Source organism: Aricia agestis, chromosome 17 (genome assembly GCF_905147365.1).
Source record: "Aricia agestis chromosome 17, ilAriAges1.1, whole genome shotgun sequence".
NCBI classification, from domain to species: domain Eukaryota; kingdom Metazoa; phylum Arthropoda; class Insecta; order Lepidoptera; family Lycaenidae; genus Aricia; species Aricia agestis.
The window spans coordinates 5,721,434-5,848,002 of NC_056422.1; the positions used below are offsets into that span (position 1 = coordinate 5,721,434).

The window sequence follows — 126,569 nt, forward strand, 5'->3', positions numbered from 1 at the left end:
TTCTCTGACAGAATAGGTATAACTGCAACTTATATACTTAGGACTGGTACCGACTTCAAAATTATGAAGATTGAGTACAGAATAAGGATTATTTAATTCTTTTTAGTTCATTTAAGTATAATCTTAAATGAACTAAAAAGCAATAATTGCTTATAATTGCTTATTTTTAATAATTGCTTCAGTAACAAGTGCAACAGTATGTCAAACTTACTGGTACAAATATAGTTGGGATAGCTCCTTTAACCAAAATAGTATTTATTCTACTTTTTCTTTAAAAATTTTCAATGAAATGTTTGCTACATATTGTTGAATTTTTCTTGGGATTCCAACCAACACGCCCAATTAATTTCAGCCATTTTCCTCTTATTAGAGGATCTTGAGGGAATCTGTAAAACAAAATATGACTATGATATATAAATATAAACCTTCCTCTAGTTTTAGAGTCACTCTATATTATAGTAGTCATATTATATTAGCTATTAAATACATAAAAATTTGGACGCCCCGCCCCACTCATACATTTTGACACGTCAGCAATTCTTTTAGTATGATGGTTCTACAACAAAATGTATGAACAGAGTGCGTTCCGCCGGGCGTCCGAATTTTGCTGATAAGAAATTTCGGATAATGTGCGGCCGGGATTAAGTTGTAGTAGTTTGTAATAAATATAAAGGTAAATGATTTTTATTTTAGTTTTATGTTAATGTAAAATATCGATAAGCAAATCGATAAATTTGATTCAAGCGCTAGCGTATATGTAAAAAATTTTGATGAAAAATTTTTGATCTAAATTTGTGTAATATAAGAACAATAGTACCATTAGTTACGCAAAATATGAAAGTAAAAGGGAAGATTCACAATATTTTATTTGAAATAGAGAACTAAAGACAGAATATAGCAAAAATAAACACATCGTAGCAATTAGGACACGAAGATTAATTACCTGTGAAATGTAAATTTTTCAGGATTATTCTTATGATTTACACTGCTAACACTTACAGCACAAGTCACCATCATATTTATTAAAAATAACAAACAAATTGAACAATATATTGAAAATACCGAAAGGGCATAAAAACGACTGAGGACTTTTGACGACCTGTCAAATAAAAGTGGTATCAATTTTCATTAGACTGCCTCTCTCTTTTCATCTTGTTATAATTCCATAAAGGATTTTCTTCTCTCTCGCACTCTTTGTTGGTCTTTAGCATTATAGGTTTATGGTCATAACTGTAGCAATGTTTTTGCACGCAAAATGTGTATCGAGAAAATATTGTCATCCTTTTTTGTCTTACGATAATAGCATAAACTACTTTTTCTTTCGCTATTTTTACGCTTTAATCGAATCGAGAAAATATTGTTGTCCTTTTTTGTCTTACCTGTGTAAGCGTAGTCCACAAATTTAGCTATCAAATGAGACCTTTTTATGATATTTACAAGAGCAGTTCTGGTCAGATTAGTGTGAAAGCCCGAGAAAAACTAAAATGGCTGCCATTTTACAACCATGAGAGAGAAAAAAATTTGAGGGCCAATTTGTCGATAAAATATGCCATAGATCACGACATTAAAGGATCGGACACCGGTGTTGGGACACATTGTATACACGGCAGACATGCACTGCGAGTATTCAGAAGTTTTACTATGATTTCGTGAGAAAATCATGCCTAAAACATTAAAGAGTGGTGAAAGAACGATGGCGCTAAGAGTGAAAGTGTTTTGTGAACGTGAAAAACGTTACGGGCCCCAAATAAATGTGAATAACTCAGGTTGCCGCCATTTCAGCTTAGTGAAATAGGGTTACCGGCATCAGTTTAATCACCCTAAAATACAGTAAAACTTATGAATACTCGCAGAGCGTGTCTAACGTGTTTACGTTATTAACAGACAGGAATGCCAACATGATGGCAAAGGAACTATTTGAATGAACGCACTTCTAGTGACGAAAACTACATACATGCGTCATGCGAACGAAGTCGCGGGTAAAAGCTAGTACTTATAATATTATTATCAGGACGAGCGAAGCGAGCCCTAGTATATCCCATAACGTACATTTTGTGGTACACTTTACGGAAAAACTATCACGCCTATTGATTTATGCTTTAACATAGTAATTTTTATTTACATGTAAATGTGTTATCATCGGTCAGTCAAGGTGTAACGACGCGAGCCCTCACAAAGCTCGGCTTTTAGCTAGTAAATGCGAAAGTGACTTTGTTTGTTACGCCTTCACGTTGTCTGGGGTATGGAGAATGTAGAAGGAAGAAGAAGGGTACCTTTCATCCCGGGAAAAGGAACTGTTTCCGAGGGATAGACGTTAACGCAGGATGAGCCGCGGTGAAAGTTAGAATTATATAAAATTTTCTTTAGAGAATAAAAGTATTTTGTGATAACATAATATTATCTCCCCTAATTTAAGGTAGCACAGTAAGGATAATAAGGCAACACTAATTTGCATTAGTGCCAACATGACGGCAAAGGAACTATTTGATGAAACCAGATGAAACGCATAGGCGAAACTTTTTTTATGTTCGGGCCACACTAACGAGAAACACCGGTAATTCTAAAACATGTTATAGCATTATCGCCTTTAATTAGTGGCATGTAAAGGTGATAATGCTATAACATGTTTTAGAATTAACGCGATAATTAACGGCGTTTCTCGTTAGTTTGGCCCGAACGTTAGCAAGGTTTTTGAGTATAGGTTTTTTTTAAACTGGAAACACTAATAAGGGCGTGTCAAAAACTAAAAAAAAAACATTTGTCAATTGTCGGTTCAAATTGTTTACGTTTGTTTTATTACATTTTTCTTATTTTTGCTATACTATTTCAAAATTGTAAACATATTACAAGAACTATGCTTTATAAAATTGTGATCCTTTTTATATTTTGTTCTATACCAACAGGTAAAACCCTTTTCATTCATCACAAAGGATCTTGTTTGTGTACAAAATGTATGTTTAAATTTACTTATATTTTAGCGTTTTGTGTGCGATGCTATCAGTGTGCATCGTCAGAGAACATAAAGGAGGATACTTGTGGGGCGTACAAAAAATTCGATACGGATAGCCACATAGCTGTTGAGTGTAACAGTGACGAGTCTCACATGCCTGGTTCCTTCTGCATGAAGGTTACACAACAAGGGCCAAAAGGATTTATATGTAAGTGACCCTTATTCTTCGGTATACTGTCTTACTATACTCTAAAGTCTTAACTACATTTAGTAATTTAAATAAAATTGGTTGACTTATGTGTTAATTAAAATTATATTTGTAACATTTACAGGGGACGGTAGATGGAGACAAGTGATCAGGCGTTGTGCATCCGTCGCTGAAACTGGAGTCACAGGAGTTTGTAACTGGGGTGTCTACGACAATGGAGTCTATTGGGAAGAATGCTACTGCTCCTCGGACGAATGTAATTCTTCCTCCATTGTAACTACTTCAGCTTTCCTAGTTTTGAGTACTGTAGCCATCAGTCTGTATTTCCGTAGCTTGTGATTTAGATAGACTTGTTTGTTTTATGATTTTGTAAGTTGGGAGGCACTGGAATCTCTTAAAAAAGTAGGTTGAAGTTACATAAAAACTATTCCTATGGTAAAAGTGTAATGGCAGCTATGATTTAGAACACTTTTTGTACAATTTCTTTAAATTTGAAAAAACGGTAATAACACATAAAGGTGCTGGTAGGCGGCAGGCGACATGAAGTAACGGCAGACAACGTGTCACAGCGACACTACTAGCTTCTATATATTTCTTTGAATGAAAATGTCGCTAGCTGCGGAGAGTATTTCATAAAAATACATACAAACCAGTAGTGTCGCTGCAACACATTGTCTGCGGTTGCTTCATGCTGCCCGCTGCCAACAAGCACCTTTACTATAATATAAGCCCAACTCTATAAATATCTCTACATATAACTCATAATATTTTCATCTTATCTTATTTATATATGAATGGTGACAAAAATTGAAAGCTTTAGTTAAAAATAATTATTATTGTAAAGCTAGTGCCTTAAAATGCCTTTATGTCCGTCCATTTAATTTTTACCTAGATTAAGACTATTACATATTTATATGGTAGACAACGCAGCAGCCAATAATAAAAAAGTATATATAGAGTAATGATTTTTTTTTATTATATAATATCCATAATTATAGTTAAAAAAAAAATCATTTTATTACTATTGCTGCTGATATAATAATTTGACTTAGGTTAAAAGTAAATGTTTTACAGTTTCCCTAACAAATAAGTACCTCAAAATCACTTATGCCCAAAGTGTAATTTTTATAAGTATTTTATTTATATTGCAACTCTTTACTTTTGTAACAATAAATAAAAATGGAAAGTTAAATATATTTTATTAACCATACACACCTCTTGTCCATGTTGCTGTCAAGTGGTCAACTGGTCTTCCGTCTTTGCCTGTCAAGAGGTATTTTCAATGTATCAGAATTCAGACTTGACCGCAGCATGGTAAGCATAAATAAACCTCTAAATATTTTTAATCAGAAAGTGGTTGTAAATAGTAGTAGTAGAAGGGTAAGGAACAGCAAATATTTTATTAGTAGTTAGCTGAAAAGTATTTTTCGTTAGTTAATATTTCGGCTGGGTTTGACATAAGTCATAACGCCACCAAATTGCGTACATCCGCTATCTGTCTATGAACCAACTTATTTGATACTACATTGGCTTACAATCATTAGCATTTTGGTTATAATTGTGAGGAATGAACCCAACAAAGTGACTGTACAAGATAATTATACCTTGGAATATTTTAGAAAATGATCCTTATGTCCTAGGTGTAAAGGTCTTTTTGGGTACAGGATAGTCGGACAGTACACTAATTAAGAAACAAAGACTTCTTGTACATGTTGTATTTAGACATCATATTCTAATTTCTCGACAGCATTCATAGTTGAGGTTTAATTAACATTGCAATGCAACGTGACAAGAGGACGCGTTGCATTGCTTTATTCTGTCATTTAAAACTGCCCTTTATTTATTTCATAATAAGATACACATTGACTTGCTACTTGCGTTGTCAGGCTGCATGTTTCTTTGAATATAGGGTTGCCATCACCCAAATTCCCTTCGCCGGTCAGGCACGACAAAATTCTCGGACATTTGGCCGAAATGTAACATTTCCTCGGACACCTCATAACCAGTATTTACGATAACGTCTTGCCAATTTTTGCTTTTCCTACAAGAATTTGTAAAAATCTGATTAACTCAAGTCCGTGCAAGTAACCGTGTGTATGCTTAGCGAGTTTTTATCTTTCGTTTATTGCTGCATGACTTAAAAGTTAAATTTCTCCCATCAAAAGTGTTTGGATTTCACCCGGACTACCGGATACGGAGACGGATATTACCCTATTCCCTCTTAAAGGGCTGGCAACGCACCTGCAGCTCTTCTGATGCTACGAGTGTCCATGGGCGACGGAAGTTGCTTTCCATCAGGTGACCGGTTTGCTCGTTTGCCCCCTTATTTCATAAAAAAAAAACTGGGTGCAGGCTGTCCTTTCTTTTATAGTAAAACGTTTAGGCGTTACCACAAGGTTCATTTATATTTTTAGATATGTAATAATTAATAAGAGCACTTTTATTTTTTATCAAGAACCTATTATCTGGTTTTTCGCACTTGATGCCGATCGTAAAACCTTTTCCTTCGGGAAGGGAAAACCCTACACGGATAATAGCCCTAATTTAAATTTAGTTTGTTATTATTTTTAGCAATATTCCGCGAAAACAACTTCCACCTTTAAGTAAATGAGTGAGTGTACGCATAGACATGCGTACAGCACCTCCCTCCTCCCACACTGCCTATGCGTACACTCGCATGCAAGAACTTGCAAACACCACCACCACACAAGCAATAATGTTGGCAAATCCGTGCAAGGCCCCTCACCACCATGCAGGTTGAAAACCTCGACGCGCGTTTCGCCCCAACACCGGAGCATCCTCAGGATGTGGACTCTACGAACAACGTCCGTTAAGTGCCGCCAACGGCCAAAACACCGCCTTTTATACACTATCGAGCCCCGCTACTATCCCCACTACCCCCACTACTCTCACTAGTACCCCCGAACATATTAATAAGCGGTGACGTAGTCAAGCAAGTTTGGTCATTCAACAATGCAAATCTGTTATTTTTCTTTTCTTTTATGATCTCTAATTGTTCCAACACGCTCAGCCGAAAGCCTTTATCGCATTTATGTAAAACTTTATAGGAATGGCCATCGGGCACAGTATGATTACTATCTAAAAGATGTTTAGCAAAATGTGACTTATCAGGATGACCATTTCTATAAGCCGCGATATGTTCTTTATACCGAGTCTCGAAGCTGCGTCCAGTTTGACCCACGTATACACTATCGCATTCAGGACAATCGATCTTATAGACACCGGATTGATATTTTTTATCAATCTGGTCTTTATTATGACACAAATGATGTTTTAAAGTATTATTTGTCCCGAATGCGACATGCATATCGTTGCTTTTCATTATTTTGGATAAGCGTGCAGATACCTCTCCTATGTAGGTCAAACTGGACTTATATCTAACTATCTCTTTATCAATAGGACCTGCGTACAAAAACTTAACCAGTTCTTTCTTGTTTTTATTTTTCAAAATATTATTAATGATTTTTGGACTATATCCGTTGGATATCGCAATTTGGAAAATAATATTAAGCTCATTTTGATAATTATCTTTACTAAGAGGGATTGATAATAATCTATGAACGTAACTATGAAAGGCCGCGAGTTTGTGTTGCCAAGGATGACATGACGATGCATGAATAGTAGTATTAGTATATGTCGGCTTGCGAAAGATTCCAAAACTGTGTTTATTATTAACTCTAGTAATAGATAAATCGAGAAAATGTAGAGTGTTATTATCTTCACATTCTAATTTGAATTTAATTTTAATATGTTTTTTATTTAGTTCTTTTACAAATACGTCCAGTTGTCTCTGTGTACCCGTCCAACAAAGAAAACAATCATCTACATATCTAAAGTAATATAAAATACTTTTATTAACGACGATATTTCTTTGTTCAAAATCGTCCATAAATATTTCGGCCATCAAAGGACTTAAAGGTGAACCCATAGCTAGACCGTCTTCTTGAACAAAGAATTCGCCGTTAAATCGAAAGTAATTTTGTTCCATGCATGTTTTAGTAAGAGTAAGCAATTCATTACTTTCACCAGGAGGTAAACGTTTTTCTAGTGCATTCCTTAAAATACCCAATGTTTCCTTACATGGAACATTAGTGAATAAACTATCGACATCAAGTGAAACTAATTTGCAACGAGGTGGCAAAGTCACATCTTTAATTTTGTTGACTAATTGTAGACTATTTTTTATGGCATAAGGTGGCCGAAATGAGAGCTTTTCTTTTATTATGAAATTTAGTGACTTTGCCAGCTCGTATGCTGGTGCACCTATGTATGAGACAACTGGACGCATGGGAATATCAGTTTTGTGAATGTTTTTTGTACGCAGGTCCTATTGATAAAGAGATAGTTAGATATAAGTCCAGTTTGACCTACATAGGAGAGGTATCTGCACGCTTATCCAAAATAATGAAAAGCAACGATATGCATGTCGCATTCAGGACAAATAATACTTTAAAACATCATTTGTGTCATAATAAAGACCAGATTGATAAAAAATATCAATCCGGTGTCTATAAGATCGATTGTCCTGAATGCGATAGTGTATACGTGGGTCAAACTGGACGCAGCTTCGAGACTCGGTATAAAGAACATATCGCGGCTTATAGAAATGGTCATCCTGATAAGTCACATTTTGCTAAACATCTTTTAGATAGTAATCATACTGTGCCCGATGGCCATTCCTATAAAGTTTTACATAAATGCGATAAAGGCTTTCGGCTGAGCGTGTTGGAACAATTAGAGATCATAAAAGAAAAGAAAAATAACAGATTTGCATTGTTGAATGACCAAACTTGCTTGACTACGTCACCGCTTATTAATATGTTCGGGGGTACTAGTGAGAGTAGTGGGGGTAGTGGGGATAGTAGCGGGGCTCGATAGTGTATAAAAGGCGGTGTTTTGGCCGTTGGCGGCACTTAACGGACGTTGTTCGTAGAGTCCACATCCTGAGGATGCTCCGGTGTTGGGGCGAAACGCGCGTCGAGGTTTTCAACCTGCATGGTGGTGAGGGGCCTTGCACGGATTTGCCAACATTATTGCTTGTGTGGTGGTGGTGTTTGCAAGTTCTTGCATGCGAGTGTACGCATAGGCAGTGTGGGAGGAGGGAGGTGCTGTACGCATGTCTATGCGTACACTCACTCATTTACTTAAAGGTGGAAGTTGTTTTCGCGGAATATTGCTAAAAATAATAACAAACTAAATTTAAACTATGGATTTCCGCAAAGTAACGCCTGATTCCATTAATTAATTAATAGCCCTAATTTTCCTCAGAAGGGCTTCGGGTCTGCCATATTTTTTATTAGTGTCATGATTTTAATATAAGTGAGTTTTAAAGGGGTAATCAATTTTTACGATACTTTAACTAAATCGGATTTTTTATTTAAAAGTTACATAATGATGTTAAATAAAATTGTAATATGTTTTATTCTAATGATGTTGATGTTAGATGTTGTTCGCAAGTCGCAACTATGTTTTGTCAAAAAATGTTAGCGCGGAAACCACCGGAAACCAAACATTTCTGGAATTAAAACGATTAGGTATGTCCTATCCCGGGATTAAAAGTATTTGCATTTTCATTCAAAATCAAAATCAGTTCAGCGGCAGAGGGAGTAGACGACATTTTCGCAATGGGCATTGTCCAAAAAAAATCACATGTACTTTTTATATTTTCTTTCGTTAAAATAGGGTATTTTAAGAATATAAATTAAATAATTTTGAAATTCATTGGCTAGTTTTTACTCAATAATTTTTTAAAGTTTCGCTCTGACATCATCATCGGCGGCCAATTGACCTCTACAGTATCTTATTTATAATGGCTGGTTCGTCAAATGCAAGTTCTCATTATGTGAAAGCTGATACGAGAAGCTTACCAAAAGTTCGAAACGTAATGTTGGTCGAATTTATTGCTAATTTAACGCCATTGAAGGTCAAACTAAGGTTAAACATATTTGTTCAAAATATAAGTAACTAATGTGTATTTTTTTCGTTTATATACAGAAAAACGATCACTGACCTTATTCCTCGAAATGTTTTTGTAAAGAGCAAAATTAAAAAAAATGGACAATCCCCATTATAGTATTCTGGTGGAAGTTCACATGGCTATTGGTATTTGCTATTGGCTATATTTTGTTGCATTTGGCAAAACTATTGACGTACCTATACACAAACAAGCAAATAAAGGCAAATACGGCCTTCCACACATGGACGTCAAATACCAAACTTTTAATTGATTTTGTTTACTCGCCTATTTCACTCTTTTGATGTGCGTCAAAAACCGACAAAGGTACAGACAGATATGTGTATTTGGTATTGGTCATATTTGTCAAATAGGCAAATAAGGCCAACACAGTGTCAAACATACCGTCTACACGTGGTGATTCTTTGGCGAATACATCAAATACGCTATACAAATAGCCATGTGATGTGCCACCATTCTGTATTAGCACAGTGTAAATTAGTATGGACATTCTACGAGACTCGAAGCCCGAAGGCGCAAAAATAAAGTTTGGATGTGTAGTTATTGTCAATGATGTACCATCAGTAACCAGACATCGCGTACAAAGTTGACGAGGCACGAGCCACGAAGTGACGTGACGATCAATATCCTCTATCTCTAGTGTCCTGCACTGGAGATAGAGGATATCATCCCTCAGTAGATATCAGTTCCGATATCATCTAGATGGTAAGGCCAAATTAGCCTCGAAGAAGCTTGGTGTTCTAAACAGAGCGAGACAGTACTTCAGTCCGGACCAACGCCTACAACTCTACAAGGCGCAGGTTCGGCCTCATATGGAATATTGTTCTCACCTCTGGGCAGGGGCGCCAAAATACCAACTGCTCCCTATCTAACGAAGGGCCGCACGAATTGTTGACTGCCATAGTGTTTCAAACAGCTTGGACCCCTTGGAATTACGCCGAGATGTAGCTTCACTCTGCATCCTCTATCGGTTGTATCACGGGGAGTGCTCTGAGAAATTGTTCGGAATCATACCACCTGCAACTTTTCGCCATCGTCCCACGCGAAAAACATACCATCCTCATCACCTTGATGAGTGGCAGTCTTCCACAGTGCGTTTTTCGCGTAACTTTCTGCCGCGCACTGTAAAACTCTGGAATGAACTGTCACCAGCAGAATTTCCGGACCTATACGACCTGCAAACCTTCAAGAAAAGAGCGTATTCCCTCTTAAAAGGCCGGCAACGCACCTGCAGCTCTTCTGATGTTGCGAGTGTCCATGGGCGACGACGGCAGTTGCTTACCATCAGGTGACCCGTTTGCTCGTTTGCCCCCTTATTTAATAAAAAAATATATCGATTTGATGTTATTCATCTTACAGTGCACACAATCACAATTTTGGTAATTTTAGTAAGGGCCTGTTTCACCAAAGTGCCGAATAGGCTATTCACAACTTTTTTGACAGATTCTCCATACTTGATCTGTCAAGTTAAGTGGTGAATAGCCTATTCGGCACTTATCAGGAAGTGGTGAAAGTTGAAACAGGCCCTAAATCTTTTATTTCGATACCGATTATTGGAACGAAGTTCCTTATCGCGCGGTCGGCGTAAAGGCTAGATAGGCTAGACAGAACGATATTTGCCCTCGACACTTTTTTATTAGTACCTGCATGGTAGGGGCAGAGGGCGTTGATAGTATTCCTGTGCGTCAACTAGATGGAATTTTGAGAATAAACCGACGCGTTGTTAGTATTCCTGGGCTTTAGTATTCAATAGATGGCGTTTTTTTTAATAATTTTTTGAACATAAGGAATAACTTCGTTCCATTCGTGTGTCCCTTGACACCTCTCAAGTTTCTCTTTTATTTCGATGTGCCTACTATTCGCGATCACCCGCTAAATTGGCAGGCTGCAGCCGCGGCGCGCTTAAACACATGAGATGTGCGGCATCCCTATGTAGAGCACGTCAATGGTAATTTCGACTAAACCAATTTGTCAAATTTCGGTAAACGAAGTTTACTGTGAACTTTTGCAGAATTTTCATACATAATGGTGTTTGCTAGTTAATTAATCAGCGTTGGTTTGAGCTATAACGAATTTTCTGGGGAATTTATGGGCGTAAGTTTTACCACTATAAAGGAGTGAGCACACTGAGACGGCCCGTGCCGGGGCTCAGCGTGCCGGGGCTCATCGCAAAAATCCGCCCCCATACAATTTGTATGGAAGCGGAAATCCGCTGCGCCCCGACACAGTGTGCGATACGCGCATCCGCTTCCATACAAATTGTATGGAGGCGGATTTTTGCGATGAGCCCCGGCATGCTAAGCCCCGGCACGGCCACCTGCTGCGTTTCCACCAGAGCTGAGCGGAGCTGTATTGCGAGGAATGTGTTTCGTGACATCGCTCAGCGCGGCGATGCTAGTGGTTTTCAAAAACACATTCCTCGAACCACAGCTCCGCTCATCTCTGGTGGAAACGCAGCCTTAAGGTCGCTTTCTGAGACATAAGTAATCCTAATACTTAACTTAAAAAAAAAAGTTAAGGTCAAAACTTGATTAATTAAAGAAAGAAGATTTCATAATCAATAAGTAATGAGATTATTATTAAATGTCTATGAGTGTGGCTGTTAAGAGTATCGAGTCGATATTTGACTCTTGATTATAAAACATCGACTAAATTTATTTGATTAAATCATACCTAAACTTTACCTAGTCTAGAATCGAGAATCTAGACTATACTTTAATCGGTGATTCGTGGCAACAACGATCATTGACCTCCTGAGTTACGGCCGTTCATTGCGATTTCGTACGTGCAGAGATCATGGGCAAAAGATTCATACTTCTAATCCATACTAATATTATAAATGCGAAAGTGTGTCTGTCTGTCCGTCTGTCTGTTACATCTTCACGCCCAAACCGCTGAACCGATTTTGCTGTTTGGCATGGAGATACTTTAAGTCCCGGGAAAGGACATAGAATACTTTTGTCCCTAAAAATGTACGGCTCTCGCGCGATAATCGAGTTTTGGCTCAACGGAGTTGCGGGCGTCATCTAGTAATATTATACCTGAATGCGGAGGTGTCTGAACTCTGACACCTCTTCACGCCCAAACCGCTAAATATGCTGATTTTTATGTAAGGAGATACTTTGAGTCCCGAAAAGGACATAGGACACTTTTCTTCCCGCAAAAATGTACGGTTCCCGCGCTATTTTAGGCGCAATGGAGTTCCGGGCGTCATCTAGTTGTCTCTAATCGCCCATGATTGATGTTGATTGGGCATGTTACACAAATCTTCGCAATCATGGTAATGCATCATTAATCATGATTCATGGCCCAACATGAAGAGGCCTTTACATTCGTTAGTACCTTTTGTTCGTTTTGAAATCAAAATGGCGATTTTCATTTTAATTCGTAATGGAATTTAATTGTTTTTAAATAATCCCAGTTCAACATCACATTAGCGGTCATTGGACAGTGCTGAAATTATTATTTGATTAAACTATAGAAGGTAAATGGCTGCTTCATATCTTTTGTTTGTCTATCAGTTTGCGGTAAACTTTAAGGGCAATTGCCAAATACTAATTTTTCCCTTAAATTTGAACAAACCTTGTAACTTTCTTCATCTGGCTTAAATCTTAATACATCTAGCTATACATAAAGGCCACGTTTTCTGAATTCAAATCATTTTTCCGGTTCTAAAGCCTTCATGTATGAAAAATATATACATACAAAATATAGTACATTTTTAAATTGTTAGTTACCCACTTCATCCACGAACGTCTTCAATTATGTTTGAGAGGTGTAAAAAATTACGTTACGATTACGTAATTATTTAAAAAACTTATACTTGCCCCCGTGATAGGACTCTATGTCGACAGTAGAGACGTAATGAGGTCTCGTTCTTACCCTCTTGGGTACGGAACCCTAAAAGACTGTAGCGTCTCGTTTGAGTTTGTTCAGAATTTACAAACACAAGTCCAACATCGTTAAGCAGATCAACAAGTAGCCGACTGTAAGTTCATAAATAAAAAGAAAAATCAAAAAAAGGAAAAAAAAACTTCTCTTTAGGAACTAATTGAAGAACGAAGTATTTTATGTTTTATAATAAGTAGGTATAGACTATATAATATAACGTCTACAACTCCGTTGCGCCAAGAACCGTTTATCGCGCGGGAACCGTACATTTTTCCGTCATAAAAAGTATCCTATGTCCTTTCCCGGGACGCAAAGCATCTTCATATCAAATTTCAGCAAAATCAGTTCAGCGGTTTGGGCGTGAAGAGGTAACAGACAGATAGATACACTTTCCCATTTAAAATATTGAAGCCTTTGACGCTAAAAAAATAAAGCCATTTTCTACTTACACCAGAAATAATAATTATATTTAAGTACCTACTCATGTTTACCTATACTACAAACAGTTATTAAATTTCAACTGATTTTTAAAAGATCTATGGTACCTACCCTACCTACGTACTAATTAATTAAATGACATTTTAACTAGCCATTATTATCGCCTTACCTTCATCATTAAAAGTAATCCAGTATACGCATGAATGTAATAAAATACTGTTAGCATTTTAATATCACGAAGGTAAAGCACTAAAAATATCCTTTGAGATTTTTCTCGGAGAAATTATGAGCCAGTGAGCTTTACTAATGTGAGGCTTCTAATCGGGCGAGTTCGGGAAAACTCGGCCTAGTTCGCTAGACTGGAGACACGTCATCGGGGATAGGCTCGCTCGCTCTGACGCGCGTCGGGCGCCATAAGCGAAGCGAGACGGGTAGAGAGCGAACGTCCTTCCCGCTATTTCCACAAGCCCGGTCGAGGCTTGATATTTTCCCGTTTTCAACCCCAGTTCTGTCCGACCGGCGGGGTGGCTCCGTCGCCGGCTACTCCAAGGTTGACAAGAAATGATTGAATAACCACTTGGTATACGAACTTCAAGTGTGGATTGAATGAAAGTGTACTTTAATTCGGATTGTGTTTTGAAACGAGTGGAAAAAAAAAACAATAAGTGATTTTGGATATCTAAGACGATAGTGAAAGTCTTCTTTGCGGTGAGTGTTTTTTTATATCGATTAGTATTTAAATAATACCTAGTGTGGGTCTAAGTGTCGAGAGCGGAGATGTTACCTAATATACCTACCGGTTAATCTAAAGTGTATTATACTTACCTTTATCTATCTACCAAATATTTTAATAGTCATTATGAGTTCCTAGCGAAGATCACTAGGTCACATTTTATATCTCAAGAATTCTAGGACCTCAGACAAAGCTAAGAACACACTAAACAGTCCTACGCATCAGCAACTAAAGTAAATAATTTTTATTTATGGACATAAGGAAAACAAATAAAGGATTCATGCGTAGGCAGTAAAGTGTATACCGGCCTTATAAACCTCCTTTCATGTCCAAATTAAATATACAATTTAGGATATTCAGTGCCAATAAAAACTTCCAAAAAGGAGGTTTATGCTTCGGTCAAATCATGAGCCTATTCAATTTCCTGCTAGAAATGTTTGACTAGATGATGCCCGCTACTCCGTTGCGCCAAAATTCATTTATCGCGCGGGAACCGTACATTTTTCCGGGATGAAAACTATCCTATGTCCTTTCTCGGGGCTCAAAGTATCTCCGTGCCAAATTTCAGCAAAATCGGTTTAGTGGTTTGAGCGTGAAGAGGTAACAGACAGACAGACAGACAGACACACTTTTGCATTTATAATATTACTAGCTACTAGCTATTTGACCGAGCTTTGCTCGGTATTCGATAAAACACGAATAAAATGACATTCTAAAAATTATTCCTAGCTAGATCGATTTATCGCCCCCGAAACCCCATATCATGAAAATCGTTGGAGCTGATTCCGAGATTCCAATTATATATAATATACAAGAATTGCTCGTTTAAAGATATTATATAGTATATAGGATAAACTAGTAATAATAAAACAGTTTTAAATCTGACCAAAATCGAGCTTGCAACAACTCCTTTCACAATTTTTCGCTATATACTAATAATGTATGTATGATACAGACAAGAATCGAATGATGTGGATACAGTCCACATCATGAGCCTATTGATATGAGGTCACCATTTATGACCAGTTTCTGGCGTTCTTGACAGAAGTTTATCGACTCACTATCGCTTTTAATCGGCTAACACAACATAAACCAATTAACAATGCTACTTAAGAGTTATACGAGTATACTGCTGAAAAAAATACCTTTAAAACAGTTCTTGGTTCTAATAACTTTTACCAAAGAACAAGAACTATACAGAAGCAAATCAAAAAAGTCACATTGGATCAGTCATAATGATTGACTGTTAATGTATTATTTAGAGTTCAACGTCCTATTAATGATAAGCTAACATTAGATTAATAAACGTCCCACATACGCTTATAGATTCAATTAAATTTATTATGTCACAGAAATTGTCACCACTTAAAATGATGTCTCTCATAGAGATCCATACTAATAATATTGTAAATGCGAAAGTGTGTCCGTCTGTCTGTCACCTCTTCACGCCCAAACCGCTAAACCGATTCTGCTGGGTATGCAGAGATAGAAATACCACGGGCTCACAGAAAGCCGGCGTGAAATAGCGCTTGCGCTGTGTTTTGCCGAGTGAGTTACCGGAGGCCCAATCACCTACCCTATTCCCTTCCCTATCCTTCAATATTTCCCTTCCTTATTCTTCCCTATTCCCTCTTAAAAAGCCGGCAACGCACCTGCAGCTCTTTTGATGTTGCGAGTGTCCATGGGCGACGGAAGTTGCTATCCATCAGGTGACCCGTTTGCTCGTTTGCCCCCTTAACTATTTATTCCGAGCAAATGTACGGTTTCCGCGCGAACTAATTTTAGCGCAACGGAGTTGTGGGCTTCATCTCGTATTTTATAAGTGTTTTACGTCTTATATCTTAGATCAACCATGGGCCATGGCCATAAACAAGTGGTTGTTTACGAGCAATTATTCCACCAAACAATCCCACCACTGCACCTCCTGTGTCACCAGGATCAAGTTGTAACCAACCACGAGAACCCTTTGATATGATCTCAGAAAGACTTACAAACTAAATATGTCTTGTCACCCCCAAAGAAGTTAATCAGATGGAAGGTAGAAGTTTCTTAGAGTAGGACGGTCTAGATCAGTGTATTCCAACTTGTGGGTGCGACCCTCTGGGGGTTGATAAGGAGGTTAGTCGCGAAATATTTTTTCACATCATTAAAAAGGTTGAAAAACACTGGTCTAGGTATAAAGATTTCTTAGTAGACTCGATGTTGCCATATAGAACGTAAATATTCTGTCTTATATTAGTAGCAAGTAGTCTAACACTTGACATACATAAGCTTGGAGTTGAGGTAAACATAGGAAGGATTAGATGTCATGTGATTGCTTATAGTTGAGGCAAAAGCACACATAGTTATAATAAATAGGTTAAGAGGAATACTTTTTCGATGGCATCAATTCATATTATTGTATTACAGATATTATTTACTTTCTATTTTAATGGATTTATGTACTTACATACTAGTTGATGCTCTCAATTTCGTTGCGTTAAAATTCGTTTGTCGTGCAGGAACCGTACATTTTTCCGGGATAAAAAGTATCATATTATATACTTTCACGCAACTCAAAGTATATCCCTACCCAGCTAAATCGGTTAAGTGGTTTGGCCGTGGAGAGGTAACAGACAGATAGACAGATAGACAGATAGACAGATAGACAGACTGACAGACTGACAGACAGACAGACAGATAGGCAGACAGAGATTACATACATTAGTATGGATTATATTTAAACGAGCTTTTGCCCGCGGCTTCGCTCGCGTTAAGAAGTATTATTATATACAAACTTTCATCCCCAATTTTAACCCCTTTGAGGTAGAATTGATCAAAATCCTTTCTTAGCGGAAGCCTACGTCATACTATCTACCTGCATGCCAAATTTCAACCCGATCGGTCCAGTGGTTTGGGCTGTGCGTTGATAGATCACCATGTCAGTCAGTCACCTTTGAGTTTTATATATTTATAATCTATATTATAGATTCCAACGCTTTTATAAAAGCACTATAAGTAAAGAGTCAAATCACCAAAATAGTAAACGGCAAACCGTGGTTACTGAAAAACGCTATATTTTTGCACTATTTCACCAAGTTTCAATTATATAATGTTTATGAACAATATCGTTGTCAAGGCAGCCGTTATTAATAGGTTACGGAATGAGTACAAATGATGAAATGAATTGTTTAATTAAAATGAGTCAGTGTGTTGTCACCATGATGGAGAGTGATGTAGTGTTGTGGTGAACTTGTAGCGTTTTGCACTATATATTTTTTAAATGAAATGAGGGGGCAAACGAGCAAACGGGTCACCTGATGGAAAGCAACTACCGTCGCCCATGGACACTCGCAGCATCAGAAGAGCTGCAGGTGCGTTGCCGGCCTTTTAAGAGGGAATACGCTCTCTTCTTGAAGGTTTGCAGGTCGTAGAGTTCCGGAAATACTGCTGGTGACAGTTCGTTCTAGAGTTTTACAGTGCGCGGCAGAAAGTTACGCGAGAAACGCACGGTGGAAGACTGCCACTCATCAAGGTGATGAGGATGGTATATTTTTCGCGTGGGACGATGGCGAAAAGTTGCAGGTGGTATGATTCCGAACAATTCCTCAGAGCACTCCCCGTGATACAACCGATAGAGGATGCAGAGTGAAGCTACATCTCGGCGTAATTCCAAGGGGTCCAAGCTATTTGAAACACTATGACAGTCAACAATTCGAGCGTCCCTTCGTTGGATACGATACGAAATTTATAATTATATCATCCCACAAAGAAAAATACGTATTGAGCTATGAATGCAATCACGTTCTTTAGATGATTTTGAACAAGACTGCATTCAAAATTGAACACAAAAAATTGTGGGTTAGGACACAAATACTTAACGAGAACCATAATATTATAATTTTAATTTATATTTTATAACCTTTTGAACACATGATGTGAAAAAAAACCGGCCAAGTGCGAGTCGGACTCGCGCACCGAGGGTTCCGACAGCTTAAAGGTATTATAGACCTGAGTATTTGGTATGAATTTCAATTTAATACCTCTACGCGTTTATGAGGAAATGGGTAGTAAGTTTAAAATTATTAAAAAAAAATATATTATGTGATGTAACTAAAAATTTATGGTTTTCGTAATTTTTCCTTTATCTATGCTATAAGACGTTGCTTCGTACCAAATTTCAAGATTCTGAGTTCACGGGAAGCACCCTGTAGGTTTTGATTCCCTTGCAAGTGTCGAAAATTTGCGGCATAAACGGCTGTATCTTTTGATTGCGTTGGCTTAGAAGTTTGATTTTTTCACAGCTTCAAGGGACAGTAGACCTGAGTAATTGATATAAATTTCAGCTTCATACCTCCACGCGTTCCTGAGAAAAAGGGTCTTGACAGACGGACAGACGGACAACAAAGTGATCCTATAAGGGTTCCGTTTTTTCCTTTTGAGGTACGGAACCCTAAAAATAACCAATTATTATAGACTAGATGACGCCCGCAACTCCGTTGCGCCAAAATTCGTTTATCGCGCGAGAACCGTACATTTTTCCGGCATGGAGAGTATCCTATGTCGTTTTGCGGAATTCAAAGTATATCTATACCAAATTTCTCAAAAATTGTTCTGCGGTTTGGGCGTGAAGGGGTAACAGACAGACAGACAGACACACTTTCGCATTTATAATATTATGGAGTATGGATGCTCTGATGTACCCAGTGTTTCTTTCACGAGTATAACGACTAAGACGAATTTAATGAGACCTCTTAAGGCCCAGTAATCCCTAAAATAAGCAGGTCGATGTCTGTCAGTACGAATATCGACGTTAAGAACATTAAAATAACATTCATATCAGCGCGCCTTGTACAGTGGCTGTTACGCGCTCGCCGCGTGCCTTGATAATAGAAAATAGGAGTAAAAACATTTTGTTTTTAGTATTATACAAATAAATATATCCCTTAACCACCTAGCACATATAATTGTCACACAACCACCTGCAAATTGCAATACGTCTGTGGGACCCCGGCTATAAAACATACCATAACTATAAATTAAAAAGGGGGAGGCAAATATTAATTAAAAAATTATATTTAGGCACTATTAAACTTTTTGTTCAATAATCTGTATAAAAATAGTAGTACTTCTAGTCAATTGACAATTTGACATACTTCTAAACTTGGTCATATTATAATTACTAATAACTTATTCTCGGAAGTCGGAAATAACTGGAGCCACTTATTAGTACAGTCTGTTGTGGTTATTACAAAAGAATTAAATCAGAAAGACAAGAAAATGTCCTTGAATGTATACCTAAATACATTCAAGGAAAATTAAACATAATTTATCCAATTATATTCCGAATAGATTTTGTCATATTGTTTCCTTCCCTTTCCTTAGCTGTGACACGCGCCGAAGGTTAGCAGCTTCAGCGTTTTCCTTGCAAACAGGGGCGTAGCTACATCCATATCTGCCGTATCAATTATACGGGGCCCCGGGGCCATGGGGGCCCTCAATTTTAGTATGTTAAAATTAATAAAAACTTCCCTATTTTTTACAAATGATAGTGTAATACGCTCCGTCCGTCCAGTCCGGACCAACGCCTACAACTCTACATGGCGCAGGTTTGGTCTCATATGGAATATTGTTCTCATCTCTGGGCAGGGGCGCCAAAATACAATACCAACTGCTCCCTCTGGATCGTATTCAACGAAGGGCCGCTCGAATTGTTGACTGCCATAGTGTTTCAAACAGCTTGGACCCCCTGGAATTTCGCCGAGATGTAGCTTCACTCTGCATCCTCTATCGGTTGTATCACGGGGAGTGCTCTGAGGAATTGTTCGGAATCATACCACCTGCAACAATCATACCATCGCCATCGTCCCACGCGAAAAACATACCATCCACATCACCTTGATGAGTGGCAGTCTTCCACAGTGCGTTTTTCGCGTAACTCTCTGCCGCGCACTGTAAAACTCTGGAACGAACTGTCACCAGCAGTATTTCCGGACCTATACGACCTGCAAACCTTCAAGAAAAGAGCGTATTCCCTCTTAAAAGGCCGGCAACGCACCTGCAGTTATTCGGATGTTGCGAGTGTTCATGGGCGACGGTAATTGCTTACCATCAGGTGACCCGTTTGCTCGTTTGCCCCTTATTTAATAATAATAAAAAAACCGGCCAAGTGCGAGTTGGACTCGCCCATGAAGGGTTCCGCAGCAGCAATAAGGTTTATTTTTATGAAATTAAGAGGTTTTTAATTTATTTTCATATTTCAGTTGATTTAATGAAAGTTAAATTAAGGTTTACCATTTATGACGTATAAAAAAAACTACTGGCTAGATCTCGTTCGAACCAATTTTCGTTGGTAGTTTTTATAGTAATGTACATCATATATATTTTTTAGACTTATCATGCTTTAGAAGTTAGAGGGGGGGGGGGGGGGGACGACACACATTTTTCCACTTTGGAAGAGTCTCTCTCGCAAACTATTCAGGTTATAAAAAAATTATATTAGAAACCTTAATATGATTTATGAAGACCTATCCATAAATACCCCACGCGCATAGGTTAGATGAAAAAATTTTTTTTTGTTTCAGTTGTATCTATGGAGACCCCTAAAATTTCCAATAATTTTTCCAATTTTGTATCAAAATCTTAAAGCGGTTCACAGACTACATCTACTTACCAAGTTTCAATAGTATAACTTTTATAGTTTAGGAGAAAAGTGGCTGTGACATACGGACGGACAGACAGACAGACAGACAGACAGACAGACAGACATACAGACAGACAGACAGACATATCTATAAGGGTTCCGTTTTTTGCCATTTGGCTACGGAACCCTAAAAAGCAATCCCTTTGTTACTCGCGTAAAGCGTGAGCTCAAGAGTTGGCAACACCCTGTGCGATTTTTTAATTTTTTAAGAAGTTTTGATTTTCCTAAGGGCCTCCAAAATTTGTTTGAGCAGAAGCGTAGCGTGTCTTACGACGGCCCCACGTTTTGGGGCCGCCATAAGGCACGCTACGCTTCTGCTTGCAAATTCCTGTTTTTGTTGTTTTAGATTAAATTTCTGTGATAAACATGCCTATGCTTGCAAATAATTAGCATATCAATACTAAAAGTTAAACATGTATTAAGATTTTTTATGTAATGAACTAGAGAATGAGAACTTGGATATCATGATAGTAAGAGACTCGCGGAGTATTCATTCATACCATCGGCCATCGGGGTTCGCATTATAAAAAAGGTTGAAAAACACTGTTCTTAAAAGCCGAGAAGACTTTAGAGCAGTGTTTTTTAAACCTTTGTTCTCGTTAATTTAACAACATATCCTGGGCATTCGTTGAAAGAAAAACTGTCAGAATTTTGATAAAGACATCACACGAGAAAAATCCTTCAAAGATATGATTCATAAAAATATACGACAGAAACATACCTAATTATGTGTGGGTTTTTATTATTTCCTCAAAAGCAATTCGGGTGTTGGGGATGATTTTTATTATTCTCCTTATGAAATGCGAAAATATTTTACTGGGAAATTATTTAATGTAAACAAATATTAAATTACCTCTGTACATTTTACGTGTGATGTTGTGACACATTAAGGGGGTGACACACGTGCGAGTAAGTACGCGGACTTATGGCTCGACGATCTTAATCGCTTGTGTGTCAGCAAAGAGCCACGAGCCACGAGCCAGGGGGCATGGTAATCCAATGTGAGCGATTCTCGTGTGTCACCGACGCGAGCCGAGTAAGTTCGCGAACTTAAAACCCGCGTACTTTATGGCCCGTATAAATAGTCAGTACTCAAGATGCATCTCGGTCTCAAGACACGGTTCAGGCTCTGTGATTGGTTGGCTGTCAAAATTTTGACCAATCACAAAGCCGAACCGCGTCTTGGGACCGGGTCGCATCTTAAGTACTGACTATTTATACGGGCCTAAGTTCGTACGTCTATCAGGCACTTTAGCTTTTGCTCGTGGATTTGAGATATTATAGGTAGTTTTTTATAAAACTACCTATTGCTGCGTTTACTACCTATGGCTGCGTTTCCACCAGAGCTGAGCTGAGCTATGGTGGAAACGCTGAGCTGTGTTGCGAGGAATGTGTTTTTGAGAACCAATAGCATCGCCGCTCTGAGCGATGTCATGGCAAAGTCATGTCAATGAAGCGATTCTATTGGTTTTCAAAAACACATTCCTCGCAACACAGCTCCACTCAGCTCTGGTGGAAAGGCAGTCCGCTTGTGCATACTTTTAGGATGGGAAAAAAATGTTGAACTTGCGGTAGGACACGTGAACTTATCGAAATTGGTAAGATTTTTGAGAGTAAGTCAACTGTTAGCGTTCTCTAAAAATGTAATATTTCTTTTTTTACCGCGGTCAAAAATGTATGCTTCTGCAATTGATTTTTATTCAACCCCTTGTTTTTTATTGAACACAATATATAATTATTATGCTATTATACATATAAACTAAATAATGTAACTAAATATCTTTATAATATTATAAAGTCACAGCTTCTCAAGCAAGCTACACCAGCCTGAGCCATATTTTGTAGAAACGAGGTAGTTCAGTGTTGTATTGCAACACTGTACAGCGTACAACTAAACTAATCTACTCGAAAACTCGTTACTGAGCTTGTAATTAGCTATAAACCACAGTGGAAACTTAATAAACAGTAGCTCGAGAGCATTCTACTTAAGTTGAAGCTTCTTTAGGCGGATAAATGTAGAATGTAAGATTAAGCTTACGAGATACAACATATGCTACAAGGCTTTTAAAAAGCTTATCTTTTTGCTGTATTTTGTATGACAAACGCGATTAAATGCAAGTGCTGCTAGTCAGCTTTTACAAGAAGCTTTGAAAATTGTCTTCGTTTCTGAAGTACTTAATTATACGAAGTCAGCTCCACAACAAGAACTTTTTACGCAGAAGGCCGGCAACACAATGCAAAGTAATTATGGTATATCTATTGAAATCCTGGATATACAAAGCTGCTAGATATACGTAATATTATCGTCTCGGAAAACCCTTTAGATGCTCCCCTGAACAATATTCAGGGCAGGACCTAACCGACCTAATAATCAATTTGTTCGGCCCACCGAGCATTTGGGCTTAAATTAATACGTGTACATAAGGGTCACTTAACCCTAAATACCATCGTTAATTTATTTTTTTGGAAATTTTGTGGTCTTAAAGCTGGCCGCATACGTACGTTTTCCGTTTTCGGAATTCCGTGAGACTAGCGCGCACGTTTCTTTTTCTCACGCACGAACGCGCTCCTTACACTACGAAACGTACGTGCGGATACGTTCCGTACGGAAAAAAACGAACGTGTGCGGCAGACGGCAGATGTATTTTCTACTGATTACATGCATTCGGATTTCCGAATACGGAAAACGAATTCGTAAATCACAAACGGAAAACGTGAAACCTTCTTTGAATGTATTTCCAGCACCCTGAAATAATCATTGTTTTCGACTGCTTAACTACTTAAATTATTTAAAAAAACAGTTATTTTTTTCTGAAGTTTAACTAACCTAACCTTTCTTAGAAAGCATCGCAACAAATTAAGTCAGCCCTAAATATTTTTTTACACAGTTGATTTTAACAATTGAATGTTAAAAGCACTAAGTACCTACTAATAAGATTTGGAAGAATCGATTAAATATATTTTGGACCTATTATGATAAAAATAATAGGCCAACTCGTAAAAAAGTATAAATAAACTGAAATACCCCCCTCTGATGTTACTAAGACACAAGCGATATCAAAGTTAACTTACCAAGTATTACGAATAGCGTTTGAATTGACAAATGCTTTAATTAAAGTTTAATTATGAAGTTGAGGCCACATCTGAAGCCATTTCAAGACTCATCTGTGCAGCTATATTATATTTACTTGCTGTACGTATCGTTAGCAAAATTGCTTGATAAAAAATTGTGAGGTTAAACATAACTCTTTATTATTTACATTAACACAGTGTTACCTTTTTATGTGTGGCAGTAAAATATTAAAAATCGGATTGAAGCGTTCGTACCTAGGTACAAACAAGTGAAAAATATTTTCAGGCTAGGCTAGGCTTTTTAACGTGATATTATAATTCTACAAAACTCTTCTACGACCCAGTTGTCGAACTTGATCACTTTTTCGACTAGACGGCTGCGACATCATTTTATACTTTAAACGTGACATTTTTGTGTATTTTTTTAATAATATTTGCTTCTCGGCAGCGGCTGTAAACATTTCCATGAGAGAGAGAAAAAAAACACCTAGCTAAATCTCAATCTTAACAATACGGTATTTTGATTTAACGTTTTTCTCACTTTGACAGGAAAAAACCACCAAGCTAAGTCTCAGTCTTCACCCTACATAAGCTATCTTGTTTTTCTTCCTTTTAAATAAATCTCGTCGTTTCCCAGGTTACTAGTCTATAAAGTATCTATATTTAGTTCACAAAGGGACTCGTCCTCCCCTATCAGTAGCTGCGTCACGTAATACCGACATAATAGAAGGGGAGTAATGTGTTTCACCGCTATGGTTCGATAATGCCCAGCACAATACTTCGAGTTTATTGAAACATCCCACGAGGTTTTATTTGATGTATCCGTGTACAATGTACTATCAGAGAAGTTGATTCCTAGGCAGATGGGGGACCTACATAGTTTGGTCGCGTTACGTCAAACCCAGCCGACAGATCACAATTATTAACATTGAATCTTATCATAATATTAATACGTGAACGAAAAACTTTGTAACCCTTTTTACGAAAAATGGGGAAACGTAGGTGCATGAAATTTTGCACTATTTTATAGTTTATATGGTGAAGGAGTGCATCGAACTAATATTATTTTAAAATTATGCTTTTATCATACATTTTTTTAACAAATAAAACATTACACACACTACAACACACACACACATGAGAAATGACTGTATATTTTTGAGTGACAAGCGAATACATACGAATTATACTCTTTTATTTATGGTTGAAGTCTGTCCCCATTTTTCGTAAAAAGGGTTACAAAGTTTTTCGTTCGCGTACCTATTAATATTATGATATTATGTTCCGACCAAATGACGTTGGTCTTTCAACTGCCTAGCAATCAATTTCTTCGATGGTACTTACATAAATATTTGCGGCTTACAAGCGATACATACAGTATATAATAGTATTTTAAAAAGATTAAACCAACTTCAAACTTGTACGTGTAATTGAGATGTAAAATTCCCTATCTCAAAAACTACTGAATCGATTTTGGTGAAACTCGCAGACTGCAGTATTCCATAAGTTGAACAATAAGTACCTAAGAATTACTTAATCGGACTTGTAGAGAGAGATATGCAAACACAAACATAAAAACATGCATACACTTTTGAAATTCAGCACATTTATACACTGATAAAGACTAACTATCAACTCTACGAAAACTGGGTAGTTCTGGAAATATTACATACATAACGGCCGAAGAGACAACCTCCTTTTTTTGAAGTCGTTTAAAAATAGCTACATGTCGCCCGCAACTCCGTTGCGCCATAAATCGTTTATCGCGCGGGAATCGTATAATTTCAATTATTGTCCCCTAAACTAAACATATACTTTTTGAATATCATTTACTTACCATGTGGGTCGCCCGTGGCATGTACTTGGGGGCCTACGAAAACGAATAATAAAAACTAAGGAAACGTAATTCCCATACTTCAACCGTTTTAAATTTGGCTCCTTTTCGAACACTAAAATATGACAATTCAGATTTTCGCCAAGGTCGTATCCCAGGTAACGTATCATAATATTGCGCGCCGGACGACAGCCTGCGCGGTTATTGTCATTGTCATAGTTATGAAACAAATGATTGTCAAAAGCGGATAGTATTATGCAGTACACACCAAGCACATCTACTATCACGAAGAAACGAGGACATAATTATTATTTTAAAATCAAACATTTTCCTCTAATACTTAAGACATCGTTAATAATTATAATATACATGTAATAATTATGAACAAACCTTGTACGACTCGGGCGAATCTGGCGAACTATCCGAGCACCTAGAGAAGACGTTTTCAGATTACAAAAATCTATGTGATTAATTATTACAGAATTGAAATTAAAAACTTACGTAAATTTTGTACTTATAACTCACAATTAATATAATATTTTAATAACAGTTAGCAGTTTTTTTTATTTTTGTTCATTTACAATATTAAAGGAAATACTTAGGTAGGTATTTGTTTTTGTCGATTGAACGTAATTTATTACATTATGTTTTTTTTGTTTTGTTGTAAAAAAATCCGTAGCAAGAAATATGAGAATACCCATATCATCTTATAACCCATTTAGTATGTATAAAATTTCCTTTATGATTAAATTGTTACATCTTGCATAACATTGTCCATGGCGACTTTGTAAAAATTTTGTAATTAAATTATTTTTTGATTATTGCACTTTTAGAATAACATGTAAATTTAATAAGACAAACACAAAGAGACCAGCTTAATTTTATGCAAATACCCTAGCATCCAACTTAAAAAAACATCTTTTTTGGGTCGACAAAAATACAAGAAATTTAAGCATAATTTTAAACAATTCACTTACAGATGAAAGGTTATTCCTGTATTAAAAGTCGTATCTGTATGACTTCTACACCATTTCACAGGTCATTTAGGCATTTTAACAAAAAAAATATTGTAAAAAGCTACGAAAAAAGTAGGTAAACAAACCTATGTAAACAAACTGTAAAATGAGTTTGACAAAATTGTCATGTCAACCTGGTTGAATGTCATTCGAGTATATTACACGAAAAATGTGTACCGAACACATGCATAAACATGCATGTATTCGGGTCACATTTTGTAGCCTTTTGGTGCACTTTTTTTGACGGAGTTACTCTTCCTTAGTTTTTATTATTCGTAGTTGGGGGCCTTTTATTTATTCAGTATTCATTATAATACATGGTGAGATACAAATTGTTAGAGCTACTTAAGGCGGGGATTAATCTCAATCCAAAACTATAACTTTGCACACAACCAAAGACCAAGCGTATACGTATCGCAATAAGATTCATTTTAGCTTAGCATAAAACTGAAGTCACTCTAGCGGATTTTCTCTATTTTTCATGTTTTTTTTAAATATCTTTGGAAATAAACATTAAGAAACAAAATTGTTCGGTTAAAGAATTTTTAATATAGGTTTACTAACAATTTATTCAAATAAAATGTATAATTATCCTATTTAATACTTATATTTCGATGAAATAGATTTTTATCGGAGGTGAGTTTGTAAATTAATTACAGCCAAAGTATTACGTTTTATTAAAATGTTCATGGTTTAAGGTATTTTAAATATTGTGCTTTATACCTCATATTTTTTAAAACTTCGTTATTATATTGGAACTAGGTAAACCGGAGGTCGCGGAATAACAAATTGGGGTTTATCCCCGCCTTAAACTAAATACAAATGTTTAAAGTACAATACAAACTGAGAAATATAATGTAATCGAGATTATTCAAACATGATAAATCTCGTAAATTTCGTTTTCCAACAGAAATTAATGAAACTTTGACAAGCATAAAGCAGACAATGTCAATATTGATAACAATTAAGATTCAAGACTGTGCATAATTTAAGGCGAAGGATCGCTCGGAGATTCGCGACCGATCAGGGGCCTAGAAGTTTGTCAACTTATTGAATGACCGAAAATTATTGTCTTATTGTCAAAATGGCGTCCTTTGGTATAAAGTAGATTGTGATTCGTGGCTTTTATGTTGAGAGTACTTAGATACAAGTAATCAGGGTAAGTTTGGACACAGGGTAAGTCCGGATAATTAAACATATCACTAAATTAGTGTTTGTCTTTTTGCCTGGCGCCATACTGCACTGCAACCGCAAACTGTAGTTTAATTAAGCGTTAACTTGAGTTATCCGGACTTACCCTGTGTCCGAACTTACCCTGATTAAGCTATACATACGATGACGATAAGTGACAACGAATTTCGAAAACGAAATGTGTAGGTTTTGTCATTTGAAATAAGAGCCAGTCCACACGGTGCGTTGCGTCAGCGTTACGTCGACGCAGCGCTGCCGTTGCGTTGTTTTACATACAATTAACCAAAGTGTTCACACGGCGCGCTGCGTCGTCACAACGCACACATAACGGACAGCATTAACGTCAACACCCCCTCCCGCTTCGTCTCGGGGGCTGCTGTCCGTCATATGTGCGTTGCGCGCTGCCACAATAGATATAATTCTGTCTACTCTGGCGCTACCGTCACGACGCAGCGCGCCGTGTGAACACCTTGGTTATTTGTATGTAAAACAATGCAACGGCATCGCTGCATCGACGCAATGCTGACGCAACGCGCCGTGTGGACAGGCTCTTATAACGGATGCTATATTTATTGTATTTTTATATATTTTTAAATTTTTTTTAATATCATACTCAAACCTTAAACTGATATCGATTCCGATTTCAACGGTTTTATTACATTTTTAGACACATATTTTAGATGTCTAAAGTGTCAAAAAACCGTTGAAATCGAAAATCGAAATCGATATCAGTTTCGGGAGTAAGGCACCAGTTTGAATTCTAGTTTCGTCATCGAAACTATAGAAAGTAACTTGACTGAGTAGGCAAGTTCTTTAGCAAATATGCATTCGATAAACTTTGCTGTCTTATACTGGACACATAAGACATCATTCTTAGATCATGAGGCCTGATTGCAGTGTTATTTGGTAACTAGTGAAGAGCAAAATTGGTCTTAGCCTTGCAAAATAAGCAACACCAAATTTGCTCATCACTATGCGTAAGTCGTAACAGACAAAATTACGATTATCATCAACAGATGGGATACCGAACAGGGTATCCCCCATAAACAACGAATAATAAAAACTAAAGAAAAGTAACTCCGTCAAAAAACATGTTCTACAATACTTGTCATTTGTCAAAAATGTGTACTAGGTACACATTTTCAATACATGTAATTATATAAAAATAAGTCGTGTTTTCCTTCCTGACGCCATAACTACAGAAGGCACGAACCGATTTCCACGGGTTTGCATTCGTTGGAAAGATCTCGGGCTTCGTGAGGTCTACAGAAAAAAAATCTGAAAAAAAATTCAAGAGAAAAGCAGGAAAACAGGGAAAATCATTTTTACCCGACTACGGCGAAGCAAAAAGGAGGGTTATGATTTTGACCTGTATGTATGTATGTGGATATGGATATTCATCTGTTCCCTCGTAACTTTAAAACTACTTAACGCATTTGGACAAATGAGGTGTCGTTAGAAGCCTCTTGACTGTCCGCTGGTTATAGGCCACATGACATCACGTTAAATCGACTGTAGCACTATCTAGGGGACTGAAAGTAAAGAAGAAAAAAAAATATTTTTCCTGACAATTTCGTGTGGGGTATCAAAAGAAAGAGCCCATTTCGCACATTTCAAATATGTAAACATTATTATCAATTTCTCACGGGTTTACGAGCAATCACCTGATAATTGCAAGAATTCATAAATCACTTCAATACAATACTATACAAAATACATATTATGGTGTGAGGGGCTTCGCCTCTGGCCTGTACCAAACCTCCCCCATCTGGAAATGTTGTCGCGTTGTCAGTGTTGAGTTTTGATAGGAACGAAGTTATAAATTAAAGTGAAATTGTTGTACCCTAAACTAAACATACACTTTTTGAGTATCATTAATTAATTACCATGTCCTCCACATGCTTTTGACTATCATTTAATTACCTATATGGAGGGCTTGGCTGGAACTTGGGGAGGCTGTGCCCCCCCTCCCTCGTGGAAGTGTTATCGCATCGTTAATGTTGAGTTTTGATTCTCCTTTTTTAGAAACAAGGTACTTATGTTTAGTTTAGGGTAAAAGTGAAATAATTGTACCCTAAACTAAACATTAGTACACTTTTTTTGGAATAAAATTATCCATTTTTAAAATTATTATACTATGCTAACGCGGACTAAGTCGCGGGCAACAGGTAGTGAAACAGAAACAAATAAATTGTTAAACATCCTCATGATCCTCGATCATTTGAGGAGTTGGATAGTTTAAGATCGAGCGAATCTTAGCCCCAAAAAATTGAAATAAAAATAAAGTTTAAAAAACTAAAACCCTACTACTAAAACACGCTCTAAAAAGTACGAAACAAGAAAACAGTTTATAGGGATATGGAAATGTTTAAAGGTGGTCGTATGCCAACTCCTAGAGCAAAACAGATTCATTATATTATATTAATATAATAAAGGGCATACATACGACCACGGCTATCCTTTAAACATTTCCATATCCCTATAAACTGTTTTCTTGTTTCGTACTTTTTAGAGCGTGTTTTAGTAGTCGGGTTTTAGTTTTTTAAACTTTATTTTTATGGCAAAGTTGCCGGGACAGCTAGTTTGCAATATTTATTATTTAGGTGGCCTTCAGCGGTATCAGGCTGACGTTACATGACAGTTCGAAAGGAACCAAAATTAAAACGGTATGGGAGTTACGTTTCCTTAGTTTTTATTATTCTTAGCCCATAAACGATGAGAGAATATGAGCAATGAGCATTGAGCACGTGTGTACTGTGTATGCTGTGTGCATGAGTTCGGTCAAGTCGGCCTGCTGTCAGTTCGACCGGATTCAATCGGCCTTCCCCTTTCCTGGCCTTAAATATACACACCTTGTTCGACAAGTCCTATCTTTACGTTAAAAATCTTAGGGCAAACGGAATTTGTGGGTAGAAACGGGATCATCAGGATATCGTAAAATGCTCCGGTCTGTGGAATGATATTAATGGAATTTTGGCGGTTTTGATGAGGAGGGCGGAACTCAACGATGAAGTACAGCGGAATTTATAAATTTTATTTACTCGTGCTGTGTAAAGGTGCCGGTTGGCAGCGGGCGACATGAAGATTGAAGCGGCGGCAGACGACGTGTCGTCGCGACACTACAGGGGGGTGTGCCAAGATCTTTTTATGATGAATTTTTTCTCACTTTTTTGGTAAAAAATGTGACTTCTCGCCGGGACAGTTCCCGAACCGGTGGTAGGCACCATTAGCATCAACGTTCTGAAAGTATTTGTTACAAATCTATTCGGAAATAAAACAATTTTTATTTTATTTTTTATTTATCGCTTCGTTATAGAATCGCCGAACAAAATGTATAGAATTGACATTAGACGAGTCGAACGTCAACGTCATACTAACGAACGCTTGTGTCAATTATTACATACATTTTCATCGGCGATTCTATAACGAAGCGAAAACGAAAAGATTTTGGCTCACCCCCCTGGTTTCTATGTATTACTATGAAAAGTGTCGCTAGCTACGTGTCGCTAGCTGTATTTCATAGAAATACACAGAAACCAGTATTGTCGCGACGACACGTCGTCTGCTGCCGCTTCATGTAGCCGGCTTCCAACTTGTACCTTTATGCCATTAGCGAAAAAAGATTTTGGATTATATCCCAAGAGCCAGCGACAGCTAGAATTTCGTCTTTTCATAAAAGCTGAAAGTTTTCCTGTATATGACCCCTATAGGGGTGAGAACGACCAGCAATTATGGAGTTTCGGCCGCGGTTACTTTAGGAGGTAACCAGCTCTGAAGTTCTACCTAAACCTTCGATATTTGTCAGTCACTATTTAAAACAGACAAACTGAAACTCTATAAATTTGTGAACATGGAGATAATATAATTAATACATCACTACATAGTATAAAACAAAGTCGCGCACGCGAATCGCGAACAAAGAAAAATTTAGCGATGGTATGTCTATCTCTTATCCCACAATAACATTTAATGGCTAATTTTCCATGGATATAACATGGATATCCCACAATAACATTTAATGGCTAATTTTCGAAGTGATTTTAACCAATACGGCATTAATCTTTATTCAATTAAATGTTTTAAATACATTACTGATTTAATATAGATCTATATGGCCCTTTAGCCTTTACAGCATATGATTCAAATGAATATTTTCGAAGATATTACAGATTTAAAAATTATGGGACGTAGCTTTTGCGGGGTACCGACCAATGCGGGCCACGAGTAGAAATGATTATTTAAATCATAACCTAATATAACAAAACAAAAATTTTGAATTCACAAAAATCGGTTCACAAACGGCGGAGTAATCGTTGAACATACATAAAAAAAACCACAGCCGAACGTATAACCTCCTCGTTTTTGGAAGTCGGTTAAAAAGTACTGAATCGATTTTAAACATTTTCTCAGTGATTGGCATAGAAATACATAATATTTTGTTGAAAATAAATACATTATTACAGCTCCGTAAAGTAAATTTTATTACTATGCATATAAACATTAATAAATAGTGATGTGAAGCGAAATACTGGAGAAAACAATGCATCAGCGTAATTACAAGCCAGGGCTGACAACTCTACAATATTAATGTACGGTCAGCAAACACAACTTTTAAATTTTTTTTTTTGAATTTGTTTTAGAATATTGTCTGAGAATTTAAGAGATTAAACAATATCGTGTAAATATTAAACAAAATAACTTCTTTATTATTTATAATTCTTTTGAATGTTTTGTATAATATGCATTTGTATTCGTTTTTGAATAGCGACTACTTTTTTTACTTTATAAGTACAAAAATAAAATTGAAAATCACATTTCACCCAATTAGATAGTTCTACTTACTCTCCTAACTTAAAGTAAGTATTAATGTTTCTTTTAGTAACCATGTTTACATCTATAGAATTATAAGTTACAACTAATAACATTTAAATTTAAAATCCTTTTACTCTACATTAGTTCTCAGATATTCGTTAACCGTCAGATTTATTTTAAGCCCTCAGAAATATTTTGCAAACCGTACACCTTCGCACTGCTACGGTTAAAAAATGCTACGGTTGGCAGCCCTGCGCCTAGGCTGAAATATGGAGCCGTCGTAAATTATTCGTACTTTTTAATTTCTCCTCAACCCCACTTTCGCGCTTTTAAATTCTATTGTTCCTGTGTTTTTTTTTAAATTAATAATAAACACTCTGACACCGACGACGAGGACTCACTACAATTTTTTTTTTTATGAAATAAGGGGACAAACGAGCAAACGGGTCACCTGATGGAAAGCAACTTCCGTCGCCCATGGACATTCGCAGCATCAGAAGAGCTGCAGGTGCGTTGCGAGGCCTTTTAAGAGGGAATAGGGTAATAGCGGAGGCGAGGGATGGTAAGAGAAGGGAATAGGGGAGGGTAGGGAAGGGAAGAGAATAGGGGAGGGTAGGGAAGGGAATAGGGTAGGGGATTGGGCCTCCGGTAAACTCACTCACTCGGCGAAACACAGCACAAGCTCTGTTTCACGCCGGTTTTCTGTGAGAACGTGGTATTTCTCCGGTCGAGCCGGCCCATTCGTACCGAAGCATGGCATCCACGTATACACCAATATTAGTAATTAGAATCAAGAAGCGAAAGTGTGTATGTCTCATGGTAATACCTCTCGAAGCCTGAAATTTAATTTGCTAAGTACCTACGCTTAAACTTTTATATGTTTTGGAAAAATGTACGATCCCAGTGATATGCAAATACTGCTGTAAAAAGAATATTAAACATGCCGCACTGATGTTTATACTACTAAATCCTTACATAATATTTTATCAAAAATAACTTGTATTTACATTGCAACCCGTGCTGGAAAATTTTCCTATAGAATATTTTCTGCTGCAGGATTCTGTGAAATCTTACCGAGGGTCTGACTAACAAGGAACTTGTGAGTTTTCTTCCCAGGAAATGTAATTTTCCACTAGCAGGTCTCAGTAATTTTACTTAGATTACCTTTGCATTAAATATACTGCCCGCAATGGCTCCCTATGCGCATAACCGTGCATATTTATTATTGGTAGGCAACGTAGTTTCTTCGTTCGACTTTCAAAAAGTGTATCATGATACCCATTTTGAATAAAAAGATATTTTATTTTATTTTATTTATTTTATTACCGCGATGCAAAGTAGAAAATTTATCCGTAGAACTTTTAACACAAACTTGTACTTGTTAAGTTATTGTAAAATCTTGCTAGTTGGTTACGACTTTGCGAAAAAAATTATACAATTTATATAACATAACATTGCGCCGTTCCTTGGTTTCTCCACACCATATTTCTCGGAAACTTTACCAATTTGGTTTTGAATGAGCAACTCTTTTATCTTTATTATTATATATTAACATAAATTATAAAAGTTAAAATTAGTAATCAATGTATATTGTATTATTTAAAAAATCTTGTTGCCTCTACGCTGTTGCCTACGCCGTAGCACCTCTACGTCGCGTCGTAGCGCCATAGCTCAGAAATGTTTTGTTTTTTGTAACGTGTTACATGACGGTTTGACTCATTTGAGTTTGGGAGGTATTCGTCGTATTCATAAATGAGAACAGTATCTTTTAATTTAATGAATAAATACAGATATTTTATTTTGAATTGAAACTTCCTTAGGCGCGTTGAGAGTAAAATTTCAAGGTCGACGCGGTATTTATAGTCGTTTTACGTGGGAGAGCCATGCTTCGGCACGAATGGGCCGGCTCGATCGGAGAAATACCACGTTCTCACAGAAAACCGGCGTGAAACAGCGCTTGCGCTGTGTTTCGCCGAATGAGTGAGTTTACCGGAGGCCCAATCTCCTACCTTATTTCCTTCCCTACCCTCCCCTATTTCCTTCCCATCCCTACCCTTCCGTATTACCCTATTCCCTCTTAAAAGGCCGGCAACGCACCTGCAGCTCTTCTGATGCTGCGAGTGTCCATGGGCGACGGAAGTTGCTTTCCATCAGGTGAGCCGTTTGCTCGTTTGCCCCCTTATTTCATAAAAAAAATTAGCATTAAAAACAAAAAAAAAACTTTAATATTTAACTACTTCCTTAGGGCTAATTAGGTGACACTTTATAAACATTTGTGACATAGAAATAGCCACTTTTAAGATCGATTTTATCGGATTTATCAGGTTCTTTTTCGCCTAAGGGTCAATTCAGACCGCAACGCGACGCGTAAATGCATTTCTAAACAATGTATTTGACAGGTTTGTAAGCCATCTCAGGCAATTAAAGTCAATTTCAGTACAAAAGAAATGCATCTTCGCGTCGCGATGCGGTCCGAATTAACCCTAAATCGTGTATTGTTTTCCACTTATACGCTTCAAGATACTGTACATAGTTTTAGTATTTAGTCAAAGGCGGAATCTTCAGGTAATGGGAGGTGGAATTGAATCAGGCAGTGCCTGGCAGGCGGCGTGCAGGCAAACGCAATTTGCTACCAATTCAGCCTTTTCATCCCGCTGAGCGAATTATCTATCGCTGCCGGCGCAGGAAACTGTATAGTAGCTTTTACTATGGAGGCTAACGGCCGTATTGTGAGAGATTTAGGGCCTGTTTCACCATTTACTGATATGTGTCGGATAGCCTATTCACAATTTATGTGGCCAAACTTTTCATAACTTATTCAAAATTCAGGAATCACAATTCTGTACCTCAGAGGTATACAACATTAACTGCCAAAACAAAAAATTTACAGGACACGCAAAAATGCGCGGAGCGAAACTTTGAATACAATTTTGACATAGTAGCTTTAAATATATTGAATCAAACTGAACATTATGTTTTATTATTATTTGTTGAAATTATATTGTAATACACAATATTATATAAAGTTAATTCTTGTTTGATTTTGTGGACTTGAGGTTATTTACCTTGCAGCATAAATGAATTAAGGTGTTACAAGAAAGCATTAAGATAATATCATACTTCTGTTTACCTCTAAATAAACCTTGTGGATGTTATTGGAATTCGGCATTTAGAAACATTATGTCTCTAGTCAGTATGTAGCGTGATGGAATTATTATAGAATTTCTAAGAGGTTTACTAGCAAAATGAAACAAAAGTTTCTTCACAAAGCTAAAACAAAAATACAATATATTTTAAACTAGATGACCCCCGCAAGTCCGCTGAACCAAAACTCGTTTAACGCGCGGGATAAGAAGCATCCCATCACCCATGTCCTTTCCCGGGACTCAAAATATGTCCATGCCAAATTTCAGCAAAATCGGTTCAGCGGTTTGGGCATGGAGAGGTAACAGACAGACAGACACATTTTTGGATTTATAATATTAGTAAGAGATGGATATGGTCTATGGATATGGAAGTATGGATAGCTGAGCTACTCGCACGCTTTAGTGTAAGTCCAGGGACATATTCTGCACATAGAAGATTCCTATAATAGTCGTGGAACATGGCTGGTATCTACTGCAACGATTTTTGTAAGTCATTATATTTGAGTCTCGAAATTTCTGCGTGAGTACAGAAAATCCTCTCCGTTCATAATATGATAAAACTATCTTTTTGAATGTTTCCTGCCTACCTAGCATACGCCAACGAGATATCTCAGTCTCGAGATAATTAAATTTTGACATTATGAGACGAGTAGTTACTCGTTCATAATGTCAAAATCTCGACATTATCTCGACCAAACTCTATAAAAATGTGTTATTTCGATGACAGATCTACGCGAGAAAAAATGTTTGTCATGCTAGGGTGAATAGAGATGAAGAGACAAACCATCAAACATCGAGAAAACATGTAGAGTGAGATATCTCGTTGGCGTATGCTAGGTAGGCTGGTCAAAAGAAGTTTTGGAGAACATTGAACCAATCTCATTTTTTCTGAATTGCATACATACAAAAGCAGAATATGGTAGGTACTTACTCTCCCGCAATATATTTTTTCAGCTCATACCCTGTCTATATATAGACAGGGTAATACATATTATAAATTCATCAAAATCCGTTTAGAAGTTTCAGCGTGACGTTAACGTTGCTTGTAAACGAAGTATTTATTTAACTACCCACTCCATAACATTTACTGGGAATGTTTATTTCCGCACTAACTTGTTAATCACCAATTAAATAAACTGCTCACTTATATTTTCAACGGCTCGTATCACTCCTCAGGAGTTAAATAACAATTCATTAACATTAAGTAACATTAAGTACCACATGAAAATTGATGCTCTAATTGACTCCTATCCAAATAATCATAATTAACGTATAATTATAATAACTATAACGTGTATAGAAATCTAAGATAAAGATGGTACTTAGTATATACGATTTTACAGAAAAGATAAATGAGGATATCAGTGGACGCTGTTAAGCGTTTTTGAGTTATGAATGCAGTCATGTTTTTTTGATCGTTTAGAAGAAGACTGCGTTCATAACTCAACACAATTGTTTGTGGGTTAATATACAAAATTACTTAACAACGACCATATTATATTATGTCGACGAAAAGCCCATAAACGACTAAAAGTATTTAAAACTAGCTGTTGCCTGCGACTTCGTCCGCGTCAGCAAAATGTGATAACAAAGATAATAAAAAGGAGAAAAAAATTCCCTTTTTAAGGTTCCTTAATAAAAAAAAGTAAAATATATCCTCCTCCTTTTCGGAAGTCGGTTAAAAAGTAGCCTAAGTTATTTCTTACATCAGCTTTCTACATCAGCTACGTGCCAAAAATAGTCCCTTCAAAATCGCAGGCAGGTAGCAGGGAACAAACAGACAGACAAAAATTGAAAAAAAAAAAAAATGTTTTGGTGTCTGTACATTTTTTTTTTTCACAATTTACATTTATATGCATTTAGTAAAAAACGGTTATTTCAATATTACAAACAGACACTCCAATTTTATTTATATGTATAGATGTATAGATGTATAGATAAAATACAGAGTACACGTGTCAGAACTCAGAAGTGAAACGTCTATTGTATCTAAAATTGTGACGGCATCGTGACGCAATGAAATCATTATTTTGAGCCTCTTTTTCATGATTAGACGCGACCTTGAAATTTCGCTCTCAAAGCTCATATGTATTTGTTACTTCTAAATTAGGAAGACAGAAGAAGAAGAATAATAGAAGGCCGGCAACGCACCTGCAGCTCTTCTGGAGTGTTGGTCCATGGGCGACGGTAGCTACTTTCCATTTGGTGACCCGTTGCCCCCCTTATTTTATTTCAACAAAGTTTAAATTTACAGGAGCAAATGTACGAAGATTATTTTTTAATCTAAGACAAGCTCTGTATCTCGAGGCCTACACGGGGCTACCGGCTAGCAATAATTTTATTGATTTCACCCCAACGGTGGGAGGGTTTGCGTTTCTTATATAAATATGCTATCGTCGTTCTCACGTCGTGTTCGTCTTTGATTTACACTGATTACACTCGGTAACTAGTAGTGAAGGTTAAGTTATATACATGTTTGTTTGACCGTAACGCCAGAAGTTAATAAATAATAAATATCTAAATTGTTTTGCCATCAGAAAAGTAATATAATTTAATATAAAATAAAATGTAATATAATATGGCATTTCAAAGAACACATCTATATAATTATATAAAACTCAAAGGTGACTGACTGACATGGTGATCTATCAACGCACAGCCCAAACCACTGGACCAATGGGGCTGAAATATGCCGTAGGCATCCGCTAAGAAAGGCTTTTGATCAATTCTACCTCCAAGGGGTTAAAATATGAGATGAAAGTTTGTATTTAATAATACTTCTTAACGCGAACGAAGCCGCCGGCAAAAGCTCGTTATAAGTATAAAATTATTATAATATTATTTAGCGCCAGAAGTTGGTAACTGATTTGAATGAATGAGGTATATAAGGTGGAAAAATCAATTATGGACGATTTGAGCATACGATTGTGATATTTGTAGATACTTGTGCAAAGAAAGTTGCCGTACTCCAAAAGAAATTGTGCACAAAAGAGAAATTGGTGACTTTGTGCTAAGCAGAGAGCAAAACATGTTTTTTTTACTTTTTAGGATGTCTATTATTTTACAGCCATAATATCGTCTTTATAAGCAGTAGGTTTGTACTCTCAAAATATTTGTAATTGACTTTTCCACACCTTATACAATTTGCGTAGTCGAGTTGGGTCGGGTTACTTTTCAATTTATATTATAAGGTTACGTTAGGAAAAATAAGGGTAGTTCTGGTTTATAGAATCTCACCTCTAATGTTTAAGTTGGATAGGGTGCTACACAGTCGGGAAAATTTAAATTTTAGTCTATTTTAGACTTCATAAGATCTACCGAACTGGATCGACCTGTGGCTTTTTTCATTTACATAGTAATAGTTTTTGAATTATGCATAACCCTACCACCTGCGATGGCGCCTCATAAATACAGAGAGATTTTACAATTTTTAAAAAGTCGCTTCCTTATTTTTATCGGGACCTCAATTCTACTAACTTAAGCAATATTATGGTGCCTTCTCACGGCGCGTATTATCGCAAGCCGCGCTGCGCCCGCTCGAGCCACGCGCCGTGTGAGCGGGTGGCTCGGGCTGGCTCGAGCAGGCGCGTTTAATATCACGCGCCAGCTCGAGCCACGCGCCAGCTCGAGCCAGAAAGTGGTGGCGTGGTTGCGTTCCCACGGCGCGTGCTACCACGAGCCGCGCCGCGCCCGCTCGAGCCACGCGCCGTGTGAGCGGGTGGCTCGGGCTGGCTCGAGCAGGCGCGTTTAATATCACGCGCCAGCTCGAGCCACGCGCCAGCTCGAGCCAGAAAGTGGTGGCGTGGTTGCGTTCCCACGGCGCGTGCTACCACGAGCCGCGCCGCGCCCGCTCGAGCCACGCGCCGTGTGAAGGGGTGGCGCGGCGCGGCTCATGCAGGCGCGTCCCGATCCGATGAAAGTCGGTAACTTCAAAGGCGCGGCTTGAGCAAACAGGCGAGCACGAGCCACCCCTTCTCACGGCGCATGATATCACAAGCCGCGCCACGCTGACAAAAATCCAAGTAAAATGAAACTTTATTCACACGAAAATAGATATCATTTTGCTCTAAGTCACTACGTTAAATAAGTAAATTTTAATGAAATGCAAATTTTTCGTCATTCAGTGCTCCTACTTTCACAGTGAACTCTCTACAAGGAACACGTACACACCCTAAAGTATTATCACTTATTTTTGTTACACCCTGTATATATATTATTATACAGTGTGTAACAAAAACAAGTGATAATACTTTAGGGTGTGTACGTGTTCCTTGTAGAGAGTTCACTATGAAAGTAGCAGCTCTGAAAGATGATTTTTTTTTTCACTTTTGTATGGGCAAGGGCCCGAGCGTCACGAGTTTCCCCATACAAAAGTGAAAAAAAATTTTGGTCTTTCAGCGCTGCTACTTTCACAGTGAACTCTCTACAAGGAACACGTACACACCCTAAAGTATTATCACTTATTTTTGGTACAGCCTGTATAAGTATATTACTTAATCGCATAAAACCTTTTAAAACACTGTAAAACCACGAAAACAATTCGAACGACTAAGCCATAGAGAATTAAAATAAATACATGGTTACGTCAAATTTAGTTCTCTGTCCTAATAATGGGGGGCGCTGATTCCGCTTCAAATGGCACAAAAAAAAGTGAGTATCATAGATCCAGCGTACTTGTATAATGGAGATCAGTGCCTTATACTTATAACAAATATCTTCGTACTAGCTATAGCGCGATGTAGCCGCCAAGCAGCGACATCTGTTATCAAAATAAAGGAATTAAACTTAATATAATAAAATTAGCGGCATAGATTGAAATGCAACCTAGTCGCCTAGTGAATAAAGTTCCATTTCATTAAAATTTACTTATTTAACGTAGTGACTTAGAGCAAAATGATATCTATTATCCTGTTAATAAAGTTTAATTTTACTTGAATGTTTGTCAGCGTGGCGCGGCTTGTGATATAACGCGCCGTGAGAAGGGGTGGCTCGTGCTCGCCTGTGGCTCGTGCTCGCCTGTGGCTCGTGCTCGCCTGTGGCTCGTGCTCGCCTGTGGCTCGTGCTCGCTCGTAATAGCTGGCTCGGCGCGGCGCGGCTTGCGATATCACACGCCGTAAGAAGCCAGCCTTAGGGCGGATTCGACCAAACTGGAGTAAAATTTGACTCGAGTATAACTGTCTCCTAATATAAGAGTAAGCTGGTTTTGCGTTTTTCCAACTTCTAATCCAAGAATGAGGTAATTACACGGGAGTAAATATTTACACGGGCTATTTTGGTGGAGTAAATATTAAACTGAGAATAGTTGCACAACAGGGTTCAACTGTCACGGTCGGTGTCATTGTGAACTATAATTGACATTTTATTTCATACTCTTTGAGTAACTTGGTAAAATGCAAACGATAATACCCTAGAGTAAATTAAAGGAGTAAAATTATTCTCATGATAGTTATACTCGTGTAAATTCAAGTTTGGTCGAATCGGGCCTTATTAGTGTAGCTTCTTGTCAATTCGATTCAGTCAAATAGACTGATTTGTGTCAGGTTTCTGAGGCTTTTGGATTAAAGTTATCTTATATATATAAAATTCTCGTGTCGCAATGTTGGTAACCGTACTCCTCCGAAACGGCTTTACTGATTTTTACCAAATTTTATATGCATATTCAGTAGGTCTGAGAATCGGCTACTGGCTACTTTTTTATATTGATAAGTGCATGATGTGTTGAATAAATAATAGTAAATTATTACAACTCGAGACTGACGGCGACCATGGTTTGTGCGACGGGATAGCGATGGACGTTGCCATGGTGCCATACTTATTTAGTCACATCAATAAAATAATATGGGCGAAATACTTTATATGGCAAAACAACGTTTGTCGGGACAGCTAGTAATTTATAATAATAATATAATATTCATTACCTATTCACTATTGCTTTTGGTTGGCTAACGTCATATATATTATAAAGGGAGGATTACCTACCTTGGCTAATTATAGCCAATCAAAAACGCGTGACAGAAGTTTAAGGCTGGTTTTATAGTAGAGCGTTTCGCAGCGCCGTTGGAGCGCCGCGCGTTCGAATATGTATGGGGGTAGTAGTTGCGTTTTAAAGTCCGCGCGCTTGAGCAGCGCCGTTCGTCCATACGTTTGTTACAGCTTCGAACGCGCGCGCTCCAACGGCGCTGCGAAACGCTCTACTATAAAACCAGCCTAAGGCTGGTTTTATAGTTAAGCGTTTCGGCAGCGCCGTTGGAGCGCCGCGCGTTCGAAGATGTATGGGGGTAGTAGTTGCGTTTCTAAGTCGCGCGCTTGAGCAGCGCCGTTCGTCCATACGTTTGTTAGGCTGGTTTTATAGTAGAGCGTTTCGCAGCGCCGTTGGAGCGCCGCGCGTTCGAATATGTATGGGGGTAGTAGTTGCGTTTTAAAGTCCGCGCGCTTGAGCAGCGCCGTTCGTCCATACGTTTGTTACAGCTTCGAACGCGCGCGCTCCAACGGCGCTGCGAAACGCTCTACTATAAAACCAGCCTTACAGCTTTGAACGCGCGCGCTCCAACGGCGCTGCGAAACGCATAACTATAATACCAGCCTATTACTTCTGTCACGCGCTTGTCAGTATTTATTTTAATATAAATAAACTTTTGTAAAAAAACCTTCGAAACTGGGCATTTGGTACACTAATTCAAGTGACTATTATAATATTAAGTTGCTACTTGTTACAGTGCAGCTACCAAGTAACCAATTTCGTAACAAAACCAAACATTGTAATACATTTGCGAGTTTCGTTTCTTACGCCTGTTCTTCTTGCCGGGTTGGATCCCGAACCGGTAGTTGGCCTCATGTAGACGTTCTTAGTGTTAATTTTCAACCGATTTACAAATAAAATATTTTTCATTTTTCATTATTCGTTGACATCACAAATCACTTTACAAAATCACTAAAGTGGAGTATTGATTGGATCCAATTTACTAATTGAATTACAATTTTTAAAAAATATTATCGAATGTTACAAACTTACAATAGAGTTACTAAGCTGGGAAGCTTTTAACGAAATTGTTTTATCCCGAGCTTAGTACTGGTATCAGCTGATGATCAGATTTCGTTTTAATTTCATTTTACATTCAGAACAGCTGCAAGTAGTTTTTGTATTATTTTGCATACGCAGTATTTGGTCAAAAGATATATTTTCGTAAATTTTATGTTAAGTAGTTGGTCAAAAGATATTTATCAAAATTTTATTCATAAAAGTTCTACCTTTTACTAAAAAAAATGTATTTTTCTTTGTCCGACAAGAACAAAACATCGCGTATGACCATATTAACAAATAAGTTGATTCATAGGCAGATAGCGGATCTACGTAATTTGGTCTCAAAGTTCAAACCCAGCTGAAAGATCACAACTAAACTAACATGAAATTGACATAACCCGACGAAATGAAGTTGGCCCGTTATTTGCCTATGAATCAATTTCTTCGATGGCACACATTTAACGCATTTGTAAACACAGTTGGAGCTTTTCGTCTTATATATTTAAACGAGCAATTCTTGTATATATGTATACAGGGTGTAACAAAAATAAGTGATAATACTTTAGGGTGTGTACGTGTTCCTTGTAGAGAGTTCACTGTGAAAGTAGCAGCGCTGAAAGACCAAAATTTTTTTTCACTTTTGTATGGGGAAACTCGTGACGCTCGGGCCCTTGCCCATACAAATGTGAAAAAAAATTTTGGTCTTTCAGCGCTTCTACTTTCACGGTGAACTCTCGACAAGGAACACGTACACACAAGGAACACGTACACACCCTAAAGTATTATCACTTATTTTTGTTACACACTGTATATATAATTATATATATATATATATATATATATATATATATATATATATATATACAAGGTGTAACAAAAATAAGTGATAATACTTTAGGGTGTGTACGTGTTCCTTATAGAGAGTTCACTGTGAAAGTAGCAGCGCTGAAAGACGAATTTTTTTTTTCACTTTTCAATGGGCAAGGGCCTGAGCGTCACGAGTTTCCCCATACAAAAGTGAAAAAAAATGTTGGTCTTTCAGCGCTGCTACTTTCACAGTGAACTCTCTACAAGGAACACGTACACACCCTAAAGTATTATCACTTGTTTTTGTTACACCCTGTATATATAATTGGAATCTCGGAATCGGCTCCAATGATTTTCATGAAATTTAGTATATAGGGGGTTTCGGGGGCGACAAATATATATATTTTTTTTTGCTGAAGGCAGGTCAAGTAGCCCTGATGTCACTGCTTCCCTTGAGGATCTGGTATCTTAGTAGTAGTGAATTTTTTTTTTAGTCGATCGATAATATTCGATCGCTATTTTGCGTATAAACAGAATGGGTAGCGTCCAATTATAGTTATTTGAACTTTATAACCAGGGAAAATTTAGCAATGGTGTGAAGATAAGAAAATAAGTAAACGAAAGTGGTGAATTAGACGTACATTAATTTATTATTATAGTCTAGTGCCATAGTACGTAGTTACGTGGTACAAAGACCCTGATGATTGACATAGCCGTACAGCCGTAGTTCCTATTGTTTAAGGAATTATCTAAGAACCATAAGCATATTATTATTCGTAAGCCTGATATTAACTTGTTAAATCTACTTATAAAGTCCTGTAACATCTTCATCGCTCGCTACGCCTATAGTTGCCGCGAGTCGTGAGGTTATCATACTGGAGTACATACTGGAGGTCACCACTGTCTGAGGAATGTGTTGAAATAATACTAAATTCTTTATCCGATAATACATATTAAATGCAATACGATAGTGGTATAAAACAATGGATAATGTTTTGGAGAACCCGTAACTACGATTTTTATAATTTGCCAGTCGATAGGGTAATAGCTTTTCTGTCAGATAAACTGAGCCAATGTGCTAAATATAGCACATTAAATTATAAATAGTTTTAAACCTATCCAATAATTATTGTGTACTAATTTAGAAGATGATATCAACTCAAGAGGTATATGAAGGGAACTTACATAATGAGACTTATTAAACCGAATAATAAGAAGTGAATTGGGATACTAATATTGCCCTATCGTTTATATCTCTGCAGTGGCCCAACGAAAATGGTTCTGAAAGTTGTTGCTAAGCAAACTGCCACTTTACTTGCACTTGTTAATGCATAGGGTACAAAAAATTAGGTGTAATAAAATACGTAGTATTTATTTTACTAAAAAAGATGAGGTTTTAATCTACGTAGGTATCGCTTACCGGATATTATAAAATCATAATATAATATGTGATTGATTAATATACTGTAGGTTCTTGGTGGAAACTTAATGGTGAAAACTTTTTATAATAAAAACTTCTGAACTTTATAGTTTTCAACCGGCGCTTAAACTTCCTTACTATTCGCAGGACCATAAGATTTGTCCTGCATTACCTCTTAGAATATTTAAATAAAAGAAAAATGATCGTAAATCGAATTACCCTTTTTATTCGTTTTCTTAAATCATATAATAAATAATAACAATTGTACTCAAACATCAAGTAACTGGATCAAGACATTACTATTAGGTAAAAGTGGTATTGATACTTCAATTTTTGGTCCATATAGCACTCGCTATACAGCTACGACGAAAGCTAATATACTGGCAGTCAACATAGAACCAATCAAAGAATCTCTAGGGCGGAGTAATAGTTAATGCCTACTTCTATTATATTAGCTAAATTCTATAATAAGGAAATATTTTTCTCCAATCTAGACAGAATAAAATTTCGTAAATATTGTAATTTATTTTATAAGAAAGAAACGTATTTATTTTAGTCAGTTACTTCAAAAGTTATCTAAGATCATAATAAGGAGTACTTAAAGAATAGGTACTTATTTGTAATATGAAAGAATATATTTTGTAATATTGAGAATTATTTATTAAGTATTTCCATTTACCAATGATAATATTATAATAATTATCACACATTTTTTGTAATTTAAAACCTTAAATAAAAATACAGAATAATTACTTAAACATTTTATATTTGTTTTACTCTAAACATCATACAACAAGTAAGCATAAATCGCTAAGAATGAAGTCGCGAAATATAATTGAAGATCAAACGAACTTACCTTAAGAGGATACAACAGGGGCTAGAGAAATGAAAAAAAAGTACGTGTAATATCTATAGCTGTCTCCCTTACCTCAAGCCTATACCGCCGAACGCGATAGAGACAACTGCAGAAAATCCAGAAAATCAACGATTCGTTGTCCCCTGATTCCTTCTCCAAAACTTAACCGATTTAAGTACTTTTTTCATTAAAGATTAAAAAAAGGCTTGAGCTGTGTTCCTATGTTTTGCTTTTTTTGTATAATCTAGCCAAATCTGTTTTCTGGACGTTTGAACACAGCGGAAAATCTGGCCATTTTTTTGGGTTTTTGAACGTTCATATCTTATTTAATAATTCAATTATGAAAAAAAAGAAAACATAGGGACATTGTATTAGTGGCCGTAGATATTCAGGAAAAAAATTATAACTCTACTAGCATTATCCAGGGAGGAAACAGGGGACAACGTTTGTATGGAAAAACGGCGGTGTGGACTCCTCTTAAGTGAAGTTCGATCACAATTATATGAGCGACTTCATTCTTAGCGATTTATCCAAACCCACCCCATATTACAGGTGAGTCGACTAATACTTTGACTGTGACCAGTCTCTCCCAACCCAAGTTACAAATATAAAATGAACACCGCAGGTAAGTTATATTTGCTCTAAACAAAATGAGTAGCTCGAGTCTAAGCGCCGGAAAAGTCATGAATCATGACAGGTGACTTAGCGACAGTGACATTTTTTTTTTCATATCTCTAAAATACGTGCAAGGGTGACGCATGGGAGCGCCACTATACATCAAGTAAGCATAAATCGCTAAGAATTAAGTCGCTCATATAATTGGGATCGAACTTCACTTAAGGTAAGTTCGTTTGATCTTCAAATATTAGACTCTGAGTGCGACGTAAGGGCCTGTTTCACCACTTCCTGATAAGTGCCGAATAGGCTATCCACCACTTAACTTGACAGGCTATCCACTACTTTATTGACAGATTCTCCATACTTCATGTATGGAGAATCTGTCAATAAAGTAATGGATAGCCTATTCCGTACTTTATCCTATCCACCACTTAACTTGACAGATGAAGTATGGAGAATATGTCAAAAAAGTTGTGGATAGCCTATTCCGCACTTTATCAGGAAGTGGTGAAACAGGCCCTAAGTCAGTTATTTTACTATCACCCGGATAATAAACTAAGTGACTTAAAGCTAAGCACTAATAAAATATACTAATAATACTGTAGATATTAGTTCCCAAACTAAAACAAAATCGGTCTTTCCGTTTGGGAAGTACAATACAGCAAACAAAGACACGAAAAAAACTACAGCATATCCTACGGTTGTTTTTTTTATGAAATAAGGGGGCAAACGAGCAAACAGGTCACCTGATGGAAAGCAACTTCCGTCGCCCATGGACACTCGAATCAGAAGAGCTGCAGGTGCGTTGCCGGCCTTTTAAGAGGGAAAAGGGTAATAGGGGAGGGTAGGGATGGGAAGGGAAAGGAATAGGTGAGGGTAGGGAAGGGAATAGGGTAGGGGATTGAGCCTCCGGTAAACTCACTCACTCGGCGAAACACAGCGGAAGCGCTGTTTCACGCCGGTTTTCTGTGAGAACGTGGTATTTCTCCGGTCGAGCCGGCCCATTCGTGCCGAAGCTCTCCCACGTATAACGGTTTTCAACATTTGTAATATTTTTCTTATTATCTAATTTTATTTCCAAGAAATAACTTTATTGACGATTTTCTTTCTCTTTTCAGATTCAAGGATGATTTGAACAACTGGGTAAGTTTTTTTGTTCGTATTTGTTTCATGATTTGATCTGGAACTTTGTCGTGCCCAATTTTTTTAGGATAAAATCTGTCATACTATTATTATCCATCCCCGCGATGGGATCTATCCTTTATCCTTTCTATACCCGACATAATTCAATTTAAGCGTACTGGGATACTTCACAATACTATGACAGACAGTCGGACAACACATTCGCATTCTAATATTGATACGGATTTATTCCTATACTATTGATTTTAACTACGTAATACCTTTTCTATAAGCTCCCTGTAGTTTAAATCGTTTATGTCAAAGGCAAACTTACTACTCATGTAGATAAGTAAATTAACTGTTCTCTTCAAATTTCTCGCAATCTCGTTATAATGGGCTATTAATAGAATAATATGAAAACGTTTCGATCAATAGGTATGCAACCCGTTACGCAACTGCAAAAGAGAGGGCATATTATACTAGGGTTGCTGAGGATTCCTCTTCCTCTTCCTCATAATGAGGAAGTTCCGCAATAATTTGGGTTCCTCAACCGTTACCGCATCCTCATAAATAAAAATACAAAAATCCTCTTCCGCTATCGCTTCCTCAAAATTTAGGAGGAATTTATGAGGAATTTCACTGCGCATGCGCGTCGCGTATCCAGTCATGGCAACGCACACGCCAGAGCGCGATGCCGGACCGAACGGGCACTGCTGTTCCTTGTTCCTTGTCTCTCTCGCCACCCGCGCTGTTCCTTGCTTGTTTGTTTTAATTTTATTGACATAATATAGCAAGCGTTGTTTTGTTTACGCGTGTACGCACTACGCAGCTACGTACGCAGTGCGAATAATCTAATAATTTGATTTCTATCGAAAACCGAAATGATACCGAAGTGTAGTGCTATATCAGGGGTTCCCAGACTTTTTTGTCCCCTGCCCACTTTGAGAACAAAATATGTTTTAGTGCCCCCATTGTTTCACCTACTTTCTTTTCCTAATTTAAATTAAGGGGCTTTTGCCCCTTAATTTGTCGGTAATATTAGCCCCCACAGCCTCTACAAAACGCCGCCATTTTTTCTGAGTCCCACACTGCCCCTTTTCAGATCTTCAGCGCCCACAAGGGGGCGTAATCACCCACATTGGGAAACGCTGTACTATATGGACGTACTTCCTCTTCCGCTTCCTCATCCGCATCCTCTTCCTCAAAAAAATATCCTCTTCCTCATCCGCATCCTCTAAATTTGCTCGTGACAATTCCTCTTCCTCCTCCTCTTCCTCATAATCACTTCCTCAACAACCCTATATTATACGCCCAATCAGGTAAGTCATATAGAAGGATACAGATTATTTATTATTTCCGTTGCGTCAAAATTCTTTTATTGCTCGGAAATCTAGTTCTTTCCCGGGACTCAAAGTATCTCTATATAAAATTTCATCAAAATCGGTTCAGCGGCGGAAAAGTGATTGATAGATACACGTACGCATTTTATTACTAGCAGTGTCTACCGGAGTACCGGAGTAAGTTTACCGCAGGCCCAATTCCCTACCCTTCCCTTCCCTATTCCCTTCCTTATCTCCCCTACTCTGTAATCCTATTCCCTCTTAAAAGGCCGGCAACGCACCTGCAGCTCTTCTGATGTTGCCTGTGTCCATGAGCGACGGAAGTTGCTTTCCATCAGGTGACCCGTTTGCTCGTTTGCCCCCTTATTTCATAAAAAAAAGTAATATGGATGCTACAGTGTCTGCTTATAAATAAAATTTGATTTAGGTACAATTGAGTAAAATTAGATGCAAGTTCAGTGTTTAATTACCTTTTGTTTTTCTAATGGTTCTTTCTCACTTCTTTATAATCACAGCTTTCTATGAAAATGACAGATGATTTATGAAAAACGGTGATTGAAAGTAAAAAATGAAAGAGAATAAAAAATCTTAAACGTTGAAAAGGTGATTATATTTTCTTCAGATAGTCGTTTGAACTTTACCCTTTTAAAAATAAAATACAACTTTTTTGTGGACCGACTTTTAACCAAAATACAATAGGAGTAAAAACACACTAAAACAAAAGAATAAAAGAATTTTAACCCACTATAGGATCCTCAGCTCAGCGAGCAATGTGCAGTGTGCATATTTTATCAGTTCCGTCACAAAAGGAAAAATGCTAAAAAAATTGGTGAAAACTTTCGGTTTAAAACTTTACCACCTTTTATGATAGATATTTTTCTTTCTTTTCAGTTTTTATCCATTTTTTTCGGAAACTATCCTTGCTAACGTACTATCAGACAACACTTCCGCCGCGGAAATTCGGCATAATATATGCCGGATGGATGGATAGGATGTTTTATACACTTAGTGTCTAAACACACTATGCCGATAAAACGTGGCCGATGTTCGGCATATTAGCCTGCAATGTATTTTAAATTGCTGATGACACACCATGCCGAAATTACGTCTCGTTATATTGTATGCGTAGCGCATTGCAAGCGTAATCATGCCGAACTTCGGCTGCATATTCTTCAGCCTAGTGTGTTTAGACACTCAGGTGTACAGGCTTTTTTCTGTTTTTTTTTTGAGCTTCTAAGGGCCTTCTACCGAGTACTCAGGCCGTGGGCACTGTCTCGCTAGTAGTTACTCTACACCAGGGGTCACCAAATGGCGGACCGCGGTCCGCATCCGGACGAGTGCGGAATGATCATCTTAGGACTTCAACATCTCTAGGATTCAATGTCAATATCTATCCCACCAAAACATTAAATGTAAAAAGGAGCCAAGCAAAATATTGCATAGCCATGCAATATAACTATCGTAAAAAGTTTTCAGATCACATTCAAGCCAAGCCTTCAACTTATTTTGTAATTTAAATCAACATTCAGTGAATTTAACAATAATTTTCTTTATTTTATAATTATTATAGTGGCTCGGCAATGAGCACAAGAAAAACAAATATAAAACTTCATGTTTGGGGTAGTTCATACTTACACAAACGGCAAACGTAAAGTGTTTTTTACTATGTAACGACGCATGTGGACGATGGTACCCAATAAATCCAATCAGTTGCTGATTATTTCTCTAATGCTCATTGCCAAGCCACTATAATAATTATAAAATAAAGAAAACTATTGATAAATTCACTTAATGTTGATTTAAATTACAAAATAAGTTGAAGGCTTGGCTTGAATGTGATCTGAAAACTTTTTACGATAGATATATTGCATGGCTATGCAATATTTTGCTTGGCTCCTTTTTACATTTAATGTTTTGGTGGGATTTCATTTCTTTTTTAAGGTTTCTTTTCTTTTCAGGTCACGTTAAAACTTTTCTGTACTTAGCTTAGCACCCATTCTCTATCTCTAGGTCGTAAAATTAATTGATAATAACAGGTAAGTACTTCTACAAAGTACAAATTCTATACTATAACGATAGCCCAACAACTTTTGAACTTTCAGGAGGTTATTCGTGCACCGATGTTACTTTCGATTGAGTATTACGACCTATCCCGGATTTTTTTAAACCATACTAATTATTATACTCCGCAAACAAGCGATACCGCGATATAAAGGGAGTGCTACACCATCTATCGAGCGAGTATGGAGTGTGCATCGTAATTTGCAGTTCTGATTTCATTTATATTTTAATCGAATTTAATTATTATAGTTTCATTGTTAACTTTGTTAACACTATTTTTCCTTTTGTACGTAAAATAATTATTATGAAGTCGAAACTCATTTTTAATGTTCTTGCAAAGCCACAAACATAAAAATATTTTCTTTTATTTAATAAAGTTATATTATACTTTTCAGTTTTTAGGTTTCCTTGCCCAAAGGATGAAAACGGGAGCCTATTCCTAATGAGTCTAGACTTCGCTGTCTGTCTGTCGTCCGTCCGTGTGTCACGACTCACGAGGCTAGATCTCGAGAACCGCAATAGATAGATATTTTAATTTTTTACAAATCATGTACTTTTGTTGTCGCTATAAAAGCTAATAGTCCAACTAAAATAAAATAAATGATTAATCGGGGGTCTCATACAACAAACACGTTTTTTTGTCCTTTTTTGCTCTATATCCATAATGGTAAAAGTAAGGTTTTTGAAAATTTCAGAAAATACTTAATTGTATGTCAACTTTAATAATAAGTAATAAAAAGTACATAAACTTGTGATTTAAGGGGGGCTCCCATACAAATTTACCGTACGGAACCCTATGTACGCCAGTCCGACTCACACTTGGCCAGTTCCATAATTTTTCCTTTCATTGTGGATAACGACCTACCTTGTTGCCAAATTTCAAGGTTCTAAGTCTGCTAGAAGTACCTTAGAATTTTGATGATCTGTCAGTCAGTGAGTGACAAAATGTAGTAACTTTGATCATCCGTAACTATTAAACTATTTATCGAAATGTTATGTTATTTGGAGGTTAAGCTAGTTTTAACACTTGCTCCTAGTGACCGAAATTCTAAATCCCTAGCTTTGTTAACATCGAAGATAAAGGGGGTGTGAAAAAGCCGCGAACTGCTTCGAGAAAAGTATGCTACGGCCGTGCCTTTGCTAAAAAGCTTGGCTGGAGCACTGCCGTGCTCCCAGATATAGCTTGCACCAATATTTCACTCCAAATTTTAGAGAGATAATTAGCTACAAAAATATCTAAAAAATACCTTTGTAATTTCTGTAATTACCTTTGTTTAATTTTTTTTTATAAAATGTGTGGACCGCGAAGGTCATTTCATGTCTTAAAACGGACCCCGAGCGAAACTAATTGGTGACCCATGCTCTACACGGTATGAGAAATGAGGCCTAAGGGTCCCCGCAGACTTACAATTTTAACTTGGCCGACTATCGTACAAACCACAGAAATAGATCAAAATAGATCGCCATGTCGCTCGTGTTCATACAAATTGTAGCGACATGGCGCTTCTATCTTGAATTTATTGAATCTTACTATTCCCGACTGTCGGTTCGGTAATATTTTATTACGTTACTTCTGAGTCCTGGGAATAATTACCGTTAGTGAGGAACATGCCCCAATCCATTAGCACAGTAAATTACTTATTCGTATGCTCCGGCTAAACTAATCCTTGTGAATATGTAAATATCATTAGGTTTAATGCCTTATTACCTTAACCCTACTCAGCTTTGGAAGGTTTTATACGTGATCGTCTATGCTGGGTCTAAGTGACCACTAATTAAACTTCGTGATAATACTTTAGGGTGTGTATGGGACATGGGTATGTCCATCCTATAATAATATACCCCCCACACCGGTTTCGGTGACGGTGGCTGGTTTCATTGAAAGCAGGCCAGGTACGCAGGAGTAATTTTATAGTGCCCAAGTGTGTGCGCAGTACAAAAGAGCACTCTCTATTCCTTTATTCTCATAACCCAGTTGGACGGAAGACCAACACGACTGGCGAGAGATCAGTCGCAGGACCGACTTTTTACATGCCCATCCGACGCATGGATCATCTTACTTGTCAATCAGGTGATCAGCCTGCATCGTCCTTACCAAACTTGGAAATAACATGTTTTCAACGCGGGAATCGAACCTTAGTCAAGAGCCACGCTCTTAAATCCATCCCATATACAGATGCAGCAAAAGTAATTGATAATACTTTAGGGTTCGTAAGTGTCCCTTACATGGAGTTCACTGTGAAAGTGGCAGCGCTGATAGAGCAAATTTTTTTGTGGTTTGTGGCAAGCGCCCGAGCGTCAGGAATTTTCCCATACAAAAGTTAAAAAAAAAGTTAATCTTTCAGCGCTGCTACTTTCACAGTGAACTCAAAACAGGGGAGTCATACACACCCTAAAGTATTATCACTTAGTTTTGTTACACCTGCATAGCTAGCACAAGCACGTAGACAAACGAAAGAAACTAAATTTTGACAGTTTTACCGGAAAAACATTGGAGTAAAAGTTTCTTTCCTATCTCGATATCTTTCGCTTTTGAAAATCTATAAGTCAAGCATGACGATCCGCTTTTGACATTTAGTTTCTTGATTCTGTTTTTATTTTTATTATGGTACTTGGCTATAAAACCATGGCCAGTGTCGAGTAAATGGCGGCAAATTCAAAAAATCGATGTATAGCAACCCTGTCTATAGCCGGTATTATAGTTTTCATCTACAAACTACGAATAATAAAGTTCCTTAGTTTTTATTATTCGTATTTCGTAGATTAAAACTATAATTCTGGCTATAGACAAGGTTGCTACACGTCGATTTTATGAATTTGCCGCCATTTACTCGACACTGGCCATGGTTTTATAGCCGAGGTGCCATAATTAAAAAAAAAGAACCAAGAAACTAAATGTCAAAAAAAAAAATTGCCGTTGCTTTAATGGTTGCTATGGAAAGAGTTTCTTGTCTTTGTCCACTGAAACTCAAGTCGATGGGTGGTGCCATGCTCGGGAATAAGATATGTAGACATGGGAAAGAAACTGCCATTACTTTCTTCCGAAGAATCGACTGGGAAACCCCGTGCTAGCTACGCTGGTAGAGTTCGCCAGACACCGTGTATATTCTTGTTTTGCTTTTGCCCGCGGCTACGTTCGCGTGTATCCCTTTCATACATCAAAGCAAGTAGCTACGAAAACAGTACTAACGTTTACGATCACTGTACAGATGTCTACGAAAACTATACAGGTGTCTACGAAAAGTGTGCAGGTGTCTACGAAAACTGTGCAAGCGTCTACGATAACTGGTACAGGTAGCTACGAAAACTTTACGTCGTCTACAAAAACTGCAGTACATGTGTCTACGCGAACTGTATATGTGTCTACAAAAACTGTACAGGTCTCTACGCAAACTGTACAGGTGCCTGCGCAAACTGTACAGGTGTCTACGAAAATTGTACAGGTCTCTCCGCAAACTGTACAGGACCCTACGAAAACTGTACAGGTGTCTACAAAAGCGGTACATGTGTCTACAAAAACTAAACAGGTGTCTACGAAAACTATACAAGTATCTACGAAAACTGTACACAGAACAAGTGTCTACGAGATATATGCAGGTGTCTACGAACACTGTACAGATCTCCACGAAAAAGTAGAGCTGTTATTTTATCTAACAAAATCTTTTGAACAAAAAATAACTTCAGTATATCTCTAAAAATAACTTTGCCCCAAACCTATGTCAATCTCAATTTTATTAGGCACTTGTACGATTGACATAACATACAAACCCTAAACTGAGCTTTCAATATTTGTCGAACATAAGAGCAACAATTATTATTATTATTTACCAGTTGATGCCCGCAACTCCATAGAAATTCGTTAATCGCATGGGAACTGCACATTTTTCTGGGACAGAAAGTATCCTATGTCCTTTCCCGGGACTCAAAGTATGTCTATACCAAATTTTTGCAAAATCGCTTCAGCGGTTTGGGCGTGACGAGGTAATAGACAGACAGTCACACATTCGCAATTATAATATAATAATAATAATAATAATAGCTCCCACACCGATTTCGGTGACGGTGGCCGGTTTCATTGAAACCAGGCCTGCTACGCAGGAGTAATTTTATAGAGGCGATGAGCCTGCATTGTCCTAACCAAACTTGGAAATAACATGTTTCCAACGCGGGAATCGAACCCACGACCTCCGAGTCAAGAGCCGCGCTCTGTACCACTAGACCACGGAGGCGATTATAATATTAAGTGTAAGATGACGCCCACAACTCCGTTGCGCCAAAATTCATTTATAGCGAAGTAACCGTACATTTTTTCGGGATAAAAAGTATCCTATGTCATTTCCCGAGACTTAAAGTATCTCCATACCAAATCTCAGTAAAATCGGTTTGAGCGTGAAAAGGCAACAGACAGACAGACAGACAGACACACTTTCGCATTTATAATATTAGTATGGATATGGAAGTATGGATGCTGGATATACCACAATTTATTTGAGAACAAAAGTATGCCTTTAAAATAAACTATAGTCTATGTCATAAAGTGGCATTTTAATTGATCGGAAGATCGGAACGGTGCCTTTAGTTTATCTCCGCAGTGTTTCTATACTTTCGCATTTCTACTGTGGCCATGCTAAGGCTGCAGCCTGCAGGTATCAAATAAAGGGTGTTCATTATTTTTTAATAACACAATATTATTTTCTTTTTCGTTGCTGGAAAAGACGTAAAGAAAAATATCAAAATACACAGCAGATAAAGTTAAACAGACCAGCGAGGAATTACTACATTTCATTAGAGCCAAAGTACACACTATAACTCTTTATTGCGCAGAAAACGTAATTTCTGGAAACCAATAAACTCTGATCACACCTTGTTAAAGACTTGTCAACACGTCGATAAAATCGCCGTAAAGCTGACGGGATTTACGTTGTCTAAGACAGTATCTTTATTCTACATGTTTTACGCTAAAAGTATCGTTCCGATCAATGCGGCATACGACCGCGGCCACCAAAAATTCAAATAAAATGCCCCTTTATAATAAATATAATAAATAAAATAAAAGATCTTTAAAACGCTACAACTCGAATACGGCTGAACGGATTGGGCTAATTTTAGTCCTAAAATATTCGTAGAAGTCAAGGGACAGGTTTTAAAGTGACACGAAGTTCACCGGGACAGCAAGTTAAAAATAAAATTATGTTGACATTGTAAAGGGGGTATGACTTTTTTTATTTTTTTATTCTTAACAACTGTTGCTATTTTATATTGCAACAACTTTGCATCTCTACATTTGTTTGAATACAATATTTAAATAATTAAATACTATCCTAAATTATATTATTACAAACTAATACAAGGTAATACTACACTACACTACACTATACTACACTACACTATTACTTATAACTAATATAGAAACTAATAATTAACACTATAATTTAACAATATTTGAACTCATCCAGGCACGCCTTAACCAAGACATATGGTTAAGGCGTGGGTATGACTGGACAAGTCATAAAATCACTTCTTGTTCTGGTTCATGTGAGAAGAGATCCACCGCACGTACATTAGATTATTGCAGTAGTCGTAAGAGATAGCCGTGAGTATCCTATTGCCAGAGCTGCGCAGTCTGTGCCAAAATGCAGCCACCCGAGATCTAATGATAGCAAAAAAGTCAGGGACTCCCGCCTCCGCAAACATACCCGAAGCACTACAGCTTCGCGCTTTATGACCTAGGGTCTAGGCTATAGTATCATTTTGCTCTTCGCCACTAAAAAGCAACGGCCGCATGGGTCACAAAGTGGCATTTTAATTTAATTTTTGTCGGTCGCGGTCGCTTGCGTCGCGTCGTAAGCCGGCTCCACACTCGCGGCGCGAAAGCCCGCGAAGGCCGCGAACCGCGCGTGTGGAGGGTTTCGCGGCTTCGTATTCGTTCGAATCGCGTTCACGGCGCGAATCGCGGCCGCAATTCGCGCCGCGAGTGTAGACTGTAGAGCCAGCAGCAGTTCCGACTTTTGTCATTTGTGTAATATACAGAAAATAATCCGACTAAAATCCGACATGCTGCATACTTCATAAAATATTGACAGAAACGTTTTAATACGTCGAACAAAACTCTTGTTTATTGTCTAATATCTATGCTGGTGCTGTCTCTAGTGTGAAACTTTGCAGCAATATTATGTCCTATTAGTTACACATCTTCGAATACCAGTATTGTCTATTTGAACTGACTCTACTATAGTCTACTATAGCTATGAGCCAGCTCAAATAGGTTTAGTGGAATTCTCGGTACAGTGCGTTATGATATTTAACTTCGTACTGAGTTTCAGTTAATCTCATTCCTGTCACCGACGCTGGTATAATCCGCGTATGGTAATGATGTTTTGCAGTAGATCTCCTTGTGTTGAAAATCCTTCAAATTATTGTAATTTTGTATAACATAATGAACTATCGTGTCTAGATAATAATATATGAGCAGGGCCCCCGCTACCATATGTGCAAGCAATGTGTGCAATGCTCCTCTAGGGGCGCCAAATTGCCATCTTTTTTTTTATGAAATAAAGGGGGCAAACGAGCAAACGGGTCACCTGATGGAAAGCAACTTCCGTCGCCGATGGACACTCGCAGCATCAGAAGAGCTGGAGGTGCGTTGCCGGTCTTTTAAGAGGGAATAGGATAATAGGGGAGGGTTGGGAAGGGAAGGGAATAGGGGAGGGTAGGGAAGAGAATAGGGTAGGGGATCGGGCCTCCGGTAAACTCACTCACTCGACGAAACACAGCGCAAGCGCTGTTTCACGCCGGTTTTCTGTGAGAACGTGGTATTTCTCCGGTCGAGCCAGCCCATTCGTGCCGAAGCATGGCTCTCCCAAGTCCCACGTATAAAGCCAGTTAGGGGCGCCAAAACCAAAATCCTAAAAAATTTGCTTAAAGGGGCGCCAAAATCCTTTTTTTTGCACACAAACGCCTTTACGGGGGGCCTGTATATGAATACCTATAATAGGGGTTAGTCACAAAATATCTTCTTTCTGTTCAAAAAAAAACTTCGAACTTTTACACACGCAAAACGTCGTAACTATTTAGTAATCTCTGATTTTTTTCAACAAAGGCTGGCCGCATACACACGTTTTCCGTATTCGATTTCCTAATGTGGAATTTCGATTTTGGATTCCGTGAGACTAGCGCAAACGTTCGCGTTCATTTTCTTCACTCGCGAACGCGCTGGCTTGTATTCGAAACATACGCACGGAATCCGTCCCGTGTGCGTTAGTTAATATTTTTTACTGAATCTATGCATTCGGATTGCCGATCACAGAAATCAAATTCGGAAATCGAATACAGAAAATGTGTGCAACAATGTGCAGCGGGCAATATTATGATTAAGACTTACGTGTCCGAGTAAAATTGACGTGTTTGATGTGACGGCGCGTTCAGACATATGTGCGTTTTCTGCGCGTGCGGATTTATCTCGCGTGTTTTTCCAAGTTACGCTACAGCGGAAAAACGCGCACGTCTGAAAGCACCGTAAATCCTTTAACCAATTTCTGCCTTGAATCGTGCGAAAATCGAATTTTCTAAAATCAGCGTGATATATACATCGTCAGAAATTATATACTTATTCTTTCTTTTTTAATGAAATAAGGGGGCATAGCAAATGGGTCACCTGATGGAAAGCAACTTCAAATGGACACTCGCAGTATCAGAAGAGCTGCAAGTGCGTTGCCGGCCTTTTAAGACGGATCAGGGTAATAGGGGAGGGTAAGGATGGGAAGGGAAGGGAATAGGGTAGGGGATTGGGCCTCCGGTAAACTCACTCACGCGGCGAAAAACAGCGCAAGCGCTGTTTCACGCCGGTTTTCTATGAGAACGTGGTATTTCTCCGGTCGAGCCGGCCCATTCGTGCCGAAGCATGGCTCTCCCACGTTTAAACATATTCTCACTCGGCTCTTCAGCATATTCACACGCGAATCTCAAAACAACGTTTGCCGGGTCAGGTAGTTTTATCAAAACGTTATAAAAAACAAACGATCAAAGCTACAGTTAATTTGCCGTCTCCTAGCAACAGGTACAAGCCGTACAAAGTATAAACAGTAAACACCGAGCGGAATGAGATTACGAAGGAAATGAATACTCGTTGCTGGAGCTTTTATCTTGCTGAAAGCTGCGGCTATATAAAGCTCGGAGCTTGCTAGCTCCGAGCTTTATGTGAAAGTTATAGCTTTATGATATTACTAATGGCTTTTCTTGGCTAGTGTTACACGCTGATATTATTTATTTATTTATTTAATTCAGGCATCTTGGCCCATATTATAAATACCTTAAAGACTAACATACATACAATTATACTAAAACTAACACTAAAACTAAACACGTATTGTCTGCGACGTGGGGCGCGACGTGTTCGGAAGTCGTCCTCGGAACCTCCTGTAGACGACTCCAATCGGCCAGAACTCCTCCTTCTCGAAGATCGGTAGATGATGCGATGAATTATAAAGACGAAAGTTTGTAAGTATGTTTGTTATTTCTTTACGCGAATAAAAAATAACGAATTTCATGAGGAAATAATTTAGTGTCTGAATTACAGATAAAACAAACGGTACTTTTTTATCCCAAAAATGTACATTCAATGTTTACGTGGGATACTCTATTTCGACTTTAGAGCCACCTTGAAATGAAATTGAGACTAGAAATAGAAGTTAAGATAAAATCTAGTTTAAATACAAAACGTTAGTGTAAACACCGTTATACTTGAAACCATCAAATGAGCCCGTCAAAATGAACAACTTTTTCTATGAGAACAATGCTGGCAACTAAAAAAAATCCGAATGGAATCTCGGAATCGGCTCCAACGATTTTCATGAAATTTAGTATATAGGGGGTTTCGGGGGCGATAAATCGATCTAGCTAGGAATAATTTTCAGAAAATGTCTTTTTATTCGTGTTTTATCGATAATCGATAAACTGAAAAATATGACTCTTCCTGACATCTATTGGCGAATAATAATACTATTTTGTTAGCAATTAATTGTTTTAACGACCAGCAGATGGCGTTATTAAGTAACACGAAGTCAATGAGCGTTTGCTATACCGAGCAAAGCTCGGTCATCCAGGTACTATTTTGTAATACAACGTACTTTTTGTAAATAATAAATAATTTAACAAAACCTTTAGTAATATTTTTATGTGAGTAAATAAATTTCAGTTCAATAAAGAAACAATTGAAATAAATAACAGTTATCTGAAAAAGATTAATAGTGCGAAAATATTTTGTTTGATCCATTTGGTATTCGTGTAACGACAGTATTTGAACTAGCTGGGGATTATTTTTGATGGACGGCCCGACGGACGTGCGAATTGGTTGATTGAAGGGTTTTCGACGACCGACGATGTGCCATATCTGTGGAGACTTCGTAATATATAATGTCGACAAAATTTTCTGTTACACTGTCAGGAATCAGGATCCTTCCAAAATATTTGAACAAATTAACAGCATAGTTGATTAATTAACGCATAGGTACTATCAGAGAAGTTAATGCCTATGCAAATCGGGGACTTAAGTAGTTTGGTTGCGTTACGTCAAACCCAGCTGACAGATCACAATTAACATTGAATTGACATATTCAACCAAATAACGTTGGTCTGTCAACTGCATAGGAATCAACTTTCTCGATGGTACATAGTACATTTTTTTTTATTTACACTTTATTGCACACAAAACCATTAAAAGTAACATAATATTAGAAAGACGACACAACAGGTACAGGTACTACATACCTATGTTTTGTATGTGTGTATTTAGATAATGAACTATCTTCTTTCTCTTTTAAACACTATTTAAACATTCAGCCGATACAAATAGTCTGTAGACTCGTCGTTTTTTAACTAAAACTGCATTTTCGTTTTTTTTTTGGGCAGTTTCATGTGCAGGAAATCGGTTTTGGTAAATTAGACATCCGTATTCGATAAGTTTTTAAGATTATAGATTATGTAGGAACTGTAAATTTTTCAAGATCATAACTTATTCTATGTCCCCAGGCCCAGGGACTCCTAGCAACATCTACATAGCAATTTTATCAAAATCGGATAATCGAGAAGATAAACAGATATACACTTTCGTATTTATATTATTATGAATTTGTGAAGACAGTAGCTCATTATATACAAACATCATAAACACAATATTTATAATAACCGCACTCGCCTTGTTCTAGTTATTGTTTGCTCTACCATAGATTATAGAGGAAGGTACACAAAACTTTCCCCTCAGTGGGGGGTTCCCCATCCCACTGTATATAAAGATATACATTAACTAATTAACAGTTTATTGATTGTTGGCGTTATTTACAGATTGTGGAAAACCTAGTACATCAATTAATTGCGTACTATACAATGTTTCGTATTAATAATTAATATGTATGTACCTCATCAGTAGGTACTTACACCATTATTCTACTTTTATAATACAGCACTAAATTAACTTAGTCCTAAAAAAAATTAAAACGGGGAAAGGAATGTTGATATACTGAAGATTATTGCTGAATTTTTATTATAACTTTGCAGCTTTCAAATTCTGAGTTTATAAGGCTTTAAATACGGTAAATTACGGAATCTCCGTAGGGAAGGCCCTTAAGTTTTCACGCTCGAGGCGGCACCAGCATTATACAATAAACAAAAAGTTTTGTTCGACGTTTGACTACGTTTCTGTCAGTATTCGGAATTGACGTGTGCACTGTGCAACATAATTGGATTTTAAGTAGGGTAGGTATGTGCTAGCAGCGCCCTCTATTTCGTCCTGCGGGGCTAAAATAGTCGCTTTGGAGAGTCATATTATGATTCTTTTTTTTAAACCGCAAAATGGTCACTCTGCTTGCAATTCATGTCTAGTAATTCGTACTAGAACTACACTCGGGCTAACTTGTCGCTAGCGGTCATTGACTCCCTGTCAAAAACTTGTCATTTTCCATATAAAACCACGATAAACAATATATGACACTTCATTGTCAATCGCGGTTTTAAACCGCGATTGACAATGATATATGGAATATATGGAAAATGACCTCCCTGTCAAAAACTTGTCATTTTCCATATAATATATGGAAAATGACAAGTTTTTGACAGGGAGTCAATGACCACTAGCGACAAGTTAGCCCAAGTGGAGTATAATTTGACATTCGTCAGTTTGACAGTCTTGACAATTCATTTGCTGAATAATTGATTGAGAGGAATAATTGCTAAATGTGACCATTTAAGCCCCGCTGTACGTTATATTCCCTATTACATTTAAATAGTCGAATTAGCGAATTACGAATCAGTAGAGTATAAAAGGTCGATTCGTCCATGATCGACATCAATTGTGCGTGATGATCACAGCTTCGCAATTGAAGACATGAGTGGAAAAGCAGGTAAGTAACAGTTTTTTCCATAAATGGAGGATTTAGTGCCGGGAAAATAGTTTGAAATGTGGATTTTATGTATAACCAGATATATTAGAGATGATGAAGTAGGTAAGTTGCAAGGTTTGCTTAAATTATAAGGAAAAAAATTAGTAATTGCAGGCCTTATGTTATAATAATAATAATAATAGCTCCCACACCGGTTTTCGGTGACGGTGGCCGGTTTTATTGAAACCAGGCCAGCTACGCAGGAGTAATTTTATAGTGCCTAAGTGTGTGCGCAGTACACAAGAGCACTCTCTATTCCTTTGCTCTCATAACCCAGTGGGACGGAAGACCGACACGACTGGCGAGAGATCAGGCGCAGGACCGACTTTTTACATGCCCATCCGACGCATGGATCATCTTACTTATCAGACAATTAGGTGATCTGCTGGCCGATTCTGTATCGTTCATTTGTGAGTTAATAACTGAGTTAATAACGAAACGGAAGAGTGAGTAACGGGAAGTGCCACTTTTTGTATTCACCTGCATACAAAAGTGAGACTTTCCGTTGCTCACTCCTCTGTTTCGTTACTAACTCAGTGATTAACTCACAAATGTACGATACAGAATCGGCCAGCAGTCCTAAAGAAACTTGGAAATAACATGTTTCCAACGCGGGAATCGAACCCACGACCTCCGAGTCAAGAGCCGCGCTCTAAACCACTAGACCACGGAGGCGTTATAAAATACTATGTTATAGAATGTTACCTACCTACCTATCTGCTTCTGTTTCATGTTACCATTCATCGTATCTGTTAATGGAGAGGAATCTTTATAATAGTGCCTACCCCATCTTGTCTTTCTGACATTACCACCAGTTTTGAACTAAGCTCGTAGACTGTTGGACAGTTGGCCGGTTCGCTTTCGGAATGTGCTTAAATTACTTGTAAATTCGATAGTTGTGTAAAACGACGTGGAGGCCAACTGCAGTTGAATTATTTATGTATTTATTTTGATAAACCTTTTTTTTATTTTTAAAGTAACGAAAATGTAAATTTCAGAAAGCTATATATAGGCTGGGTAATTAAAAGTTGTAAGGCTCTTACTCTCTACAACACGTACACACCCTAAAGTATTATCACTTATTTTTGTTACACACTGTATATGCGACCGCGCGATCGTGTGGCTTGGCCGCTGCAACGCGAGATTCAAGCAATTGTATGGCGCCTCTATTTAAATAAATCGTTTAATACAATAATAATGGCTTATGATCTCATTTTATAGCGCGAAAGCATAAAATAAATCGGGCCTTACTGATAAAGTATGCTAATATTTGTCTTTGTCGTTATTTCTACACGTGATGTAAAATCTGAGGACATTATCACTTTGGTATTACACATAGTTATAGCATATAGGTATAGGGCGGCATTTCACAGCATGAATCATGAGAATATAAGATTATATAAGTATCTTAAAAATACTCAAAAATCACCTTCTCAATTTGTCGATATGTTGATTACATTATTTATTCACGCCGCCGGAAAATACGCAAGAAATATAAAATTGTTATTTTAAGACTTTTGCTGGACAAATTCAACCCTTGTATAACGACATTACGTTAGATGAGGGTCGGAAATCTAGGGATAGACACTGAACAAACCCTTCGTGTTAGTTTCTAAAGGTATTTTCCTAAGAGTATTGCTATGATATAATATATACATAATTATTATAAAACAAAGTCGCTTTTTTCCCGCTCATGTCCCTTTGTTCCCCTTAATCTTTAAAACTACGCAACGGATTTTGATGATTCTTTCAGTGTTAGATAGCCCATTTATCGAGGAAGGTTATAGGCTATATTTTATCACGCTAAGACTAATAGAAGCGAAGAAATAGAGGAAAATGTGGAAGAAACGGGGAAAATTATTGAAAGGGCTAACTTGAACGCACTAATCTCAGAAACTACTGGTCCGATTAAAAAAATTCTTTCAGTGTTAGATAGCCCATTTATCGAGGAAGGCTATAGGCTATATTTTATCACGCTAAGACTAATAGGAGAATGTGGAAAAAACCGGGGAAATTATTTGAAAGGGCTTATCTCGCGAACTACTGGAGAATTGAAGTAGACCACGTGAAGGATCATAGGCTAGCGATTCTAATCATTTTTTTCAGTGGCTATATATTTTATACCCGTGCGACGCCAGGGCGGGTCGCTAGTATGTATATTATTTAATATATTATAATGGACTTTATTGTTTTGCAGTAAATTATGATTTCTGATGTTTTTATTTTTAACTAGATTCTTAACTAGATTTTTAACTAGATTTAGACTCCAAAATTCGTTTATCGCGCGGGAACCGTACATTTTTCCGTTCTATATATATATATAAAACTCAAAGGTGACTGACTGACATGGTGATCTATCAAGGCACAGCCCAAACCACTGGACGGACATTCTTAACGCGAGCGAAGCCGCGGGCAAAAGCTCCTTCCATTATAAAACTCAAAGAAACTCAAAGTATAGCCATACCAAATTGCAGCAAAATCGCTTCAGCGGCTTGGGCGTAAAGAGGTAACAGATAGATAGACAGAAATACTTGCATTTCTAATATTAGTATGGATGTAATTTATAAAACAATAAATATATATTTATTTATTAAATGTATAATATATTATAGTCTATTGTACTAAGTACTGCAAGCAGCAGATTCTGTGAGGAGGAGGAGGATGAAACACCTATTCACCTTCTCCTCGACTGTCCTGCTCCACTACAGAGCAGGAACAGGCACCTTGGTCGCCACGAATACTCATCCACAGAGGAAATTCGTGGCACCAACCCTAACCATTTAATCCAAATCCAATCGTTCAATTATGGAGTGACACTGAGACGGGCCGTGCCGGGGCTCAGCGTGCCGGGGCTCACGCTGACGGGCACGGCCCGTCTCAGTGTGCTCACTCCTTTTATGAGCAGTATTGGGTTGGGGATGATACTCTAGTGCGAAGGAGTCACAATAGATCCTTATAGGTTGCAGTGATGTCAGGGCTATAGTGACCTGATTTGTATTTAAAAAAAATGGATGGCGAAAGTGGAAGTCAGAGTCAATTTCGTCGCCCGTGCGTGCCACGCTTAGCTTTTTGTTGTTGACTTTCAGAGTTTGCACGGTGTTAGATACTGGTAATTACGAATCAACACCATATTGTTCTAGTTATTCATTGTTTTATTTGTGACAACGTTTGTTTTTCATTATTGTTCAGTGTTTGTTTTGAATAATGGGTATTTCAGACACAGAGAAAATGTTATATGTATATTCTAAGCATGAAACATTTAGCAGTTTTTTTAAGCTTTAATAGTGGGGTTTGAGCGCGGCGAACGTTTTATACGTGGGAGAGCCAGGCTTTGGCACGAATGGGCCGGCTCGACCGGAGAAATACCACGTTCTCACAGAAAACCGGCGTGAAACAGCGCTTGCGCTGTGTTTCGCCGAGTGAGTGAGTTTACCGGAGGCCCAATCCCCTACCCCATTCCCTTCCCTACCCTCCCCTATTCCCTTCCCTTCCCTACCCTCCCCTATTCCCTTACCTTCCCTACCCTCCCCTATTACCCTATTCCCTCTTAAAAGGCCGGCAACGCACCTGCAGCTCTTCTGATGTTGCGAGTGTCCGAGGGCGACGGAAGTTGCTTTCCATCAGGTGACCCGTTTGCTCGTTTGCCCCCTTATTTCATTAAAAAAAAAAAGATTCAAGATATTCCGTAACGAAAAAACCTAACACATCACATTGTGACTGCACCGCTGTTCCGGTCGATGCGGTGTTGCCAGTCTTCGGCACGGTGTTTGTGTGCGTGCGACTAGACGTATGCGAATTATAACTGCATAATGTGCATATTATGTTAATACAAAATTCTATGCAAACGCTTTGCCGCGGCAGTCCCCGAGTGCCACACGTTTTTATTTTATTTTTTAATTTTTATTTTGGACTAAGTGCTGCCTACGTAATTATGCGCAAAAGGAAAAATCATTAGGTCGCGATAATTATTATTTGTCCTACCCCGTGGTCTATTATATATTTGAGTCTCATCAAAATCGATCCAGAAACTGACTGAATGTTAAGTAACAATGATTTTCACCTTATACAGGGTGTAATAAAGTTTAGGGAGAGAATAGAGACAGCAGTGAGAATATAGAGTTTACTGTGAAAGTAGCAGTTTTTGAACTTTTGTATGGCAAATTCTGGCTTGCTCGCTCATACAAATTATCATCACTTTCTCATACAAATCAGAAAAAAATTTACTCTTTAATCACTGCTTCTTTCACAGTAAACTTACATCCTAAAGTATCACTTTGTTTTGTTACACCCCGACCCCCGTAGAAAACATCTTTATTTTAACAAAGACTTTATCTGGGAGCACGGCAGTGCTCCAGCCAAGCTTTTTAGCAAAGGCACGGCCGTAGCATACTTTTCTCGAAGCGGTTCGCGGCTTTTTCACATCCCCTTTATCTTCGATGTTATCAAAGCTAGGGATTTAGAATTTCGGTGACTAGGAGCAAGTATTAAAACTAGCTTAACCTCCAAATTACATAACATTTCGATATATAGTTTAATAGTTACCGATGATCAAAGTTACTACATTTTGTCACTCACTGACTGACAGATCATCAAAATTCTAAGGTACTTCTAGCAAACTTAGAACCTTGAAATTTGGCAACAGGGTAGGTCGTTATCCACAATAAAAAGAAAAATTATAAAACTGGCCAAGTGCGAGTCGGACTGGCATACATAGGGTTCCGTACCGTAAATTTGTATGGGAGCCCCCCTGAAATCACAAGTTTATGTACTTTTTATTATTTATTATTAAAGTTAAAATACAATTTAGTATTTTCTGAAATTTTCAATAACCTTACATTTACCATTATGGATATAGAGCAAAAAAGGGCAAAAAACGTGTTTGTTGTATGAGACCCCCTATTAATCAATTATTTTATTTTAGTTGGACTATTAGCTTTTATAGCGACAACAAAAGTACAAAATTAAAATATCTAGCTATTGCGGTTCTGAGATCTAGCCTCGTGACACACGGACGGACGACAGACAGACAGTGAAGTCTAGATTCATTAGGAAAAGGCTCCCGTTTTCATCCTTTGGGCAAGGAAACCTAAAAACTGAAAAGTATAATATAACTTTATTAAATAAAAGAAAAGATTTTTATGTTTGTGGCTTTGCAAGAACATTAAAAATGAGTTTCGACTTTATAATAATTATTTTACGTACAAAAGGAAAAATATTGTTAACAAAGTTAACAATGAAACTATGATAATTAAATTCGATTAAAATATAAATGAAATCAGAACTGCAAATTACGATGCACATTCCATACTCGCTCGATAGATGGTGTAGCACTCCCTTTATATCGCGGTATCGCTTGTTTGCGGAGTATAATTAGTATGGTTTAAAAAAATCCGGGATAGGTCGTAATACTCAATCGAAAGTAACACCGGTGCACGAATAACCTCCTGAAAGTTCAAAAGTTGTTGGGCTATCCTCATAGAATTTGTACTTTGTAGAAGTACCTACCTGTTATTATCAATTAATTTTACGACCTGGAATATATACTTAGAGATAGAGAATGAGTGCTAAGCTAAGTACAGAAAAGTTTTAACGTGACCTGAAAAGAAAAGAAACCTTAAAAAAGGAAATGAAATCCCACCAAAACATTAAATGTAAAAAGGAGCCAAGCAAAATATTGCATAGCCATGCAATATATCTATCGTAAAAAGTTTTCAGATCACATTCAAGCCAAGCCTTCAACTTATTTTGTAATTTAAATCAACATTCAGTGAATTTATCAATAGTTTTCTTTATTTTATAATTATTATAGTGGCTTGGCAATGAGCACTAGAGAAATAATCAGCGACTGATTGGATTTATTGGGTACTATCGTCCACATGCGTCGTTACATACTAAAAAACACTTTACGCTTGCCGTTTGTGTAAGGATGAACTATCCTAAATATGAAGTTTAATACTTGTTTTTCTTGTGCTCATTGCCGAGCCACTATAATAATTATAAAATAAAGAAAACTGTTGATAAATTCACTTAATGTTGATTTAAATTACAAAATAAGTTGAAGGCTTGGCTTGAATGTGATCTGAAAACTTTTTACGATAGATATATTGCATGGCTATGCAATATTTCGCTTGGCTCCTTTTTACATTTAATGTTTTGATGGGATTCTAATTGATTGCTTACCGCTCATTTTGTTGCATAAAGCTATAAACTACAAATAGTAGAACAACATCACAGACATTCATTAGTAAGAAACCTGACGAGTGTACCGCATGTGGCTTGTGAGACTGCCGTCTGCCAATTAGTTCTGTTTACACAACTATGCCACTTACTCTGAGAGAGAACACTTTATTCGAATTAGTTATGCATTTAGGGCGGATTCGACCAAACTGGAGTCAAATTTTACTCGAGTATAACTGTTTCCTGATCTAAGAGTAAGCTGGTTTTGCGTTTTTCCAACTTCTAATCCAAGAATGAGGTAATCACACGGGAGTAAATATTTATACGGGCTATTTTGGTGGAGTAAATATTAAACTGAGAATAGTTGCACAACAGGGTGTCAACTGTCACGGTCGGTGTCATTGTGAACTATAATTGACATTTTATTTCATACTCTTTGAGTAACTTGGTAAAATGCAAACGATAATATCCTAGAGTAAAATTAATCTCATGATAGTTTAAATACTCGTGTAACTTCAAGTTTGGTCGAATTGGGCCTAGACGAATAATTTAGAGTTTAACTAGTCCATACTATACAGTGTGTAACAAAAATAAGTGATAATACTTTAGGGTGTGTACGTGTTTTTTGTAGACAGTTCACTGTGAAAGTAGCAGCGCTGAAAGACGATTTTTTTTTCACTTTTGTATGGGGAAACTCGTAACGTTCGGGCCCTTGCCCATGTTACACACTGTATACTATAATATTATAAATGCGAAAGTGTGTCTGTCGGTTTGTGTGATGTTACGTCTTCATGCCCAAACCGCTGAACCGATTTTGCTGAAATTTGGTATGGAGATACTTTGAGTCCCGGGAAAGGATATAGGATACTTTTGTCCCGGAAAATGTACGTTTCCCGCGCGATAAACGAATTTTGGCGCAACGGAGTTGCGGGCGTCATCTAGTCTATGATATTATTATTATAAACTGGCATTGTTATACACTGCTTTAAGGCGAGGATAAACCCCAATTTGTTATTCCGTGACTCCCGGTTTACCTAGTTCCAATATAATAACGAAGTGTTAAAAAATATGAGATATAAAGCACAATATTTAAAATACCTTAAACCATAAACATTTTAATAAAACGTAATACTTTGGCAGTAATTAATTTACAAACTCACCTCCGAAAAAACTCTATTTCATCGAAATATAAGTATTAACTAGGATAATTATACATTTTATTTGAATAAATTGTTAGTAAATCTATATTAAAATCTCTTTAACCGAACAATTTTGTTTCTTAATATTGATTTCCAAAGATATTTAAAAAAAACATGAAAAATAGAGAAGATCCGCCCGAGTAGTTACAGTTTTATGCTAAGCTAAAATTAATCTTATTGCGATGCGCATACGCTTGGTCTTTGGTTGTGTGCAAGGTTATCGTTTTTGATTGAGATTAATCCCCGCCTTAAGTGTAAAACTCGAGAAAACCACTTGACGTGAATAGTCCTCGTAAAATATCATTAGCACAAACGTGTTCATAACGCTCAGTTTCCCCTCAATGCCATAATAGAATAGGGTCCTCACAAAAGACGTTCGTGAAAGCAGATATTAAGTTGGTTCCTCACATATTATCAACCCGACGCGGTTTGAATAGCACAAACTTTCGTGATAAAGGCCCGTCTATGAATAGATTTTTTTGAAAATGGAACACGCCGTGACGTCAGGGTATATACTATATATTTTTCGTTTTTAGCGCCTAAAATAGTTTTTGGAAATGGAATGCTTCAGTACGTTTTTTTTTTCTTATTTAGTTACATAGAGTCATAGACGATACTTTGTAGGTATAAACCTATAAAGTTCGTTATTGTAAGTGTGCATTTTTCTAGTTTTTTTGATAATTTTGTATATAAAAAATATAAACCTAAACTGAATAGCTTATTTCAACCTATTTTAAAATGTCTTAAGCAAGATTTTTATCCAAATTCCAGACACTAAAATATATTATTAGCTAAGTTACTTTAACTACTAACTGATTAATACAAGAATTCAGTAGAGGATAGTTAATGCTCCATGTACAAGGAATTTGGACATTGATTGACAATGATAGGATTACAAGATTATACTGGTACATTCACTAATCTGTAGTATTAGTGTGGGTGGCCATGTTACTATTGTATCTGTATGTAATTTGATAAAGGGTATGATAGCTGGAGTCTATGCTCTAGAATCTAGATAGGCATCATCATAGGCATTAATTACTCCAGATAATAACTTGTACTAGCATAACAATGAAACACGTCGCATTTGCATGAGACTTGTCTCTGTGTAAAGTGTTTTAGATTTCATCATTCATGGTTACGGCTGACTGTCTCCAAGTCTCTTCACTCTTTCGACCGCACTCAGGTCTCAGAGACAAAATGATGGTTATAAGCTCCAATTTAATGAAGATAGTTTGACATATTAAACAGGTTGTAACAAAACTAAGTGGTAATATTTTAGGGTGTGTATGTGTTCCTTGTAGAGAGTTCACTGTGAAAGTAGCAGCGCTGAAAGATCTTTTTTTTTGTGATAAATGCCCATACAAGGGCAAGCGCCCCATCGTTACGAGTTTTCCCATACAAAAGTGAAAAAAAAAACTTGAGAGGTGTCAAGGGACACCCGAATGGAATGAAGTTATTTCTTATGTTCAAAAAACCTGTATAGATATACACTCAAAAACATTATTAAAAAAAACGCCATTTATTGACGCCCAGGAATACTATGAACGCCCTCTGCCCCTACCATGCAGGTACTAATAAAAAAGTGTCGAGGTCAAATATCATTCTGTCTAGCTTCCTTTATGCCAAACGCGCGACAAAGAATTTCGTTCCAAAAATTTACTCTTTTAGCGCTGCTACTTTTACAGTGAACTTTATACACGGGGCTTATACACACCCTAAAGTATTATCACTTAGTTTTATTACAACCTGTATAATGCATGGGGCTTATAAGTATATCGGCCATTCTCAGGTTTGGCATTATTTGCCTCATTACCGTTACCATTTTTTTTCTTCGCTAATTTGACTTAAACTCATTAAAATATGAAAGTAATGAAAGATACGAATACATTAATAAATTTGGCGTGGTACAGTTAATTATAGTTTTTTAGATATTGATAAGCCTTAAAAATTTTATGGGTACGGTAATTAGACAAATGTTAAATTTTATGTAACGGTAATTAGAAAGCATTATAATTCTAAAACATCATAGAAAAACACTGATTAATAAGTTGCACATGTATAATATTGTCACAAAAGGGGTAGAATTAACGATGTCCTATACAACCATAACCTGCCAATAGTAAGAAATAGACACTTTCAAATAAAATCTGAAAAATGAGAAAATAACAACAAATATTGTTTTAATCCGTAGATATTTATTAAGATCCAGGTACGATGAACCTAAAAATAATTATATTCTAAATCTCTTTGGACAGAATAGCAACTCAAATGTAGCTCACAGCTTTTACAGCCGAAATTTACTTTTTTTTGTTTTCTCGTAATTTTACAAGTTCATCTCTATTTATGAACACTTATCTCTCGATTTTTTTCCATTTTTTCTTTTTTTTGTCTTTCGTAATAAGCTGTAAAGTTTAACTCATTTCTTTTTTGAGTTTTCTTCCGCCATTTTGTTGGAATTTCGCTGATAAGCAGTATTTTCTTTTATAAAGTATACCTTTCTTTCACTTTTTCCCTTGATCTCTGATATAAAACTGGGTAATTTCACATTTTTACTCGACGTTTCCAAGGAACAAGCCTTCTTTTCTCCAATTTCTTCTTTAGTCATTCCCATCCAAAAAAAAACGTATATAATTTTATAAATACTCAGCATATAGATATCTAAATATTATATATATCACAAAGGGACTAACTGACATAGTGGTGATGTATCAATGCACAGCCCAAACCACTGGACGGATTGGGCTAAAATTTGGCATGCAGGTAGATGTTATGACGTAGGCATCCGCTAAGAAAGCTTTTTTATTAATTCTACCCCCAAAAGGCTATGAAACTTTGTAAATTTAAATAATATAATAATAGCCATTTATTTCGGATCACAGGAAATCCATAGTGTTAGTAGAAAGTACAATTAAAATTTAAATTATGTTAGTACATTACATTGCAATTCTTGTAGTATAAAATTATTTATTATGAATGGTAAGGCATTGAAACTATTAATGAAACTTAATCTCTATCTAACATGCACATCTATCCAATGCCTTATCAAACCATCAAAACTGTCAGTTAATACCTTTAGAATGCTGTTATGACTACTTCTTACACGCTGCATCAATGACGCCCTTCGTTTCCTTAGTATGGCGTTACAGCCATCAGTGCGCATTTCGGCAAACATACCTGAGGCACTACAGTACCTCGGTAGTCCTAGCAGCATTCTAAAGATATTATTGTACTGAACACTAAGAGCATTTATCGCACGCTGAGTGTAGCTCGCCCATAGATTGCGTGTGTAAAAGGACTGACAGTAAGCTTTAAATAAAGTCACTTTCACCTCTGTAGAGCATCTTGCAAATCTACGAGCTAACATGTTCCCACGTACGGCCAACGCTCTTCGCTCCCTCTCAATGTCTACTTCGTCAGCAAGCGTGTCAGTTACCCAATGACCCAGGTAATTGAATTTATTGACCTTAGCAAGTGGAACTTCATTTAGAAACACGGGTGGTATTGTGCTAGCTTTGTGTTCACGGGGTTGAAAAACAAGAAGTTCACTTTTCTTAGAGTTATACCTGAGTCCTTGGGCCTCGGCATACGCTTGACACTTGCCTAGCAGTTTTCTGAGGCCACTGATCGAGGGACTGAGCAATAATTGATCTTGAGTCTTTAAAACGATGAATAGATCATAGTTAATATGTTATAAAAATTACAAGCAAGTTTCGAGATCAAGTTGGCGTGGGGACACGTCACGGTAATGAGAAAAACATGATTTTTGAACACGACTTAAAAATTAATTTAGTCTGAATTACTTAAATTAGAAGCCTGTGCTTAAGTTTGTAGCTAGTTACGGATGCTACGAGTATCTACCGTTTAAACATATTGCATACTTTGAATAAGATAATATAACAGAGTATACAAGCCCGGGACACTTAAATTTTGCTCTCCTGAGAATGGCCGATATAAGTACTGTACACAATATAAGCTTTTATTCTAAGCTCTTAGTGTGAGCCACAATAAATAATCTAGTCAAGACGAAATCAAACTGATAATAATGATGGTTGTTAATATAATGGCACCAACAGCGAGCACCGCAAACCATTATTTTACAGTAAAACTTAGGTGTTGGGGTTAGGACCCTAACCATAACCATTAGACGAACATGGCCAAGTGTACAGCCCGATTTTGATACATAATGACTCAAGCTATACAGCTAAGGAATGGTGTTATGCAAATCACAGTCATAAGAAAAATATAGCGGGTGACACCTATGTAGGCAATATAAGTATTATCCTCCAGAAAAAATACTGAAAGTTGTCCATAAATTCATTAATATACGAAAGAATTCGTTGGTCGTTAGCTTCAGTGGAAACGCAGCCTAAACAGAGGCTTGACAACAAACAATTGCGTATTATTGTTTGTTGTCAAGCCTCTGTTTAGGCTGCGTTTCCACTGAAGCGGAGCGCAGCTTAGCGGTACCCGAATTGACTAATCGTGCTATTCCAGCGGAATGACAGCGAAGATTTCGAGCAAGGTGATTGGTCAATTCGGCACCGCTAAGCTCCGCTCCGCTTCAATGGAAACGCAGCCTAAGGATTGATTCAGAACGCGACGCGTAGATGCATTTCTAAATTTATATGGATTTGACAGATTCGCGAGACGTCTCACGCAATTGAAATCTGTCAAATCCATACAAAATTATGCCGCGCCGCGCCTCGCCTCGCCTCGTCGCGTTGCGGTCTGAATAAACCCTTAAACTGTAAATGAAATTCGATCACGAAATTTTAATACCCATTATATTAAAAGGCTAAAAAGTGCGTAGTATGAACTCTCCAGGGGCTTTCCGAAACAAAGCCAGTCTCGATTCAATTATGGAATCGAACGCCGCCATTACTATTTCCCGCCATATCTATTTGACGTTTGCAAATGACGTTTCGCTCGGCGCATCATGGCGGTAATTGATCATTTTCGAACGCGAAATTCGAATTTCAAATGTGAACCATAGACATATTAGACATGCAGTTGGCGATTTAATTAGGAAATTGAATTTACTAGCCTATGATTTAACTACGAAGTCAAATCGAATAAACCACAATGAAAGTTGGTCTGTTTCGCTTTCACGCGAAACCTCCTCAAACGATCATCACAGGAGGTATTAGAACTAACATTAGGATATGTAGGCAACCGCGTATAAAACGTCAAACTACGCCCCTAGGGGGTAAAATAAGGAATTGTGTGTGCTTTCTAGGAGGCCTACAGCAGGATAAACCAGAGTTATATAAAGGGAACTACTTACCTAAAAGTAGCTTTACTTTTTAAACACAACTCTCTTTAGCAAAAAAAGCTAAAATTCGCAAAAAGCCTAAATAACATGAATCACAGCTATAAACTACATTGGACTGTTCATTTATTGCGAAATAAGGCGTACAAAATCACGCTGAAAACTCTGTTTAAATTTAAATCGGTGACCTAAAAATGTACCTGCGTTATTACGGGGATAGGAGCGGAGCCGTGATTTCTGAATACGTTCACTTGAAACGTCAAATTATAGTCTAGGAGCTGGAATGAGAATACTTAACCGTCATTTACTATTTTCGTCAAACCTGTTAACAAGTTATAAACAACACAAAATACTGCATGGATAAATGATAATACATAATATTATAGATACGGTAACAATTTTAGTTTTAAAATCATTTTTATTCACATACCTAAATACTAATTATTGAAAGGAAAAGTTAATTCGTGTGTTTGGTTGTAAATTGTATTTAATAGGTTCTGAAATTTGGCATAGACAAAGTATATAGGATACATTTTATGGCGGAAAAATGTACGACAACCGTGGGACGCGTATCTATATCTATCTATATAATTATATAAAAATGGATTTTCAAATGTGTTAGTCGCGCTAAAACTCGAAAACGGCTGAACGGATTGGGCTGATTTTAGTCTTAAAATATTCGTAGAAGTCCAGGGAAGGTTTTAAAGTGACACGAAGTTCACCGGGACAGCTAGTCTATATATATAATAAATAAACAAAAAACTTTTTGAAACAAAGCTTTTATTTAAATAGTCTAAAAAGAAGAAAATAAACTCCTTAAAAAATTTAACTATTAAGTAATAATCCTCAATATAATATACAATTTGCATGATAATAAAAGCTTGTCGCGAGACTTAACAATCTATCAGTACTTAGGTAAGTACTTGATTTTATTAAAATAAAAATATAATATCAACTTAGACCAATCATTCATCTAAGAATATCAATTTACTCAGGTATATAGTTAAATATAAAAATTGGTAAGTACCTACTAGTTTATTTACAAATCACGTGACAAGCTTTTATTATCATGCAAATTGTATATTATATTGAGGATTATAACTTAACTAGCTATTGCCCGCGACTTCGTCCGCGTGGACATTAGTTTATAGTTGTTCGCGTACATCGATTGAGTCGTTTACGCGCAAATCAGAAAAGTATATTGTGTGGGAACCGCACATTTTTCCGGGACAAAAAACATTCCTTGTCCCAGATTCAAATCAGTATCTCCAATCTCCATGCCAAATTTCATCAAAATAGATTAAATAGTTTAGGCGAGAATCATAAAAGTTTATTGTCCGGGAACCGTATATTTTCCGGGATACAAAGTATACCTTGTCCTTTCCCGAGACTGAAAGTATTGCCATACCAAATTTCATCAAAATAGATTGAATAGTTCAGGTGATAATCATAGAAGTTTATTGTGCGGGAACCGTACATTTTCCGGGACAAAATTAGTATTCCTTGTCCTTTCCCGAGACTCAAAGTATCTCCATACCAAATTCCATCAAAATAGATGGAATAGTTTACGCGCAAATCATAAAAGTATATTGTGCAGTAACCGTACATTTTTCCGGGACAAAATGTATCCTATGTTCTTTTTCGGGACTCAAAGTATCTTTAATAAATTTCAGCAAAATAGGTCCAGCCGTTTACGCGTGATGTCGTGACCACGCGTTATATAACGTTCCGCGCAGCTTCGCCCGCGTAAATTAGATATTTCACAGACAAATTAGTCCACAAAAAATAACCTATGATCCTTCACGTGGTCTACTTCTTATTTGTGCCAAATAACAGAAAAATTGCTCCAGTAGTTCATGAGATAAGCCCTTTCAAATAATTTCCCCCGTTTTTTCCCACATTTTCCTCTATTTCTTCGCTCCTATCAGTCTTGGCGTAATAAAATATAGCCTATAGCCTTTCTCAATAAATGGGCTACCTGACACTGAAATATTTTTTCAAATCGGATCAGTAGTTCCTGAGATTAGCGCGTTCGAATAAGCCCTTTCAAATAATTTCCCCTATTTTTTCCACATTTTCCTCTATTTCTTCGCTCTTATTAGTCTTAGCGTGATAAAATATAGCCTATAGCCTTCCTCGATAAATGGGCTATCTAACACTGAAAGAATTTTTCTAATCGGACCAGTGGTTCCTGAGATTAGCGCGTTCAAACAAACAAACAAACAAACAAACAAACTAACAAACTTTTCCGCTTTATAATATTAGTCTAGATAGTTAAAATTTTTAAGGAGTTTATTTTCTTCTTTGTAGACTATTTAAATATTTAAGCTTTGTTTCAAAAAGTTTTTTCTTTATTTTTTTTTGTTTTTTAGTTATCTCTGGCTACATTTCTGCATGACTAAAAAGTTCATTTAACAAAAGTGACAGGATTCAACCGGGCATTTTATGAAACCCGGCTGTCAGTCCCGTTACTTCACGTCACGTCACGTGACTTCACGTAAAGTCACTACATGACACGTAACGTCACGTCACGTGACATCACGTTAAATCACGACACGTCACGTAACGTCACGTAAAGTCGCGACACGACACGTAACGTCACGTAAAGTCGCGACTCGACACGTAACGTCACGTCACGACACGTAACGTCATGTCACGACACGTAACGTCACGTCACGTCATATCACGACAAGACACGACATGACACGCACGACACGATACGACACGATTTGAATACATATTATTTTTCAATTTAGGGTCAATTCAGACCGCAACGTGACGAGGCGAGGCGCGACGCGACGCGACCTAAATTTGTATGGATTTGACACATGTCGTCAGCGTGAGACGACTTGCGAAACTGTCCAATCCATACTAATTTAGGTCGCGTCGCGTCGCGCCTCGCCTCGTCACGTTGCGGTCTGAATTGACCCTTACTCTCAATGAGCCCAGTTATTTGATACCCATATTGCAGAAGTGCTAAAATAACTATTATCCTGTCTCGGCTAAGCTGCCATATTGGATATAGAATGCCATTACATTCGTTTCCGAGTTACTCTCAGTAAGTCCTTTCATTTAATACCCATATTGCAGAAGTGCATTAAAAATAACTATTCCCGTATCTTGGATGAGCCGCCATATTGGATGTAGAATGACGTTACATTCGTTTTCGAGTTACTTTCAATGAGCCCTTTCATTTGATACCCATATTGCAGAAGTGCATTAAAAATAACTATTCCCCTATCTTGGATGAGCCACCATGTTGGATGTAGAATGAAATTACATTCGTTTTCGAGTTACTCTCAAAAATCCCTTTCATTTAAAATCCTTCAAAATCAAAATCAAAATCAAAATCAAAATCAAAAATATTTTTATTCGGAGTAATTTTTTTACAAAAACTTTACCGAACGTCGATACTACGGTGCCTACCACCGGTTCGGGAACTAACCCGGCGAGAAGAACCGGCGTAAGAAACTCGCACGGGGCCATCTTTTACTAAAAAGATGGAAAATTACAATTTAAAACATATAACAGTACAACACGGTCACATTGACCTGACGCACCACTGGAATGTATATGCAAGCTTCGTAATGACGTCATCACCATGCGTCTAGTTAATTTGACTGTGTTATATAACAATATTATCACTAAGAGCTATTTACAATAGGAATTATAAAAAATATTCTAGTAGCCTGTAAGAACCACCCTATTCCCAAGGTGTGTTGTCGTCGATGAAATCATTGATTTTATAATAAGCTTTAGTACACAAACGTTCTTTTACTACATTTTTAAATTTATTGATAGAGAGATTTTGAACGTTTTCTGGGATTCTATTGTACAGGCGTATACACTGGCCTTTAAAAGATTTGCTGACTTTGCTAAGTCTGATCACTGGTAATTCTAATTTGTTCTTATTCCTAGTGTTAAAACAATGATTGTCGCTTTTATTTTTGAAATTATTTAAGTTCTTTCTTACATACAGTACGTTATCCAAGACATATTGAGATGCGACGGTCAGAATATTTATTTCCTTAAACTTTTCTCTTAAGGATTCACACGATGACATCTTATAAATAGAACGTATGGCTCGCTTCTGCAGCACGAATATTGAATTAATGTCCGCTGCATTTCCCCATAGAAGGATTCCATATGACATAATGCTGTGGAAGTAACTAAAGTAAACAAGACGCGCTGTTTCTACATCAGTCATTTCTCTGATTTTTTTAACAGCATATGCTGCAGAACTGAGCCTATCCGCCAGATTTGCAATATGCGGACCCCACTGTAATTTACTGTCTAAAGTTATACCTAGGAAAACAGTGGTGTCCACTAATTTCATTTTCTCATCATTTAATAATACATTGGTTTGTACTTGTCTAACATTTGGCAAACTGAACTTTAAACATTTCGTTTTGTTAGAATTTAATAGTAAATTATTAGCATTAAACCATTGTACTATTTTTAAGAGAGCACTATTTACCTCGTCGTAATTATATTGTTGTCGCTTCACATTAAAAATTAGTGAAGTGTCATCAGCAAAAAGTACTATCTCATGCTTATCTTTAACTAGATAAGGTAGGTCATTTATGTAGGACTGCATAGAAAATAATTATTTCGCCATCTTGGATGGTCGGCCATATTGTATTTAGTGTGATGTCACATACTTTATCGTGCATGGTCATCCAAACTAAACGCGTATGCAAAATTTCAGCTCAATCGGTTAAATATATCTACCTTAAAATTGAGTTCCAAAATTCCACCGTAATATACATACTTACATACATACAGAGCAAGTTAAATAAAAGCTTTTAAAAATGGATTTTCAAATGTGTTAGTCGCATTAAAACTCGATAACGGCTGGACGGATTGGGCTGATTTTAGTCTTAAAATGTTCGTAGAAGTCCAGGGAAGGTTTTAAAGTGACACGAAGTTCACCGGGACAGCTAGTTTTGTCATATAACTTCTACTTCATTATAAGACGTAAGTTGTTACAGCTTATAAGTTATAACAAAAGTGAAGTTTGGTAAGACTAACACAATATTAAGTAATTGTGTAACCTCTGTACCGCTCGCGCTAGCATGCAACATGCAAGCTCATAAGAAATTCTTCGGGAAAATCTTGTAAATGCACCTACCCTTTCCGCCTTTTACCCCATTTCCTCTTTGAAATAATCTGAGCGACCTCGATTTACCCGCTACGATCCAGCCCTGGACAACCCCTTTTTATTCATAAAAAGATCCACGTAACACGGATGCTATATTTTATACCTCTACAATGTTTTGTAAAAATGCCACGCTCAGAGGCAGGCTTAGCATAAAAACATTAGAAACGGGAAATAATGTACTTACAGATTTTAGTGACAAAATGGTCTTTGTCTAACTGTCACTTCTTTCCGTAGAAAGAAACCATCGCACACGGCACAACGCATTTGCTTATAGTCAAGAGACTGATTGCAAATTAAAACAAAAAAAAGAAACCGCTTCTGTGGCGACTATGCTTGAAAATAAATGAAACACATGGGTGTTTCATTCGCGAAATATTTTTTCATATCTTAAAACAGGTTGATAAACACGGGCCTAGCCTATCTATCGTTTCAGCTGAACTCTGAGCACGAAGCACGCACCCATCGTTTTTCACGGATGACCGTGAAAAACGAATAGCTATGTCCATACTGTGCACTTTCATCTTCAATTTTCGTTACAACTTTCATATTGGCGCATTCAATAATTGAATGCGTCAAAAAACGCAACGCCAATATTGTCATTTTTTAAGTAATGGATACGGTCAGAGGGCATGCCTCACGTTCGCTGTTGACTGCGCTATAACGCATGCCCTTGACGAACAGAAAAAGGCACAGCGTGGACAAAGCTATTACGTACTGATGTGTCTTTACGTCTCATTTTTACTTGGCACCCATTAATTAGTTCTCACTAGATGACAATACACACGATGACGTGCATTTTTTCGGGATTTAGTATCATATTATGGTCTTTCCCGGGACTAAAAGTATCTCCATATCAAATTTCAGCAAAATCGGTTCAGCGGTTTTGGCGTGAAGACGTAATAGACTCACTGATAAACAGACACACTTTCGCATTTATAATATTACACTAGATGATGCCCGCTACTCCGTTCCGCCAAAATTCGTTTATCGCGCGGGAACCGTACATTTTTCCGGTATAGAAACTATCCTATGTCCTTTCTCGGGGCTCAAAGTATCTCTGTGCCAAATTTCAGCAAAATCGGTTCAAATGTTTGAGCGTGAAGAGGTCACAGACAGACAGACACACTTTCGCATTTATAATATTAGTAAGTAAGTATGGATTATGGATAGGTGGTAAAACCTCCAAGCACCCACGGAGGCGGCGTCCTTGAGTCTGTATATCTTGTATATCATAATATGTGTATAGCTGAGTATTAAGTTTAAAGGTGGACAACTCACTCAACCAATCACTCAACACACGTTCTATATTTCTTTGCAGCTAGTTGAGGACGCGGTCGTATTATTTTGCGCCTGAGACAGTATTATGACAGAAATAAAACAGCCTTCTTGCAATATTTCCACAGTGTTTTATCACTGTTAAACATATTCAATAAGAAACTACAAGTTATTGTATAGTGTATTCAGTATGATCACAACTTTACTCGGCGACTAATTTCATTTTTAGGGTTCCGTACCCAAAGGGTGAAAACGGGACCCTATTCATGAGACTTCGATGTATGTCCGTCCATATGTCTGTCCGTCTCTCTGTCCGTCTGTCTGTCCGTCTATCTGTCTCCAGGCTGTATCTCAAGAACCGCCATAGCTAGAGTTCTGAAATTTTCACAGATTGTGTATATCTGTTGCCGCTATAATAACAAATACTAAAAACAAAATAAAATTAATATTTAAAGGGAGCTCCCATACAACAAACGTTTTTTGGCCTTTTTTAATAATCTCGGCCTTTTACATTTACGGCCTCGTAATCAATAATGGCAACAGCTAGGCACTTGACATTTTCGTAACGGCCTTAGTTATGTATCTACTTTAATAATTAATATTTAAATAAAATAAAAATTTAAGGGGGAGCTTCCCATACAAAAACACAATTTTTGGCTTTTTTTCGTCTATAACGTTACGAAACCCTTCGCACGCGAGTCCGCCTCGCACTTGTTTATATATACCAATTTGTTGATAGAACCAATTGATTTATCACCTATTTTGATGGGTATCAAGCTTGTTTACATCCCGGGAAATGACATAGGATACTTTTTATCCTGGAAAAAAATGTATGGCCCCCGAGCGATAAACGGACGGAGTTGCGAATGTCATCTACACTCACTCTAGTAGAACAGCCTTCTCAATTTGCCGGGTTGCGACCCGGTACCAGGCCATTAAAATAAAATACCGGGTCGCAACATTTTGTCAATTTTAGTCCACTTCATACTTCGCACCAAAAAATTTATGACTATAGGCGATACCAGAATATTGTAACATGTACCATCAGATAAATTATTCATAAGCAAATGGCCCTATGTTATTATGGAACTTAATGGAAACAGCGTAGGTTTGAAAGGGTTCAGTGAATCACGAAGAGGCAGTGTAAAAATAACCGGGTCATGGCAGAAAATGTTTGGGAAAAACTGTAGTAGAGTATTACAGTAAATCAAGCACTTTAAAACACAATTTAATAATAAATATATTATGTGTTTTCCAACTTTTAGTACTAGCAAGGTGCGAACCTGTACCTCAATGATGATCGTATTCGTTTAAAAAAAAACTAGGCCTTTACATCCGTTTTGGATGATTTATACAGTATTTTTCAGAGCGAAGTAACCACTCCTCAAATTCTGTAGTGCCTGGAGATTTTCAAATGTCCGTATGGTTGCCTAAGCGCATACGGCATTCTCGCATCATATAGTCGGCCTAGTTCAGAGGAAAGAACTAGTCAATACGTCTGGGACCAACTATGTGCGGGTTTCCTCACGATGTTTTCCTTCACCGTACGAGCGTCCGTATTATGTACTTGAGATCAGAAAATGTCTCATAGGTACACGTCTCCACCCGGGTTCGGACCTGCACCCTCTAAGAGTGCGAACCAAACTCTACCCATTCGGCCACGGACGCTCTATTGGTTTAAACCGCCGCTTATCCACGGTAAAAGGTTTTTAATTTTCTTAACAGTATCAACAGTCGAACGGGTTCGCTTTGTTCGCTGAAACTCATTAAACGGATCGAAGGCTCTTTGTCTATAGTTGATAATTTGTATATCAGATCGGGGTGTATTACGTAGCTTTTGAGTTTTTGAAGATATTCGTTGCTATTGCTATAATATTTATAACGCCTCAAGCTCCAAGCGGTCACCGGCGACCGCGATACGTGGGAGAGCCATACTTCGGCACGAATGGGCCGGCTCGACCGGAGAAATACCACGTTCTCACAGAAAACCGGCGTGAAACAGGGCTTGCGCTGTGTTTCGCCGAGTGAGTGAGTTTACCGGAGGCCCAATCCCCTACCCTATTCCCTTCCCTGCCCTCCCCTATTCCCTTCCCTTCCCTACCCTCCCCCATTCCCTCTTAAAAGGCCGGCAACGCACTTGCAGCTCTTCTGGCGCTGCGAGTGTCCATGGGCGACGGATGTTGCTTTCCATCAGGTGACCCGTTTGCTCGTTTGCCCCCTTATTTCATTAAAAAAAAACAATAAAATAGCATTGTGTCTGGTTTTCCCACGATCGAGGTATGGGACACGTACGCATCCTAAAATTTTTGTTACACATTGTATGTAGGATACTTCAAAGCAATCCCAGGCTTCTAATTACCATACAAAAAAAAAGAAAGTTCTTTTCACGCTTAAGAGCGAAAACAGTCAATATATTTTTGCAATTATTATAGAAGTTAATTGGCATCAAAAGCAAATCAAAAATAATATTTATTTCTAAATAGGTTAACAAAGTTAACACTTTTAGAACGTCTACATGAGGCCTACCCAAGGGTTTGGGAACTAACCCGGCTTACGAACCTTTTACTAAAAAAAAGATGGAAAATTACAATAATAGTTTAAAGTTATTTACACTAAGTAAGTATGCAAAAAAGTACTTAGGTATGTCAAATATGTGGTACATTAAATAATTATAATATAGAAGCGGCCTATGTTCTGTCAGCGTATTTTTACCAAGGTTCTATCATTGAGAAAATCAGTTACCTTATAATTGAGTGAGTTATTATAAGCCTAAGCACATAAACGTTCTTTAACAACTTTTTTAAATTTATTAATTGAAAGATTTTGGACGTTTTATGGTATTTTATTTTACAGGCGTATATGGATACCTATTAATTTTAAACGTTCTCGTATCGATTATTATCATTTACGTAATAGTCGCCACGAGCTGCTGCGAGCTGCCAGGCCCGCAATGTTGCTGACAGCTATCAATTGCAGACGTAAATCAGGGAAAATTGAATTGTTTCGAGCAATTTAGCTTATATAATAATCGCTGACTTGAATCATTGAGGAAGCTTCTATCATACTTAATATTATAAATGCGAAAGTCCGTTTGTTACGTTTTCACGCCCAAACCGCTGAACCGGTATGGCGATACTTTGAGTCCCGGGAAAGCACATAGCATAATGTTTATCCCGGAAAATGTACGGTTCCCGCGCGATTATCGAATTTTGGCGCAACGGAGTTGCGGGGATTATCTATAGTGCGACCAGTTTAAGCGCGACCTTCGTAGCATACTAAATGTATGCTACGGCCTACGAGTACAATGTGCTACGAGAGTCACGTTTTAAGTGGTTAGATTATAGTCACAAATAATACTCTGTAGACCACAAACTTTTTTTTTTGTTTTTTGTTACCATCTGGTGAATCTCGAACATGAATATGTGTCATTTAGGACCATGGCTTTTGAAGATAAATCTCTCGTTTTCACCATCGGCAACAATACAGTCTTTTTTTACGTCACCAAATTACTGACACTGGCTATTCCTCAAGGGAGGTCATTTTTAAAGAAGAAGATATAATATTTTATATGTCTTTTAAATCGGTATTAGCTGAAAAGAAAGTTGAAGTTTATTCTTGTTAAGTTATTAGGGTAATGCCTATGCAGCCTGGATCCTATCAAACAGCAGGAATATAGTTTTTTCATATACATAAAACAAACTTAAAAACACTGACATTTGGTGTTTTGATACAGTATTAACCAATCAGACTGATATTTCATAAAAGACATCTTGAGCTTTTAATATACGAAATCTGCAAATACCCACTCAAGTACTAAATAATTTCATTAGCTCGCCCGAGGGCTTATGAATCCGAGTGAGCCTTTTAATGTCCACAGAGTTGTAAAATCTAGCTCGTTTACATAGTTTTATATTCAATACCAGCGCCATTTCAGTAACAGATGGAACAGAAATGCTCTTCAAAGGGAACTACATTTTATTTATTTTGTATGGCTTTATTGATTCCGTGCATATTGTGCATATTCTAGACCGTTAAAATTAAAATACATTGCAGGCGATTGATTCCTTTTGTGAAGCATATTTTGTATTAATTAATAATACTTTTCAACTGTATAAAATCTTTTATCTATTGCAACTTAATAAGTTCTATTATTTTAGAGTGATGAGACAATGTTTGACACCAATAAAATACAGTTTTTAATCATTTTATTTTCTTAATAACAATTATAGATTTTATGACGAAATTCAAGGCTGACTTTGGTAAAAATCTATACGTGTAGGCAGATATAGAGAACGTTATTAATCTTAAATTCGTTATTTGAAAGTCTTACTAAATAGTAAGTGTAGTAGTAAAAGTGTTATTGCTTTTAATTTTATATGACTTTTCAGTCATATAAAATTAAAAGCAATGGGGAAGATTTCATAGTCAGAGGGCGCCACGCGTATGATCTATTTACATTCTATGGTTCGGAGCGGTTCATACGAAATATTTTTGTATAACGTTTACCTGTGCCACGTTTACCTGTCTGATGTTTACCTGTGCAATGTATTGTACCTGGAAATTAAATCAGCTCAAAGAAGAATTAAAGAAGAGGGGTGCTTCCTGTAGTGGAAGAAAGGCAGACCTTGTAGAGAGGTTAGTAAATAAAAGTAAATAAATTACTACAGTACTTTATATTTTCTTGGTGAATGTTTTTACTGATTAACATTAAACTCTTGACCATAATTCTATGAACCTTTATTCACTTCGTTTATTATTGTTTGTGAAAAACAAGTTCTAAGCTATCTTCTGCTTTTGTAGGTTTAAGAAGCGTATGATAGAAATTTTAACTTCACTGATAAATCATGTCCCTCAGAACCAGTACAAACCGAAGTTATGGTCATACCAAAAGACGATTATTATAAAGATATAAACAGCAATACCCCATTGCCACCATTAAATAAACATCAAATACAAGAGTATTTTGGAGAGTGAGTATATTAATTCATTTAATAAACTTTTTGTACCTATAAAATATCATTTTTCATAATCAGGAAAAAAGTTTGCTGTGTTACTCTACTTACTTAATTTTAATTTTTTCAGATGCAGTCAATCATTAATAAAGGGGAAAAGTTTATACGAGAATAAATACCTTCTTATATTAAGAGCTGTCTCGATAAATGATTTTACATAATATATAAAAGTTTTTTATAAAGCAGCAATGAAAAAAACTCAGTATGAGGTTAATATTAAATTATACAAAAATGGTATATTAGAAGAGACTAATTGTGAATGAACAGCCGGATCTGGAGTTAATTCACATTGCAAGCATGTTGCTACTGTGTTGTTTGGTACAGTTGATATGATTGAACATAAAACTGTAGTATTAGAGGAAGTGTCCACTCAAAAGCTATAGAGTTTTCATCGCCCGAAGAAAAAATATTCTTCCTCACCTCTGAAAGCACAAAATTTACCATACAAAAGAATTAGAAGAAAAGTTTTATAATAATTTTCTGTAAAATGATGTCCACAAAATCGTAAATATGAAGAATGCGATTTCGCCAATTCTGGCCGTTTTATTGCTTTAGCCCACAATCTTTTCCTATTTTTATCTTTTGAGAACAAAAGATAACCTTTTGTTCTCAAAAGATAAATATTTTCCTTGCATCCCGGCACTGCACACTTTGTCATTTTTATTAGATTTATTAAAAAAACGTCAAAAAGATCTCAAATGTAACGATGCACAGATAGGCATAGCGGATCATAGTAATCGCGACACCTAGCGGAGAAAAATGGCAAAAATCTTCCCCATAACATTTCTAAAAAATAATATAAAGCTGGAAGTGTGTGCAGTGACTAAACCTCGTATAAAGCGACTTTATACGACGAATATTTGCATAAACCATTACCTCAATATGCTTAATATTATGCTAATTTGTGTGATGTTTATTATAATAAGAGCATAAAGTGATTGGCGTCTAGCCAACTAGTTAGTAGTTTATGTGGAAATTATAACGGGAATTTAGTTTGTTAGATGTCGCGTATTAAGTTAATTCTTGATAACAAGGACATAATTTTAAGACGCAAAATTAAGGTAAATTTTATACTATAGAGCTCACATTAAAAATATTAATGTAAAGACATAGACAACAAACTGCAGTGCATATTATACAGTATCACGCACAAACGTGTAACCAAAATACGCCTTGATTTGTAAGGCAAACTGTTTTTTTTTTTTACTACGCTACTCAAGCACTTTCTGCCTGAAATCATCACTTCTAGTTATTTTCTGTCTTCACTGATTCACTAGAATATTTTACGGTAGTTAAAAGGCTAAAATTATTTTGGGAACGAAATTCCTTATTGCGCGTTCGGCGTAAAGGAGGCTAGACAGAACGATATATTTTGACCTAGACACTTTTTTATTAGTACCTGCATGGTAGGGGCAGGGGGCGTTGATAGTATTCCTGTGCGTCAACTAGATGGCGTTTGTTGAGAATAAACAGCGACGCATTGTTAGTATTTCTGGGCGTCAATAGATGGCGTTTTTTTAAATATTTTTTTTGAGTGTATATTACAGGTTTTTTGGACATAAGAAATAACTTCGTTCCATTCGGGTGTCCCTTGACACCTCAAGTTTTTAAAATATTGCGCATAAGTTTCTGCTCTTATTATCTAAAAATTCTTTGGATACAATAAAACCTCATACTGTCGGTGTCAAATAACATTTAATTACTGTTAATAATTATTGCTAATTGTTCTCATTAATATAGAGCAACGTGGTGCTCTACACTCTTCTTCACAAACTTTTTACTTGTACTACAATTCTAAGAACATTAACAGCTGATGATAATCTCTCCTCTCTCTTGGCAGGTGTGCGCGTGGAAGCGCGAATGTGCGCCGGAGATGCGAGCGCCGCGGCGCCTGTCCAGCGCGCTGCTCCTGCCCATCGCGCTGCTGTCCCTGCCGCGAGTGCATGCCACCAACGCGACCACGTACAGGGTGAGTCCACCACGGTCAGGGTCGGTCTAAGGACCAGGCGCGGTTGCAGCCTGACGTTTTGGAGGGGGTCACTCACTAGTCACTACACTAAAAATGTGTCGCTGTTATAGGACACCTAGATTTTTTTTTGAAATTAGATTTGGGGGGGGGGGGGGGAGGGGTCATGTCCCCTGTGATTCCCCCTTTGGACCGCGCCTGGTAAGGACAGAGAAGAGCCTGAGCATCTGGCTAAAACCGGCGGGGTCGTGAGCAGAGCTTTATCTTTAAACAAGCAATTCTTGTATATATAATATGTATAATTGGAATCTCGGAATCGGCTCCAACGATTTTCATGAAATTTAGTATATAGGGGGTTTCGGGGCGATAAATCGATCTAGCTAGGAATTATTTAAAAAAAATGTCATTTTATTCGTGTTTTATCGAATACCGAGCAAAGCTCGGTCAAATAGCTAGTAATTTTTATATGTATAGGCCACTTTAATTTTGCCGCTCCTATGTACGAACTCTGCCGCCATCCTAGGACGGCCATGGCCTTAACTGCCTATACATAAATCTAGAGCTGGTCGTGAGGCTCACACATACCCCGCGGCCTGCTCTGGGCGCAAAGTGGAGTACCGCCGAATTTTTTGTGGGTACGGGCTGCGGGCGACTAACATACCTTCATCCATTACCTACTTACAAGCATTTTGGCGCAAAAAAGAGTGAGTCGACTTGGTCTAACTTGGACACACAATATTGATATAATCTGATTATTAGCTGCTGCTGTGTTTGAATTTATATCACCAAGAATTCTTGCAAAATCTGAAGTGATTTACACCGATCAAACCATGTGCGCCAGATAAAGGTACAGTCGAAGATAAGTCACGTGTATTGACTTTGTCTACTCTACATTATAACTCCATACTCACGGTATCCTTTTAGGACATTTGTAAAGCGGTCAATCTTACATATTTAAAGTAGGCTTATGTTACAGCTGTTGTCAGTTGGCCGGCCTATAACAGCTAGATCGCAAAATGGGGCCTGACCACGAACATTCTGTATGCAGCTGAATTCTCTATTACAGAAATGTTTTAACCGCACCCCCGGCAACGCTGTTACAGCAATATTGTATAATTTTACGAATATTGTCCCCATATTCTGTTTATTTAAACAAAGCGGGCGCCCAAAATTGTCCACGTTTTATTTACATACAGCGTTGAATTGACGTTTCAAAAAGTTTGCTCGCCGCTATTTTGCGGCGCCGCTTTCGTAAGTATTATTATCAGAATTTTAGTAAAGGCTTCGCTATTTGACGGCAATGATAAACAATCACCACTACTCGCTGAAAAATAAATATAGTCAGGACAATTTAAGGTGACACCAGCGGTCATTGACCTTTCTAGTCTAGACTTTCACATAGCCCCTAGGGGCTATGTGAATTATAATTCATACTGTGTACACATCGTGTATATAACACCTTTAAACTAGAAACATCTGTCACTTCATTGTCAATCGCGGTTTGAATGGAAAATTACAATTTTTTTTGACAGGGAGTCAATGACCGCTACAGACAGAATTCCGCGATTTGAGTATAGTACGGTAGCTGTCTATTTAGCACCAACTTTCCCGTGATCTTAAAATTTCAATTTAAAGAAGCTACTTCAAATTCTAAAATGACTCCGCATTTAATATCTACTTCGTCAAGATATCATCTCAATTTGCCGAAAAATATCACGGCTCCAGATATTTCCACTTCATGAAGAATAGGCTTAGCATAAAATTCGTTATCTCCCATTAAGCGGCTGTCGGTACTCAAAATCACGTCTTGATCGACGATAAAATCGTAATTTATCGGTTTTTGTTCCGGGCTCAATAGAAATAAGGAACAATTTTCCCATCTCACGAATAATTAACGCTTTTGGTAAATAATTTGAAAAACGACTTATTAAAAATTGGCTACACTTAATACAAAGGCAAAAATGTTTGTCCAAAAAAACAATGCAACAGATTGTCAAACTGGCCAGTGTTTCCAAATCTGCAATAAAACGCGGGACATGCAGCGATTCCTTGCAGTATCCGTTATTTCCGCACAATTTACCCCTAATTCAGCCAAGCTTTGAAACGGAACTTTTTGACTGTAAAAGTCGAAACGAATTCGAATGTTCCTATTTTGTTGCTTTTTTTTTTGCGAAATAATGTTCGCGTCATGCAGCAGTTTCCTTTAAAATAATGTAAAAGCTATTTGTTTCGTTTACAACGCTGAAAATGTAGAAAATATTTAATGTTCAGACCTAAACGAAACGAAAATATCAAGTTTAGGTCCTATGATTTTTTGGACCCTTTATTATATTATTATGTATTTGACGACCTCTGTGGCTCAGTGGTGAGCGCGTTGGTAGCTCAAGCCGGGGGTCGCGGGTTCGAATCCCGCCGACGGAACAAAAAGTTTTCAATGTTCCTGGGTCTGGATGTGTATTAAATATGTGTATGATATAATAAAAATCTTAAATATATGTATAGTATAAAAATATTAAATATATTTCCGTTGTCTGGTACCTGTAACACAAGTCCTTTAGGTACTTAGCACGGGGCCAGACTGACGTGGTGTGAAGCGTCCATAGATATTATTATTATTATTATTATGTATATATATTATGTACGTATATTACTTTTTAGCTGTATTTAGCACAATAATCAAGTGATATTCAAATTGACATAGGTAATAGCACAATGTTATTATTATTTCAAAGTTTAGATTAGAAAGGGTAGATCCACAGATATAGATCAAGATAGATACGGTCACGTCGCTCCATTTGTATGAAAACGAGCGTGCAACTTTTTTACTACCTACTGTGACGTACCGATGATAAGAAACGTGTCCATTATAAAGGCCAACGGTTCTATTTGAATTGCTACAGCTCAATACGGCACATTTAGGCATTAAGGCATTTTTAAAATTCGGATTGACGTCTGATTCCGATAGATAGCAGACTAAAGAAAAGACTTTCGAAAGACGAGCATTGCTCGTCGTTTGGGAACGCGATATGGCACGCGAAGTACACACACATGCGGTATCTATCTTGCTCTCTGTGAGTGTGGGTAGGTCCTAAAAACCCCTACCCCTTGAAATAGATCACCCCACAAGTGGTCGGTACTCGGTACAGATTTAGCAACTGAGCCTCACCCCTCTGACGTCAGTTGTGGGCAGATATTATCGGAAAATAAGGGCAATGAGATTTCATGCATTCTATGTGGATTTAAAGTCCATTAAAAGAGTTGCTACAGTCGGGTCGCAATTTGAAAAACACAAACTCTTATTATTATATTGATTGTTAGTTTGTTGTATGATTATATACAGTATACTTCAGTGAGTAAAAGAAACAATATAAGTCAATGTATATGAGTGAATCAAGACGACAATAGATCGAAGTTTTTGGGTACATATTTTTGTCGGTGTCTTCTCTCAGTTTTTTTTTAAATTAAAAACTAAAAAAAATATGATGTTTATGTTACCTAATGCAGTATCTGTGAGAGTAGGATGGCTGCTTGTAAGGCTACTTCTACATTATTATATGACTTACAATTATGTATGTATGTTGACATTGTAAATTTTATTTTAAAAGATCAATTTTTTATCTCGCTTTTTTTGGTTAAAAACCGAAGATTCCGAAATTGCTTTCATCTGTGTGTAAAAATATGTGTACGTAGACACTTACACGAGCATGATTGAACGTGCGGCACGTGCCGACTGGACGTCAAAAAAGAGTGCTGCTGTCATGTATCACACGTCTCTTTTTACCACGCAGTGTTACTGATAGTGCATCTCTCTTGCTCAGGCCTTTGTTTCTCTGTTCCGCTAGGTTTAAGTATTAACTTTATGGTTTTATTTTAATCATATAATTTATAGATAAGGATAGTATACGTATCCTTATCTATACATTAATTGATACTTGGTATAAAATACATTAGTTATACAATATTTCGCGGTCCGAGATTCGACCTTTCGCCTGTTGCTGACCGCTGTCCTACATTGTTGTAAAGTTTTATTGTGTTCGATGCAGAGAGTCTGCAAAATGTCTATTGTCGTGTGAGTTGTAACACATTTCATGTGGATTGTGGAGTAATAGTTGCCTCGTTTTATGAATGTATATTTTGTTTTTAAATTACTATATAATTTTGTGCTCCAAGTTCTATTGCAATTTGCATGAGCCGAGAATGCTTTTATTCCAGGCTGTTATTGGCTGTGATGCACTTTGCACTTTAAAATTATTGTACGAGTAGCTTACTAGATCTGTCAGGCATACAAACTCTTTGGTTAGGGTTTAACCAACGCAAGATTTTTCTATTGGCTTTGCGAGGAGGCTTGTTAAACCTAGGATTTACCCAATCGGCCAATTATGACAAGTCGAAGTAAGCTCGGAGGTCAGGGCTGGCACACGATGACTTTTTCAGCAATGCAATCGCGCGTTTAGCGGACGCCATTGCATTGCTTCTAACGCTTGTTATTCGCATTTGCGACCCGCTTCGCGCGTTCCACCATTCGCTACAACTGCTATACTTACAAAAACTCGCCGTGTGCTAGGGTCCTAAGGTATTGTGAGGAGTGCCAACGGGTCGGTGGCAGTGGTGACTTTTTTTAACTTTTTTCTTCTCCTGCCAGGAGGAGCTGGAGTCTTCCCTTCGCGTGGTGCACGCGGTGGCGACGGGCGCGACGGGCAAGCTGTGCGTCACGCACCGCTACGGCCAGCTGCGCGCGCCGCTGCACGCCTCGCGCTGGGACGCGGCGCGGGCGCGAGCCGACATCGCAGCGAGCATCTTGCACCAACTGGGATTGGAGAACGCTGGTAAGAAACATGGGCATTCCGGAATCCTATGTGAGCTATTTAAGGGAGTGTTCCTCCTTCAAAATACCTGGAGTCATCTCAGCGAGTATCCTGCACCAGCTAGGATTGGAGTGGGATTGGAGAACGCTGGTAAAAACCCTGGGCATATTATGTGAGCTATTTAAGGGAGTTTTCCTCCTTCAAAATACCTAGAGTCATCGCAGCGAGTATCCTTCACCAACGGGGATTAGAGAACGCTAGTAAGGACATGGGCATGCAATGCGAGCGGCTTATGAGGAGTTTTTCTCCTTCAAAAATCAAAATAGGAGTCCTCCATCAGCTGGGATTGGAGAACGCTGCCGCGCTGGTAAGCTGGGTCATAGGCGTTTCTGTTTGCTAAAGATATGTGGTGTTCTATCACATATTATTATTTTGTTGTTGCCACCAATCTGGTGTATCAATGTCTGTGCAATCTGGTGTCCAAGCAATAAGTAAACCACTACCACCGCCACCAGATCAGATACGTCTGGTGGCATATAAATAAACAGCATATCAAGCGATATTTTGAATCTTAGCTTGCCAATACGATTTCGCAAATATTAATAGCTTCTCTTCATTAAAGCTATTACACAACACCCCCAACTATTGTGATTATAACTTTATTTAAAATTCAATTAAAAAGTTTGCGATAAATTAATAAGGGTATATACATAATAATATTATAAGTATTTCAGTGCGATTTCAGTTGTCGTTCCAAATGCTTATATATTCTGTCAGGTCAAATTGACCATAACCCTAATAGTAGTCATCGTTTATAGACGGTACTAAAAATATAAAATTTCATCTAAGCTACAGCAATATCTAGTGGAGGGAAAAATCACTGGGAGATAAAAAAATCCATCACAGCGTCATAAGCTGCAGTGCTCACGTATTAGGAAATCAATGTAGGAGTGCACGCCACAGATATTGCTATATTGGACCCATAGACTTGAAAACTAACAGATACGGCAAACTTTACAGAATACCCTATTTATAGCTTGTGCAGTTTTTCATCAGGGTATTTTAAGAGGGCGACTAGCGCAAAAAATCAAACATCGTCCTTATCTCTTCACACTCACGCCCGTCCCTCATATTATGCCAGGTGAAAAAGGACGACGCAGATTCATCGCCAAATTAGTTTTTTCTCAATAACTCGATAAATATATTGTTACGTGCTAGGGTTCGAGGATTTGGAGAGAAAGACCTGGTGACTCTCTTGAAGACTTTATTAACACTGCACTAAACACTAGGTCACAACACTTAGCACTAAGTCCAAACACAAATCACTAGGTCCAATCACTAAGCACTATCACTGTCCTAGGTCGTAGCCAAGTCGCAGGTTTCACTATTGATCACTCCGAAATCGCCTTGATGAAAACTCGAAACGAACTGACTTGCCGGGCCTGCCTGCGGCTCTTTTTATATGGCGAGACAAATTCCAGAAATTTCCCGATTCACGTAAACAAGTAAACAACCGTGGGAAATTTCTCGGAGGCTCGGGCATGTACCACAATAAAACTGCCGTCCTTGCGATAAGTGCAGTAAGTTGAATTTAATTTAGACCTTATGTACTCAGTCATAAGGTCTAAATTCAAACACGCTAACAAATAAAGGGTAAACACGTAAACAAACATTAGACCTTTCTAGAAGGTTCGAGTATGTACTTGCGCACCACGTGTCCGTATACCATGTACCGTAACACTACTCCCCTCTTAGAGATGCTCGTCCCGAGCATCATTGTTACTGCCATGGTAACGCGCCAGACGGTCTATGTGTACCACTTTGAATGTCCCTCTTGGTTGCTTTTGAATCCTGTAAGTCACATCATTCAATCGGGTAACCACTTTGTATGGGCCGTCCCACTTGGTCTGCAACTTTGGAGATTTTCCTTTTCGGCGAGTTGGGTTATGCAGCCACACCAGTGACCCTTCTTCGTAGCCGCTAGTAGTGCATTTGCGGCACCAATCCTGTACATCGTCTCGACAATGCAACCAGTAGAATCGTTCTCGCACTTTCCTTAGCATCCTCTTGACGCCTAGATGACTCCCTGATACGCCCTCATGTATCTCGCGGAGAACATCTGGTACTCTTGCCCTTGGGACAATTATCTGAAAATAGAACTCTCTGCCGTTAGCCTTCTGCCATTTCCGGTAGAGTAGTCCGTCCTGAAGTATCAGACTGTCCCATTGCTCCCAGTACGCCTTAGTGACAGCGCCAGTGGGTGCAACCTCACTCCAGATTGGTTTTATGTCACCCCGTTTCTTCCATGTGATGATGTGCCGAAGGTCGTCATCTTTTTCTTGAGCCTTTCTCATAACTTCATTCTCCATGTGCCCCAAATTACTTGTTCTCTTTGTTCCGCTCCGTGCCTGGGAGGTAACAGTTACCGGGGCTTTCTCCGCGTCATCCAGTACTCGCCCCTTAGTTCTGGATTCTATTCGTTCCCCATGACTCCGGGTAGGGGACGAAACCGCTTGCTTCTTCAACTCCTCCATTTGTTCCTCGATCCTTTTTATCCTTGCCATCTGGGTCTTCTTCTGCGGACAGTTTAGCTGAAGATGGCCCCTCTCACCACACTTATAGCACATGGCTTCAAGTCTTTTCCTCGTAGAAGCCTTAACTTCCTTGACTTCTTCAGAGACCTTGTGGATCTTATGGGTCTGCCGTATATCATGGCGCACAGCCTCGACTTCCAAAGCATGCGCTAATGCTTCCTTTAGCGAGGTATGGTGACCAAGTCTTACTGCAGCCCTGACCTTCAAGTCTTTGATTCCGTCGACAAATCCTTGAACAATATTTGTGTCGACCATCTTGGTGTCGGCTCCTGGATATGCCTTCCTGACGAGTTTTTTAATTTCCAACGCCCATTGTTGAAGTCCTTCTCCTGAACGTTGGACTCTGTCACGCAGTTGGGCACGGAACACGTGCTCCAGGTGTCGCTCCCCGTATCTGGATTCCAGTGCCTCCATCAGGTCTTGGAAACCATTTCCCGTATGTGGCAGTGCCTCCAGAACCGACACAGCTTGCCCTCTGAGTGCAACAGTGAGAGCGGTCAAGCATTGCTCCTCCGTCCATCCGTTTGCGGTAGCAACAGTCTGAAATTGCCGACGATAAGCGTTCCAAGAAGTAGTGCCGTCGTACGGTGGCACCTTTACTCTTGGTCCTTGCGCCACACCAGTGACTCCACTAGACACCGCAACTCCCGTAGTTTCTAGGCGCACTACTCTCTTCTGTAGTTCTGTGAATCCGGTTTTCAAATTTTCCACAACCGTCTCTAACCCAGTAACTCGTTCTTTCATTACGTCGACATCTTTACGAAGCTTAGTCACCGTGTCACTGACATCCTTTATGGCCAGAAGCGCTTTTTCTTGGAGGTCTTTTTGCTGCTCTTGTGATTCTCGAATCGCTCTGATTTCAGCCTTCTGAAATTCTTGCAAAGCGCCGAGCTTGCATTCTTGTGACTCCATCAAAGCGCCAAGCTTGCGGTCTTGTGCCTCCATCATTGCCTTTTGAGAATCTTTCAACGCCTGACTTTCAGCTTTTTGAGACTCCTGCAAAGCGCCGAACTTACGGTCTTGTGATTCTTGCAGAGCCTGAATTAACTCAATTAGGCTTTGTAATTGGGGAGCCACTTGAGGGGCCGCAGAAGCTACGGGCGATGCATGGTGGCTGGAGCCAGTAGGCAGGGGTTGGGCAGACGGAGCTCGGTGGGCGGAGCTAGTGGGCGTGGCCTGAGTGGGCGTGGCCTGGTGGGCGGAGCCAGTGGGCGTGGCCATGTCCAAAGTGGGCGGAGCCTGAGGGGCGTGGCCAGTGGTCGTGTCCCGGTGGGCGGAGCCAGTGGGCGTGGCCATGCCCAAAGTGGGCGGAGCCTGAGGGGCGTGGCCAGTGGGCGTGTCCCGGTGGGCGGAGCCAGCGGGCGTGGCTTCAGCCAAAGTGGGCGGAGCCTGGTGGGCGTGGCCAGTGGGCGGAGCCATGTGGGCGGGGCCAGTGGGTGGGGCCTGTCCCTCAGTGGGCGGAGCTTGGTCCCCAGTGGGTGTGGCCTCCGCAACTCCTCTCTCGGAGTCAATGGCAGCAGCTCGCTGCGCCCTTGTCCTGACACTCCCCTTGAAGTCCTCTCTCGGAGTCAATGGCATCTCCAAATCCCACTTCTGACACCAGTTGTTACGTGCTAGGGTTCGAGGATTTGGAGAGAAAGACCTGGTGACTCTCTTGAAGACTTTATTAACACTGCACTAAACACTAGGTCACAACACTTAGCACTAAGTCCAAACACAAATCACTAGGTCCAATCACTAAGCACTATCACTGTCCTAGGTCGTAGCCAAGTCGCAGGTTTCACTATTGATCACTCCGAAATCGCCTTGATGAAAACTCGAAACGAACTGACTTGCCGGGCCTGCCTGCGGCTCTTTTTATATGGCGAGACAAATTCCAGAAATTTCCCGATTCACGTAAACAAGTAAACAACCGTGGGAAATTTCTCGGAGGCTCGGGCATGTACCACAATAAAACTGCCGTCCTTGCGATAAGTGCAGTAAGTTGAATTTAATTTAGACCTTATGTACTCAGTCATAAGGTCTAAATTCAAACACGCTAACAAATAAAGGGTAAACACGTAAACAAACATTAGACCTTTCTAGAAGGTTCGAGTATGTACTTGCGCACCACGTGTCCGTATAACATGTACCGTAACAATATCATTACAAAAATCCGCGAGGTCAGATTCTCAATGATAGAATTTTATACAATGTGTTGCTTAGTTTAATGCACGGTTTAAATGGCAATATATGAAAAATTCGTGAAATTTAGATGCATCTTTGTGATTTTTTTCTATCGAGAAAATTTTAAGATATCGTGTTTTTGCTACGTCGAATCCCCGGAAATATAATGTAGTATCTATGTTTAGAAAATTAAACAATTCGGGGCTTATTTACAAGTATAAAATGAATTATAAAATCGACAGTTTAGGGTTAGTCGCCCCCTTAAAATCATTTCGAAACAACGACAAGCTTGCGTTTGAAAGTAATGAATCTTTAAAAAAATACTATCTTAATCTTAAGAGAATACACCAAGGGCGAGAGAAATTGAAAATAGGTATTTGAAAATGTATTGCTGTCTCACCAATCTCAAGTCTCCCACCGCAGAGCGCGATAGAGACAACACGACAAAAGTTCTAATAAAGGAACAGAAAATCTTCGATTCGTTGTCCGCTGATTCCTTATCCAAAACTTAACCGATTTAAGTACTTTTTTCATTAAAAATTAAAGCAAGGCTCGAGCTGTGTTCCTATGTTTTATTTTTTTGTATATTTTAGCCAGTTTTGTTTTCTGGGTGTTTGAACACAGAAGAAAATCAGGCATTTTTTTTGGGTTTTTGGACGTTCTTATCTTTTTTAATAATAAAATTATGAAAAAAAAGAAAACAAAGGACATGCTAATAGTAGCCATTGATATTTAGGAAAAAAATCATAACTCTACCGGCATTATCCAGGGAGGAAACAGGGGACAACGTTTGTATGGAAAAACGCCGGTGTGGACTCCTCTTAAATTAAGCATTTTAGTTAGAGATTTAACAACGATAAGACATTAACTTCGATAAAAGAAGCAAATAAACTACATAATTCACGAAAAAATCCAACCAAGCAAGTGAAAGATATTGTACGTAAAATAACGTTACTTATATCGTAAATTATTCATTCATGATCTGGCAGAGATAATAATAAACCATGAATTATTTATTTATTGGCTTTACAACATTTCCTATAGAATTAGGGTAATATAAATCAGACGTGAGCTATCTGCCAGACCCTCGGTCTATAATGGATATTAAAGCCAGACAGTAATCTCTGAAATCCAAAAATTCAATATCTAGGATAGTTCGCGTTCTAACGTATATTGTTAAAGGAAAATAGAAATCCGCAGTATTGAAAGCGAAATTTGACGAGACTTTGTATAAATGTTTCAGATTATAGAATAGGATTTTAAATTAATTTACATATAAGGTTTTAGGCGTGCGAGTTAAACCTAGTGTTTAGTTTATTTCTGCTTATTTAACAAAAAAACACTAAATAAGCTAATTCTCCTTTATTTTTCTTCATACTGGTTTTTCCCTCTAGCTGTAGGAGTTCCAATAGATCTCTCTATAGACCTGCCATTGAACACACAAAAATTGCTTTTCATATATTTTTTCTTTATTAGAGTACCTGATGGCGGTATCCCAGGGTCTGGTGATGGGTGCTAGTGCATCAGAACGCGCGGTGGGCTCCCGTGCGGTAGTCCTTCGTGCTGACGGTGTCGTCAACAGCGCGGTGTCGTGGGAACGGTATGCAGCTGAGCCTGTTGCAGTGAAATCTCCAGAGCGTGAAAAACCCCTGGATACGGAGTATCCGTGGTGAGTGGTAATAGTTTTATAGTAATGCCTAAACGATTTTTGTTCGTTTACTTGGATTGGGATTGATAATATTTACAATAGATATGGATTTCATATGCACCGGCCACCGAGTGGCGTGATTGAATACGCGTGTCGATTGTTTGTTCTTGTGCTCTCTCCGAAGCTTTTGAATGTGTGAAGAATGTTACATCGATTATGGTATGAAGCGCTTTTAACTATTAACTTTTAAACCTTCAAAATAGATCTCAGTGAGTCACATAAATTTAAATTTTAATAAAATAAAATTTAAATTCCTCCCAAACTTTTTACCTGCGTGCTTGAAGAGGTTTTTAGAAAATTGGATGATCCCGAGGCACTGGGCATTGAAGTTGGCAAAAAAAGGCTCACCAACCTTCGTTTTGCTGACGACATTGTCCTGTTTGCTTCCACAGACTCAGAACTGCAAAAATGCTCCAAGATCTGAGCACGGCAAGCCTCGAGGTGGGACTAGTTATGAATAGGTCCAAAACTAAAATAATTACCAATAGCACGAAGCGTAGGGTCGAGGTAGACCAGCAAGTAATGAAATATGTCGAAGAGTATATCTACTTGGGCCAGATAGTTTCTTTTGAAAATAGACAAGGCGAGGAAGTCGATCGCAGAATCGAGAACGCCTGGAAGAGCTACTGGTCCATGAAGACGCTGATGAAGGGGAATTTACCAATCTCCCTGAAGCGAAGACTCGTCGACATGTGCATTCTGCCCGTCCTAACCTACGGTGCGCAAACATGGTCATTGACCGATTCACAAAGGTCTCAACTAGGGGTATGCCAAAGAGCAATGGAGCGCAGTATGTTAGGAGTAAAGCTTCTCGATAAAATAAGAAACATCATACTGCGTTCCCAAACGAGCATCAAGGACGTAGGTGTCAAGGCGGCCAAGCTGAAGTGGGAGTGGGCGGGTCACGTTAGCCGCATGCATCCCGACCGCTGGGCAAGGGTCTCAAACGAGTGGGCACCCGAATATGGACGCCGCTGCCGAGGCCGGCCTAGAAAAAGGTGGCGTGACGAGCTGGAGGCATGCTAGCTATCGGTGGCGCAGGAGCGAGAACAATGGAAGATCCTGGGGGAGGCCTTTGCCCAGCAGTGGGACACTATAGGCTAATAAAAAAAAAACGACCTAATTAGGACTGGGTGTTCTACAAGGATCTGTTTTAGTCCCAATTATTTTTGTCATTTATCATGAGCTATTTTATTTGATCTTCACTTGTCCTAGGTTCGTCTCAGCTCACGAGGTGGACACGCTGCGATCGCCAAAGTTCATGCCGTCTCCGCCCGATGCGACCATGGAAGGGTGGTGGACGTACCCCTATTACAGCTGCGAGGCGAAGCGTTGGCTCATGTCGTATACTGTCCCGGTGTCTACTGTAAGGGGGTAAGTGTGAGGTTGATACCATTTAGGTCTCCCATTTGCTTAATAACATTGTTATTATTTGAAATATTGCCAATGTCATGATGCAGATGGGAGACCTTTTCACTATCAACTAGATATATTTGTTAAAAATTCAGATAATATTATAAAATTAATATGACTGAAGTGTTGTTGTTAATGCACAACAACTTTGCTCTAAAATTAAATATACGGTTAACGCGTTTAATCATAAAACTGTAAGTAAATAAAAGCACAATTGCGTTTGTTTCTTCGAAGTAGTGTGTGTATTATATAAATTATAATATTGTTTTAAACATTTTTGCATTTTGTCGTATAGAACTTTTTTTTCTTTATTACAGTTTGTGAATAATACAGGGTGTAACAAAATTAAGTGATAATACTTTAGGGTGTGTACGTGTTCCTTGTAGAGAGTTCACTGTGAAAGTAGCAGCGCTGAAAGACAATTTTTTTTTTTCACTTTTGTATGGGGAAACTCGTGACGCTCGGGCCCTTGCCCATACAAAAGTGAAAAATTTTTTTCGTCTTTCATAGCTGCTACTTTCACAGTGACCTCTCTACAAGGAAGACGTACACACCCTTAAGTATTATCACTTATTTTTGTTACACACTGTATAATAAATATAAGACATCATAGTAAGCAATGATATTCTACTTATACAGATATTATGTTACCTACGTCCATACTATTTTCCGGCTTAAATCTCTTCCCAACAATTTTCAAATTCAAAATTGTAAACATTGACAAATTTGACAGATAAGTGAAACAAAAGATATGAAAAACCATTTACATAAAAGAGACAGTTCTGTTTTTAAACGTCGAATCGTATCGCTGTCTCTTTCTTTGCCTGAGCTATGACGAAAATTCGATTTTTTCCAGATTGTTCGAAAAAATAATTGAAAATGTAAATAATCGAGGTATTTATTGCAATCAAGACATGACGTGGTAAAAGATTCCATGTGTTTTGTTTATTTCGAGTCATAATTGGTACATTTTCGAAACACGCACGACGTCATTTTCAATTTATTTAGGTAAGACAAGACGCGGCACGTTCGTGACTGCGCTCTATACAGACTAAACAACGGGCCGTATTTGAATCTTCACAACGCGCGCGGTAGTAACATATTTGCTTTAAGTTTTTCATCATTGATAGTAAGTATGTTATTCTCTATAATAGCCTTATCGGCATCATTTATGTCTTCGCAGGTTCAAAGGCGTAGTATCATTGGACGTAGATATATCGAGCTTAGAGATCAACCAATGCGAAGACTACAGCGACGAACAAAATGACAACCAGATTTATTCCTTCCACGGCACACACAAATGTCCCAACGAAACTACATACGTGAGTAATGAGTATACTTATTTTTATGATTGACGTGATAATATGATGATGACAAATTGATTGTAAACCGACTTGTCTCTTCTGAATATTTACTATTTTCAAGATGTAATAAAAACACATTACTTATAACTTCAGTCAACTTCTTAAGATTTTACGGCCGTTCCCAATATTTGATCTATCTCTGGTTTTGCCCTACTAGAGATAGGAATAGCTCACAATTGACATAAAATATATGTCTCTAATGTCAATTGTGAGCTATTCCTATCTCTAGTAGGGCAAAACCAGAGATAGATCAAATATTGGGAACGGCCGTTAGAGAACTGGGGTAGGTTTTGTGTTTAATGAAACTTCATTCTTAACCGGTTTTCCAAAACGAATAATATTTTTAAGAAATCCAGCTTTAAATACGGAACCCTTGTTATGAATCTTGGTCTAGTTAATTTACTCTCTTCCATATTATACAGTAAAAAATATATTATGTTTTTTTTATGAAATAAGGGGGCAAGCGAGCAAACGGGTCATCTGATGGAAAGCAACTTCCGTCGCCCATGGACACTCAAAAGAGTTGCAAGTGCGTTGCCGGCCTTTTAAGAGGGAACAGGGTAATAGGGGAGGGTAAGGTAAGGAAGGGAAAGGAAGGGAATAGGAGAGGGTAGAGAAGGGAAGGGAAGGGAATAGGAGAGGGTAGGGAAGGGAATAGGGTAGGGGATTGGGCCTCCGGTAAACTCACTCACTCGGCGAAACACAGCGCAAGCGCTGTTTCACGCCGGTTTTCTGTGAGAACGTAGTATTTCTCCGGTCAAGCCGGCACATACGTGCCGAAGCATGACTCTCCCACGTATAAAATATAAATCGTAGTATAAATCGAGCGTTTTTGAGTTCCCTTCCCTATCCTCCCCTATTCCCTTCCCTTCCCATCCTTACCCTCCCCTATAACCCCATTCCCTCTTAAAAGGCCGGCAACGCACCTGCAGCTCTTCTGATGCTGCGAGTGTCCATGGGAGACGGAAGTTACTTTCCATCAGGTGACCCGTTTGCTCGTTTGCTTTTCTTTCATTTAAAAAAAATTAAGCTTAAAATAAGAACATAAATACGTTAACTTTGGAAACGAGTTTTCGTACTTGAACTTAAAAAGTCGCTTAAAGTATCCACGCTAAAGTGAGACTAACGGCCGTTCCCAATATTTGATCTATCTCTGGTTTTGCCCTACTAGAGATAGGAATAGCTCACAATTGACATAAAATATATGTATCTAATGTCTAATGTGAGTTATTCCTATCTCTAGTAGGGCCAAACCAGAGATAGATCAAATATTGGGAACGGCCGTTAGTAGCTGTCAGGGTTGTCAATGCTTTTATTTTTGGTAAAAATGTTAAGGAACGTACTGTAATAGTATTTGCATGGTCCGCAAATTTTTCCGAAAAAAATATTCTCTGTCTCTTACTCAGTATATTCAGTATATTCTAGCCAAATTTTATCGAAATCTGTTCAGGTGACAAAAAGAAAAAGTATACTGGGTTTTGATTTTGGAACCCAAGCCTATTTCGAAAAACTTCGTAATCTTTTTTAACAAGTGTCTCTTTGTTTCGGCATCAGTTAACGCTTAAACCACTGAACCAATTTTGATAGAACTTGGTCAGAATATACTTCAAGTCCTTGACAATTAATGAAAGAATATTGTGTTCCGGAAAAATGAACGGTTTACGTAAGTAACTATAATGTTAAGTACATACATACGGTTTTGCTCGATAGTTTTACTCCAAATCGAGCAAAAACCACCGCGTGGACCGCAAAACTGACAGCTCGAAGGCTCGTTCGAGCCGGCTCGGTGGAATTAAATATATCGATTTAGAGAAAAAATATCGAGCAATGCTGAATGTGTGGATGAAAGCCCAATACGTGGTTTTTACCAAAGCAAAACCGTATTAAGTGAGTAGCTACGTACTCGTAGCGCGTAGACCGTCTACGATATTTGCTGCGAAAAGTTCCATCGCCGCTCACAAAGACTTCATAAGGAAAATCTGGGGAAAATTTCTTTCCATAATTACCATACTTGAGTATACAGTATAAAGAGTAACTTTTGTAGATTACGGTTGTTCTTAAAAGTAAAACAAAATTATGCTAACAATGCATGTCTCTTTAAGAGTCATTTAGAGACACAGATGATTATTAAATTAACTTTAATTACTATCATATGAATGATGAGTTTGATTCAAAACGAATAGACTTGAATTGAGTTTATGGCATACTCTTCATTAAATTAACTATTTAAACAATCATAATATTTTAATCTCTCACAGTGAGTTAATGGTAACATGTATATTGTTAATTTAATGATATACAACATATCGATGGCCCCAACGAATAAACGTGCAAGAGCCAAAAAAATTTTTTTTTTTGATTTTTCGTTTCCATGGCCTATGATACACCTATGTATATTTTTTGGCTTTTTTTACTTAAAAACTGGACTTCGCTCGATATGTTTACTCCAAGTATTTCAATGCTAGGAGGGGATTGTTAAAGAGGTGCCCTGAAAATGATGATATACGACCATTGGTGACTTTTTAGTTGTGAACGGGCAGAATTGGCGGGGTTGAATGTCCATAAGTGTCGTCTACCCCATTCAGAGACTGTCTCCTGTGAATTCTCTATTTGAGACTTAAGTTCGTTTCGACTGTCAATGACATTTAACCGAGAAATATGGTGGAAGCCGGTAGATAGGGCATCACCTGTACTATCAACTGCATAACAATAAATGCCGTTGGTCTGTAGCATGTCATTGATCTGCCAAAAAACTTGTGACCTATTTGCATAAATTCTCGGGAAGCCCATATTATTATGATGGAAGCTTTGATAGCAGCGCTTTAATTGGCTTAAAGCGCTGCTATCAAAGCCGATCAAAGGCCTTCACAATATCCAAACTTACAGCCAATGCCTCTCCTCTCCATACAATCACCTGAGCCCAACGATGAGTTTGGTACGCCAAGAGATAACCAGCCAAGCGGCCCTTTCGGAACCCGTACTGTTTGTCGTGTTTGTCGCTTAGTAATGTCTGGCCGCCTAAGTATTGAAAGAGCTGATAGTGGATTTCATTATCTTCGAGAAGAAGGAGGTTTTAGCAATTGGTTTGTAGTTGGAAGGATTTGAGCAGTCACCTTTTTTGGGGATCGGGTACACTAAGGCTGTCATCTAAGAAGCTGGGACAATGCCAGAAGGGTAGGAGAACCGAAAACGACGCGTTAAGACCGGAGCCAACTCTAAAGCACACTTTTTCAACACAATAGGAGGGTTTCCGTCAGGCCCACTCGACTTTTGGATATCAAGGGCACGCGGGGCTATTCACTATGGGCGCTGATGTAACCTAACATCTGACATGATGCCCCTGCATTGTGGTATGGTCGGCGGTTTTTATCCCAAGGTCATCAAGGGTCGAGTTTGACGCAAAGAGCTTACACAGAAGATCGTCTTTGTATTTTGCGTCGTGGGCTAACGATCCATTTCCTACTTGTAGGGATGGTAGGATGGCTTTCAGAAATATCCTTCAATAGCTTAGGCCAGGGACCAGAATTCACGGTTTCCCAAAGGAAGGCACTCGAGTCTCTCACCAAAACTACTGTGCTGTTTACTTTGCCCGAGTGATCTCTCTCTTTAACACGTTCAGACCGGGGTGTACCACCGGTGAAGCACGGAGTACTCGCTGACAGGGCGGGGTGTACCACCGGTGGCCACATCACACCTGACTTTTAATGTACTAAGAAATTCGTGCCGCCTTGAAAGCGAGTATTGTAATTACTGTTCCCGCCCTGTAAAATCGACAAAATTTCATAGTGTAGCTCAGGAGATGGATATTATTTCGGGAAGTAAAAAAAAACAGGATTGAAAAATTATACCTACTTATTAGAAACAAAATATGACAAAATCACGATAAATGGTACGAAATGCAAATTATTTCTACTGGATCAAATTAAAAAAATGTTTATTTATAGGAAAACTAAATCAAACATGAAAAAAATTATAAAGACATTGATAGTACAAGACGAAAATTATTTTTGATGAGTCACATGCAGAGCAAAACGTATTCACGCGTTTTGATTTTTTTCTGGCCATAGCCGCAGATTCGGTTGTTGTAATACGGTCGTAACAAGGCCTGCATCTCTTTCGAGTATTTCTAAGCATTCCTTCGGTTTTCTCTGACTTATGTTTTGGCTTCCGTTGAACAATCGGCTCACCTTCCTCTGCAGCATCATCGGGTCGATTATCAGTGCTAGACTTGCTAATCATCTCTTTTATAATTTGTTCCCAGAATTCTAAAATACTTAGTTTCTTTCCTTCTCCAAACTTCTGCCAAGCATTTAATAACAATTTCGGTGATAAGTTTGCGGTACCACTTTAGGGTTTTTCTAAGGCTGGTATAGTACGAAGCCATCTGATCTGATACATATCCACGCGTGATGAGTGATGAGCACAGCCGTAGCTAGAGGGGGGCATTGGGGGCAATGCCCTACTTTAAAATCATAATGCCCTTCCTTAAAAATACCAAAATCCAAGAAAATCAATCAATTATGATTATTTTTTTACTTCTGCCCTACCTGTAACCAATGCTGCCCTACCTCAAATCTGACTCTAGCTACAGCCCTGGTGATGAGACAAAACAATTGACCTATTATAGGATTGTGAGATCGTTAGAAAGAGAGATAATGCATAATTCATGCATAATCGTTGGCTGCGTCTACCGGTGGCGCACCCCGCCCGGCAGGTCTTTCGGTTTATGGGGCGGTGATGTACCACCGGTGGCCACATGAACATTTGCCCCGTTTGGATATCATATACCAGTTCATGAGGTCCCGGTCTGAACGTGTTAAGGATCTATAGGCAAGGTTGTGCTCCATTTTATATGTATGTATCCACGCATAGGCGTGACCCACGTGAGGGAGGTCAATATTTATCAACAACAACAATAGGTCAACAATATTTTTTCACTGAACCGTCAACAAGAAAATGTTAGCTAACTAGACGTTCCACGCGGCTTCGACCACATAAATAATAAATTTTACGGAAACCGTACAATTTCTCGCAAAAAATAGCCTATGTTCCTTTACGTCATGGTCTATTCTACATCTGTGCCAAATAACTTAAAAATCCATCCAGTAGTTCGCGAGATAATGTTAGTAAATGAAAATTTAAGTAATTTTCCCGGTTTCTTCCACTTTTTCCTATGTTTCTTCGCTTCTTTTAGTCTTAGAGTGATAATTTATAGTCCGTAGCCTTTGTCGATAAGTGAGCCATCTAACAACGAAATAATTTTTCAAATCGGACCAGCAGTTCCTGAGATTAGCGCTTTCAAACAAACAAACTCTTCCACTTCATAATATTAGTATAGATTTATATTTTATACCAAGCACTTATAAGGTCGTATTACATAAATAATAAGTCAATCTTCTTAACACTAATATACGGGCTTTTATCCTTACAAACATGTAAAAGCAACAAAATATACAAGAATAAGCGTGTAAATGACCAGAGCATGGCTCAGGAGAGAAAAAATATACGTGGAATAACCAATAACCATGCAACATTTCACTGCACTTGTTAAAACTTCATTTATGATACGAATAAACGTGCATTGATACAATAGTGTTAACGAGTCACATATTAGTCACTAGAATAATAATTTAATATGGTTTTTCTTAAAAATGTGGTAAACCGTTAATATTTGATTTTTAATAGATATATGAGCTGAAAGATATTTTTTATCTTTAATTTGATTATACATTATGTTTGTCTATTTATTATGTAGTCAAAGTTATGTGGTTCCAAACGTTTTTTTGTCTTCCTGAAAAGTTGTCTTTTTTCGATTACACGTTTATTCGTTGGGGCCATCGATATATTATATTATCTCGGCCATTTTTGTTGTTGTCACCAATTAAAATCGGATCACTACCATAAGTACTATTTTAAAACAAACATACGTTTCATACGTACATAATAAATGGACTGCAAAACTCATTGCCCTATTTTCGCCGTTGACAAACAAGAATTACGAGTATAATACCGAAAAACAAAATGAAGGCAATATTTACGATGAAATCTATTTCGTTTGCAAAAGTAAAGGGCCTTTGTAAATAAGGGGATGACGATATTTTGAATACCCACTTGACGCCCGGGCTGATACAACCTTAACAAGATACACTCGAACCACAGTATAAGTTTATACAGTAGAACAACTCACAAAACCGCTTGAATCTGGCAATCTATATTGTATTATTTGAAAATATTCGCAAAACTATGCGACGATAAATTAAACAGTAGAGTACGTAATAGATCGCCGGATCTATTCTTAAATGCATTATGAAAGAAAAGTTAAATTAGCAAAACAATGCAGTCACGTCGTACGCTTGTAAGGTCTGTGTCCGTGTTGACCGAGATTGATTTAAAGGCTGTTTTTCTACCGGAGCTGAATTGCGAGGATGGTTATTTCAAGCTGATACAATGATTCTTTATTGCGCTTAACGCGGTCAGGCAAATTATAAGTAATTCTTCTAGTTAAAAAAAACATTCATCTGGAATCGCAATTTCAGTATCAATACGCCCTACAAAGAAGGTTGAGTTATTTTACTGTAATAAGTTTATATTGTGGTCAAAGTGTGCTCAAACTGAAGACACTTACCTCCCTCAATGGACTTAATGGTGCATTTTTAAGTAAAAACTTGTCAGCCTCTCTATTTTATGCATTCAGTACCCTGATTTTATCATTTAAATCCAACATCAAAGCGTTTTGATTGCTTAATGGCGGCCATACACCATGCTTCCTATCGTCCAATCGGCATGACGCTTATACGTGGGAGAGCCATGCTTCGGCACGAATGGGCCGGCTCGACCGGAGAAATACCACGTTTTCGCAGAAAACCGGCGTGAAACAGCGCTTGCGCTGTGTTTCGCCGAGTGAGTGAGTTTACCGAAGGGACAATCCCCTACCCTATTCCCTTCCCTACCCTCCCTTATTCCCTTCCCTTCCCATCCCTACCCCTATTCGATCTTAAAAGGCCGGCAACGTACCTGCGGCTCTTCTGATGCTGCGAGTGTCCATGGGCGACGGAAGTCGCTTTCCATCAGGTGACCCGTTTGTTCGTTTGCCCCCTTATTTCATAAAAAAATGCTACCGATTGGATCAGTTAGAACTGACCGTGTGTGGGAGTGGATTGGCATGACAGCTTGTGCTGTCATGCCGAGTCATGCAAAGTAGATTGCCACTCCCTCACACGGCCAGTTCTAACTGATCCAATCGGTATCGTCATGCCGATTGGACGATAGACAGCATGGTATGCAGGTCGCCATAAGATAAAAATACGCGTGGCACTCTGGGACTGCTATTATACTATTGCATAGCTTTCATCCCGGGCTATGAGCGCGATGACCGAATCAAGAAATTTCGTAACGAAAAACACTTAATATAAGTTAGTTAGGCCTAAGTCGTTAAGTCTAACGTTTCAGTTCGACAGACTTCGACTCGGTGTGATCTATGCCGATCGGTGCGACGATACCAGGCCTCGGCACGGTGTTTATGTGCGGGCGACTAGATTCATGCGAATTATAATTATTACAAAAGTTGATAAAAACTGCTATGCAATAGCTTTACCGCGGCAGTGCTCGAGTGCTACGCGTATTTTAAAACTGAACACATTATAATATAACTAACACAATACAATGAAAGATAACATGTACAAATGGGCGGCCTTACTGCCTACAGCAATTGCTGCCTGATACAACGTTCCACCACCTACCTTGGGATCAATTTCTCTAATTTCTCAGAACGCAACGCGACGCGGAGATGCCGTTCTTTTGTGAACTGAATTGACAGATTTCGTGAGCGTGATAATTCTTGAGCGGACTCCACACTTGCGGCGCGAAAGCCCGCGAAGGCCGTGAACCGCGAGTGTGGAAGGTTTCACGGCTTAAGAGGATACCACAGCGGCTAGAGAAATGAAAAAAAGTACGTGTAATACCTATAGCTGTCTCCCTTACCTCAAAAGCCTATACCGCAGAACGCGATAGAGACAACCGCAGAAAATCCAGAAAATCAACGATTCGTTGTCCCCTGATTCCTTCTCCAAAACTTAACCGATTTAAGTACTTTTTTCATTAAAGATTAAAAAAAGGCTTGAGCTGTGTTCGTATGTTTTGCTTTTTTTGTATAATCTATCCAAATCTGTTTTCTGGACGTTTGAACACAGTGGAAAATCTGGCCATTTTTTTGGGTTTTTGAACGTTCATATCTTATTTAATAATTAAATTATGAAAAAAAAGAAAACATAGGGACATTGTATTAGTGGCCGTAGATATTCAGGAAAAAAATTATAACTCTACTAGCATTATCCAGGGAGGAAACAGGGGACAACGTTTGTATGGAAAAAATGGCGGTGTGGAATCCTCTTAACGTTCGCGCTTCGCGGCTTTCCCCGTCCGGTGCCGGTTTTTTGGCCCGCGACAAAGGGCTCGCGAAGCCCGAACGCGAACATCATTCACACTCGCTTTTATTCGCTATCGCACACAGTGTCAGAGCAGCAGCAATAATGTCTTCAACGTCCATTTTACTCAAATGCGCGAACATAAATGCGAAGCTTGCGAGTTTAGAGGGGCCGTATTTGTTCGCGTCGTGATTAGGGCGCGTTGCATCCGTGAATTGCGGCCGCAATTCACGCCGCAAGTGTGGAGCCCGCATTGCAAATATTCTGTCAAATCCATACAAATTTAGATATGCATCTACGCGTCGCGTTGCGGTCTGAATTGACAGTGCAATAACTATTTTTAATAAAAAAAATAGTTTTTATTTTTCAATTTTCAGTGTTCGTACCGCGCGAACCGCGACGCCGGTCGGCACGCGGGGTGGGCGCGCGGCGCGTACGTGTGCAAGTGCCGGCCGGGGTACTACTCGCCCACACATCCGGAGGGATTCAACGGCTCGCTAGTCGAAGGTAGGCCATGATGATCCAGATGAATGTGGAGTTTGGGCTATTATGCACGATCACAGGTGAATGCGTAGGGTATATTGCGGGCTGGTCGCGCGACGCGTACGTGCGCAAGTGCCGGCCGGGGTTCTACTCGCCCACACATCCTGAGGGATTCAACGGCTCGCTCGTCGAAGGTAGTCTATGATGGACAGGCAAATATGGATAGCAGTTTTTATCAACTTATGCAATTATAATTAGCATACGTCTAGTCGTACGCACATAAACAACGTGCAAAAGTCTGGCAAAGCCCCACTCCGGGTGTGGATGTATTTTATGTCATATCAAAATCCCATTAGGTACAATAATATTATGTTATTACTTATTAGGTAGGTACTCTGTTACTAAATTAATGACGGCGTGGGCGAGTTTCATTCAATATTTACTTTTATTATTCCAATTTCTCTTAATAACACTAGCTTTTAAGCCACAAACAGTGCTATTATGGCACAGTTTGTGAGGCTTTTAATTAACACTAAAATAGCACTGATTAAAGCTTATAGACCTTTGTGTTTTAATTAGTTCAGTGGCCTCCAAAACGATAAGCCTCAAGGAGAAAAGGATACTTTGGGTAAAGGAAAATGCACGTATTTTTATGTATTTAAATAAAACTCTGGTATTGTTTTGGAATAGCCTTAATATATATTATATATATTAAGGCTATTATATTTATAAGTATATATTTATAATATATTTTCAAGATATGTTACATAATATAATAATTATTATTAATTAACCTATGTTTGGCATTTAAACATTTATTTCAATTAAAGTAGTTTCAAACGTGCTGCAACTACTTTCATGATACTCATTCCATGTATGACACTAGTATCCTCGATCCTGATGTGATTTTGGCTTAATTTTCAGTTGCATATCAAGAGTGGGAGGAGGGCGGGGCCGCGAGGTGGAGCGCGGCGTACTCGTGCGTGCCGTGCGCGCCCGGCTGCGACGCCTGCCGCGGCCCCGAGCCCTGTCTCGCTACTTACAACTGGCCCTTCCGGTAAGTTATGTTGGTAGAAAATATGGTAATTGGTATCCATATATACATAACGGTATTGAAATTGACGTGCGACGTTTCGTCACTAAGTATATATTTTTATACAAAATATTATGTAGATACGTAGCCAGCAATGTTGGTATAGTGCGTCAAGAAAGTGAAGAAATTAAAAAGTGGCAACATCGTAGTGTCATCCCTTTCAAATCAATCTAAGAAAAAAGGGATGACACTACGATGTTGCCACTTTTTAATTTCTTCACTTTCTTGACGCACTATATCTGTAAGTAGGTACTTACGCCATATTCTGGCTCACAAACAACGTTTGCTTAAATCAATTCCAGTTTCCCACAGAAACTGGAATGGTAACGAACTCACTGCTCCGTTACATTGTGTTGCTTTATCACAGCGTTAAGTCAACGTCAGTTGTCACTTGTCGATTGGGTTTTACATACAGCTCCACAAGGCTTTAAATGAACGTGGGTGACATTGATTAGTTGGGTGACGCTGCTGATAAAGGACTGTCAAACACATGTCAAAAATAACGTTTTTGTATGATTGAAGCGTTTAGTTCCTTTTCTCGCCACGTTCATATAAAGCCTTGTCGAAATGTACACCCGTACACTGTGTACCCGTACTGTAATGTTAGCCATTGCTTATGAAGCAATTTATTTGCTTGCAGATAATACGAACTTACTTTTTAATTACATTCGACTCTATTTTTCTGCAACTAATTGCTTTACAAGTTGCTGCAGCTACACCTAGTGCTTATATCGTGTTATTGTGTTTCAGGATATCTCTGCTGGTGATCTCAGTGAGCTGCGCAGCGCTGACGGTGGTGTTGACCATCTACACGCGCCACCACCGCCGCGTTAAAGTGTTCCGCGTCGCCAGCCCCGTCTTCCTCTCCATCACGCTGCTCGGCTGCGCCATCATGTACCTCGAGGTTAGACCTTGTTGCTGTAGCAGGAGGGTTCAAAGTTCTCTAGCGATAGTGCTGCTAGACTGCATTATACGCCTCAGCCCTCAGCACACGACATGAGCTCTTATTGCTATGATAATATGGCTGTTACAACAGTTATAAGACCGTCGTGTAGGAGCTATGGTGGTAGGTGGTGGTGGAAGTCAAATCAATAATGAAGTTAAATTTTTGGATTTGTGACTACTAACTTACTAGGTAACTGTAGTCTCTACTGTCTCTAGGTAGTAGCAAGAGAGTAATGCAAGTTTCGGATTAGCTATACCAGTAGACAGCTTCTAAGTTGCGCACTGGCGAGAGCCTGCGCGGGTTCGTTCAGGTTAATTTCTACTGCCAATAGATGGCGTTAGTCGGACTTTTATAAAGTACCCACATCACACAATATGTTAAAACATAATTACCTAATTTAATTTCTATTCTTTTCCCAACCGTACAATTAACCGATATTTACAGATGGCAGCGATATTTCCCGTTCTGGACCGTTACTCGTGTATCGCCACCAAATGGACTCGGCACATGGGATTCTGCATCACATACACCGCACTACTCATGAAGACATGGAGGTAAGAGTCTATTTAGTGTATTTTTTTATCCAAGAAATAAAAATAATAGTTTCGCATCATAATTTTTGTATAGGCCGTGCACAACTTTAAGATCGCTCAGTAAATCTAGGCAAGAAAGGCAAGAGGTGCATGTTTACAATATCTTCCAATAAGTGATTTTGGTAAACTTTAAACTCTAAAGCGTCTCACCTGGCCGGCATACTTTTCACCCCCAAAGATACCTAAAAATAAAAGTTGTGCGCAGTCCATATCAAACATAAAATTACTAATTTTAAAATTCGTTCTTGAAAAGCTTTTGTTTCTTTATAATATTGCATCTATTGTTATACCAAATAAAATTTCTTTCTTTCTATAAATAAGTTTTTTTTCTTCAGAGTATCACTAACATATCGCGTGAAGTCAGCCCACAAGCTGAAGCTGACGGACAAGCAGCTGCTGCAGTGGATGGCGCCGATCCTCCTCATCATGCTCGTCTACCTCGGCACCTGGACGCTCTCCGCCCCGCCTGACGCTGAAGTGGTATGATGATGATATTGATGATAACAAAATTACTGAAATATGCACAGAGTACCTAGGTCAAAATTCTAAAATATTTTGTTTCTTTTCAGATAACTGATAATTTGGGACTAAAATTTAAACAATGCACCTACAATTGGTGGGACCACAGTTTAGCCATTGGTAAGTGTCTAACTTTTATATATTATAATAGGATGTAATTTAATGGAAGCCCAATTCATTCAAGCTGTGCTAAGCGCCATCACTATAAAACACATTAAACTGTCAATACTATGAATAAAATATAATATCAGTTGGTGATACTTAGCCAGCCAGGAATAATTGTATGCAATCTTTGAATAATTGTAATTTAAAATCATATACACACTACCTTGACAGTCAGATCATTATTGTCGCCTTTCTTATTAAAAATACCATGAATGCTATTAAAATTATTTTTCTTGCAGAATACGTTAACGTGCACATTACCTAGGTAATCTGCAGATTCCCTTAGACCATCCGTTAAAGTGTGAAATCTAAATAAAGAAAAGCTTACATTTGCACTTTACCTAGTTAGTTTGCATTCTTTTCCTTCGCAAAAGTTCCAAAAATTTTGACTAAAGCTTGTCATCCTAAGACTGTTGTTGTTTTGATTGGTTTTTTCTTAGTGGAGTATATTTTATTAGTGGAGTAACATTTTACTTAAAATTTAATAGTTTATTCATTTGTTTATTGTTTTATTCAAACAAGAACCTGTTTTATGTAATTTAATGAGAATAGAATGAACTTTTTGCACTTTAACTGACTCACCCGGATAATCTGCAGAATACCTTGTTAATCTGCAGTCTTGTCAATGTCCCACTCGTATATTCCAGGTGAAATCCTGTTCCTGCTGTGGGGTGTACGCGTGTGTTACCGCGTGCGTCACGCCGAGAGTCTGTACAATGAGGCGCGACTCATCTCCATCGCGATATACAACATATTCACCGTCAATTCGCTGATGATCGCTTTCCAGTGAGTATTTTACATAATATTTTTTGTAATTTACGATCGCGAATTTTATAAATAAATAAACGTTTATTCGACAGAAAAACCATTACACAAACTACCTAAGTACATTTAAAATACGACACAATACAAACAATCAAGATTTTTTTAAAACAATAATACAGAATACAGTAATTTGTACGGCACTGGCACATTAATTTGCTATCAGAGATATTGATTCACTAGATGTTCCGCGCGGCTTCGGCGGCTTCGCCCGCGAAATTTAGGATTTTCACGGAAACCGTACATTTTTCCGCAAAAAAATAGCCTATGTCACTTCATGTGGTCCATTCTTCATGTGTGCCAAATAACATAAAAATTACTCCAGTAGTTTTAAGATAATATAAGCAATTTCAAACAATTTCCCCGTATTTTCCACATTTTCCTCTATTTCTTCGCTCCTATTAGTCTTAGCGTGATAAAATATAGGCTATATCCTTCCTCAATAAATGGGTCATCTAACACTGAAAGATTTTTTCAAATCGGACCAGTAGTTCCTGAGATTAGCGCGTTCAAACAAACAAACAAACTCTTCCGCTTTATAATATTATTAGTATAGAAGATAGGCAGATGGCGAACCTACGTAATTTAGTCGCCTTGTGTAAAACCCAGCCGACAGATCAGAATTAACATTGACATCTTATAACCGACCAAATAACGTAGATCCATCAACTGCCCAAGAATAAATTTCCTCGATGGTACATACATTAAATCCATTCGAAAGTAAAAATCTAGAAAAAACATTAATTAGGTAAGTACCTACTCGTTTAAAATAGATCTAGGGAGCTAGCTAAATTATCTTCCAATCCTTTTTAAGATTCATTCAGTCTATTTAAGTTTTATTATTAAGTACTTACCTACAATTTAAGAAGAATACTTCCAGTTTTTTTTTTCACATAAAATTCAATGGACATAATATTTTCTTAGTCAAATGAAACCCAATTTTTATCATGAATTCAAATTACGATTTTAAACGGACAACTCTAATGAACATGTAATGTTCCCAGCTTGCTAATTCTGCCGCAAGCGGGGCCGGACATCAAGTATCTGCTGGGCTTCATCAGGACACAGCTGTCCACTACTACTACCGTACTACTGGTGTTTTTACCCAAGGTAAACCACTGTGTTTATTTTTTTGGGGTATAAATTATTGAGTTTAATATTTTACTATTTAAAAGTGGTAAATGTAAGAATATTTATATAAGGAATATCGATGAGATTAGTAAAATGGCCTCTCTCCCCGCGGAATCCATGAAATTCATAAACATGATAGCTTAGAGGCGACCTCTGTGGCTCAGTGGTGAGCGCGTTGGTAGCTCAAGCCGGGGGTCACGGGTTCGAGTCCCGCCGACGGAACAAAAAGTTTTCAAAGTTCCTGGGTCATGGATGTGTATTAAATATGTGTATCATATAATAAAAATCTTAAATATATTTCCGTTGTCTGGTACCTGTAACACAAGTCCTTCAGGTACTTACCACAGGGCCAGACTGACGTGGTGTGAAGCGTCCATAGATATTATTATTATTATTATTAGAGGTCTATATAGTGCAAAGAGGCAATGCAGAATGCGCATTATTACTTTTTTACCCAAGTCCTACGGACATTTTTATAACTGTTGTACCCAGGTCCTACGCACATTATTATAACCATATTATAACTGTTTTACCCAGGTCCTACGCGCATTAATATAACTGTTTTACCCATGTCCTACGCGCATTATTATAACTGTATTACTCAGGTGCTACGCGCATTATAACTGTTTTAATCAGGTCCTACGCGCATTATTATAACTGTTTTACCCAGGTCCTACGCGCATTATTGTAACTGTGTCACCCAGGTACTACGCGCATTATTTAACTGTGTTACCCAGGTACTACGCGTGGTGCGCGGCACGGGCGACACGTGGGACAGTCGTGCGCGCGCCCGCGGCGTGCCAGCCTCGTCCTCGCTCAACGGCATCGGCCTCGTGCCCGACGAGCCCCCGGACCTCTACCAGGAGAATGACGAGCTCAAGGTATGACAGTATGAGACAGTGGCGTAACTATAGGGTGGCAGGGCTGGCAAAATGCCACGGGCCCCCGGCCCAAGAGACCCTGAAGTCAGAAATTATCTACCTACATTGTTTTATTAATTAACGTGACGATTTTTACTGATGGGGCCCCATCAAATTGCTACGGGCCCCGGATGTTATAGTTACGCCACTGGTGTCAGACACAGGCCCGACGCGTGGTGCACGGTATCAAGACTTTACTCACAAGACCCACCCAAGTGGTCGATAACAATATAATAAATTAATAATTAATAACAATAGATTTCCAAGAATCCGCGATCCCTTGGATTATTATTGTCCCGGAGTATGGATCTTACCCGACACCAGGTGCGGTCCGAAGTGGGGGGTCACAGGGGACATGACCCCTCTCCAAAATCTCCCCCCCCCCCCCCCCCAAATTTCAAGCTGCGACCGCGCCTGCCTGACACAACTTATCAGACAGCGCAGAAGTGACTTTTTAGTTTTTGCAGTATCCATTGAATCTTTCTTGTTTGCTGCAATCAGCCTGCATTGTCTTACCTGACATAGTAACACCATTGTTTGCTCTGACGTGAAATTAGATAAGTACCTTTGATTCGAGTTAAGCTCTAAGCTACTAAACCACGCCCGTAAAATCGGGTAGCTCTGAACGAACTACGCCTAGTCATCAGCTGAAAAAACTGCACCTAATTTTCTGTTTGACCTCCTACATTCCAGGAGGAGATCCAGAAGTTGGCGGCCCAGATCGAGTTCATGAAGATAGTCCAGATGGAGATGAACAACCGGCACCTGCGGCCGCGGCCGGGCGGGTACTTCACCGCCGTCACCACCGCGCCGCAGAGCCCCATGCACGCCAAGACCGCCTCGCAGGTACTACAAGGATGTCCCACCCAGGTCATGGAGATAGTGCAGGTAGAGATTAACAACCGGCACATGCGGCCGCGGCCGGGCGGGTACTTCACCGCCGTCACCACCGCGCCGCAGAGCCCCATGCACGCTAAGCCCGCCTCGCAGGTACTACAAGGATGTCCCAGGTCATGGAGATAGTGCAGGTGGAGCGGTGCACACCGTCAACTCGCAGGGTAGTACAAGGAGATCCTTGACTTTGATCACAAGATTGTGTCAAGGTTACAAAGATAGTGCAGACAGAGCAGTGCAGCCAAGCCCGTCATCTCGCAGGGGCCACAAGGATCTCTCATCTAAGTCCGTCTCACAGGTACTACAAGGATCTCTCGTCCAAGGCTTTGAAGATAGTGCAGATGTGAGATGGAGCGGTGTAGCCCGTCATCTCGCATATATTACAAGGATCCCGCGACCAAAGTCATATTGCAGGTACCATAAGGATCTCTCGTCCAAGGTCTCGCTAAAACTTGAATAAGGCTTCTGCAGCTTCGGCGATTTTGCTAATTTGGTAGGAAGAAAGTGTACGAAGTTCATTGGGTCATCCCATGTATGTATAGTGCGTTTTATCAAATAGTTCCTTTGCCGTCATGTTGGCACTAATGCAAATTAGTGTTGCCTCATTATCCTTACTGTGCTACCTTAAATAAAGGGAGATAATAATAATATGTTATCACTAAATACTTTTAATAATTCCCTAATTTTATATAATTCTAACTTTCGCCCGCGGCTTATCCTGCGTTAACGTCTATCCCTCGGGGACCGTTCTTTTTCCCGGGATGAAAGGTACCCTATGTCCTTCTCCATACCCCAGACAACGTTACGTGCACGTGACGTACGTACGTGCACGTGAAAGTTTCATGACGATCCGCTTAGTACTTTATGCGTGAAGGCGTAACAAACCAACAAAGTCACTTTCGCATTTACTAGCTAAAAGCCGAGCTTTGTGAGGGCTCGCGACGACGAAGGTGTAACGACGCGAGCCTCGCGTCGTTACACCTTGACTGACTGATGATAACACATTTACATGTAAATAAAAATTACTATGTTAAAGCACAAATCAATAGGCGTGATAGTTTTTCCGTAAAGGGTAACACAAAATGTACAGGTTGTGGGATATACTAGGGCTCGCTTCGCTCGCCCTGATAATAACAATCTAAGTACTATCTTTTACCCGTGATGTTCGCATGACGCATGTATGTAGTTTTCGTCACTAGAAGTGCGTTTAATCAAATAGTTCCTTTACCATCATGTTGGCATTCCTGTCTGTTAATAACGTAAACACGGTAGACACGCTCTGCGAGTATTCATAGGTTTTACTGTATTTCAGGGTGATTAAACTGATGCTGGTAACCCTATTGCACTATGCTGAAATGGCGGCAACCTGAGTTATTCACATTTATTGGGCCCCGTTACGTTTTTCACGTTCACAAAACACTTTCACTCTTAACACCATCATTCTTTCACAACTCTTTAATGTTTTCGGCATGATTTTCTCACGAAATCACAGTAAAACTTATGAATACTCGCCGAGTATGTCTACCGTGTTTACGTTATTGACAGACAGTAATGCCAACATGACGATTGACGGCAAAGGAACTATTCGATGACACGCACTATACCTATAATATAATTTTATTTTTTTAATTTCATCGCGTGTGTTATATCAAAGGGTTTTCGTGGTTGGATACCGCTATCGATTCTGGCGACACAGTAGATACAGTGGTGAGAATTTGTGGTGGGCCAGAGACCGTTAAAAAAAACGTACTATTTCAGGAGACCGAGTGGTCGGGGCGAGTGTGACTTGAGAATTTATGGTGGGCCAGAAGCCCGTTAAAAAAACGTACTATTTCAGGAGACCGAGTGGTCGGGGCGGGTGTGACTGGTGGCGGTGTGCGACAGCGGCTGGTCGTGGCCGGGGCCGGCCGCGCGCCGCGTGCTCACCACCCTCGACCACCGCCCGCCGGCCTTCGTCTAGTTGCACGGTCAGATCTGTACACATCGATCGGTGCGCGGTTCCTCCGAACACGATGTGACACCAGGAGAGGGCGGGGTATAAGTTCGGCAGCGAGTGTCCGCTACACACGGTAGCTTCCAACTGCACAGTTCGATCTGTAGACATCAGTGTAGTCCTTCATTAGCCCTCATTTGTATGTTATCTATAGATACCACTTAGTGCAGACCTAAGTTTTCTACTACATCAGATTACTAAATAAGGGCTTATTAATTTCTTTGAAAAACCAGTCTTTATCAATTCATAATACTTATTCAGTTCTACATCTTAAAAACTAGACCATCCGAACGATCTACTGTATGTCTACTGCAGCCGAACTGCGCTGTTCTATTGTAACGTGTGTAGCGGACTAATTATTATGATTAGCCGACTCCTACAAGGAGATTATTTTGGACTATAATTTTATTGATGGCAAGGGCAACTATACCTATAAGAGAATATAACGGTAGCAGAACGCTTACAATTGCGTACTTACATTATTTCTACTTGTCTCTTTTACACGCTCTGTGACCGAGGTATAGACACAATTTCTAAAGGCAATGACATCAGTACAACTACTTTCTTAATGTCATCGGCCTCTGTTAACTAATTAATTATAATATGAATTAACTACACTATGATGTAGCAAAAGACTCGCTTGCTATCATCTTGTGCTATAGTTAATATTATATCAAACAAATAACGACGAACGATTAGCGAGGGGCTAAACTCAAACTCTACTTAAAGCCTTTAGTCTCAATTTTCTTTGTATTAAAGCTTAAGGTCGGACTCAAATACATTTAATGATTATTTAACTTAAATGTAGTTGATGTTTGACAGAAAATGTATTAGAATAAGTCAAAATATCAAAACAAAGGGGTCCTTTGGACTCATATGGCGATATTTACTTCTAAATATCTCGGAAACGTGGCACTTTAGGATACCATGTTAAATAACATTTTTTGTTTGTATAAGTGTCCTCTATCCAAATATACCACTTTCATCGTGCTCGGAAATTTTGAAAAAAAAAATCAAAATGGCCGGCGGCTAGATATGCCAGGCTCCATACAAAAATGTTCGAACCCCTTTATCATTAAAATATGTATGTGAGTGTGACCGTAAGATACTACTCGAACTCGTATAAGACACGAAAGCTCCATTCACACTATACAAGTAGCTGGCAAACGGCATGCGCTACTAACTAGCAGGGAAGTAGACATAGGTACGTCTTGAATTTATTTACCTTTGAAAAGTTACAGGTATTTTGATGCAATTATTGTTATACATATTACAGAGATATTACTAATTTTAAAGTTATAATATTATATTATTTTTAATAACTTACGCTTGCTATATCATAAAAAATTAGGTAGGAAAGTTTTTTTGAAAAACTTTTATTAAGAACTCTTTTCATTGTCAATGTTAAAAATTTTCTTGTAATTGAATTACAGCTGTTATAAGTAGGTATTGTTTTAAAAATTATTTATTAAAATATAAGTTACTAATCATTAAATGTGTACCTCTATTGAATTGAACTATGAATAATATATTGAATGTTAAAATATTATAGTAAATGTTTTTAGTTTTTAAGGTAACCAAATGTATTAGAATTTAAGTAATTATACGTCTTGTTTTATCTAAGTTTGTAAAGGAAAACTCATTTAGGTTCAGAAGCACTTCTAACATAGGTACACACAGGTTCAAAATTTAGTAAACTAGAAAGCGGTAGTTAGGTGTTATTAACAAAATATGTAGTAGCTACTTATATATTTTATTTTATTGGGGATTATATTTCTTCATTTTAATATTCAGCATAACAAAGGCTGATTTCCTGTCACGCTGACTGCGCGCGCACCGTCCGCGTCGGCGCTGATGGCCCGAGATGTTAGCGCGGCGTGACAGGAAAATCAGCCTAACCGCGTTTTTGCGACGCAGCATAGGTGCGAAAAAGACTAGTGTGTAGTAGTCCTAAGGCTGAAAAATAGCACACTCAAAGTGTGGCTTTCTAAGTATGTAATATGATTTTTTTTTTTGTTTAGGAAAAGAGATTTAACAAGACTAGCCGGATTTCTTCTTAAAAATTATCAACTTAAGGCAACCAAAGTATATACTTAATGTCAAAAATACGCTACGATTTTATTTTAGGGTGAATTACATTCAGACGCGAAATATTATTATAGTTTTAAGATAGCAATATCTTCTGAGTTCTGCTGTATCTCTCGACGTTGCGATTTTGTATCGCCATTAGTCGCGTAAAATTGACGATTTTATAATTCATTTTTATACTTACTTGAAAATAAGCCCCAAATTATTTCATTTTTTAAACATAGATACTTACTACATTATATTTTCGAGGGTCTGACCTAGCGATAACACGATATCTCAAAATTTTCGAGATAGAAAAAAATCACAAAGATGCATATAATTTTCACGAATTTTTCATATATTTCCAAAACCGTGCATTAAACTATAAGTTAATATTTTAACACATTGTATAAAATTCTGTCATCGAGAGACTGGCCTGGCGGATTTTTAAAATGTTGTATTTTTATCGAGTTATTAAGAAAAAAATAACTTAGCGATGATTCCGCGTCGTCCTTTTTCACCTGGGTCTTGGCATATGAAAGACGGGCGTGAGTGTGAAGAGAGGACGATGTTGGATTTTTTGCTTTATTCGCCCTCTGAAATTAGGTGGCAGCGTAAAGCATTATATAATTTTGTTCAAGTTTCCAAATGTATAAAAAGCTATTTTAAATGCAAAAGTTGTTACTGTAAAAATGTTGTTCTGTTGTAAAATATTTAGGCTATTTACAAAAATGTTGAACCTTGTTCATCAAGAACAGACAATAAATGTATTAATTTAAAATTTGAAAATTAGAACATTATTTTTGATTCCAACTTTGTACTTATCGGTCTTATCCTTTTTCTAATGACATGTGTAAGGCCCCATCCCCACTCGCGCGCGAACCGCGCGCGACGCCGCGGAATTTCCGCGAAACGTGAGTGTGGATCCGGTTCGTATATTTTTCGCACTTCGCGGCTGGTTCCCCGACCGCATCCCCACTCGCGCGCGAACCGTGCGCGACGCCGCGGCGCCGCGAAATACCTGCGAAGCATGAGTGAGAGATCCGATTCGCATATGTTTCGCACTTCGCGGCCCGTTCCCCGATTGTTGTCGGTTTTCTGTCCCGCGACAAAGAGATTTTTTTTTAATCTTTATTTTAATAAGGGCTTTTGCCATACAAGACATGCCAGCATTGTTTAGTGAATATAATATAATTAATCCTACTTTATTACTTTATATACTTTATCCTACTTCCTATTAATATTATAAAGGCGAAAGTTTGTTTGGATGTATAGATGTATGGATGTATGGATATGTGGATGCGTGGATGTATGGATGTTTGTTACTCTTTCACGCAAAAACTACTGAACGGATTTTAATAAAACTTTACAATAATATAGCTTATACATCAGAATAACACATAGGCTATAATTTTAACCGACTTTCAAAATGGGGGAGGTGTTATGTTCGTTTTCTTATGTTCAACGATTACTCCGCCGTTTGTTAACCGATTTTCAAAAATTTTCTTTTGGTATATAGGGTATCATCCCAATTTGGTATTATATTCATAAAAGTGGTGATCTGATGCTGGGACATCGAGGGAGTCCTTAAAATTTATATGGAAACATTTGTGGTGACTTCGGTTTCGTGGGAAGTAGTCTAAGCATATGCAATCAACAAGTAAGATTTTGCACTAAGGTATACCATGATTAGATTGGGAAGGTGCTGAGAGAACTCCTTTGCATTGCTTTAAGAACGGAAAGCATATGCTACTATGCAAATTACATTCATCATCACTACCATATTATACCTTATAAAGTTATATGCATCCCATGATTATGAGCCTATTAAGACCCATTGGTACTTTTCATAGTCATTTAGATCAAGATTCGATTTTGTCAAGCGATTTAAAAATATTTATTTGTTTGATTGAACACGTTAATCATAGGAACTATTGGTCCGATAAAAAAATATTTTAGTGTTAGATAGCTCATTTATCAAAGAAGGCTATAGGCTATTTTATCACGCAAACTAATAGGACCGAAAAACAGAGGAAATGTGGTTAAAACGGAAAATTATTAGCAAGGGTTTATCTCACGAACTACTACAGCAATTTTGTATGTTATTTGGCACAGATACAGAGTAGACTACGTGAAGTGAGATAAGCTATTTTGTTGCGAAAAAATGTACGATTTCCGTAAAATTCCTAATAATTTACGCGAGCGAAGCCGCGTGGGACATCTAGTTTATAATATAAAGTAAGATAAATTTGGCTCAAGGGCGCAAACTATAGTGCGTCAAGAAAGTGAAGAAATTAAAAAGTGGCAACATTGCGAACATGTCGCGAACTTTGCGAGTGTGGATCAGTAAATTTGGCAGAATGCGCGATCCGCGGCGCGCTGTCGCGCGCGAGTGTGGATCGGCAGTGAGGTATTTCTTTTTTTTTTCTAATATTTTATTTAATATTATGTATTTAAGGCATAGTTATTATGAAATGCAAAATGTAAATATACTGAGACAAATGTAAAGCATCAATTCTAAAGTATTATGTACCTATAGGTAATGATAATGTAAAATTGATTTTGCTTTTACTTGTAACAGATGCCAAAGATCTAAGCCAAAAGTTATATAGGATTATAATGCTTTGCTATAATATTTTGCAGTCCTTTCAAATGTAATTAAAATCATTTTTTTACAATTTTATTATTTTAACTTACAGAGATTGATGAAATAGTATAGTGTAATGTGGCCTGTAGATATAATGTACTGCGCATTGCTAGTGCATTTTAAGCAATTAATTTACCTAAAAACAGTTTTTTTTTTACGTGGGCAACTGTCTGTCAAGAAAGTGAAGAAATTAAAAAGTGGCAACATCGTAGTGTCATCCCTTTCAAATCAGTCTAAGAAAAAAGGGATGACACTACGATGTTGCCACTTTTTAATTTCTTCACTTTCTTGACGGACTGTATTTTACTACAAAAGTGATTTTTTTGTCCTATATTATATGTGGAAAAATATTAGTTACGTCCATGGTGCAATTTTAATAGAGCCAAACAATCTATAAAGGGTAAAAATTAATAGTAAAACATAGCTTACGGGACGAATTTATAACATGTTACATGTTAAAAAAACCACCACCACTTTTATCTTAGAGCACATTAACAGCAGTATCAAGATTTGTTTGGTCAATATAACGCATGAAGTTAATATATCTAGCGGAATAGAGAAACAAAGGCCTGAGCAAGAGAGATGTCACTATCAGTAACACTGTGTGGTAAAAAGAGACGTGTGATACATGACAGCAGCACTTTTTTTTGACGTCCAGTCGGCACATGCCGCATGTTGACAATTTAATCTCATAGAATTCATGTTCAATCATGCTTGTGTGAGTGTATGTACGTGCACATATTTTTCACACAGATGAAAACCAATTTTGGTTACGTTTGACAGCTCGAGATTGTTGCTCTATTCCGCTAGGTATACTTATTAACTTTATGATATAACGTTAGCTTTGCACTGATAATTGTAACATGTAGCGCTAAAGGTTTAATTAATACAATCTTTCAGTTTGGGATCCTTGTAAAGTAGTATGAAAATGTCACTTAATATTATTTCAAACCATTTAAAATCATTGTTATGGTGTTCAAAATAAGGTTATTGGCTTAGCCAACTGCTCATATAGATATAAAGCAGGACATGTTCTCAAATAGACTATAGGCATTATTTTACCCTAGGCCATAGATATTATTTACATTTTAGGCCATAGATTTGGAAGCATTTGTT

The 126,569-nt window shown here is 38.1% G+C and overlaps 2 protein-coding genes and 1 long non-coding RNA gene across 3 annotated transcripts; 2 read left to right on the forward strand and 1 right to left on the reverse strand.

Annotated features, from left to right (window-relative positions):
• The first annotated feature begins 2,781 nt into the window (after positions 1–2,781).
• Positions 2,782–4,107, forward strand: LOC121735460. The gene is made up of 3 exons (XM_042126296.1): positions 2,782–2,903; positions 2,979–3,158; positions 3,283–4,107. The coding sequence occupies exons 1-3, from the start codon at positions 2,855–2,857 to the stop codon at positions 3,495–3,497; spliced, it is 444 nt and encodes a 147-aa protein (XP_041982230.1). The 5' UTR covers positions 2,782–2,854; the 3' UTR covers positions 3,498–4,107.
• A 9,907-nt stretch (positions 4,108–14,014) lies between these two features.
• On the forward strand, positions 14,015–121,645 carry LOC121735455 (probable G-protein coupled receptor CG31760). Its single transcript, XM_042126292.1, has 18 exons — positions 14,015–14,190; positions 47,809–47,833; positions 88,582–88,710; positions 93,350–93,533; positions 99,749–99,941; positions 101,196–101,354; positions 102,577–102,715; positions 111,558–111,687; positions 112,588–112,720; positions 113,507–113,660; positions 114,147–114,256; positions 114,631–114,775; positions 114,865–114,934; positions 115,627–115,765; positions 116,806–116,911; positions 117,670–117,813; positions 118,546–118,698; positions 120,584–121,645. The coding sequence occupies exons 3-18, from the start codon at positions 88,615–88,617 to the stop codon at positions 120,608–120,610; spliced, it is 2,082 nt and encodes a 693-aa protein (XP_041982226.1). The 5' UTR covers positions 14,015–14,190; positions 47,809–47,833; positions 88,582–88,614; the 3' UTR covers positions 120,611–121,645.
• Positions 39,991–58,446, reverse strand: LOC121735463. Its single transcript, XR_006036863.1, has 3 exons — positions 58,309–58,446; positions 45,101–45,105; positions 39,991–40,001 (listed from the first exon to the last, which is right to left on the reverse strand). It is a non-coding gene; the product is annotated as an uncharacterized LOC121735463 (long non-coding RNA).
• Positions 121,646–126,569: the final 4,924 nt, after the last annotated feature.

Coding starts and splice junctions, on each gene's coding strand:
- LOC121735455 (XM_042126292.1), top strand. CDS start 88,615: ATGCGAGCGCCGCGGCGCCTGTCCAGCGCGCTGCTCCTGCCCATCGCG. Junction 102,716..111,557: donor GTCCCAACGAAACTACATAC/GTGAGTAATGAG, acceptor TTCAATTTTCAG/TGTTCGTACCGCGCGAACCG. Junction 116,912..117,669: donor TACTGGTGTTTTTACCCAAG/GTAAACCACTGT, acceptor TGTGTTACCCAG/GTACTACGCGTGGTGCGCGG.
- LOC121735460 (XM_042126296.1), top strand. CDS start 2,855: ATGCTTTATAAAATTGTGATCCTTTTTATATTTTGTTCTATACCAACA. Junction 2,904..2,978: donor ATTTTGTTCTATACCAACAG/GTAAAACCCTTT, acceptor CTTATATTTTAG/CGTTTTGTGTGCGATGCTAT. Junction 3,159..3,282: donor AGGGCCAAAAGGATTTATAT/GTAAGTGACCCT, acceptor TAACATTTACAG/GGGACGGTAGATGGAGACAA.